Source organism: Dryobates pubescens, chromosome Z, assembly GCF_014839835.1.
Source record: "Dryobates pubescens isolate bDryPub1 chromosome Z, bDryPub1.pri, whole genome shotgun sequence".
Classification (NCBI taxonomy): Eukaryota; Metazoa; Chordata; class Aves; order Piciformes; family Picidae; genus Dryobates; species Dryobates pubescens.
The window spans coordinates 34,378,555-34,522,733 of NC_071657.1; the positions used below are offsets into that span (position 1 = coordinate 34,378,555).

Consider the following 144,179-nt stretch of genomic DNA (forward strand, 5'->3'; position numbering starts at 1 on the left):
AGGGAGGGGAAAAAAAGCACAACCTTTAGTTACTTACTTGATTTGATCTTCAGAGATTTAGGACAGTCTTAAGGTACACACAGAACAGCTTTTGGTTTTCTTCTTCTCAGTGTGTCTGGTGGTAAATGGAAAGGTCGTGGGCTCTGGCTGGATCTGGAGCTAGTTATTGTGGGTGCTAAAATCTAGCTTCTCTGCTGTAAGGTGTAACCCGAAGGAAGAGTGGCTCAGTACAGATGGAGGCAGAGAGAGTCCTGACTCAGCTCAAAATGAGACAACCATCTTTAGCTGATTTGCAGCAGAGAAGACTTTCAAGAGTATTGAAGCTCTAGTGAATAACCACTGTTACACTGGTTATTTTTCTTCAAATACATGATTTTTCAGGACTGTAGACATTTTGAAGACTGAAAGCCAAATGCTCAATGGGAAATGCGGTTGCCATAAGTTTGGCACCTGAGTATTCTGCAGCAGCAAGGAAAGGGGCTGGGAGGGGTGGAGGTGTGAGGGGTGGAAAACCGCTGTGTTTCTCTCTCTCTCTCTCTCTCTCTTTTTTTTTTTAAATCTCATTTTTGGAACAAGAAAACTATACACCACATCAGTGTGCCTCTCACCAGCCTGTCACACTGACCCTGAGACTTACGTAGAGGACCGAGGGGAGCAGCACAACACAGAGACTCATGCTGTGACCCACATCACTGCTCACAGTATGCTGGACCCCTGAACCCTGCTAGGTGAAATCACCATCTCTTGGAGGGAAGACTGCTGTTAGCCAGTATGAAGGGGAGTACCTGACATCTTACAGCGCTTGTTCTCTGCAGTGTCTTTAAGAAAGAAGGCTTAGCACCCACCAGTCCACCTTGTGTGAAAGGGGATAATGTCTGTCCAGCACATTCACATTGCATTTAACTGTAAGAGCAAAATGGCAGGACCTGAAGCACTGAGCTCTAACATGGACATGTTCCCTATAGCATTCCTCCATTAATCACCCTTGTCTGTAAGGAAAATTTGTATGGTTTTGACACCTCTGTTCTCAGAAATAAGGCCTCAAGATAGCGTTATATCACTGTATCATTGGGGATGATGAAGGGGGCATCTCAGTGTCAGAAACAACCTCTGAAAATCACATGCAGGCACGCTCACAAAGACATATTTGTTGCATCCATGCAGTGTTGCACAGAGATCTCTGCTGGCATACCAGGTCAGTGTGTGTGAGCAAAATGCCAGATGAGCAGACTCATGCACAGAGCTCTATCAGTTACAGCAGGTATGACTGTGACATCTCCCCTTCCACTCTCCACCCCACTTTCACAGAATCACAGAACATTAGGGGTTGCAAGGGACCTTAAAAGATCAAGTCCAATCCCCATGCAAGAGGAGGATCACCTAGAGTAGGTCACAGAGGAGCATGTCCAGGTGGGTTTTGAAAGTGTTTAGAGGAGACTCCACCACCTCTCTAGGAAGCCTTTTTCAGTGTTTTGTCACCCTCACAGTAAAGTTTTAAATTATGTTCACAAGGAACCTTCTATGCTCCAGCTTGCACTCATTGCCCCTTGTCCTGTCATCGGGGTATCATCGTGAAGAGCCTGCATCTTTCCTCCTGACACTTGCCCTTCACATATTTATGAACATTAATGAGATGACCTCTCTGTCTCCTACAAGCTAAAGAGACCCAGCTCCTTCAGCCTTTCCTTATTAGGGAGATGTTCCACTCCCTTTATCATCTTTGTGGCTCTGCACTGGACTCTTTGAAGTAGTTTCATTGCAGGTGTTGCATATAGGAACCAGAGGAAAAAAGAATTGTCCAATCTGTGCAAGTTTCTTTGTCTTTGCTTTCTTCCACCGTGTCAAGGTGTTGCTAACAGGACTGTCTCTCTGCAGTACTTTAGCAAAGGACAGATCTTGTTCCTATGACCCATCAAATGATCATTTATGATGAGAAGGGGCTAAAAACTGTATCTAAAGCTCTACTAGAAGTGAAAAATTCTCTCTCTGTTCACCCAAGTGACCTTAAGGGCTTTTATGGATATAAATTAGCAAAGTACAAGTAAATTGCAAAGACTTCTAATGAAACAATTTGTCCTATCCTGGCTTAGTTCCTGCAGTCCTTGTTCAAATACATTCTTTGATTAAAATACATGAGGTTTTTTGACAAGAGTGCAATGACCTTTTTACTTTTCTCAGAAGATCTATAATTTATTATCTTGTGGTAATTACTTGAAGCAGTAGAGAATTCTCTTGTTACCCTGCTGCTTCTGAAGCAGTCTTATCTTTCTGCTTCCAGAACACAGGCAAGGGACAGGGCAATTAGTTTATATATATATATATATGTGAAGAATTAGCTGATCTATGTAATTATTAATAAAAAACAAACCAGTTCTTAATTTTCAGAGTGTCTCTTGTACCCTGTGTGCTTGTGCATCTCACTAGAAAGCTCTAAAATGACCCTTCAGTAAAAACTGACTGAGGTGGGGATGAAGCCTAGGATGGTAGTCATCTAATGCTATGCTACAAAAGAAAATAATGGAATCATAGAATCAATAAGGTTGGAAAATACATCACAGATCATCAAGTCCTACCTATTGCCTAATATCTAACACCTCATGACTAACTAAATCATATCTTCAAGTGCCATGTCCAATCCTTTTTGAACACCTCCAGGGATGGTGACTCCACCACCTCCCTGGGCAGCACATTCCAATGGCCAATCACTCTTTCTGTGAAAAACTTTCTCCTCACCTCGAGCCTAAACTTCCCCTGGTGCAGCTTGAGACTGTGTCCTCTTGTTCTGGTGCTGGTTGCCTGGGAGAAAAGAACAACCCCCATCTGCCTACAACCTCCCTTCAGGTAGTTGTAGAGAGCAATAAGGTCTCCTCTGAGCTTCCTCTTCTCCAGGCTAAACAATCCCAGCTCACTCAGCCTCTCCTCATAGGGCTTGTGCTTGAGACCTCTCACCAGCCTTGTTGCCCTTCTCTGGACATGTTCAACTGTCTCCATGTCCTTTTAAATTGAGTAGCCCATAACTGGACACAGTACTCAAGGCCTAACCAGTGCTGAGTACAGGGGCACAATGACCTCCCTGCTTCTGCTGGCCTTCTTGGCCACCTGGGCAGACTGCTGGCTCATGTTAGCCAGCTGTCAACCCATACCCCCTAGGACTCTTTCTGCCTGGCAGCTCTCCAGCCACTCTGACCCCAGCCTGTAGCACTGCATGGGGTTGTTGCAGCCAAAGTGCAGCACCTGGCACTTGGACTTGTTGAATGCCATCATGTTGGACTCTACTCTGCCCATCTGTCCAGCCTGTCAAGGTCCCTCTGCAGAGCTCTCCTACCCTCTAACAGATCAACACCTGCCCCCAGCTTGGTGTCATCTGCAAATTTACTGATGATGGACTCAATCACCTCATCTAGATCATCAATAAAGATATTGAACAGGATGGGGCCCATCACTGATCCCTGTGGGACACCACTGGTGACTGGCTGCCAGCTGGATGTGGCACCATTCACCACCACTCTCTGGGCTCGGCCCTCCAGCCAGTTCCTAACCCAGCACAGGAGTTTGCTGGGGGGGACGGTGTCAAAGGCCTTGCTGAAGTCCAGGTGCACTACATCCACAGCCTTCCCCACATCCACCAGGCAGTCACCTGATCATAGAAGGAGATCAGGTTGGTCAGGCAGGACCTGCCCTTCCTAAATCCATGGTGGCTGGGCCTGATCCCTTGGCCATCCTGCAGGTGCTGTGTAATTGCTGCCAATAAGTTCTGCTCCATAAACTTGCCTGGCACTGAGGTTAGGCTGAGAGGCCTGTAGTTTCCAGGTTCCTCCGTCCAGCCCTTCTTCTGGATGGCATCACATTGGCCAGCTTCCAGTCATCTGGGACCTCTCCAGTGAGCCAGGACTGTTGAAAAATGATGGAGATCAGCTTGGCCAGCTCATCTGCCAGCTCTCTCAGTACCCTAGGATGGATCCCTTCTGCTAGTATGCTCTGTTATGCAAAGTTCCCAGAGATGCTTAAATAGGTATGTTATAACAAATGAATGTTTCTTTTGCATATCAGCTCAATCATTCATAGATGCAGTTATACCATTCTGCATCATGTTAAGTAAGCAAGACTGCTGGCACCAGCACTCTGTGTTTTCTGGGCTTAATTGGAAACCTGCTTGAAGTCTGAACTTGTCATTTATATTAGCTTGTTTGAAGGCAGAAAAGTCATGTCTCGTGCAGTGGTGATAGAAGGAATTAGCACTGAAGGCAGAAATGAATCACATTGCCTGAGGTTGGCTGACTCTTGGTGATTGCTACTTGAATGCACAGATTTTTACCAGCAGGAAATTCATTACACCTCATTCTGGGGAATCTTGTTCACTGCTCAGCAATTTCCTCACTCCATATTGTTTAGCTTCCCAGTTGCATGTATCATCAGTGACAGGCAGGTGGACTTCTTCAGAATAAGGTAGTGTTTATGTGCTGATGACCATTTTCACCCCTTCATATTGTCAATAAAATTGTTTTATAGGGAAGCTGCAGCCTGTGGCTGCAATCATCATCTATTTACTGGCTTACTACAAAATAAGCCACAAACTCTTACCCAGATACTAAACCTATGTCTTTTACTCTCAAAGTGTTTTGTGACCTGATATAACTGTTCTCACGGAACTGCATTATACCACAAAATCTGTAATTAAGTGCAGATGGTGCCACTCTATCATGTTACCAATTTTTTATTTTTTTTTTTAAGGAGTAAGAGAAAGGTAAAGAGCAAACTAATAATAATAAAAAGTAATTAGTTGTGTATGGTCTTTTGTGATTATCTGTGATCATAGAAAAAGGTGTATGGAATAAAGACTGGAAATTTTGTTGTTGTAATGCAATATTCCCAAACTGCAAAATCCAAGATCACAATCTGTGTGAAATGTTCACCAAAAGCTACGGATATGTGTGAATGTGTACTGCCCAAAGCCTCTTCCATTAAACTGTTTTCACAAATAGAAAAACTTTAGAGACTTTCCTTAGGAAATTCTATTCTACTTCCTATTAGTTTCAGAAGAGGTTATGGTACTTTTTTTAAGGCATATAAAGGTGTCAATTCATTACATTCTTTGAGTGGCATGGATGGAGCTCTTCATAGATGGAGATCAGGAACTACTTACAGTGGTGGAGAGCTATAGAATCCTTAAAAAAACCCTATAAAAACCCCCACTTTCCTCTAGGATGGGGTTCTATTCACATCCATACACATGAAAAAGCAGTAGCTTTAAAAATTAGACTTTAAAAATCATTATTGCATTTAATTGCCTCTCCCTCTTCCCCCCCAAGAAAAAAAAATCAAAAAAGAAAGAACACTGAATTTAGAATAACTGTGTTGTGATGAAACATGTATAGTACTCTCTAAGAATGTGTCATTATGTAGATAGGAAATCTTGCCCTAGTAATTTAATTTCCTGGATCTGAAGGGTGGGGTTCTCTTTGGTGTATCAAATCACGGCAGACTACACTGCTACTTGGGACCAAGGGTATGTTCAGAGGCTTGGTGCACCTTCTCACTTATAAAAGGTATAAAAGGGATTAACTGACTCATGCAACTGCTTTGGACAGAGTAAAGACCAGGTGAAAGTTTTTGACCTCTTTAAGAGGTCAAAACTCTCTATTTTTGTAGATGTTTGTATTAAAACATGCTTTTCAAGACACACTTTTGTAAACAGTATAAGGTTCTATACCCTCAACAGTTAAAGAAAATAACCCTTTAGATGATTAGTATCTCATGGCTTTCTTTCCCTTTAGAACTAACTTTTTACTTCAACTGGCAATTTCAAGAACTTGTCATAAGCAAAAGTGTTCATTATCAGTCTTTTGAACAAACTGGCATACAGTTTAAAGCAGCAAAATCAGTGCTTAAGGACTTAACTTTGGAGAACATCAAATAAAAACTGAGCCAAATACAGAGTAGACAGTACTGTGCCTTACAGGTATCTTTAATGCAGATGTGCATATTACAATGATTAGTCATACAAATTTGCATCACAATCAAGAAAGTAACACACATATCAGTCACAGTGAAAAGGACAGAAATCCTGTACATGAAGGTTTCCAATTTATTTTTCAAGAACTCTTCCTTTGAAGAGTCCTTGCAGAATCCCCAAGTATACATGCTAAAATCAATGCAAAAGAACTGCCAATAATAGCTTAAACCACTTGGCAACAAAAGAGTCAAGTGCATGAAAAAAACTCAAGCCTGCAAATTCCTTATTGACACTAAGAGATTACTCTTCAGAGAATTTTGACCACAAATTTATCTGTAGACTACAAATGTTTTTCTAATGCAAATGCAATTTATGAAAAAGAAAATGGGTAGGCCACCAACTGAAAGAAAGCATTTATTGAATCCAAGTCAACACTTTCCTTTCAAAATCTACAAGCCAACACTGAACTGATTTTATTCAAGCATGAACACAATGTACAAAAAAAATGTAGGTCTGTTATAAAAATATGTCAACTTCTTTTTCCTGGCTATTGAGCTGAAAACATTTTGACAAGTGCAAGATAGGTTTGGCAAGCAAGCTTATGCTACTATTACCAATGGCAAAGTTCAAATACTTTTGTAATCATAATATATTTAAGACTCATTGATAAAGTGGCATTGGAAATGTTGACCCTAAAAAAAAAGTATCACTGCACTGCCATGTGTTTATGCATCCAGAAAACTGAGTGTCTTGATCTTCTGTTGTCACAAACCAGTACCTTTATTGGTGAAGACTATGCAACTTAATCTGAACCAGGTAATTGACACCCACCACTGGAATAAAAATTAGGGAAGGCAAACTACCTCCATGGCTCTGTGTTTACTATGTTGTTCACAAACAGAGAAAAAAGTAGGTAGGTTCATACATGTTTAAATCAACAAAACAGCTGTTGAAATAAGAAATCAGGGAAAGGATGGAAAAAGAATAAAGACTCATTTATGACAGTGATCTGTATTCATGAATGCATGCTGTAACATAAGTAAACACAAGTGTTTACATGTGAAAATGGATCTGACTAGACTCAGTCATGCCTCATTTGTTTGGATGTTTGTTTTGTTTGTTTTGTTTTCATAAGTTAACTCAATGAGGACTAAAATCGTTGACTTCTCTCAAAGCATCAAGAGGGAGGGCAAAAAAGCCACCTGAAAACAGTGCAATATTAAAATACAATTTCTCAAAGTATGAAAGAAAAATGCTTTGGAACCTGAGCAAAAGGCATTTTACTGACTTAGTTAACTAAGTCACCCTGTATGTTGTTTTCACTGGCATGTGTTCGGCCAGATTAGTATGTTCCTCTTAGCAACTTCCATGGCCCCAAAATAATTAGTACACAGGAACTGCCAACTACTCAGAAAGGTCTACAAAGCCTTTTCAGCTCATATTGCAGACAGTCTGACATGCTGCTACTGTGAATGACCATACAGCCTAAAATTAAGAAAAATTGTAGAAAGTAATAATAGCAGGCAAACATGATGCTTTTCTTTTTTAAATAGACTAAAGCGCTTCCACAACATCTAGATAGAGTACTACACTGGTTTACAGTCCCAAGGTCAGCTCTTTTAAAATAAATATACTAAAAATTTACAACAAATGCCTCATGAATGCAAGCTCCATTATTTCAAGACCAGTTAGATAAAAACTAAAGTAAGAGCATAACTCTAAAGCAGATAAAATGAAAATCCTTTTGCAGGAATAAGCATGACTCAGTGCCAACAGCAAAATTTTTCACCAGTCTGCATTAAGCGATTTTAGTTTTTTCTCTTCTAGCACCAAGCAGGCCCCCACACGACATAACCTCACAAAGCATGTGGTCATCTGCTTTGCTGATTTCATATGAAATAATAATTTGTGCTTGCAGGTCCCAGACCTTTCAAAATTGGGTATGAATAATAGATGATTGAAGAGATTAATGTAAACTCACTCATTTCTAGATTACTCGAGTGGATAAAAGATTCAAAAGATTAAAGAGCAACACAATGTTGCACATTAGTATTTGTGAGGGATGAGGAAAGCTAAGGTCAGTGCTTTAATTTGCCTTAAAACAAACAAAAAGCTAAAACCAATTCTAAACAGCCCTATGACCATGATTCTGGTAAAGGCCAATGTGTGCATGCCACTGAAAGGCACAGTTGGACCAATCTGATAAATGGCATCATCAGAGCAGAACAGCAACTTTTAACTGGAGTAATCACAACAGGTGAACAACGAGCCATCATTTCTCTCGTCATGAGCACAGAAAGCAGTCACCAAGGCAAAAGAGGGCACACAGGAAAGAAGATACAGGAACTCACATAAACCTGGAAGACAGAAAACATATTGAGTTTCGAACATTCAGAGTGACCATCTTTGTCCTGTAACATTGTGTCCAGAGAAGGGCAACAAAGCTGGTGAGAGGTTTGGAACACAAGCCCTGTGAGGAGAGGCTGAAGGAGCTGGGGGTGTTTAGCCTAGAGAAGAGGAGGCTCAGGGGAGACCTTCGTGCTGCCTACAAGTACTTGAAGGGAGGTTGTAGCCAGGTGGGGGCTGGTCTCTTTTCCCAGGCAACCAGCACCAGAACAAGAGGACACAGTCTCAAGCTGTGCCAGGGGAGGTTTAGGCTGTATGTTAGGAAGAAGTTCTTCACAGAAAGAGTGATTGGCCATTGGAATGCGCTGCCCAGGGAGGTGGTGGAGTCACCATCACTGGAGGTGTTTAAGACGAGACTGGAGGAGGCACTTGGTACCACGATTTATTTGATTAGATGCTGTTGGGTGATGGGTTGGACTTGATGATCTCGAAGGTCTTTTCCAATGTCGTTTATTCTATTCTATGCTATGATATGCTATGCTATGCTATGCTATGCTACGCTATGCTACACTACGCGTATTCACTGATTTCACACCATACCTATTACTATTAAATGTATGGAGCTGTCACAAATATGTACCCAAATCATATCAATTTCAGAAGAATGTTGTGATACAACTTTCAAAGACTTCCTTACAATATCATTCATCTTAGGTACAAAAGGAGCCTGCAGACAGATTGATGCAGACAGGACAACCTCTTGTTCAATTGAAAAATTCACATGCTTGTATGATATTGAACTTTTTACCCCAAACTGCATTTTAGAATTGGGCATCATTGAGATGCAGCCACTCCCAGGGAGGTAAGTATGAAGTATTATGATTGCTATTATGATTGCCTAAAAAGTAGAGCACAGTACTTACTGGAAAAATATCCCCAAGGTTATCCTGCTTTTGTATCTACAAGCTGCATTTGAACGTTTGCAGACATTCCACCTCCATAGCCTCCCTTGGACTGCATTTGGTTCTGAATTGAGCTGACCTGGAGACAGAAGAGAAAGGAGGACAGAAAAAAAAAAGGCAGTTAGTGAGTTACAATGTCTTCTCACTTCCAATTTTATTCTTGTTTAGGTTTGGTTCTCAAGTGCTCCTTTACTGTTAAAGCTACACTACTTTTGTATGAAGATGTGCAGTGTAAGCTTGACGGAATTTTCACTTGTCTAGGCAGTTCAGCAGGGAAGATGGAATAACTGATACTGAGGCTGAAATTTTTCCTCTCTCCAAAAGAGAACTGGCTGATTCGGGCTTTCATTGATCCATTTTATGACTCTAAAAAAAAAAATTAATCAAGTCTCTTACTGCTAATCCAACTCCACTCCATCTGGCAGCTCATCTTGTTACACACAAAATGTTCTTTGCCAAATGTGATAAACCAGATAAACTGACAGCACTACATTAACAACAGAATAAACTCAGAGAATACCTGGATAGTCTCTGTAGTGTAATGCTAACTTCATATAATTAAAGGACTTTCTGAAACACAGAAACCCAAAACTTCTGGTTTGTGAAAGATTTTTTAATGTATCTATTTATGTAACAGTAAACACGGCTTTCTTTATATGCTACTATTCCTTTAAGTGGCAGGGCATTCACTGTTTAAATCACTACCTATCAACTTCCCTGGAAACAGCTTATTTTAAGTTATTTTTAGCTTTTTAACTCTCATACACATACACAAAGACATGCACATCTGTCTGTGGCTTCAATTGCATTTACCAACAAAAAGGAAGGTAATTCGCAGTTCTTTCATGCTTGTGTTGACTGAGTCAGAATAATAATCTCCAAGTGCCCGCAGGAAGACAACTCCAACCTTAAAGATACGGTCTTTTTCTCTCTGTATGCCAGAGCATATATAACAAGTAAACAATGAGCATAAAATAACATCCATTCAAGGCTTGTAGCAAAGCCTATGCCTACAGGGCTATCACTTGCAATTATTACATGTATGCTCCTTCATGGAGACCTCAAAACATCACTAGAAAGTTGTATTAAAACATCACTGGAGAAATATTTCCAAGTAGCTTGCATGATATTTTCTCTGTCTACAGAGAATAGAAGTATATTCTTTTGCACAGCAAACCAAAACACAACACAACTCTTTCTTAGACACTTTCTCATACCAGAATAAAAAAAAGAACCTGTTTGTGGATCTTTTGTCTTCAGCTCCATGGCATGTTGCAGTGTGGTGCAAAAGATATGATTTTTATGTATTTAAGCAGTTTCACGTAAAATCACTTCCTACCTTGGCACTTTGCTCACAGAAGTGATACAGCTGCAGGAAAGGAAGGCTATATTGACATTTTTCTTTAGGGAAGTGTTCAAAGCCAACACTCTGGTGGGTCTGGTATCAGAGACTATAAACTCAGTGAAGAAGTGTGGAAAAGTTCACCCACATTGCTAGTGTTTAAGAACATTCACATTTTACCAATCTGGTTTTCTTCTTTACCAAGTGACTTCTGTTGCTCATTGGAACAAAAGAAGATAGAATTCAATCTTTTTTTCCCCTCAAAAGAATTACTAATCAACTAATCAACATATATGCAGGGTCATGTCACCTTCCAACTGACAACTTGCCTACACGACTTCAAAATTCTTGAGAAAAAGGAAACCAGCACAAATTTCAAGGCAAAATATTTCTGCTACAGTTTAGAGTAATTTCTCTGGTGCTGGGGTAACACATATATATGTTTGTGTTACTGGGGAAAGAAGAATCAGTTTAAAATGCAGCGGCTATATCTAAAGCATAGAGAATATAGAAAATCAAATGTGACTTTATTAACAGTTCAGTGGCCATTTTGTATATGAAAACTTATGCAGGAGACATATAATGTTGAAAACACTAAACAAAAAGCAAGCCTAACAATTATGGCCGTACAGGTTGGTATTCTTTCTGAAGCATCCTCCTTGTGAGGCAGTTTGAGCTACAAGAGCAATAACCATGAAACACAATTTTAATTTTTTCCTTTCTCAAAGATGCCTTGCCTTCCTTTGAAGGTACGTAACAGAAAGATTCCTCTCTCATGTCCAATTTAGATAGGATAAAGATTTAAAGATTTTGGAAGAGGAAGAAGATTGCACCAGTTAAAGATCATGCAATCTGTTGTGCTTATCTGTCTCATTAATTTTCTCCTTTCCTTTTCTTCCCCTATGTTTTCAGACTAGGAAATACTACAGATGGTCCTTGAAAAAGAAAACAAGGGAAACTAATCGAAGACTAGAATGAGGCATCTTAAGTAGAAAGTAAGACATTTTACCATGGAATATGAAGGTAAATTTAAAAAGTTAATGAGAAAGAAGTATTGTATAGAAGGCTCCTACTCTTTAAGCATACCTTTGACAAAGAAGCAAAGGGCTCTACAAAGGTGTTGATCAAAAAAAGGAAAATATTTCAACACTCAGAAAGCTACTGTGCTCAGAATCATAAAGCTGTATAACGAAGACAATGATGATGAAAAAAGCACAAGGCAGGTAGTGGATCAAGAACCGAATTTGTATGGGAAAACCTAATGAAATTGCAGGAATTCTTCAGAAGAGAGAATTCTTCAGAAGAGAGAAGGCACAAGAAGGTTCATGAAGGAATGTAATGTTCATACCATAAAGGAAATTAAACAGCAGAAAAACATGTGGAGGTTAATGCCATCATCTTGGTATTCACACTGAAAAATGAACAAGGAGACCACAGTATTACCATGGAAGCTGCAGGAAGTAAGTATAGGAAAGAGGTTTGTGCTCCTGAGAGTGAGATGAAAGAAAGGAATTTTTTATTTATTTTTTTTGCATCCCTTCCTATCTGGGATCAGAAAGACAGTAATGATTACCTGCTATCTGGAGATGAATTGGCAAAGCCTGAGGTGAAAGAGCAATGCTTCAGGCAATCACTACAAACCTCGCATAGGGCAGTTCAGCTGTGAGAATGAGGAAGGGTCTCACAGGAGAGACAACAAACACTTCAAAGAGTAAAAAGCCACGCTTTAAAAAAATAAACAGCTCACTTCATTATGACAGTATTATTTCAATTTATAATGACTTTAAATATTAATGTAATATATTGTATTAAATAAGTAATTAATTTTAACTGAATTTTACAAAGTGAAAGCTGTGTTTGTCCCTTTAATGTGATTACAGATGTTTTAGGTCTGATCCATTACTGCTTTTTCTGGGAAAATAGCACACTGTTTATCATGTTACATTTTCTGTCTTTGCCCTTCTCCAATACATAGTGAGTTACAGAAGTTTGTGTTTGATCTCAGTAAGCTGTGACTACTTGGAACTAAAATGATCTCACTTGCCTACATTAAAACAGTGCATTGATGACAACTTTCTCCTGCTAATAGTTGAAGAACCACAAGGAGAAGTGCAACGCTGGACCTAGTATTGACAAAGAAGGACTGGTTGTAGATGCGAAGGTTGGGGGTAATCTTGGTTGTAGTGACCACAACATGTTAGAGTTTAATATCAACAGACAAAGAAGCAGGGTTGTAAGTAAAATTTCAAGCCTGGACTTTAAGAGAGTTAACTTTGCCCTCTTCAAGACTCCACTGAGAAATATCCAGTGGTCTACAGCTCTGGAAGGAAGGAGGAGCCAAGAGAGCTGGTTAATATTCAAACATTACCTCCTCCAAGCTCAAGAGAAATATATTCCCTTGAAAAAAAAATCAAGTAAGGCAGACAGAAGACCTGCATGGATAAGCAAGGAACTCTTAGTAAAACTCAAAAAGAAAAAGGAGGTTTACAATGTGTGGAAAAAAGAGCTAGTCAACTGGGAGGATTATAGAGATATAACCAGTGAATGTAGAGATGCAAAAAAGGAAGGCCAAGGCTCTCTTGGAACTGAGTCTCACCAGCGGGGTGAAAGAGCACCAGAGGAGTTTTTTCAAACACATCAATGACAAAAGGAAAAACAGGCAGAAGGTGGGCCCACTACTGAATGGTATAGGAGATATGGTAACTGATGATGCAGAGACGGCAGAGTTGCTCAATGCCTTCTTTGCCTCAGTCTTTACTCATAAGATCTGCCCTGGAAGAAGTTCTTCATAGATAGAGTGATTGGACACTGGAATGGGCTGCCCAGGGAGGTGGTGGAGTCACCATCACTGGAAGTGTTTAACAGGGGACTGGAGGAGGCACTTGGTGCCATGGTTTAGTTGATTTGATGGTGTTGAGTGATAGGTTGGACTTGATGATCTCAAAGGTCTTTTCCAACCTGGTTAATTCTATTAAATTCTATTCTGTTGGACCCAATGATCTCTTGAGGTCCCTTCCAACCTCTGATACACTGTGATAAAACTATCCTTTACAGCTCTGCTCTGTATTCTGATATCTCTAACAGAACACTTTCTCCTACTTTGTGAAGAAGTGCTTTTCATCCTTTTCATCTCAAAACTTTTTCTTTTAACTATTAAGGTCAAGAAGTACTTTTCTCATTGCTATCTTTCCTAGACTGCATCTAAGTGACCCTAAAAATATGTTGACATTTCACATAAATATAAAACTGCACAAAAAAATCTGTTCTTATAAGCTGATTTGCAGTATATGTCTGTTACTCAGGTTCAGAGAGAAAAAATATTTATTGATCCTAACCTATATAGGAAGCTACAAACAAGACCTCATCTGTGACATCGTTTGCTCTGGGAATAGTTCACACTGCAAATAGGACTACAGAGTACAGAAAAGCCTCAACAAGGACACACAAAAATGTTTGTGTGCCGCACAAACCAGAGTCTACAGAGTTTAATGAGTATGGAGTTGAAAGTTCTATGTGAGGCACACAACCATTTTATAAAAGAGTTTTATACATAACCTGTACAATATATACAGCATCTGCTATGTACTGTCAATACATACAGGAATGAAAAAAAAATATATTCCATAGTACTGAGCGCAAAATTGTTTGGACTTGGAATTTCGATGCTAACAGGTTGTTCCTCAGTTTTAATTCTATAAAGATTCATTGCCTCAGCCACAATATTCATACATAGTGTTCCTTATTCTGTCTAGGTATTCTTCATCTGCTCAGGCTTACCGAATTCATTCCACTGAACAGGTCTCCTGATCCTACATGGGCTGTGTGAACAAAGTTTGTAGGCTCCCCAATCATGCTTCGGTCAATCCGCCGTCGCCTTTTCTGAAAGGAAGAAAAAGAAGCTATCTGAGAGCTTGGCAGTGGCAAAACCAGTGTGTGTCATAAATATGAGAGTTAACTCTATAAAGAATATTTCACAGATTCAAAAAGCAGAGTACAGATTTCCAGGTTAATGAAGACATTGGCAATGCTGTTCTTTTATTTTTTCACTTGGAGGATCTATAGCACATCACTAGACCAGCACTGACACCACTCCTAACATTTCTAAATAACCTTAGTACATTCCATTGTTTATTAAGCAACATATCATACAGTAACTTCTGCCTATATTTCTGTTTTAATCATGATGTGACAGATTAAATTTGACACTTAGTAATTCAAAACAAGAATTAAGGATGGAAGAGCATTAATATAGACTATGAAACCACTAACTTAACGGAACTTATGATTTGCATGCCTTGGGAACTTATGTCACTACTTGTAACATACTTCAGAGTGGTGCTCAGAACAATGATCAAATTTAGTTACAGACATATATTTACTGAACCCCATATACTCTGTTAACTTCCAATTCCTGTGCCAGGAGACAGAAGGCCAGAGTTGTGTAACCTCTGCCTCCCCTTCCTGAGTCACAGCTTCATTTTTGTTAATGTAATAACACATAAATAAAGACTGGAGGCAGTAAAGACTGGCTCTACTTTAGAGGTGCCTGCCTCCAGCTAAGCTTTGCATCAAAAGGAATGAAACAAGAAAACTTTATTCTTGTTACTTAGGCCATTTCTTAGGAGCTTGCACAGACTAAATCATGCAGTATGTAGTCACCACATGTCCCCATCCTGGATTTGAGAAAAAACCAATAACCCTGAGGCACAGTATGAATTTCTCTATTCAAGGTGTGCCACAAAAAATATAGCGTGACAACTTAAGAAACTACCTGAGCTCACTTAAATGCTTCCCATTATCCTAAAGTCCACTCAGTCTCATTTTAAAAAAGATCTCCATTTTTAATCTGCAATGAGATTGTAATGACCACCCAGACTTAAGACATGAAGGTACACACCTCATGGGCAGACTAGCTGCTGTTGAAACATAGCTGCAGATTAAATCTTCATGAATCAGAGTCCACAACTATGAGAATACATCATGGGGCTTAGCTAGCAAGTATAAACCACATTTACTAAAACTGAAACCAGATTTCAGTAGGTTTCAATACCCTAATGCATCATATTAACAGCTGGGCTGAGCAGAAATACAACAAGCTCCCATAGAAACAGAAAACCAAAAAGACCCAAACTATTCCAAAACTGTTAGTGAATTCTCTACTCCCAACAAAGCTGACCAGATCAGCTGAAGAAAATAATCATAGCTATAACATCTTTATGTAGTTTGAGGGATTTTACAAAGAAAATGCTTATGGAAATTACCCATGATGCGTCAGTTACAGAAAGTATTAGTAGAGTTCATAGAACCATAAATAGTCATCAGAGAATTTATTACCATGTACCACCAATGCATTCATATTTCAATCTAGAAGTTAAGCTCACTTACATGTACAGCAAACACTTGAAGTTATGCATACATGACTAATGTGGGAGGAGGGACCCCACACCAGCTTTATGCTTTCAGTGGATAAAAACTGCTCATCTGATGTGTTCAGGAAAAGAAGCATCTCCACCAGGTGTAATGATTATTTTAAATGCATGTTCCTGTATCTACACAATATAGTATGGTGATATGCTGTGACTCTGGCACAGAAAGAAGCTCTAGAGAACTGTACAAAACAACCACTCCAGTTACAACACTTAAAATTGTTTCAAGTCTGCTTCAACTTGCCATTTGAAGAAGCAATAGCCAGCAAGATTTATTTTTTGTGTCTAATCAATACATCTATGATTTCTTGGTTTAAGTAGAGCTTTGAGATGCAGGGTTTTGATGCAGAGGAGATGCAGACAATCTCAAATCTTTGGGATTTTTAAAATTAATTGTGCAAAAATCCAAAGTCTTCTTTGGGCAACTCGACTTATTTTTCTCCTTGTGCTAAGATCATAACATGCCTGTAACAGAACTGATGTCCTGGATTCTGTGAACTGTAAATGTTTCACTGCTAATAATCAGCTAGTCAGCTTTTTCCTAGCACAAGTCACGTATCTGAGTTGACAGAGCCCAGCAAAAATTAATTCCCACTAGCCTTCACTCATGCCCAGACTCCACTTGATAACATAGAAAAATGGATCAGCCTTGGGATAGACAAACACCACCAACCACTGCAATTAACAAGATCTGACCATGAAGGAGATGTGTAAAACAACTGCATGTTTATGATGCCAGTGTTAAAGAATTCAACACATGCATACTTGAAAATCTGCATCATTGGAAGGATTGCTTTAAAGGTGTTTCTGATGGAGCACATACACATACCAGGTCTATCAGCCTAACTACAGTGAGGCCCTGTGTCCTGTGCCCACATTTCTTGTGGATGTTTCCTCAGTGGGGTGGAGAAGGAAGTAGAAGCAAGCTCACATTAATGAACTTATCTGTTACATTTCTTGATAGTTTAGGTCAAGCTACAATATATTTGCTATCAACAACCAGAAAAGTTTAAAATATGAATAGTAGTATTTGCCTTCCTCCTACTACTCCTTCCCTACCCTTACCTTGTCCTAATCCACTTCTCCCTTTAGTGTGGGGGAAAGAAGTGGCAAGGAGCATAATCAAAGGTGAGATGTAAGAAATAGACCTGTAGAGGGATCCCAGAAGTGGAATGTGCAGCGTCATCATTTAATGGTTTTACTCAGTTTGTTCCTGTAACAAGAATCTGCAGCATTTGCACTGCAAAGCACAAACCAGGTAATCTTTACACTACGACAAGAGAAGAGAAGCGGGTTCATGTATTAAACATTTGAGAGGAATGGAAGCAATCTGGAGACCCATTTCAGGAATCTTTGCTTTTAACATACACTTGATGAAATGAAACTGGATCACATTTCAGTTACCATAGAAATGAAGTAAACTGATGTCTCTTCTATTCTTAATCTGTGGGTGACATTTTGCACCCACACTGAGTAGCACCTCCTTCAAAGGATCAGATACACTGAAAGCCACCAATAACTCTATCACACAGAAATTATTTTAAGCCTACATAATTCTTGAACCTTTTGATAATCAGTTTTAAACATCTGTTTAAAATAAATAAATAAATGTATACCATGTACTCTATCTGGGAAGATCTCCAAGAAGGTCTGATAAGGCACATGGAGACAGGAAGGTGATTAAAGACAGCCAGCATGACTTCAATGAGGGCAAATCCTGCCTGACCAACCTTTCTGCAACAGAGCATAAGTGGACAAGGGATGACCTATGGATGTGATCTATCTGGACTTCTGCAAGGCCTTTGACATGGTCCCCCACAACACCCTACTCACCAAGAAATTGACTGCATTGTCAAATCCTGAGGGTGGTGCCCAAGGGAATGAAGTCCAGATGGAGTGCGGTGACAAGTGGTGTCCCTCAGTGGTGTCTCTATCAATGATAGAGACAGTGGGATCTAGTACACCATCAGCAAGTTTGCGGATGACTCTTAACTGAGTCGTGCTGTTGATAAGCTGAAGGGACAGGATGTCATCCAGAGGGACCTGGACAGGTTGGAGAGGTGAGCCCAGGTGAACCTCATGAGATTCAACAAGACTAAATGCAGGGTCCTGAATCCAGGTCAGAACAACCCTCACTATCAGAACAGGCTAGGGGAGGAGGTGATAGAAAGCAGCCCTGTGGAAAAGGACTTGGGGATGCTGATGGATGAGAAGCTGGACATGAGCAGGCAGTGTGAGCTTGCAGCCCAGAAGGTCAATCACATCCTGGGCTGCATCAAAAGAAGTGTTGCCAGCAGCTTGAGTGAGAAGATTCTACCACTTTCCTCTGTTGAGACCTCACCTGCAGTACTGTGTCCAGCTCTGGAGCCCTCAACACAGAAAGGACATGGACCTGATGGAGTGGGTCCAGAGGAGTCAGAAATGATCTTTTTTGACTGTCTCCAAATTCTGTCAAGAGGCTTGACTACACTTCTCTAGCTGAAGCCTATTCACAGTGATAGCGCAGTTCTGAATTAGGCAAGTCTTTGTCTCTATACACATATAAAATTAAAAGTCTTGAAAGTTTTTTTCTGCTGGCTTGGCTATGCATCTTTTTCTCCCCTTCAAGACAAAAACAAACACAAAAAGACATCAAGGTCTCCAATATGTCACAAAATATTTGAGTGATGCCTCTCAAATCCCAGGAGGCTGATAATTATTTTTCTGGAAGCTGCAAATGGTATCAGAGTATTGAACGTTGAGTATCCCAAAGTACCAACCCACATAGGCTAGAGATCAAAAGCAAAAAAATATCACTTCTCTCTAGCTGGCAGAAAAGCACATTCTGCTAAATGCAGGTTGTGGTGGTTTAGACTGGGTGCTGGCCCAGATGCCACTGCACAGGCCGCACCTGGCAGGTCCCAAAAGGGGGCCCAGCCCAGTGGGTGGTCACAGGAAGCCATGCACTTCACCCATAATGCCTGGCTCCCATATAAAACATCAAGTGTGGGGCCTTCTCTCTCTCTTTCCTCCCTCGCTGCTGCCTCGGTAAAATGGCGTGAGCTGCCTCCCTTGGGCCTGCCCAGGCCCACGGCTGGGCTGGGGGGAAGAAAGAGCCCAGGGTTGGGAGGGGTTTGGGTGTACCCCCAGGTGGGGATGGGATGTTCTTGGGTATGTTTTGGGACATCTCTCTCTCTTTGTCACGGTGCTTGTGGTTTTCTGCAAAACTTTCTTTCTAATTTGTTTTTATTTTTCATTTAAACTTTCCACCAGTTTTTTGCAATCCATTTTGTCTGAGTCTTTCTTTGCCTGTGGCGGGAGAATTGGTGTCCCAACCCACGACACAGGTTTTCGGGGTATTTTTGGTGATAGTCTCAGTGAAATATAAATGCAACAAAGAACTTCAAAAAGATCCTGCAACATAAAAGCCCAGGTGGCCTTAACCTGCAGAAGGCTTCCTCTCAGACCCAGTCAGCCCTCAGATGGAAGTGGTATTGTGGGTGCAGGTGAGGAACTTGCCTTCTAAGCATAAAGTGACACATCATGGAAGCTGAAGAAATTCAGAGGGGATGATAGGGTTTATTGCCATATTGTGAACATGTAGAGTTTCTGGAAACAATGCTTCTTTATTAATGTTCCTGCATATGGCACTTTTCTCCTACCACCTACCATTTACTTTATCTTCACTTCAGACAATAAGAACTGCCAACTCTTTCCCTATATAGCAAAACTTTTTACCCAGCTGTATGTTGTCCTGTTTTTTTTATATATTAGTATTTCAGTTAAGTAAACTGCAATAAATGAGGCAGCAGAACACCCACTGCCCTCAGTGTGAGCCTACTACAAGGAACAGAACATGTCTATGCTAGCAATACAGTGAGTGGCAGGGGCAGACTGGAACTTTGCACCTTGTATTAACAAACAGCAGTAAATCTTTGTTTTGTTCATCCTTCTCTAAAACTAATGCAGACACAGTTGCTTGTTTACTTATAAGAACATTACTATTATTTATTAATATCAAGCTATCACAAGGCAAGGATAATAACACTTTTCTAATACTAACTTTGCAACATTTACCAAAATGTTACAAGTGTAATTATCCATCGCTGTACATTCACAAACACAGTTTTGCCTTATTTGCACTAAAAACATATTGCATGTATTTATGTATTACGTAACATTATACACTGAAATATCAAACACTATCCCAAGGCATTATTTTGTCCTTTGATAATTACCGGAGCTCCAAAGAATCTAGGGCACAGCAAACTAAATTAGGAAGGAAAGAGCATTCTGATCTATGTAGTTTGATGTTGTGAAACAAGTTTCCAACTAGATCCAAATCAATATGAAGTGATCCATATCTAAAATGGCAAATGAGGCATCTTCTTCTTTGGCATAGCTCTTTGTCTCCCATTGTAACTACCTCTTCTCTCCATCATTTTTCATCAATCCTGGCACACTGGAGACGTCCCAGAGGAGTGGAAGCTGGCCAATGTGGTACCCATCCACAAGAAGGGCCGGTTGGATGAGCCAGGGAATTATAGGCCTGTCAGCCTGACCTCAGTGCCAGGCAAGATTATGGAACAGGTCATCCTGAGTGCAATCACACAGCACTTCCAGGATGGCCAAGGGATCAGGCCCAGCCAGCATGGATTTAGGAAGGGCAGGTCCTGCCTGACCAACCTCATCTCCTATGATCAGATGACCCATCTGGTGGATGTGGGGCAGGCCTGTGGATGTAGTCTACCTGGACTTCAGCAAGGCCTTTGACACCCTACCCCACAACAAACTCCTGGCCAAGCTGTCAGCCCATGGCTTGGATGGGAGCACACTGCGATGGGTTAGGAACTGGCGATGGGTTAGGAACTGGCTGGAGGGCTGAGCCCAGAGAGTGGTGGTGAATGGTGCCACATCCAGCTGGCAGCCAGTCACTAGTGGTGTGCCCCAAGGATCAGTACTGGGCCCCATGCTCTTTAACATCTTTATTGATGATCTGGATGAGGGCATTGAGTCCATCATCAGTAAATTTGCTGATGACACCAAGCTGGGGGCAGGAGTTGATCTGCTGGAGGGTAGAGAGGCTCTGCAGAGGGACCTCGACAGGCTGGACAGATGGGCAGAGTCCAACGGCATGAGATTTAACACATCCAAGTGCCGGGTTCTGCACATTGGCCACAACAACCCCATGCAGTGCTACAGGCTGGAGTCAGAGTGGCTGGAGAGCAGCCAGGCAGAGACGGACCTGGGGGTGCTGGTTGATGGTAGGCTGAACATGAGCCTGCAGTGTGCCCAGGCAGCTAAGAGGGCCAGTGGCATCCTGGCCTGCATCAGGAACAGTGTGGCCAGCAGGAGCAGGGAGGTCATTCTGTCCCTGTACACTACACTGGTTAGGCCACACCTCGAGTATTGTGTCCAGTTCTGGGCCCCTCACTTTAGGAAGGATGTTGACTTGCTGGAACGAGTCCAGAGAAGGGCAACAAAGTTGGTGAGGGGCTTGGAACACAAGCCCTATGAGGAGAGATTGAGGGAGCTGGGGTTGCTTAGCCTGGAGGAGACTCAGGGGTGACCTTATTGCTGTCTACAACTACCTGAAGGGGGGGTGTAGTCAGGCAGGGGTTGGTCTCTTCTCCCAGGCAACCAGCACCAGAACAAGAGGACACAGTCTCAGGCTGCACCAGGGGAGGTTTAGGCTGGAGGTTAGGATGAAGTTTTACACAGAGAGAGTGATTGCCCATTGGAATGGGCTGCCCGAGGAGGTGGTGGGGTCGCCATCACTGGGGGTGTTCAGGGCGAGACTTGACAGGATGCTTGGTTGCATGGTTTAGTTGATTAGGCGGTGTGGGATGACAGGATGGACACGATGATCTTGAAGTTCTCTTCCAACCCAGTCTATCCTATCCTATCCTATCCTATCCTATCCTATCCTATCCTATCCTATCCTATCCTATCCTATCCTACCTGTGGAAGAGGACCTTCTGTTTGAATTTGCCATCATTTCTTCCCATTTTACAAGACTCTCTTGATTACTTTTCACCATACATTATTTTGGCACTTCAGTGATTTCAATACAAAATTTGTAAGCTTACCACAGGACTCACATGCTGAAGATTTAAAAGTTACATTTATTAAGGCATAATTCTAATGCTTTATAGCCTCCCTTTCTGAACAAAATGCTGAGAATCAGAATGGGCTGGGTTGGAAGGGGCCTCCAAAGGTCATCTAGTCCAACCCCCTTGCAGTGACCAGGGACATCCTCCATTAGATAAGCTGGCTATGAGCCCTGTCAAGCCTGACCTTGAATATCTCTAGGGATGGGGCCTCAACTACCTCCCTGGGCAACTTGTTCCAGTGTTCCACCACCAGTAAAGAATTCCACCACCAGTAAAGAATTTCCACCACCAGTAAAGAATTTGCTCTTAACATCCAATCTAAATTTACTGTTCTCGGATTTAAAACCATTGTCTTATCATCCTATCACTCCAGGCCTTGCAAACAGTTCCTTATCCAGCCTTCTTGTATAGCCCCTTCAGGTACTGGAAGGCTGCTATTGATCTCCCCAGCGCTTTCTCTTCTCCAGGATTAACAGCCCCAGCTCCATCAGCCTGTCCTCTTAGCAGAGCTGTTCCAGCCCCATGATAATTTTTCTGGCCCTCCTCTGGACGTGCTCCATCAGGTCCATATCCTTCCTGTGTTGAGGGCTCCAGAGCTGAATGCAGTACTCCAGGTGAGGCCTTACCAGAGCAGAGTAGAGTGGCAGAATCACCTCTCTTGATCAGCTGGCCAGACTTATTTTGATACTGCCTAAGCTGCAATTGGCCTTCTTGGCTGCAAGCGCACACTGGTGCCTCATGTCCAGATTCTCATCCACATGCATCCTAAAGTCCTCTTCTGTAGGGCTGCTCTCCATTCCATCATCTTCCAGCCTGTATTGATATGGAGGATTGCCCCTACCTAGGTGCAGGACCTTGCACTTTGCCTTATTGAACCTCATGAGATTCTCCTTAGCCCATTTCTCCAGCCTGTTGCAGGTCCCTGTGAATGGCATCCTGTCCTTCAGACTTATCACTACAGCTCTCAGCACCTACAGATTTATCTGAGGGTGCATTCAATCTCACTGTTGACACCATTTATGAAGCTATTGAACAGTACCGGTCCCAGTACAGACCCCTGAAGGACACCAGTTGTCACCACTCTCCTTCTGGACATCAAGCTGTTGACCACTACTCTTTGGGTGTTATCATCCAGCCAATTGCTTACCCACTGGACAGTCCAGCCATCAGATCCATATCTCTCTAGATAGAGAGCAGGATGTTTGGGGGACTGTGTCAAAAGCTTCACAGAAATTGAGACATACAACAATCTTTTGTAGTTTAACTTCAGAACAGCACTGATACATTATCAGTGAAAAGCAAACCACCACACCACACTTTGGCACCTCAGCTGATGCACAGTAAAAGGAAGATATTCCTGAGAACTCATTTTCTAGTGTTAACCTCTTCAAACTATTTTTAAAACTCCCTATTTCTCTAAAAGGAGTGCAGATTGTATAAATCAAGGTATTCATACTATTCCACATTATGGGCTACAGTGGGCAGCAGCTTTTCAGGCTTTATTGGGCCCATTAACCAGCCAAGATTGCCTTCCTTGTCAGCAATGCTTACTGCTGGATTACAGGCTCAGTAGTCTAGCCAAAACCAAAAGTACTTTCTCCCCTTTGCTTAAATGATTGCTGTCATAAAACAGGCTTATCTGTCTTGGCAAGAAGATAAGTAAAGAACATTTAATTCCTCCCCGAAGCCTGCCTCAAAACTTAACAAATTTACTTGCTAACTCCTTATTTGCAGAACTCTCCCTGGTGAACAAAGTGAACAATCCATCTGTATGCTATAAAGAGCCACTTTGCAGAATGAGTTTCTGTGGTCAGAGAATTGTATTTATTACCTAAAAAATATTCGCTCTTTTGAAAGCAGAAATATCACTAGAAACTTACAGGGCTTTTAAACTTGCCTCCACAACAGGAGGATTGTTTTTTTTCAGACTGCTCAGTCACTGCTGTTTCAGTCAGTAAAACGGCATCGTATACAGCAAAATGCAATCTACTCTCTACAACAGCTCTTTGCAAACTCGACTTTTAATAATCACCAGGGTAATTTGAATGTAAGGAGGTATAATAACTTAACCACACTAAGAGATCTAGAGTTAACCCATCTTTCCATAAGAAAACAATACAAATCACAAAATCTCCTCAAATAAAATTAATCCCAGAAGAGCCACCACAGCTGCTGTTCTTACAGTGGATAGGACAACTGCAAACTCTGAATGCATTCTTGGTTCTCCTCTGTACCTGCCTAATGCATTTATTCTCATGATTTAGAGCTAGTCTGCTCATGCATTCAACACTGCATGATGCATTATCAAGACAATGACAGGTAAGTACATGATTTCCCTTTAAAAAAAGATAATCATTAGTAAATTCATATGGAGTCCCACAGACCTTCTTTCACAAATAATCCTCAAGCTCCAACCCTTTTGGTGAACGCCCTTCTGTAACCATTCATTCTAGTGCTAACCTTAAGCTAACCCAATGAAAGAGCTTGCTTTTTGCAATCTGCTAATTTACTCCCTGTGCTCTTTGCCAGCAATCGAGATAGGTCTCTCTCATAACTTTTCACTGAGAATGAAATAATTTGTTAAACTTTTCAACGATACAACTCTCTGTTGAAACAGAGCTGTTTGCTAGCTTTGTATTCAAGGACTCAGCTTAAACTTCACAAGCAGTACAGGCTAGAGATAAAACTAAGAAATCTGAGGAAAGGATTTAATCAAAGACAAGACAGATTTGACCATTTCAAGATGGGGATTTGGATGGTTACAGGAGAAAATGAGAGAGAATAACATCCTTCATTTCACTTTTCTTCTTTGATCTCTCCTGCTTTTTGTATCTGCTTTGGAAAGGAGCACCAGCAACAAAGAAGTTCCAGTGTTGTGTGACACAGTTGATCCTCCACAGGCCATCACACAGGAAGAGGCATGCATTTGCTCAGAGTAGGAAGTATCAGCTCACTCTGTGGAGGTGGCTTTCTGTCCTCCCACACACATGCTATTCTGCTCCTAAAATGTTCTGATGTGCACAGGATGGCTGACTATCTCTCACGAAAAGCTGTGGTCTGAGTGACACGTCTGGGTTTCCAATATTTGCCCACCAAAATTACTTAAGAAGATCTTAAAAGGCATCTTTCATCACATCCTACAAAAAGGGACTGCAGGGGCAAGAGTGTCCTTCACATTTGTTTTTGTACATTGTGTGGTTAAAATGTATTTCTTCACACTTTACTCCCTAGTTAGGAATTTAGAGATTCATGTTGAAAAACATCACAAAAACAACAAAAAGCAGGTACATATATAGAGTGTTCATATGCTCCCAACTCCAGCTACTGTGAAACCAATGGCTGTATGTGTAGGATCATCATACAGCCGGTATGGTATTTTGGAGGAAGAAAGAGCAGCACACCTCCTTAATGTTACCCTGAATATTGTGGTACATGCTGGATTTCCCTGGCTTTTTAAACTGATGAGCTCACACTGCCAACTGCAACATCTATAAAATCTGCAAGTACTATATGAAAGTTGATGAAATTAAAGAGACACCATCTTTGCACTAGCATGAGTTTTAACATTTATTTTTTGCAACACTGAGTATATTGAACCGCAGGAGGCCACAAATTCTGAAGAAGCAAGGATGAAGAACTAGAACTTCAAGTTTCAAATGCTTTAGGTCAAGAGGTCTACCATACAGAAGATACACAGAGAAGCACAACTAAGATAATATGCAAGAAAAATTAAAACACTAGCCACTCCCCTGAAACCACCATATTTCAGTGGCAGATGTATTCTAAAGAAGTAACATCTGAGCCCAGTGTAATGATGTTCTGACAAACACTGTGATCTTTTTCAACTGTGAAACACCAAAGCATTTCTCCAAGTCCCTTACACTGTGGGCAGTTTCTAGGGGATTGCTTAAAAAGTCTTGACTGATTAAGGATTTTACAAACTATCTCAGGAGAAGCAGGAGGAAAGCAGCACAAATTTTCATGTCAGCTCTTACGCAACACAGCTAAGCAGCAGGCCTCTAGCACACTCAGCTTCCATTAAGGTTTCCAAACATACAGGATGCTACCTTACTTCTCCAGCTACAGGAGAGTTAGGAAATTGAGACAAAGTACTGAAAAGACCTACGTTTTATTATAATGCAAACTAACTTATTAAGTATACATCTGGCTTTAGCCTTTAGGCAAAATCACTTGGCATTTACTGGCTGACAAGCAGCAAAAAAAAGAAGCAGCAAATCTGATCACTTTCTGAACTCCTGAGCAAAGGAATGAACAGTTCCATTCATATTTAGCAAAAAAACAAAAGGGAAAAAGAATCTACAAAGGTAAAGAATCTGGCTTCAAATCTTCCAGCTTGATTTTATGTACTTCACATCAAATTAATCTATTTTTTAAACATCTTAAACTGGATTGCATATTATCTCAAACAGTTCCTTTGCTTTTAGCAAATTCAGCACCTTCTTCAATCTTTTGAAGTGTATGCGTTATGACCTGTTTACACAATATTCTACTCTGTCATGGTGTTACTCATCACATGACAAAACTGGCAATGGAGCCTATGTTTTCTAAATAAACAGGAAAATTTGCCAGATGAGGTCAAATGACAGAAAGACAAAAGGTCTTTTAAGAAGTGTGTTTAGCACACAAATTAAAGGGAACTTGTTCTACTCCAGATGCTTGAACCAACTTTAAGCCACACAGTAGATCAGCATCCATTTCCTGGTATAGCTAGTAAGTACTGTCCTTTTCAAAATACACATCAGTACAGGTTTTTTGATATTTACAACTAGTAACTTGGCTGTCACATCATACCACAAGCCATCCCCTCTTTCCAATAAGTTTATTCTCACTACTTTTGTTAATTAATGCCTCTTTAATGTGGTTTTTATTGTTGGTGGTTTTTTTTAAAGTAATCTTATAATAATACTGAGTTTTTAATATAGAAGCCATACTTCTTTTATGTCTTTAGACAGAATATGCAGTGTGATTATAGAGTAAGAGGTGATTCATCAATGATAAGGACAGCAGGGAATGATGAAAGGGGCAAGTCAAGCGTGATACAGGTTTTTGGTACCACAGTTTAGTACATCAGTTTTTAAAGTGATCTAAAGAAGGGATTTCAAGCACTACAGCTCACTAAATCTGACTTCTGTGGGGCAACCTGTTACACACTGTAATAAATAGCAGAGCTAGTGAATGCCTGTAACACTGTGGAGAGCTCTTTGAAGCACATAACAACATGGAAGAGAAGGGCACATCTGGATTTCCAAAGTGTTTATGAAAAGGCATTTCAGGAAGTAATTACTCCAAAAACTGATCTTCCTGGAATTTACTCTAAAAACTGGTCTTCTGGGAGCAAAATGAAAATTTGCCTTGTATTCTAACAGGTTAGATGTAGGACTGACCTGCCTAGGAATTGTCAGAGTTCAGATTTCACCAGTTGGAACTTACAGATACCTGATCTATTCATAAACTGCTTCCAGAAGAGACAAAGTAAGTTTATGATAAAAAATTACACAGCATAATTAGGAAAAAAAGCTGCCTGTGAAGGGATGCAGAACAATCCTGCAATACTGAGTGGCCAAGTAATAAATGGCAAATGAAACACACTGCTGATAAACCAACCCTAACTATATATACATATGAACAAGTTCCAAATTTGATATTGTCATCCAGTGAGAAGACCTTGCGGTCCCAGTGACCATGAGATAATTGAGTTTTCAATATGCAGTCAAGCTAGGAGGGGCAGCAACAAAACCTCCACTCTGGACTTCTGGAGGGCAGACTTCAGGTTACTAAAGGAATGAACTCAGAAGGCACCTTGGGAAACAGCCCTTAAAAAGAAAGGGGTACAGGAGAGCTGAACCTATTTCAAGAAACAATTCTTGAAGGCACAGGAACAGGCTGTGCCAGTGTGTTGGAAGATTCGCCGCTGAGGTAGACGGCCAGCCGAGATGGGCAATGAGCTTCTGGGTGAATTAAGAGGAATAAAGAGGGTATATCACCTTTAGAAGGAAAGTGAGGTTACCCATGAAATGTTTAAGGATGTTGCTAGGTCATGTAGGAAAAAAATTAGAGAGGCAAAAGCCCATTTAGAGCTTAGACTGGCCACTGCTGTGAAGGACATCAAAAAATGCTTCTACAAATATATTAATGACAAGAGCAGGGGCAAGGACAACCTCCACTCCATGGTGGACATGGAGGGGAATATTGTAACTAAAGATGAGGAAAAGGCAGAGGTACTTAACACCTTCTTTGCCTCAATTTTTAATAGCAGAATAGGTTGTCTTCTGGGCAACTGGCCTCCTGAGCTGGCAGATGGAGTCAGGGAGCAGTATAGTTCCTCTGTGATCCAGGAGGAAGCAGTTAGAGACCTGCTTAGCCACCTGGATCCCCACAAGTCCATGGGACCAGATGGGATCCATCCTGAACTTTGGCCACGGCAACCCCATGCAGAGCTACAGGCGGGGGTCAGAGTGGCTGGAGAGCTGCCAAAGAGAGGGGGACCTGGGGGTGCTGATTGACACCCGCCTAAACGTGAGCCAGCAGTGTACCCAGGTGGCCAAGAAGGCCAATGGCATCCTGCCTGCATTAGGAGTAGTATGGCCAGCAGGAGCAGGGAAGTCATTGTGCCCCTGTACTCTGCATTGGTTAGGCCACACCATGAGTCCTGTGTCCAGTTTGGAGCCCCTCAGTTTAAGAAGGACATTGAGACACTTGAACGTGTCCAGAAAAGGGCAACAAGGCTGGGGAGAGGCCTTGAGCACAAGCCCTATGAGGAGAGGCTGAGGGAGCTGGGATTGTTTAGCCTGGAAAAGAGGAGGCTCAGGGGTGACCTCATTGCTCTCTACAACTACCTGAAAGGTGGTTGTAGGCAGGAGGGGGTTGGTCTCTTCTCCCAGGCAACCAGCACCAGAACAAGAGGACACAGTCTTAAGCTGAGCCAGGGGAAGTTTAGGCTCGAGGTGAGGAGAAAGTTCTTCACTGAGCGAGTCATTTGTCATTGGAATGTGCTGCCCAGGGAGGTGGTGGAGTCACTGTCCCTGTAGGTGTTCAAGAGGGGATTGGACGTGGCACTTGGTGCCATGGTGCCATGGTCTAGTCATGAGGTCTGTGGTGACAGGTTGGACTCGATGATCTTTGAGGTCTCTTCCAACCTTAGTTATACTGTGATACTAGGATGCTGAGAGATCTGGCAGATGAGCTGGCCGAGCTGCTCTCCATCATTTTTCATCAGTCCTGGCTCACTGGAGACGTCCCAGAGGACTGGGAGCTGGCCAACGTGGTGCCCATGCACAAGAAGGGCCAGTTGGATGAGCCAGGGAATTATAGGCCTGTCAGCCTCAGTGCCAGGCAAGATTATGGAACAGGTCATCCTGAGTGCAATCACTCAGCACTTCCAGGATGGCCAAGAGATCAGGCCCAGTCAGCATGGATTCAGGAAGGGCAGGTCCTGCCTAACCAACCTGATCTCCTTCTATGATCAAGTGACCTGCATGGTGGATGTGTGAAAGGCTGTGGATGTAGTCTACCTGGACCTCAGAAAGGCGTTTGACACCATTCCCCAGAGCAAGCTCCAGGCCAAGATGTCAGCTCATGGTTTGGAGAGCAGCACTCTGTGCTGAGTTAGGAACTGGCTGGAGGGCCAATCCCACAGAGTGGTGGTGACTGGTGCCACATCCAGCTGGCAGCCAGTCACTAGTGGTGTCCCCCAGGGATCAGTGCTGGGCCCCATGCTCTTTAACATCTTTATTGATGATCTGGATGAGGGCATTGAGTCCATCATCAGTAAATTTGCCGATGACACCAAGCTAGGGGCAGGAGTTGATCTGTTAGAGAGTAGGAGAGCTCTGCAGAGGGACCGTGACAGGCTGGACAGATGGACAGAGTCCAATGTCATGAGATTTAACACATCCAAGTGCCAGGTTCTACACATTGGCCACAACAACCCCATGCAGTGCTACAGGCTGGGGTCAGAGTGGCTGGAGAGAAGCCAGGCAGAAAGGGACCTGGAGGGGTACTGGTTGATAGTAGGCTGAACATGAGCCGCAGTGTGCCCAGGTGGCCAATGGCATCCTGGCCTGTATCAGGAGGAGTGTGGCCAGCAGGAGCAGGGAAGTCATTGTGTCCCTGTACTCAGCACTGGTTAGGCCACACCTTGAGTCTTGTGTCGAATTCCAGGTCTCTCAGTTCAGGAAAGATGTTGAGTTGCTGGAACGTGTCCAGAGAAGGGCAACAAAGTTGGTGAGGGGTTTGGAGCACAAGCCCTATGAGGAGAGGCTGAGGGAGCTGGGGTTGCTTAGCCAGGAGAAGAGGAGGCTCAGAGGAGACCTTATTGCTGTCAACAACTGCCTGAAGTGAGGTTGTAGGCAGGTGGGGGTTGGTCTCTTCCCCCAGGCAGCCAGCACCAGAACAAGAGGACACAGTCTCAAGCTGCACCAGGGGAAGTTTAGGCTGGATGTTAGGAAGAAATTCTTCCCAGAAAGAGTGATTGGCCATTGGAATGGGCTGCCCAGGCAGGTGGTGGAGTCACCATCACTGGAAGTGCGTAAGAAGAGACTGGATGAGGCACTCGGTGCCATGGTTTAGTTGATTAGATGGTGTTGGGTGAAAGGTTGGATGTGATGATCTTGAAGGTCTTTTCCAACCTGGTCAATTCAATTCAATTAAATTCAATTCAATTTCTATTCTACTCTATTCCATTCTAGTTTTATGGAGGTGTCAGCTGAGTGCACAGTAGTTGTTAAAAACCAAATATTACATTAGGAAGAAAGTAATGGAAAACCAAACAGCTGCCACACTGCCTAAAATTCGACATATTCATCAGCTGTTGCTTGGAACACATGCTTATAACCAGCCTACACCGCTGGAAACAAAGCTCATCACCGCACCACTTGCAGTGAATCCACATCTGTGACACAGTTATGTGACAAAACCTGATGGACAGAGTACAGAAGGAGAGACTGAAAGAATGGGTCTGCTTCCGGTCTTAATGGTCTTCTACTACCTAACTTTAGTGTACAGAAGACAGATTTGGGAGTCTGTGATGGTATGAGAGCATACTGTGAGTGATAGTAAGAGAAGCCACAAGCTGAAGTTGCAACACAGAAAACAATGATTAAATTTTAAAAGTAATTATGCAGGTGGCTGAATACTGGAACACAAGCCCAGTGAATCTGAGTGCTCATCCTCAATGATGCACAGGACACACCTGGCCATGGTCCTGCAAAAGCCACTCTAGCTGGTTCTGCTTTGAGTAGGTGCACTGCACTAGAGGGCATCCAGGGATCTGTTACCACCTAGATTATTTTCCAAGTCTCCAACTTCAGCTGGTGATGCTAAAGAAGAAAGCACAGTGGGATGGAACTGACTCTACTGTAACACAGACGCAGTATATTCTCTCCTGTGATCAGAATCATAGTGTTAAAAGACACAGATCAAACAAATGATGCAGAGCTATGCCTGGAACCCTGATGGAAATTTCTGGTTTCTTTTTTAAAAAAAGCAAATTGCAAAGTTCTGATAATGACACACAGGAAACTGCAGCTCTGTATTTCTTCACTTGATAGGCTCCAACAAGAACACAGGAAATACTTGAAAGGTCACCTTGCATGACGAGAGCTGCAGTTCTCTCTAAAGGTGTCAGGATGGCAACATGTTAGCCAAATGATCTGCTGGAGAGCAGTGAAGGGGAAAAGGACCTGGGGGTTCTAGTGGATAGAAGGTTGACCATGAGCCAACAATGAGCTCTTGTGGCCAAGGCCAATGGTATTCTGGGTTGTTTTAGAAAGGGCATGGTCACTAAGTTAAGAGAGGTTCTCCACCCTCTCTACTCTGCCCTGGTGAGGCCACATCAGAAATACTGCTTCCAGTTCTGGGCCCCTCGGTTCACGAATGACAGGGAACTGCTTGCAAGAGTCCAGCACAGGGCCACAAAAATTATTAAGGGAGTGGAACATCTTCCTTATGAGGAGAGCCTGAGGGAGCTGGGGCTCTTCAGCTTTCTAAATGTGTAAGGGCTGAGTGCCAAGAGGGTGGAGCCAGGCTCTTCCCAGTGATGCCCAATGACAGGACAAGGGGCAATGGGTGGAAGTTGAGGCATAGGAAGTTCCATGGAAACAGGAGGAAGAATTATTTCACTGTGAGGGAGACAGAACACTGGAACAGGCTGCCCAGGGGCACTGTGGAGTCTTCCTCTCTAGAGATATTCAAGACCTTTCTGGATGCATTCCTGTGTGATCTGGTATAGGTGATCCTGCTCTGGCAGGGGGGTTGGACTAGATGATTTCTAGAGGTCCCTTCCAGCCCCTAACATTCTGTGATATGAATGTTCCACCCTCACCCTTATCCCCCCAGTTTCAACACAAACAAAAGCTTCAGATGTCCTTAAATACACTGTCTTGAATTTTACATTTGAATTTTTTTTTTAACTGAAATGATTGAGATTACATTTCATGATTGCAAATCCTGTAGTAAGACATCCTAGAGGTAGCTGGTTAATACAAACAGGTCTGTTATGTTCTGTGTATGCAGGCATGTGCACAGCTTTGCATCTACATGGAAGCATACACGTTGCATAAAGTACTCTATATAACCCTTCTGTACTCCTGTGTACACTTGGTATAATTTTCTAAAGCCAAGTGATATGCAAAATATCAAACTATAACAGATAAGAACAGAAAATAAACTGAAATATTACCTCTGAACAGGTAATAAATAGAATCACACAATGTTAGGGGTTGGAAGGGAGCTCAAAAAATCATCCAATCCCAATCCGAATCCCAGAGCAGGATCACCTAGAGCAGGTCACACAGGAATGAATCTAGACAGATTTTGAATGTCAGCAGAAGAGACTTCACAACCTCTCTGAGCAGCCTGTTCCAGTATTCCGTCACAGTGAAAAAGCTTTTCCTTATGTTTACATGGCATCTCCTGTGCTCCAGGTTGCACCCATTGCCCCTTGCCCTGTCATTGCACATCACTGAGAAGAGCCTGGTTCCATCCTCCTCACACCTACCTTCACATATTTATAAATATTGACAAGGTCACTCCTCAGTCTCTTCTCCTCAAAGGTACAGAGACCCAGCTCCCTCAGCAGTTCCTCATAACGGTGATGTTCCACTCCCTTAATCATCTTTGTGGCTCTGTGATGTACTCTTTTAAGCAGTTCCCTGAGGTCCTCCTTGAACTGGGGGCCCCAGAACTGGACACAATATTCTAGATGCATCCTCACCAGGGCAGAATAGAAGGGGAGGAGAACCACTCTCAGCCTACTGACCACACCCCTTCTAATACATCCCAGGTTGCCATTGGCTTTGGATACTTTGCTGGCTCATGGTTGTCCTCCTCTCCACCAGGATCCTCAGGTCAGTTTCCCCTAACAGTTCATACCCCAACCTATACTGATACATGGGGTTGCTCTTTCGCAGATGCAAGACTTTGAGCTTGTCCTTGTTATATTTAATGAAATTTCTCTCTGCTTAACTCTGCAGCCTGCCTAGGTCTCACTGAATGGCAGCACAGCCTGCCAGATGCAGGATCCTCCATCACAATTACCATGCAAAACCAGCCACTTAAGTCTCACACTTTCTCTGGACCATCCAGTTAAAACATCTACACTGCTCTGAAAATAATAGCTCTAGATGCATGGTCATCTGTCCTCACAAGCAGCAGTTTGGTACTGCATGTTGTGATTCATCTCCAACTATGAGGACAAATCAGGGCACATGTGGTATTTTGATAAAACCTCTGCATGCAGATCATAGTAATGCCTTTACTGGGAGAAGATGGATCTTGAGGAGTTGTGGCATTGAGGTTTTTTGACAGTAGGTTTCATGTCTGGAAGCTCTAGTACTTGAACTGCAGGTAAAAACAATGCCATAGTATTTAATAATATCCTCAACAGTCAAAGAATGAATTCATCAGCTTATAAACACCTCTGTGATTACTGCCTTAAAAGCCTGGCATTAGCTTGCCCAAACAGCAGCAGTCTCTTCTCACAATGAAACACCTAAATACTCACCTGGTTTTCCAGTGGTGCATTGTACTGCTTCTCAGTGGAGATCTGTCAAAATGAATTTGCTCTGAATGAAGATACTGTCCTTTGGTACAAATCCTTTCACGGCAAGTAACCCCATTACAGTTTTGAGCATCCACATGACACACTCCTCTCTGCTGACTTTTACAATTTGAAATGTGATCCCATTAGTGGACGTGGAAATGATGGCATTATACACAAAACAAGAAAGCCACAATATAACAAGTATCCAGTAAAATTCAGCAAAAGATGGCCAGGTAGTTATTTTAGGAATGCTTAGATGCTGAGCCCACACACAGCATGGCTAGAAACATGTCTGGAACAGTACCCTTAAGAAGTGTTCAAATCAACAGCTGCACTTGGTCTTAAAAATAGCTTTCTACTTAGCTTTTGACACACTCAGAAAAGTATCTGACAGAATAGCAACACAAAAGCCTGTACCCAAAGTGTGGCAAATACCCTGCAAGATACTGAAGGTATAAGAAGACAAATTGTTCAGGAGCTTATTAACAAGTCCAAACAAAAGCATGGGGCAAAGGAAGAGCAAGATGGTATGCAGTGCAAGCCTGTAGGCTTGAAAGACAGACAACAAAGAAAAAAAGGCCACTGAGAGTAAATTTCTAGTGAAGCACTGTATTTGTACCAATTCAGTTCAAGAAGGAATATAAAAAACAGGAAACCCCTTCAATGACTACTGTGCTTTCTCTGGCAAGAAAAAGCAATCCTTGCCGCCCTGTGCAGCCTTTTACCAAAATTAAAACACCAGTTCCAAGCATGTACAGGCACTTCTGCAAAGTCTAGCTGAGGCATGTCACAATTCCACAGGTCTTGAGTATAAACAAGCATTAACTATTCAAATTTCATCAAGCCAGAGAGTGCCCCATATTCCTGATTCAGTTGCCAAATTCCACTCTAAGTAGAGCCTTGCTATAAAGAAGTATGCAGAAGCAGTAGCAATAGCTCCTTATTCTACTAGCTGTACTAACGTGATGCAGAAATTCTGTTAATGATGGAGTCTCAGGTACATTCACTATTCAGAATTTACTATCAGACTCACAAGTAGGATCAACAACATATTGGTCATTTTAGAGGCTGTGTTGGCTGCCTATAATGATAAAACAAACAAAAAAATATCTTGACTTGCTAAACCATTTCTGGGGCTAGCCTATCCCTCCTTGTCTTGCAGATCTTTTGCACTAAGTTATCAATAATTAATTACTGCAAGAGCAGAATTTCTGTTACTGCAGTATGTTGTACTTCTTGACAGTTTAATACTGGCAATTCTGGTTCCATTGCAGAAATCCAGAAAATTCAGTGGTTTTATGTGTGTGTCAGATCTGCTGGTCCTGCCAGAATAAGCCCACATTTAGGAAAGATAGGAAGACATGGCTCTTTAACAGTCAGCAGAATACAGGAAATTTTGGCATTGCAACACAGAGCACTACAGAGATCTGCTTCCCAGTTCCACAAGCATAGTCAGCTTCTATCAAAACCAAGATACAGCCAAAATCAGCTGTTGGTTACATATCTGTAGTCACTAGCAGTTTAAAAACAAACCCAACCAACAAACAAACTAAACCAAACCCAAAACAACAGAGTCAGAAGGAAGAAAAGAAAAAACAACAAACATAGAGGACAAAACCAGGTTTTCTAAAGGGCTGCAGACTGGGAATTTCTAAACTGGGTACATAACAGTAAGTGTTGACTATTTACAGTAAATATTTTTCCTTCAGCAAATGGAATCATACCATGCCTAAAAAGAGAGTTGCACAACTCTATCTTCCCAAAATCTAGAGCTATGAACACAGAGTTGAATTGTAATTTTTGGTAGAAAAATATCTATATTTTCTAAATTACAGAAAGAACCCCACCAATTAAGCTAATAAACCTACCACCACCAGTCTGTTTCACAGCCTGAGTGTCAGGTACCTTTCAGCAAAACACATTTCCAGTAGACTCTGGCAGCTATGCTAATAAAAGAAGTTGGCTTTGAATAGCTGCATCACCAGTGTAACAACTACCAAATTCCAATAGTACCACATTATTCAAGAGCTCCTTATGCCACAGTGTCATTAGGCTACACCACTGAGAAACAGGCTTCCATGATCATGGCACAAAATTTACAACTAGTTTTCTTCCCAGATTTCCTGCATGGTTTCTATGTCTTGCTTTTGCCATTTCACCACATTTCCCTGGAAGTCTGTGAAGATGCATAGGCACAGCCATTGGATTAGTGGCCTATAACTGCTACACTGAACAGACAAATGCCATCTAGGACCTTCTCAATAGCTTCCAAGTTGCACACTAAGAGCTTCCTTCGCTCTGGCGGATACCAGCTACCGCTTCTGCTGGCTTTGCTGAACTTGGCTGTGTTCTTTGTTGTGGTGAAGTACTAACAGCAACTCTCTGCTCTTCTCTCTCCTTTACAGGGGGAGAAGGGAGCAGGGACGGGACAGCTACTAGTAGCTCCCTGGTTTTGTCCAGGGGGGATCTTATGTTGTTTGTAAATTGTAAATATTGTATATTTCTAGATTGTAGTTGTGCTTATAAATACAGCCTCATTTGCTTTCAGCTGAGCTGGTCTGACAATTTTATGTTGGGAATTTCAACCCACCACACTACCCTTCTCTAGTTTAAAACCATTGCTTCTTGTCCTAGCACTACATTCCCTCCCCAGGTTTCCTCTAAGTCCCCCATGGAAGGCCACCATAAGATCTCCCCAGAGCCTTCTCTTCTCTAGGCTGAATACCCCAAACTCTCTCAGCTGCTGATCATTTTCCTGTCCCTCCTCTGGACCTGCTCCATCAGGCCCAAAATTCTTGAAATGCATCCGCAGGAAAAGTCTCACCTTTAAACTGGCAGAATCTGAGTTCTCTGTCATGGAACTGGTAAAATACCCATTGTCACACCCTACAGAATTTCTCTGGGACTATTTATTATCCTTTCAATCCTTATGTCTGGAAATTGTTCATTAGAAATCAGAAGGCTGTGGCAGTCCTGTTTGTCCCTCTGTTGTTTGCTCCACATGCCCTTTCTTCACTGTCTGCTGGAATGAACACGTGCTCAGGCATGGACAGTCAGAAATTCCATCCTTCCAGGTGACTGGCATTTACAGCCCACCTTGCTTCTGATCCTTCTCTTTGCTATTACAGTAACTTGAACTGGTTCCCCTAACCTATCAGTTAACTTTGTCATTTGACAGTCATCCAGGCAGGGATTTTGCTTACTAGAAAGAACAACTGATTTACAAGTTACCATGGTAAAGGATAGCAAAGGCTGCATATGATAGGGTAGTGTTAAGAAATCCTGACACTATGAACTTCTGGTTATTCCATCACATTTCTTTGCCCTACACCATCTGTAGCAGCTATATTAAAGTCCCTCCTGAAATGCATTGCTATAGCTCCTCAGAAACTTAAAAATCTTGTCCTCCTAAAAGCAATCTATACTTTGTTTCAGCTCCAGCTGCTTCTATACAAGCATTACAGCTTCAGAAGTGACACTAATTCTGTCATCATTCTAAACCAATTTAAACATAATTTCTTAAGCGTTAAGGTATTAATTTTGGCATCATAAAATTATTTGTGTTTTCAGTGTAAGACCACTTAGTAATACTTATTAATCTAATATTCTTCAAAACTCAAGGGCAAACAAATTTCTCTACCAAGAACAGCATGAAGGAGGTTTGTTTCACAGCTGCAAAGTTAAAAAAGCCATAAAGTAGAAAGATGCATTCACTACCAAGACACTCAGCATTCCCTACTTGGCATCACAAAGTTAAAATATGAGAAAGCCAAACCTTTCTGTCGTCCCCAACTGTTTGCCTGCAGGCTTCAATTTCAGAATGCCCTTCTGTGTTCTGAGATTGTGTAGTTACAGTTAATTTTTTTTTTTTAAAAGAAACTAAAACAAGTAGACAACTAAAATACAAAGCACAACCTAAAACATAGGTGTAGCTATTTGGAAAATAACCACAGTACAAACCACACCAGTTAGTGCACCCTGCAGCACTTCTTGTCTTGCATATTGCAATCTTAAGTGTCTGCTATGTTTGGTCATAAAAAATTGTCAGTGATGCTCACTCCTGCAATGCCTGCAGAGCCAACATTGCTAAGAGCCTAAGTTGAATTCTATTCCTTCTTGGGCATGACCAAATTATTTACTAAATTCCAGTGAGATGAAGCAAAGGGATTACTTGCAGAAAATTTACTGTACCAGTGTGGGAAAAAGATTTGGCTTGATTCTCTGAACACAGAGAATGTAGACCTGGCAGTTCGTAAATCTGGAAGTTTTACTTATTTTCAAAAGTGCTTCCTTGTAAGAGTTTATCACTTGGTGTAAATTTTATTGATGAATGAACAAGTACAGAATAAAACAGGTTTTAAAGATGTATTTCAGATACGTGCTTCAAAGGGAAAACTTTGTCTGTCCTTTTGGATAAAATAATACAAGGATATCAAAACCAAATAAAAATCCTTTCATACCCTGTATCAGTTTTCTTTCGTTTTCACTGTGTAATAACGCAAGCTGACTAATTCTGGAACACTAAAATACAGGGTATGCCATGTAAGGTACCGCAGACTATCTGATCACTTTTTCTATTTTATAATGTAGAGATAAATCAGATTGATGTAAGCTCTTCTTTTCACTGACTGAACAGAAATAAGTATTTACACTGGTGTCAAGTTCAGAGTGGCTCAGCAAAAGACAAAGACACTGCAGAAAATCATTTTGGTGACATGAAGCATGCTACTAGTAGCACATGGGATGACTTATTTTACTGTCATCAGATGATGATCAAGATGCCCCCACATTTGTAAAGCATTACAGCAGATGTTACAAAGCAGTTATTTCACCCAATTATTGCACACATCAGAAACTTCTCTTATATTTTAATCTTTTTAGATAAGGAAAAGCTGTTTACAATGAACATCAATTAAGTAGCTAAGACTAAAACATTAATATACAAGGAACATCAACAGTTTTAAAATCCAGTTCGAATAAATTTTTTGCCTTACCATTTAAACTGTGCTGCCTTGTGTAAGTATCACAATTCTTTAACTCCCATAAAAGAATGGCATTAAAAAAAAATTATCTAGGGATAGGACCATACAAAGAATCCTTGATTACATCATTTCTGCTCTTCCAGCACTCAGTTTAATCCACACTGCTTTCACATTAATCACGTAGTCTTCTTCATATTCACTGCTCACGTCAGGTCTAGCATTGGTGGCAGTGTTTTATAGATTTGCACTGTCTTTGTAACTAGCTTACAGAGACGGTAACACACATAGAGCATAATGGGCTTAGAAATCTTTCACAGGTTTAAAACTAGTTTTAAAAAGCTGTAATTAAGTAGCCCTGGTTCTTTTCTCTCACATAAGTCTACTTTAAGTACACATATTGAAGTTATTTTCTTTCCTCTCCCAAATCTTCCTTTCTTTGCAATATACAAAGCTTAATTCTGATGTTTAAACAAAAAAAAAAAAAAAAACCCAAACAAACAAAACCAAACAATCAAAAAAGCCATTTGATATTTTCCCAAGGAGAATAAAAGGGCTGGTAGGCTCCTTTGTTTGCTACTCTGTTGATCAGCATGCCCGTTCTTGTGTTGGCATTTCTTCTCTTTACAAGTTCAGCAGTGCCAAGCTGCTACAACAAACACAAGCAATCCAGTGTGTTACATGCACACACCACGTGCATCTGCATATTCTAGCAGCTTTCTTTGGAGTATGTGCCTAGCAAGATTTATTGTCCTGTTTCAACAGTAATCTATTTTGCCATAGTCAGAGCCTGCAGTACAGTAAGCTGTATTTAAAGTAGTATTTTTGTTTCACAGTTAAGCAACATATTTTCCTGTATTAATTTTACTCAAATCTACCTGAAGTGGATTTGGCGTGAAAGCCCCCTACAGCTAAAGGAACTTGAGGAATCATAAGACTAATTTCCTTTCATGCACTCCCCTGACACACAACTTTAGTTTCCAGTTCAACACAGCCAAGTGCTTGCTTTAGATAATTTAATTCCTCATAGCATCATTTTTTCAGTTCATAAAAGTGACAAAGCACACCAAAAGGCAAGTTTTATGCAAATATAGAGAGGGAGCTAAAAATTAATTACAATTTATGCAACTGTCTTTTTGAGAACCCTGATGTGACATCACCTCTTAAATTCGATCATTCTGGCATAAACCTCAATTGAAATCTATTCAGTCCTGTTGAAGTCTTTTCCTCCAGTTTTCTCTACCCACAACATCATCCTATATGCTACAGACTAATTTTCTGTTCATAACTCATTTAAGGGCAGAGGCTCTGGTGCCACCATACAACTCCTCAAGTAACCTGCCTGACATCTTCCAGCTGTAAACCAAAGATAGTAATGGTAACTTCTCAAATGAGGCAGGCCTAAGCTGCAGGAAAACTGAACTCAATAGCTACATAACTTGGAGGTTTCGTGAAGGCAACACATCAACTATTGTTCTAAAATCAGTCTGAGGCTAGAACATGAGACTGCCACAAATTTCATGAGCGTCTACCTGTGCTCATCAGTTATTGCCTATGGGAAATATTTTTGGACCTTAAGTAAGAAAGTAGAAAAACTGAAAAAGGTCAGTTTCTTTAAACAAAATGAAACTACAAAGCTCTGTGCTGTGCCACATTCCCCCAGAGAGATGGATGTGAAATGGCAGTCTATGATAAGCAACAGTACTTCCCGCTGACGCTGATATGAGCTCTGTACCTCTGCTCCAGAAGTGGAGAACTATAGATGACCAACACCTAAGCAGGACAGTACGAAGTGCCACACTACACCAGCAAAGAAGTGCTGATCTGGGCAAACTTAGTCAAATCATTATTTGGTCCCAATTTGTTTCTTAATCCTTGGAGATAAGACAGCCTCATATCAAGCAGAAGCCATGTTAAGCAGGTTAGAAAGACTAAAGCATAGTGTAGGCCTGCAAAGATAAGGCAAAATTATCCTGGTTTTAAGCACCCCAGAACTAAAGTATACAAACTGTGAAGTATGTTCTCCTTTATGACAAAGCATGAAGCAGAATATGAAGAGGAGTTACATTCACACTGAAAAACAGTCATACCACAAGCAATAGGAACAAACCATTATGAAGGCCTTGGGCCTGCTGAATACAGAATATTATAAACCCATGCTGTTTTCTGAAACAGACTGAGCTAAATTCAAAATTGCTAGAAAAGAGCTAATGCAGCTTAAAACTACTTAAAAACATTCCCTGTGAGTCTCTCCCTTTTAATGTTAGGTCACTTTCAGAGCATGACATGTCAACAAATCAGTCACATTTATTTGAAAGACAGAAAACACAAAGGGAGGAGGTAGCTTTTTTCAGCTCCCTTGAGAGTATATCCAGGCAGCTAAAACCCCCCTCTAATTATTTGAAAAATAAAAACAAAACCAGTGGAGCAGCCAAGCATTAAAATTAAGGCACACCAAAAAATATTTTTGCAGTCTTAAATTCCATCAAAAAAAAAAAAAATTGTGGAAGTTACATTGAATTTAATTTCAGACATGCTACAGCACAGTCTCCAAGGGTGGCTGCAAAACTATCAACTACTTCTTGTGGTAGATTCTTCTGTCATTGGCTCCTACTGGGTTTTGCTCTTGAAGAGTCTTTTCACTGAAAAAGGTGGGTATTTAAAATAAATGAGCAATTAAAGGACTCTAACACTGGTGTCCAAATCAAAGAGTACAAACTATTTCCTGCTCATGTCCAAGCAGAAAGCCTACACTCTCAAGAGCTTCTAGATAATAAAAGCTTATTATATCCTTCTTCAAGTATGTTGGGAATAGCAAGATACCTTCTCATCAACAGAAAGCTGGCACATTCCTTGTTTTCACCCCCATAGAGAGCTATTTTCCATCTTGTAAACTGGTATCACATTAAGTAAATAACATCAATGCAGTTATGTAAGAGCTCCTAAAAATGTACAGCCATGAAAGAAGGATCACAGAATATTCAGTTAATTTTCCTTCAGGTATTCATACATAAACCACAAACTACTGCCCTTTTTGCTTCCTCTGTAAACATGTTAACACTTGAGGATCACCATAGAGATCTTAAGACATGGAAGGTGTGCATTTAAAAGTAAAAGAAAAACCTGAAGTATCTCTACCAGGCTGAAAGCAGTACAAACAAATCAGACTTAAGAAAAAAGCCAAGCATTCTGCTATCTCTTTCCTCTGTGATAAGGTGTTCACCTGAGCTACTTCTACAAGAGTACTAAATAGGAAACCGAAGAAATTTAAAATATCTGAACTGGCAGTTCAATATGTAACTCAGTATGACAACTCTGAAATTTGAGGGCTCTCTAGATAGTGGTCACCTTTTATGGTTGAATCTTTCATATGATTACTGAATGAGGTCAGTTAATGAAGTCTCCTTAATATCTTTATCAGTGATCTAGATGAGGGTATTGAGTTCACCCTCAACAAGTTTGCAGATGACACTAGATTTTGGGGGAGTGCTGATCTGCTCAAACGTAGAAAGGCTCTGCAAAGAGATTTGGACAGGCTGGATCAGTAGGCTGAGGTGAGTTGTATGACATTTAAGAAGGCCAAGTGCTGGATCCTGCACTTCAGTCACAACAACCCAGTGCAGTGCTACAGGCCTGGGGTAGAGCAGCTGGAATGCTGCCTGGCAGAAAAGTACCTGGGAATGCTGGTTGCCAGCCACCTGAACACGAGCCAACTGCATGCTCAGGTGGCGAAAAAGGCCCACAGCATCCTAGCCTGTATCAGGAATGTGTGACCAGCAGGACCAGGGGAGTGATCATGACTTAGCAGTGGTGAGGTCACACCTTGAGTACTGTGCTCCGTTTTGGGTCCCTCACTACAAGAAGGACATTGAGATGCTGAAGCATGTCCAGCAGCTCATGATTTATTCTGCATTTGTTATGCATATTGAATGCTTCATTATCTTTGTGTTCAAGTTTTTAAGAGTTAGTGGTAGCTATTATGATTCCTTCTTTAGGAAAAAGTGCTGGAGTAGACAATATCCCTCAACAGTTAATTTTTTAAGTGACCAGAGTCAAGATCACTTATGTTTTCCTGTAGCATTCAGTTCTGTTGATAAATGTAGCAATACATGCATGGCTTTTTGGCCAGTGTTTTTAAGATGGGCTTCCCCACCCTAAGTACCTGTCAATCCTCTTTCATACAGCAAAGACAACACAAAGAAAAGTTACTTTTCTAAACAAATTTATGACGCAGCATGCAGCAGAACTGTAGTAGCTATTTGACAAAATATAAAATAGAAATCACCTAAACAACAGACAAGCAACAAAGCAGAAACTAACTAGAGAATGAAGCTCTGAGGAAGAAGAGTAGTACAGATTTTCTTTGATAATAGAGCAGTAATTTTACTGCAAGGTCAAAGGAGACTGAAGAGCTCAACTATACTGGGCAGTGGAACAAACCAGGTGGGAGTACACAAGATTGTGACCAAAGGCTTCTCAGACCAAAACTGAACTTTGCAGATTAAAAAAAGGATAGAACATGGAAAGAAAACAAAACCAAAACCCACCATCACAATCTTGGAGGAAAATAACAGATTCCTGGTGTAGGCGACAAGCTCAGCCTAAGAAAAACCACAGACGTGTTCTCTGAAAACTTGTCACCAGGCAATGCATCTGGTAGTGGCAATTTGGCAGTGTTGACTGAAACGGATGGGACAATAAGAAATATGGGAAGAAAAACCTCATCACTAGGGAGTGCAAGCTTACAGAACCTATAAAGGGTACTGTGGGAGGTGCAAGAAACTTTCTGCAATCACGGAAAGTGCTACTCTTCTCATAACAAAAAAGGGTTTGTGTCAGACCACAAGAGATTGAATTCTGGCTACTTTAAACAACCAAAAAAACTGAACATAATTAAAAGATTAATATCACCTCCTTGGTATCATGAAAACAGATATGAAAGCAACTGCTTGTCTGAAGTCTTAATTATAAAAAATAGCAATCCAAATCAGGCAAAAGAAAACTAGAAGATGGTAAGAGTATGTATCTTTCTTTGGCTTTTGTGTAGACCTCAGGACATTAAGAAGCAGGACCTAAGCCACACCATCAGGAAAATGTGTCCTTCAACTATATCACTGTTTAGCTTTATTTCTTCATGTACTGTTTCTTCATTTATTATTCTATTTCAAAGACACATTTAGGCCTACATTCAAACATGCCCCTTCCATGTGGAAACATCAGGTGATATTCTAGCAATGAAAGCAACATTAGGACAGAGAGCTGTTTTCCAAGATGTTTTGGTTTTATTTCACAGCAACATGGTGTGTTCATTTACCACTGACAAAAGATGAAAAGCAGAGCCCTGATACATTTCAGTACAAGATGATAGTTAATACTGTCTTTTAATTACAGAATCTCTTTGAGTGCAGGAACATAACTGCAACTCCATTACTCTTCTGCTCTGGGGTATACTTAAGCACTTCATGGCAGTGAAATTACATTAGTAGTTTGCAAATCTTAGCTAAAAGGATGTGGTCCAAAACTGTAGTATGGAAGCCCAGAACGCATGGAGAGTACTTGCAGTAATGTGGAAAATGCCTTTGTGTACAGTCTGAATAATAGTCTCCTATAAAACTGACTGAAAGGACTCCGTGCATGTACATGCTTTTCATTTTAAGTGCACTATAGCTGCAAACAATAGAGATGCTACACTGAAGATTCCTAATGTAACATGCTACAATTTTGCCAGAAGAGACAGGCAGCTCCTGCATCATAGAAAACAAACCCCCTTTGCTCAATGGAAGCTATAAATATCACAGAACCACACAGCTACTAAAAGTTGCATTTTATTTTCCCTCCACTGAAGAGGATTAAAATTATATCACTATCCATGATATTAAAGATGTCCCTGATATCAGCACTTGACAAAGATAATAAGAAAGAAGTCATGTTACAGAAAATGTAAGACCACAAACAAAAGCATTGATCAGAACAAGTGACTGCTGTCAAAGTCTTTATTCTGAGAGGCTGGTGGTTGTTAGTGTTGCTACAAGATCACATTAGTCCTTCCGCAGAAGGAGTCTGCTGAACATATAATGGCTAAATATGAAAGTGATGTCCAGGACATTGCTTGTGAGACCATAAAGAAGCTGAGATGCAGGAGGTAAAATGAAAAAAGGCACATGAAATATGAAACAGGGCAGATGAGTCCTTTTTCTTGAAAATGCAGATTGAATACACAGTAGGGGACAGACAAGCAGCTTTTACAAAGTTTGTGTGTTTCACCTATCTTCTGCTACAACAGGGTAGTATGTACCAGGATTTTGGGGCTGAAAAATAGAGTATTTTTCACCACCTATGTCTGTTGAACATGCAGAATAGACTAGACTAGACTAGAATAGAATAGAATAAACCAGGTTGGAAGAGACCTTCAAGATCATTGCGTCCAACCTATTATCCAACACCACCTAATCAACTAAACCATGCAACCAAGCACCCTATCAAGTCTCCTCCTGAACACCTCCAATGATGGTGACTCCACCACCTCCCCGGGCAGCCCATTCCAATGGGCAGTCACTCTCTCTCTGTAGAACTTCTTCCTAACCTCCAGCCTAAACCTCCCCTAGTGCAGCTTGAGACTGTGTTCTCTTGTTCTGCTGCTGGTTGCCTGGGAGAAGAGACCAATCTCCACCTGTCTACAGCCTCCCTTAAGGTAGTTGTACAGAGCAGTAAGGTAACTCCTGAGCCTTCTCTTCCCCAGGCTAAGCAACCTCAGCTCCCTCAGCCTCTCCTCATAGGGCTTGTGCTCCAAACCCCTCACCAACTTTGTTGGATGCAACACCTGCAGAGACAGGGAAAACTGCTTCTTTACCACTTGTCTGATTTATCGGTTTGCTTACACTGACAGCACATGCTCTGCTACAAGTTGCAGGGAGAAAACATGCCTGTACTTACTCAGATGTACATGTATCTGATTAAATGCTTCACTTGCCACATCAGTGAGTGGCAGAACAATGGCTGTACAAAGCAACAGAGCAAAGTGAGTTGATTAACCACAAGAGGACAATTAAATTCCTATTGTCAGGCATGCCAGCCAAGGCCAAGGGCTCTTGTTTCTGAGATGCATCCTGAAGAATATTATTACTTCTTAACAGGCAAGGCTCCTACAGTGTTTGAAAGGCATATTTCAGGAACTAGGTCAGTGCTCAGCAACATGGTATTTGCATCTTAAGTTTAAGGATGGCTTTAATTTTCTAAGCAAATGCACACCACGAGATCAGCAGAAAATGAGCAGTTCTTTCCCACATCTCTACATTTCAAGTGCATTCCCCACCCTTTCCAGGAGTCATGACCCACAGATCACCACATGCTGCATTAACATGCTATGTATTTCTTGGACAATAACTTAAGAGTATCATAAAGCTTGAGTCAAGATTTTATAAAGATGGACTCAGGATTCTTGTAAATAAACAGATCAAGCCATTTTCTATCTCAAATATTTTGAACAGCCATACCTTATTTTCAATTGAAATGTATGTTCCAAAATACAGGGTATATATGGGTGTAGCTAGTGTTTAAGGACTGCATGGCATCCAAGCAATTGGAAAGAATTGCAGCTTCCCATATTGGTGTCTGAGAGTTCACCTCCCACAACTAACTTGACTAAAAGTGACAAAGTTGAATTAATTTGTTATAAATGTTAATGGCCACACTGTAACATTTGCATTCCCACCCAAGCACCCAAAGCCTGACATTTAGGCTTTGTACAATAACAATGGCTAACATTAGATTTTTTTATCTCTCCCCTCTTCCCCCCCGCCCCCCACCCCCAATCCTTTGGCTTTGCTAAAGCCAAGTATTATCATCTGAGCATATTAAAGTGAGTTGTTGTCTTCACTCTGGGACTTTCTTGGCATATCCTGTATTAGTAATTGGCTCTCTCACTTAATTGTAAGATGTCTTTCCTTTTTACACACTTGTTTAGCTTGATCTAGATGCCTAGTATGAGTGTTCCCCTCTGCTCTAAGGTTTTATCTAAAAATCAACAATACAGTTTAAGATTAAATCCTCAGTTAAGGTGGAGAAGGACTGTGAACATTGAGTGAATCATTTCCTTCCTTCACCATTGTCCAGACACACCTGAAGGCAGGATTTAAGCCATACAGAAGTCATTTACAGATCTCCACTCAAAAATTACTTATTTTAGAATGATAGTTTAGATCCTCTTCACCCCTCCCTTCCTTTCACCTTTCAATTCAAACAAAGCTCTTTTCAAATACTTTGAATAGATTTGTTCTTAAGGACAGGAAAATATCTGTATGACAACAGTCTAGAACAGAAATTTTTTTGTCCCTGCTAAGCCAGGGTGTTACTTAATTCCTTAATTCTCACTGAGCTTGGCCAAACAGCACTAATTGAAAAAGCTGTGTGAAACACAGCAAATGATGCAGATAATTATGAAAAAAAAAAAGCAGTGCCAATATTCATACTTACAGGCTGAGGCTGTTCCGCAATACAGCAGTTGAAACACAACCAAAACTCGCTCATTGTTTACAGTCTGAAGTCGGAACGCAGATGAAAAGCAGGAATCAATCGCTGTAAATCTGTCTCCAGGTAGCCAGTTCTTTAAACAGCTTTATTTATAATGATCCCAATGTGAAAAATCTTCTCTCTGTTAAGCTCTTCTCCAAAAACAAGTCAGTCCCAGGACAAACAGCTCGAAGGTAAAAAGTTAGAATCTTCTTTCAGAAGGCTGGTCCCAGCACCACAGAGAGATTATGCATGCTTCTTTGGTCCTTAGTGTTATGTGAACCTGAAACCAGAAGTACATTACATCAAAAAGAAAGAACATACAGAATCTTGTTCTCCCAGACAGCCACTCATACCAGTGATTTCTTGGTAATACCTTGAACTACAGACTGAAGAGACACTGGCAAACAAGTCACATGCTTCTTTCTACAGTGGCTACCAAAAATGGCATATAGTAGAAATCCCTATGAAGAGTACATTCCACTTTTGGTTAGATGAAGTGATATAAAAAAACTGATATCCAAACTTTCTGCAGGCATCTCTGCTTTATCTGTTTCTAACTTCCAAATCTCATTTTCAAAAAGTGGTGGCTGCCCATACACCTCTTTAAACTGACACTTCACCTTTCTCAAAGCAAAATTCACAGCATGAAGTTTAAATAGCATTTAACCCCCACCCCGTTGCACAGCTGTCAAGCAAAGACATGCTTTTCCAAATGCTGAGGAAGGAAACAAATTTCTATATATGGAAAATTTGCAAAATGACTTGACATGGCCAGTTCAAGGTGTTTTCCTTTTACTCTCTGCCCTCCTGCTGCACATACAGTTGGCTTCAACATAGGAGATTACTTGTAGAGTTTGAAACTGTTTACTTAAGTCTCTAAAATTCCTCATGTGGAACAACTGAGGCTCTGGATTCCAACCATTCCTCTGCTAAAATAATGTTTATTGGTTAATCTCCAACCCAGTTTCTTTCAGTAAGAGTGCAATAAAAATTCCTGTGAGATTTCCCCCTGGTTGTTTATCTGGCTATCTATCACAGACTTTACTTGCAGAGAAAGTAAGACAATGAGTATTCGGAAGTTTTCACATGTGTACTCCTTAATATATAGGTACAACTACATCTTTATTCATAGAACTGTGTGCATAAATGTGAATAGTTATTTGTATTCAATTCCTCACAGTGTGAAGTGGTCTGGAGACTCTGTGGGATATGTAAACTACATACATGCACATTCTGTAGCAGAGCAGTCCCACTTAGCTACTGCATTCAGTTCTCTAATTGTCAAGTACATAAACAGTGAGGTCCCTTGTTTACTGCAAACATGACAGGTTATTGTGTTATGCAGCCACTACAAGCCAGGTACTTTCCAGGACTGCTGGCTACAACGCACACATACAGAACTACAGTAGCACTTTCCCCGTATAAAGTCCAAAGCTTCTGGGGAACTTTCCCACATCTTCCTTTTAAGAAACTCAGAGGCTTTTCAAGAAATAAATGCATTCTGCAGTACCGCTGTCTGAATAGCAAAAGCTATTCAGATAAAGTACTTGTCTCTCCTAGTTTTCAAAAAGCTACTCGTAGTGTTTAAACTAAGTGTGTGTGTTGGTAGTATTCCTTGCCTAAAGCTCTGAAGAGGAAGGGGTTAAAAATGCTTTTCTAGATTTTCCTACTGCAAACACCACATAAAGCAATGTAATTTTATTAACACAACACCTTGAGGGTAAGAAAAATCCTACAAAAAAAAAAAAAAAAACGCCAATTAGCCTTCCACACAACCTTTCTATTGTCAGATACTTAAAAAAAAACCCAAAATGCCTTGGAACAGTTCTAATATGACATATTTTACTATTTAAAGGGTTTCTTTTCTACCTCAAAGATGACAATCTCAATCCTATGTATGTGTCAAGAAGCTGCAAAACCCACTGGAATTATCAAATAGTATGAAATCCAAGAATGAAAATAAAATCAGAAGTCTATAAGGAAGTTCTCTATTTCATAATTACATAGCTTCACATAAACTTCTCAATTCTTGTTACTGTTAAGTTTGATCAAGGTAAAATAGCAAGAGCTGGACTAATGCTGAAAAGTTTAAGAAAATACTCGTCTCTGCAGTCTCAGAATTTGCATGGTACACAGTTATTTCTCTAAGCTTGATTTAATGTGGAACATAACTGGAAGTAAAAGATGGTTTATGACTGTTAATCACACATCAGCTGACGATTTTAGGATAGTAACTCTATGTCTTATTTATCCTTAAAACTTGGTAGATTTTGACTTCTGAGAGGATAGGCCCCAAGTTGTTCTGAAATGCAGCAATGCTCCCCCCCATTGCCTGCTGCTCAGATTGAATTGTGAAATTGTGAAAGCAAGTATTCACATCATGCTGAAGTCTAATATATTGTAACTGCCAGAGTCGTACACAGATACATTGCAATGGGCTTCTCTTGCTGAGCAAGTGACCCAGTACTCTGATTTGAGCTCCTGAAATTCTGACATTCATATTATTCCTTCCTCACCATCTCTGTTCAATGAAGTCCAGATTTAACATACCAAATTTTTGTTTTCACAGAAGGTTAACTTTCATCCTGCTGTTATGTTTGCATACAGAAGAGGTACATAGAAAGGGCAGGGGCACTGCTCTGTCGATCTAACTCGCTTGTTTGCTGATCGCTGGCATGTGGCTCTAGCTTGCTGCAGCGTTAAGCACTGTGTTGAGCTGAAGCCCTGGGAACAAACCCAAAGGGCTGGTGCATGCTCCTTTGAGCCTGGAAGGCTCTTCCTGGCTATGAAATACCTAAGGGTGAAGAAGACTTTCTCCATCCAGCCACTTGCAGCAGGCAGGGCCCATCTCATTAAATTAAAAGCTGCAGAATGACAAAGCCAAACTAGAAATTGTGACTAAGTCTCTGATAATACATTCATTCTTAAAAACTTATTTTGTCTTCTATAACGTGTATAGTGTCACATTTGTCTTTAATTTCACAGTTCTGCTGCCAGGACTAAGCAATTCCTCCATTTTTGTCTTTTAATTGAAAAAAACCCAACTAAACCAACAACGGAGGGAGGACATATCCTTAAGTCAAGAGAAAACTGACAGTAACCACACCTCTTAAAGGCAAAAGTTTAGCTGTATTTGTTACAAGACTGGGATTTTATACACCCCTGCTCTGCTAAATAAAATATTTTTATAGCAGCCAAGTTCATATAAAGGATCAGGTACAAATTTGCCCTACTAAAATGGAAAGAAAAATCAGTTAAACTGAAAGCAAAAAGGTGCATAGGCACTGTGATGTCAACAGCAGCACACTAGGACTTCTCTGACTTTGCTAGTGTCTTGTTTAAGGAACAAGTTGAAACAGGAAAATTCTACTGTTCTTTTTCAAATTATTGGTAAGACAGACAGACTGAAGCAAGCACCATACCAACCTACAGTTACCAGACAGGTAATTATGTAGTATCAGACCACCAGCAATCTTCAGAAAGAGTTATTGCAAAGCCTGGTCTGCACCCCAAACCTATATGCAATTAATGAGATCTCAAACATATGCAATATTTCACAGATAGTCCTTTGCTTTGTCATAGGATCAACCTTTTAACACAGTGCTGTTCACAAGCCTTGCTGCATGTGTCTGTGTGGATTTGTCATATGAAGAGGACAGCAAAGGGTGAAGACCACAGGTCAAAATAGTTGCATCACTATTTTTGCTCTTTGCAGTTCATGGTGCTCAGAATGGTGGAAGACCATACAACCCAGTCAGAAAGACAAGGTGCTTAATTCTGTATGAAGCTGAAAGTTAGAGTGATGAATGCTGAAACTTTTTGCCCATTTAAACTTTCTGAACCCTAAATGCAATTTACTTTAGAGAGTATGAATCACATTGTAAGAACATAGGACTATCATGCTGTACAACTTTGTCACATTTTAAGGCTTTTAAAACTTATGTACAACTTCAGCTTCACCCCATTCATAGAAATTCTAAGTAGTATGAAGAAATGGCAACATTTAAAAAGGATACATTCTTTAAAAATCAAAGTGAAAAACAACGAGGTAATTTTAAATTACTCCAAACTGATCCAACGCAAAGCACTGAACTACTGCTTATTGTCAGATACCAGTCAAAGGCAGTAGGAGTGAACAATTGCATTAACAGACAGTGAAAGCGAAACACACTCTCCTACAGTAACAGCAATTTTTCTTATTAAAGCAGTAATAACTTTTCTGTAGGAAATAAATAGAGCAAGAAAGGAGGAAGCGCAAAGAAAGAAATTGATCTGCCCTCGAAGCTGTTCATGTTTACTGGCAAAAAAAACCCCACCACCACCTATTAGAGAGCATTTACCTTAGCTGATCCAAACAGGAGTATGCCTCATATTGTGCAGGGTGAGTTAGAATAAGGCTACTTAATAATTACATAGCTTAAGAATGGACTGCTGTGTTTTAAAAAAACACAATCTATGAAGTTCTTTTCAAGGGTGAACCTTCTCTAGCCTTTGCACACTATTCACATGGCTTCAAACAGGAAGTGTGGTAACACCACTCTAACTACTTGATGCAAATAAAACCACAGGAAGAGAAAAAAAAATGACTGTGGGTGTTAACATCTGAATTTAGCTAGATCTGCTATAAAACTGAGACTACTATCTAAGGAGAAAGGGAGAGGGAAAAAATAAAAACCACACATAACTAATACCCCCCACCCCCCAAAGAAACAGTAGTGAAGCATGCACAAAGACACTATTAGAACTACTACCATTTTTTTAGTATTAAATATTTTATAAGAAAGATATTTACAGTTATTCTTTTATAGAATGATACTTCCATAAAAGACTTCTTTCTTTAAAGACTCTGAACACCTACAGTTTGTTTCAATACTGCAAGCTGTAAGTAGAAAGTTATCATTTAAGAGTTTATTTTTCACTTTAAATCTGTATTGTAGCCATACTGTTTCCTTTTGTTGCTCAGCAGATACAGTCAAGTGGCAGCAAGAAACTAGGGGTGGGGGGAAGGGATTAAGGTGTGTCCAAACCAGAGAGAGTAAACTGATGTGCACTTACACATACCTACAGTTGTAGCAATTGGAGGATACTTCCCCGCTTTAAAAGAAAGTGAGAAATGTTTACTCTCATGCCAGCCTTGATTTTTGAAATAAAACAATCTGTGTGAGAAATGGAGATTTGTGGACAAATCCAACCTATAGGGAAAGCTGCTTTCATGCATGGAAATTTAATCAGAAACTTTATCCCACCAGAGTGATACACTTGCACAAGCACTCCACTTCTTTCCTAGTAAAACAGGCACTTCTGACGACTTTGGCACTGCTTTAAGTGCAACAATTTTCTTTTTCACTTTTAGACCCTGAGAAACCTGAGCTGAGCAACTCATCAGACAAAAGACATCCACATAGGCTGAATAATGTTCAAATCCCTTTTTTACTTCCTCTTAACTTGCCCTTATCTATTCAGCACACTGCCCTGCCCCACACTCCCCACCAAAAAAAAAAAAAAAAAAAAAAAAAGAAAAAAAAAAAAAAGAGAGAGAGAGAAAAAAAGTGCAGTTCAGGGTTTGCTTTCAAGATACTGAAATGCTTCTTTGAAGTCTGAGTTACACTCTCTTGTGCATTTTCAACTTCTGAACACATAGGCTCTGACTGTCGCTAAGATACAGTTTTCACCATTGTCACCATTGTGACTAAAGCTATTTATAAGATTTTATTATAGAGCTTTATTTGGGATTATTGGTAATTGCAGTAATTTCTCCCTATGTACCCCAAAATGGTTTTCCATAGTATATTTCCTTAAGTGGCTGGTGGATGAGGATGACTCTTACAGAGTACTTAAAGGAGAACGACAGTTTGGGGGCTGGGTTTGGTTGGTTGGTTGTTCTGTTTAATTCTGTTGTTGCTAATAGAATGGAGTCTAGCTTTAGGCACAATCTCACTTTTCACTGGAACCAAACCATCTCCAGTTTGTGTTTTCAATTTGCAGGAAAATTTGTTGTGGCTTCCTACAACTAATATACCCAGCTAAGACAATACAAGAGAAGTAAGAAAAATACACTGGAAGAAGAACCAGTAGGTTTGTAAGAAAAAAATACTAGGATTTTCACATCAGGTACTTTATAGAATGAGAAGGACCTGTAAAGCAGGTGAAGGCAGGAAAGCACACCATTCTGTCAAGCAAAGAACAGCTCATACAGGGTGACAGTAATCATGTTGTTTGTGCCTGCCAGCTGGGAGCTTAAATCAGAAATCCTTTAAATATCTTTAAAACATCTTGATAGTGTGAAGCTCAAATATTGATCACTGACAAGTGTCTTGCCTCCTTCTCCCCTGCCCCAAAACTGCCTGAATTTTTGCTCTCCACTGTTCTGCTAAATTCAGTGATTTCAGCTAAGTACGAGGGTAAGGTCATTACTGTTTTGTGCACAAAACTCAATGAAACGGGCAGTATTGTACTGGTTCCATTAAAATTCTCCATGTCTAGTTTGAAATAAAAGCATAGTTTTTCAGGACCAAACCAAGTTTAACAGGCAACACTGTGTCAGTGACTGACACACACAGGTAACATTTTGCCCAGGGCTGACATTTCAAAGCTTCCAATGGCTTCAATTAATAATTGCTTTCAACATATGCAGAATCAATGCAGCGTTCTCAAACAGCTGATACACAGCTTGTATTCTTTCCCACAAACACATGCAGACAGGAACCTACTTCTCTGAATACCACTGTACCAAACATTCAGTAGTTCTGCACTAAGAATATATATAAAGATTAACATAAAACCAATGGTTCAAATATATTTACAAAGTAGCAGGAAGACAAACCAATGACAACTCTGTCTTGTCCTGCCTAAGACAGTTTAGGCATGATATATTTTGCCATACCTACAAAAAATTGGTCAGTTAAGAACAAGTGAGAAGCCTTTACAAATTCACTCCTATGTTTCAAAAATCTGATTTTGTATTGCCTGCCTACTCTCATTTAAAAAAAAAAAAATTCTATTAGTCAAAGTTCTGACTAGTCAATAACTTTATCTTAAGAAGCAAGTCCTGTTGAAGGTAATACAAAAGAACATTTTTCTCAGCTGCAATCTCTGTTAGTTCAAGAAGGTAATACTGGCAAGAGAGAAAACCAAACCAAACTAGTAGTCTGAGACAAGCTCTGAACAGTGTACTGTTCCCAGAAATAATGACAACCAACCAAACAACTTAAACCCAAAACAAACCACCACCTCCAACAAAAAAAACCCAAACACCAAAAAACGCCAACACCCCCCCAACCAACAAACAAACAAAACCAGAACCAACAACACACACACACACAAAACCTCTCTGAAGAGCCTCAGTACTGCGCGTAAAGTAATGACAGAAAATGCTCAACATTAGCATCCAGACGGTGTAGCATTTAAAGGAATGGAATACTCTAAGGCAAAAACACTCAAAACCACCAAGAAACATGATAAACTATGTGACGTACCATACAAGATATTCAATGGATCACTACCTGTTTTTTCTATGTAACAATAGGTCAAACCCAGTTTCCCACAACATTTATAAAGTTCTTTTTCACACAAAAAACTAATACACCAGAGAAATTTCCACGGAAGGTTTAGAATAGAGGAAAGCAGTAAGTGGGAACACGTTGAGCAAAGGCCATTAAAACTGTCAGAAGTTCACAAAGGCAAACTCTCACTAGTACAGTAAGGGTTTCAAAAAAGACAACAAGCCACACTCCTACTGCAGATTTTTAACTTACTATTGTGAGACAAGACAGTCTTGCAAGAGAAGTCTGCCATTGTGTCTAAAGACATTTTTATGCACTTCAGCAGGTTATAGCTGTCACTTCCTCACCTCACACTCAAGTACAAAGCAGTTATGAGACCACTTGCAGTAGGGAAAGCAACAGTATGTTTTGTGGGACTGGACAAGTTCACTCAGTCACCCACTAACACTAGCCAGGGTGCACATCTACCTGTTTGAAAAGCCAGATGAATCACCTCTGTTCAAGCCTTCCTTGGCACATGGCACTTCAAACCAGAAGAGTGCATCAGCTCAAGCAGCATGCTTCTGCTTTTGCTTTCAATTCTGTAAGATTGCAAGCAGCAAAACCTCTATAGTTATCTGTTCAAAGTACAACAGAAAAGTGTATTTTTCATCTGTTAGCATTTCAGGCACTACCACTCTCTAGCCCTTTTTTTCACTTCTCTATTATTAGCTGTTCTAGGCAACTTAGATTCCATATGCATACCCACATTTATGAATGTAGGAGATTGCTTAAAGAAATTTGAAAATTAAGCCAAATCATTTTTGCAAAGATACTTGGATCATTCTGGAATAGAAGCGGAATTCAGGACATTCTGAGTATGTATTTACATAAGTGATAGGAACAAACATATTAGTTAATCTAATCCACCTTTGCTGTACCAAATCCCCCATAGTCTGTTGTAATGTGCAGCATACAGTACTTTGAGCAATCCCATTAGTTCTCTGAAATAATTAGTTTCCACCTTAATACAGACCCCATCTGCTGGCCTTAACTTCTACTACCATCTTCAGTAGTTACTCAAACAGCACTTACACAAACACATACAAGTCCAAATTAGGTTATGAATTTTTTCCCTGGCTAGACACTTCAAAGCAGTGTATTAAAATACTTGTTTCATTTCATAGGATGCCAATCTCCAGACAGAAAATCATGCAGAACTACAAGTAAAGCCACCAAAACTTGTCAGGGAAAGCAGGATGATACTGGGGAACGTGGCAGAGACAGGAAGCACGTAAGTTGCCACATAGATGGCAAGTGCTAACTGGACCTGTTCAGATTTCACTCAAGATTAGCATGGAGAGCTGCACCAGTGGGCTGACAAAAGACTCAAAAAGAATGTTCAAGTCAGACATGTGTGTACATATGAAAATGGTCATGTGTGCTTTCAGATCAGAGAAAGTGGTAAAGAAGGAAAAATAATTTGATAACTACCTGGGGTTTTCCTCTTTGATCATCAATAGACAGACATCTGATAGCACAGTACTCATGTGCAGCATGCACCATGAAGTGACACCCAAACAGAAGGGTCAGTATTCATCTTTATCTAGGAGCATACAGCAAGAGATGGCTCTCTTTCTCTGCCTACAGACATCCACTCAAGGGAAAGGACAATCTAAACATAATTGTTGTAATTTAAATATGCCATAAGGCAGAAAAGTGTCCTAATGCTCTAATTCTTACACAAATGTGAAGAAAACCATGAATTGAAATACAAAGTAAGGACTATGCACAGATTAAGACGGGACTTCAACAGCGCAGATAAAATCTCTTCATCCACTTTTATACACAAATCCACCAAATAGCATGCATTTGTATGAAGACACTTGCACCACCTACAAATCAGTAACTGTAGCAATCACAAAGCATTTAATTCCTGTGGCTGAGGCTATAAACACTGTAGAGAACAAGGATGAAAACAACCAGAAAGCTAACATGTTTTACCTCTACAAATCTCAGACAGCTAGTCTAGTTGTTCTTCTTAATACACAAACTGAGAAAAAGTTTGACTTTTTCAGCTGATGCTGGTAAGGAAAAAATTGAGATAGTTTCATTCAGTACGAAATGACATTTTACAGGTCAACAGCAATTAATTTTTTTTAATGCCCTCTCTCTCCCCAAACAGAACATTGATTTTTCACAATAGAGTGAGAGTTAGGGGAGGGAGAAAAATGGACAAAAGCTCTTCAGCAAATTTTCTTTTCCCCTTGCATGTTTCTTCCCACTAAGCCATTACACATACACATATAGCTCACTAGTAACAGTAAGACTAGTACCTATACAGAGATGTTTCAGAGGAAATCCAGTAATTCAGTATCCTGCTTTGGGACCGCCTCCATATTACAGACAGACACACATACAACATGTTAAATTGATAATAATTACTGCTTTCCTTCTCCCTGCCTGTCAAGAATTACAGTTGGGCTGGTCACTAAATGACTGACAGCTGTTCTCTATTAACCCCTCTCCCTTCCCCAAGGGAAAGAGAGTGTGAAACTTATGAATTGAAAAATAAACTAAAACTACTTTAATAAATCTATATAAATACATGCAAAACAAATATTGAACCTTACCCTCCTGATGGAAATTATGTTACTGTCACCAGTGATACTTTGACAGAAGTTCCAGACTACACCCACCAACAGATGGGAAATACATTCAGGAGCTAGATTCTGGAACTGGATTCAGGAACTCTTGATCAGCATTGATGGCAGGAGAGAATCCTCCTCAGATGCTTGACCCTCATGATGCCTCAGGCCTTATACTGAATATGGCATATACTGGAATGGATAACTTGGTCACTTCAGGATCACCTGAACCATCCACTCCTCCCTGCTGGCACTGCCTTTTACTCTGCACCCCCAGCATAACACACAAGATCTAGCAGTGACCTTGGTCCACATACCAGTCCTTGGTGGTCTCACTATTGGGCAGACACTGCCTGCAGAAACGTGATGTTAATATCAGAAAGCACAGTTACTTAGGAAGGACTGAGCTGAAAACTGAAATCACTGAACAGAATTCATTCTGTTCTAACTCAAACTAGGGCACTCCCCTAAGACAGGAGTCACTGCAAATGGTTATTCAGTTGAATTTAGGTATTTACTGTTTGGAATAAGTACTTGACCAGAAAGCTCTTGCATACCTTTTGCAAAACACTGATAAATATTGATTTCCACAACCAAAGGCAAGAGTGTGAAAAAAATACCTACTACAAACAAAATGTTGAAAATACTCACTGAAATATCCAGCCTATCTTGCCAAGAAACACTGAATTTTGTTTCCTGTGTACCCACAAAAAGTTTAAAGCAATTACAGTAAAAATGTCCCTATGGACAGCACCCAGTGGTAGGGAAATCACCTGGAGTTTTACTGTCAGTGAAGGGAAAGGGAGATGCCTATGCTGAACGTAAATGTGCATTTCTCATTTAGCTGATGCCAGTTACACAGCTACCTACTAAGTAATTTTTTTTAAAATCACTTATAGCAATTAAGGTTATCAGTGCTGTTATTTCACTAATGAATATAAAAGAAAAGATAAAATCAAGTTAGTTACAAAGAGTAAATATGAGATCAACCAATCCAGCTTATTTATCAAACACAACCAGTTTTTATTTGCATGATCACAATTTCAGATGGAAGCATGAAACACACACTTAATTAGAAAGAATATCATTGTAAGTACACTTTTGAAGGTAGGGTTGCAAATCAGCACTTCAGTATTATGACTCAGCCTCCAGGTCCCCTTCCCGTTCTAGCATAGTTATCATCAATTTAACCCAAGTTAAAAGACTGTATAGCTTAATGGTAAAATCTATATGGGAAAAAAAGAGGACAAAACCCAACCCAACACACACTCTAGGTGTTGCGGTTTTTGGTTTTGGGGGGGGCGTTTGGGGAGGGGTGGGGTATTTTTTTGTTTTGTTTTGGTGGTGGTGGGTTTTTTTCTGTTACTAGTAGAACAGTCTCAGTAGGCAAATGGTGGAAGTTCCAGCAAATTAATCATCTAGTACCAAACTGCACAAAGCATCAGTTAAACAAAACAAAACAACAAAAGAAAACCCCACACATGAACAGCGACATCTTGGCAAAGAAATTAACAGAATGTCATAGGTTCAGCCATGTTTATGGGTAAGCTATATTATGAATATGTTGCGATGGCTGCAGTATCCACAGATACTACTTCGCTACTGGACATGCAAAATGATAGTATACACAAGGGGACTTAAAGGTGAGATGCCTATCAAGTTTTGTACTTTTAGTAACTTCACTTCTGCTATATCAACCTAATCTTCTGTATTTAAAAAAAAAATCTGCAGCATACTCAGCAAAACACCTCTGCACAACCTTCTTAAAAATCCCATAGGGGTACAGAAGATTTTTCTTTAGGAAGCAATATATCACTTACGTAGTTGTTACATTTAAAGTTTATTTGCGAGGTACATTCAAGCAAAAATAATCCCCAAAACATGAAAGAACAAGATTTACCTTCATTGCTACAATTAGGCAGCAACACAGGACTACAACTGTGCCAGGCAGCACTATGCTTAATGCTTGTTAATGCCCAGGTTATATGAATAGATTTTTGTATGATGTAACAGGATTTTAAAATACCTAACCTTTTTCCAAAGATACAGACTTCATAGTTAAGGCTTGTGACTACAAGTAAGAGGCAAAAGCCTTGCAGATGAAACAAGTTATATGAGAAAAATAAGCTATGGAAACAAAATATGGTAGGTAAACAAAGCTGACTTACTAATGCTAACTTATAGAGAACACCTGGAGAAACAACATTCTGTTTAGTGATGCATTCACTCTCTACAAATTTACGGTGTCAGAAAACTGCATTTCTTCGCCTGACTGGTCTTTACCAAGGGCTATTAAGATTAAAGCAGACTCTTATTTTTAACCAGTCAAAACAACAAATAAATATATAATTAAGTCACTGATTAATTTCTGGTCACTAAAATGCTTCTACGGCTTTGCATTTAGCCCAACTTTCAGTCTGGTTTTGTGGGAAAATATTTTTTTTTTAAACTAAGGGGGGAAAAAAAACCTCTTAAGTTTCAAAGTTTGTTGTGTCAATGAATGACAGCCGCATCAAAGATGGCCTGCTTTAGAATGTCTAGAAACAAACAGAAAGAGTGATCAGTGGGCTGGTGGGTCTTCCAGTCTGAAGAGACCTCACCAGTGTTGTTATTCAAATATTCTTCACAAAGAGATATTAATGTCATCGATCAATGAAAACTAAGCCTGGTTTATGATCTTTTTCAAAAAATATGCATTCAGATACAACTAAAAGAAAACAAATTATCTGGAATCTGTTATTACCCTTAGAAAGTTAATCTGGTTTTAGAAGTATGTCCCTTTGTTTCCATACAATTCAGAATTATCCAAACACTTTATCATCCCATCCCCTTAACTTTTGTCTCCCTCTCTCGAACAAAATTTGTCAACCCCCTCATTCTTCAAAAGGAAAGATGCAGGAAGCAGTACAGGTAAGCATCTTGTGGTGGTTTTAGACTATGCGTTTTCCTGGCCAAGATGTCAGCCCATGGCTTGGATAGGAGCACACTGCATTGGGTTAGGAACTGGCTGGAGGGCCAAGCCCAGAGAGTGGTGGTGAATGGTGCCACATCCAGCTGGCAGCCAGTCACTAGTAGTGTCCCCCAGGGATCAGTGCTGGGCCCCATGCTCTTTAACATTTTTATTGATGATTGGATGAGGGCATTGAGTCCATCATCAGTTAATTTGCAGACAACAGCAAGCTGGGTGCAGGAGTTGATCTGCTGGAGGGTAGAGAGGCCTTGCAGAGGGATCTCGACAGGCTGGACAGATGGGCAGAGTCCAACGGCATGAGATTTAACACATCCAAGAGCCGGGTTCTGCATACTGGCCACAGCCACTCCATGCACTCCATGACCCCTACAGGCTGGGGTCAGAGCGGCTGGAGAGTGGCCAGGCAGAGAGGGACCAGGGGGTACTGGTCGACGGTAGGCTGAACATGAGCCTGCAGCATGCCCAGGCAGCCAAGAGGGCCAATGGCATCCGGGCCTGTATCAGAAACAGTGTGGCCAACAGGAGCAGGGAGGTCATTCTGCTCCTGTACACTGCACTGGTTAGGCCACATCTTGAGTACTGTGTCCAGTTCTGGGCCCCTCAATTTTAGGAAGGATGTTGACTTGCTGGAACGTGTCCAAAGAAGGGCAACAAAGTTGGTGAGGAGCTTGGAACACAAGACCTGTGAGGAGAGGCTGAGGGAGCTGGGGTTGCTTAGCCTGGAGAAGATGAGGCTCAGGGGAGACATTATCGCTCTCTACAACTACCTGAAGGGAGGTTGTAGACAGGCAGAGGTGGGTCTCTTCTCCCAGGCAACCAGCACCAGAACAAGAGGACACAGTCTCAATCTGCACCAGGGGAGGTTTAGGCTGGATGTTAGGAAGAAATTCTACACAGAGAGAGTGATTGCCCATTGGAATGGGCTGCCCAGGGAGGTGGTGGAGTCACCATCATTGGAGGCATTTAGGAGGAGACCTGAGAGGGTGCTTGGTTGCATGGTTTAGTTGATTAGGTGGTGTTGGATAATAGGAAGGGGTTGGTCTCTTCTCCCAGGCAACTAGCACCAGAACAAGGGGACACAGTCTCAAGCTGCACCAGGGGAGGTTTAGACTTGAGGTGAGGAGAAAGTTCTTCACTGAGCGAGTCGTTCGTCATTGGGATGGGCTGCCCAGGGAGGTGGTGGAGTCACTGTCCCTGGAGGTGTTCAAGAGGAGATTGGACGTGGCACTTGGTGCCATGGTGTAGTCATGAGGTCTGTGGAGACAGGTTGGACTCAATGATCCTTGGGGTCTCTTCGAACTTTAGTTATACTGCGATACTGTGATACTGTGAATACGTTGGACACTATGATCTTGAAGGTCTCTTCCAACCTGGTCTATTCTATTCTTTAAAATTTAGTTGCAGGTTTTGAGCAGAAAAGTATAAATAGACTAGACTAGACCAGGTTGGAAGAGACCTTTAACCCATCAACCAATCCAACCCACCTAAACAACTAACCCATGGCATAAATAAATCACTATTGGGTGTGAAAGGGAAAACTAAAGATTATTCTAAACAAGTTCATTGGAGAAATATCTGCTATAAGATTGGCTGTACCAAAACAATTCCTCTTTTTTGATCTCTTTCCTGCTTGCTTTACTTGGAAGAGATTAACCTGCTTTTCGGCTGACCTTGGCTGCATTGTTTAGTTAAGTCTAACCCTTGCTTTCTCTCTGCTCCTTTCTCTCGGGGTGGGGGGGAAGTGGAACGGCTCCCCTGATCTCTGACCAGGCGAGGTTTTGCGTTGTTTGCTAGTTGTAAATATCTGTATAATATTGTAAATACATACTGTATATTTTGTACATATTCATTGCATTCCATTGTAGAATGTAGTTTTGCTTGTAAAACAGCTTTCATTTGCTTCTAACTGAGTTGGTCTGGCCAAGTTAATGCTGGGGGGTGTAAAATTTCAACCTACTACACATCTGTAAAGTGTGAACTTGGAGGGAGACAAAAAAATCACTTGCCTTTTTACTATTATGTGTGCTATTTCAAGTGAAGACATCCAATACAGTGTTTCCTTATTAAATAAATTAATCAAAGTTTTGTAGAAATTCTCCAATTCACAATCTACCTCCCCATTACTGCCAAACGTATTCTATTTGCTGTTTTGTTTGGGGTTTTTTTGTTGTTGTTACTGTTTTGGTTCTCTTTTGGTTTTTTACATAAATAAATTCTGGTGGTCTTGTCTATATATCTAGCTTCTGTATGATAATCTGTCTACTTGGCAGGCCTCAAATCATAAAGGAATAAAGATAGTGGAGTGATAAAGAAAACAGGAAAAGTGATCTCTAAAATAGTAAACATCTTCCTGCTTAACCCTTAACATACTTGCACTCTTATGCTGCTGGTAAGACTGAAACTGGTATTAGCCAGGATTTTCTGCATCTTTAATTTTTCTGCTGGTATCTCAAAGAAAAAAAGAGCAGTTTCCCTCAGTGTGTGCCAAGCTGCCAGATACTCAGCTTCACGTGATTTTTCTTTGTGCTGCCTCTGTTCTCTCCAATTACTGCAGGCTTGCTTTGTAGTGTTGAATCCTGGGGACAATGGGGATAGTAGCCAAAAATCATAAAACAAAATAGAATGAACAATCCAAGTGACACTGATGTACTGAGTCTACCTCTTCCATACAGTGAAGGTTAACACCAGCTCTTCAAAGTGATTTGAACCAGATGCTTTATGCTACAGAGTCCTTTTATGCTTGTTCCCAAAAGTTTTGCTGAAAGACGCCATGCTTCCTGCTCCTGTCCTTTATTGCCCAGGTCTTCACAATAGCCTGGTGTGGTCTTCAGGCACTGCGCCTACTTCTTGCTTTCTCATCCCTTCCTCAAGAGTATTGACACTTTTCTCCTTCATGCACATATACAGCAAGTTAAAAAAGGTTTGCTGAACACTTCATTTTGTAAAGGTCAAAACAGCATCACAGCGAGATAGCACAGCAATGAAGTTACATTCTTTTTCCCATTGTGGGCACTTCAGTTCCACCATCACATTACCCAACACTATTTGCTTATCCACACTGAACTAGCACTTTCAAGCAAAAACGTCAAGGGTTGGAATGAATAAATGATAACTGAAAGACCATAGGTCTTATGAAACAACAAATGAATAATTGCTGAAAGACCATAGGTCTTAAGAAACATGAAGAAAAGCCTTGAAAGAGGAGGAATGTCTTCCTCAACAGACCATATCAATTTGGCAAAATAAGTGAGTTTAGTCATTATAGACCAACTATGGATGATTTATATAAACTCTGCTCACAATAATGTGATTAACATCTAATATGCATGCTCCCTCTTGAGCACCTTAATTATTTTGAATACTATGCCTTTAAATCAAAGCAAGGAATGGACTAAATAATAGAGAAACTAACAACCCCACCTAAGGTGCAAGAGCTTCCTGGCAAGCCAGATGGGACTGTGCCTTGCCTAGATTGTATTGCTGGACCCAATAGGGAAAAGTGATCTGACTGGACTGCAGTGCACACCAGTCTGCTGATCAGGGACCCCACTGGCTGCTCTTCTGCAATCCAGTGTTGAACACCACATCAATGTAATGCCATGTGCTAAAGGTATTTTTGAAGATTGGTAAGGTAGAAGGTGAGAGGGCAGCTAGGTTCTCTGCATAACACACATGAGAAAAAATACGAAGCAGTAGCGCAATCTTGTTCCATGCTGGTTGCCAACAGACACAACTAGTTTCTTTTCAATATAATTTCACTTTATGGATTGGCACTGGATTGATGAACATGTGGTACCAACAATTTTCTGCCACAGCCAGAGAGGTGTCCCTTTGTTCCCCCTCTGGATGAATCCTAAAGAACTGGGGTAAATTTGGAGGGAATTCTATGATTACAAGATAAATTAAAGCTGTATTGCACCCAATGGTTGTAAATTATAAATCAGACAATTACAAGCTCTGGATGGAAAACAAATCTTTCTAATTTAATGCTATATTGCAATTGATGTTGTTTTGCCTTGTGAAATGTGATGAAGTTCTCTGTGTTGATGTCTTCATGATTTTGTAAAGAAATCCAGGTATCAAAAAAATTTTAAATGATGATGAGATGTTAATAGCACATATTGAAGATAAGGCAAGAGATTACATGTTGAGGAGGGAGCAAACAGAAAGATGTACATATGCTGGCTTCTTCTTTCCCATCCCTGCACAGCACTTGGAGAGGAGCAGATAAAGAACAGGAGGATTGGGGAGGTGGATCAAGAAAAGAGAAAAACAGGAGATAGGAACTTCAGCCCAGTCATAAGCAGGCCTCAGGAACACCCCCAGCTATCACTACAGGCCCCCTGACACAAGCAGAGTGGTTTTGGAAGGGTCTGCCAGGTTTTGTACCTGTCCCATTCACTACTTCTTACTTATTAAATTGGAAACAGTCTGTCATTTTATACCAAGAGATCCCTGAAGGAATACATCCTATTAAAAAACTATTATGCTGACTCATAATCCTAATTGGAGAGACATGCAGGCTCTATTAAATGCCTTTTTCACTGCAGAAGAAAGGAGAATGGCATTAGACAAGGCTGGGGAAGAGGCCCAACATATAAGTGAAGAAGTGGACAGGGAGCCAATGCTAGGAAATTAACAACATTCCTGTTCTAGGCAAAGGGGACACAGGAAGACAGAGGGTCCACATCTCCTAAGAACTTTTGAGAAGGGAAATGATGCCAGAGACTGAATTAGACTGAAAGGGACTAGAGGAAGTCAGTTTCCCCAACCAAGCCTCCAATTCCAATTTGGCTGGGTAACAAAACAGTGGAATTTTTAAATAGATAGTGGAGGTATCCCTTTTGTAATTACTAGTTGTAAATTAAAGCAAATCTCAGGAATGCTGTTGGTAAGGCACAGGATTCTGAGACCTTTTTAGATGGAATTATCTACTGGAGAGACTAAATTAACATATAACCTTACAGAATTTTCCCTCAGATGAGATTTATTGCATAAAAAAGAATGCACAATTAACCTTTTCTGAAGATTGTTTCATTGCATATTCCTCCTGCAAAGGCCTGGAAGCTCAAATTCATGTACTGTTAGAGAACATCCCCAGTGAAGTAATGGATTCGATGATACTTCTGGTGTGGGCTATGGGAACATCTAAATGAACTAGGAGCACAATCACAGTGAAAACTGAACTAAAAGTCCTATAAAATTGGAAGATAGCCATATTACTAGAACAAGGTGAGGCAACTCTTTCCACAACCTCTTGTCTTCAGTCTAGTAACCTTGCTTCCCATTTCAGAATCTGGTGAATTACAAAATGGTTAGTTACTATTGAACAAGTTTATTTCAGCAGGACAGATCTAGGAGATGAATCACCATCTGATGTCTAAGTGGAACTTGTCACCAATGAAAGTAGCTGTATGTCTGAAAGAAAAAGGACAGCTGAGTACACAATGGTCATAAGCACCCAAGTGCTAGAAGACTGAGCTTTTCCTGCTACCACTTCTGCTCAAAAGGCAGAACTGATAGCACTTACCTGTGTACTAGAGTTCAGTGATGAGAAGATAATTTATATACGGATTCTAAATACACCTTTGGAGCAGTGCACACAGAGGACAGTTTGGAAAGAAAAGGAATCATTAAATTTCCAAGAGGCCCTCGTAAAATATTGACTAAATGGGACTTGCCACCACCAAAACACACAATTATACTCTGTAGAATTAACAAGGTAGGTAACCCCAAGAAAGCACCTATTAGTTTCAGAAAAGATGGGTGAAACTGTGCTTGCTGAATTACAAAGGATTAGTTAACCTGGGATGTATAAATGATAGATTTGTGTGACTCAGTGCTCGCTTACGTGAATCATCACCTTGTGTGCCCATATTTGCAGGTATGTAATAAAATCACACCACCTCATCTGTGTGTGTATATTGGCATTAGACGCTCTGGGCAAATGACCCCACTTAAGGGATAACACAAAGGCCTTGCTCTGGAAAATTATTCTGAAGGGAGCAATGAGATTATTCACAAGAAAATGTGTTTGAAAACAGCATCCTCAATGGTGGTATAAACCTAATGCACACTGTCTTCAAGCAGCCTCTCTTACATTACTTTACTTTCCTTCCTTACCTGTTTGCAGGCCAGTAAGTGTAACACAAACTCCACTGCTCTCCTCCTTCTAACCTTCTCATGTAAACACCACCCATAAGGGAAGCATGAAAAATGAACCATGTTCTGACCATGGTATTTCTCATGTGAAACAGTCACTAGACATACAGTACTTCTGCTGATAAATGAGAGAAGTCCTGGATAACAAATACAAAGTGTAATGCTTGTGCTTCCTCACTATGAAAAGAATGCTGCTGCCTCACAGAGTAAGAGTATCTTATAAATATAAACATGAAATTCAAGTGTTTCTCACATCAGTCAAAACCATTCATGCACTTCAAAGTAGGAAACACAGGTGTTATGGGGTGCTCCAAAGCCCGTTCCCCCACCTCCATCACCCGAAGTTTGAATGGGGGAAGACAAAGGCACGAAATTGCCTTCCCCTCCCCACTGGGGGCTTGAGGAGAAAGATAAAATAGGCACCCATTCTTCCCACTGGGAGCTGAGGTCCCTCACATATATTCACCCATGGTGGGAAGCCCACGCTGGGATTTGGAACTATGATTGTGTCTGGGTTCTTCGCACCCAGTATGTATTGGCACTGCATACATTGTCTAGGAAGATCTTAAATAGAGTGACCAGAAAGCAGTCTGTGCTCTCATTTTAGCTCTCATTTTGGACTCATTCTGCTCTCACTCTGGACTCGTAGTGAAACTGGACAAATCAGCACTTGGACCTGGCTTCTCCCCAGACCTGGCTACCTTGGAGTCCTGCACCCTGCCTGGTGCTGGAGTGACCCTGCCTGCAGCTGTTGGCTGGAACAGGCTGGCAGTGTGGCTTTGCTTGCACTGCTCAGTGTCACTCCACAAATTTTGCCTCATGGAAGCCATGTCTAAGGACACACTAGCTTTAGCAGGTCCTTTTCCTTTGTTTTTGTGCCACATGATCTACAAACTGGATTATGAACTTGCAGTTCTGGAGCCTGCCACGGAAGAGAGAACTGAAGACTATGTTCAAATTCCTACTCTGTTCTCATGAGTAAAATCCAACTCACTGGCTTTCCCTAGGGTCCTGGCTTGCCTCCATTTTATAAGTGGGGTAAAGCTATTTTGTGGCTTAGCCACTTCTGTTTTCTGAATTCTCTAAATTGTACTAAAGTTGCCCATAAGCATCCTTGTAGAATTCACAACCGAATAGAACCTGTAAATAAAATCTAACCAGTTTGTACATAGGTCTAGGGTGAGGTTTTGAGGAAAACAAAGGTAACTGTGTTTTTATAATTCCCGCCTCATTAATTTAATCACAATTAAAACAACAGGTTCCTTCACTGAAGATCAACTAAAGAAGTTTTCCTGACAGTCAACACAATAGGCATTCTTTTTGTATGAAACATGATAAAGCCATAAGGAAAATGGCAGCAGCAACCATTGCCGCTGTCAGGTTCCTCCATGACCTTTTTTGTCAACTATGCTGATGAAGACTGCAGAAGAAGCTATAAGCAGTTAAGTGAATTACAAGACTTAGCTCATGGTGAATTTAACATCATGTTTCCAAATTTAAGCTTAAAAAAGGCAAGCAAGCAAGCAGCTTTGCCAACACCACCTACTCTGTTCTCCACTGTCTCGTCTTATTTTATTCCTTTGATGGATAAGCTCAGTTAAATCAGAGTTATTTTTCTTGATGAATACTTAATTCTTTAGACCACAGGGAAAATATATATTAGATATTCAAAGGATCATCCTGGCTCCAAGTGTTATTATGGAGAAACATGACAGACCATTAAAATTTTCTAACATGCAAATCCACTACCCTTTCTGGAACTGCCAGGGTCAGGAAAGCCTATGAATACTAGTATATGTTACCCTTTTAATGAGACTATGCTTGCATTTCAAACACAGTGGAACTTTGTTCTATGCTGGGATCACAGCAATTTGTAGATGCACAACAGCTTCATTTTATCTCAAGAACTGCTGTGGCAAGTGACCAAAAAACCAGGAATTACACAGACAAGTTTCAGAAAGATAAAAATAGCCCAAACTAGCACAGTCCTTTTCTCAAAAGGGATAAAATGGCAGATACATTTGATCTAAGATGTACTGTTTTCTTAGTCCCATGGACACTTTCACCCCTTTGCTCCATTACCTTGATCTCCTGAACTTTGCAGCCACTTTTGAAGAAGAGATTGTAATAGCTTTGAAGAATATACAATTTGCAAATATCTTTATACTGACCCTTAGTAATATTGTGGTGAGCATTCTCTGAACATGACAGAACCGCTGACAAACTCCATTATCAACAGGCAGGGCAATCTTGTTTTGTCTTTACATTTCTCTTAGTTCTGCTTGGGTTTGTTCACGTTTCAGTTTGTTGGTTTTTGGTTGGTTGCTTTGGGGGGTCTTCTGTGTTGGGTTTTTTTGGGTGGGTTTTTGTTTTGGTTTTGTTGCTGTTTTAGGTTTTTAGGGGGTTTTGTTTGTTTTCTATTATTTAATACCATCATAGGATTTCATTTGTATAATCCTTTCCAGTGAAAAGTCTGGAGATGAATCACTGGAGTTCTGCGTGAGAGTGCAATCAAGTCTGCATGTAGAACTGACTTGAGCAAATCAACGCAAATGAAAAGCAAGCAGCAACTACTTTGACTAAATTGTCAAAAAAAATGTAAGTTGACAGTTTACCACACAAATTTCCCTACCTTGAACAAGATCCTATCTCCTCCAGTCCCACACAACATCATTTTCTTTTCTGTGTATCATGGGAGGCATTTTCCTTCAATCTGCTGAGAAAGGTATCATACCTGTATATATGTGGAAGCAAACTGAAACCACACACCAATTCCTTCATTTGGGATGAAAATTATCTGATAAATAAGATTAAGGGGTAAGAAGGCATTTAATTGCAGTTACTCTTTAATATATTTTTCCTTTAAAGGATAAAAAAAAGGGGGGGGATTACTAAAGAGGCTCTTTACATTTGTAACTTTGCTTTCAGTTGCAACTTTTACAAAGAGCATAAGCTCATGCAGTTCTAGATTTCCACCCAGCTCCTATGTAGGACATTATTGCCTGTGTGGTAGCGTCAGAAGTGAACATGTTCCTAAACTGCAGTTGCCCCAGGTCAGCACACTGGCCTCAGCAGAGAACATCCAGGTATCATCCCTTCTGCTGCTCCATTTGCTCTGGACTCTGACTTACTATCAGCTTACAGCACATGTGTTAGAGGCTGTGTATAGGAGGTAAGAAAGTGGAGGATAAAAACAAATATATCTGTACTTTCCAAAAAACACCTACTGTATTTGTCAGAATACTGGAAAAGAACTGAAACAGCCAACTTTCTATGGCACCATTCTTCATTGCAGTAACTAGACAAGCACGATGCCATCAACAGCACCCTTACTGACAAGGTGCATGGATCTGATTTACCCTTTTCTCCCCCAAAACAAGGGGCAATGCCTCATGTGTGAGGTTCTGCACGAAGGACAGATACGGCTGCAATCCCTCCACCCAGGATAATCAAGACACTTCCCCAAAGCCCTCTTTGTCTGCCACTCAGCCACAGACCATTTAGTTTAAGGTATTCATTATTCAGTCTTTCTCTCAAACAAACACCATCCTCTGCCAAGTGTACAGCCAGAACTGTGGGTGGTGAATCACTATCCACAGCTGGGTAATTAATGAAGCCTATTGTATTCATGTCAGGAGCGTTATCTCACTTCATTCACAGGAGTTCCCATGCAAGCAGATCGTAGGATTGCTGCATCTTACAAATGCAACACTTAACTAGAAAACATTTTTCTAGAAAGCATTTGTCACAACAACCATAACCCCTTTAGAAGCACCAATGAAATATTGCCAATAGTCCTGTGAATATATATATGATTTGTGACAATGAGTTTCTCGGCCACTGCTTAAGGATTTTTTGTATTTATACTACAAAAATGAGCTCAAACAATTTCCTTCATGTTTATTTGTGACAATTAATTGTGCACTGTCCCAAACAGCATTGTGAATCCTCCAGGAAATACACTGTTGAGTCAAGACCCTAAAATCACAAAGTGAAAAAAAAAAAAAAAAAAAATCAATAATTTTTACTAGCTGTTGTGAGAACAAACTTAAGAGTTTAATAGAAGCTTCTAAAGCCAAAACCAAGATACAGTCAAAAGGAACACAAAGACACTGGCAAATCTTAACTCACTCGTTTGTCTGTATATTAAAGATCACAGAGATAAATTGCAGTCTAAGGGTTAAAACTAAAATGAAACCAACCAAACAAGCAAAAAAACCCCACCAAAACCAAACACCACCCCCCTCCAGTCAGTCTCCCCCCGAAACAAGAAAAAAACCTAGGAAGAATACAGGTTCTTCTAAATAATATGCTCCTGGTTTAACTTGCTCATCTTTGAATGTGGGCATCCTCTGTAGGGAAGCTGCCCTTGGTTGTTTTTTTTTCCAGGCCCTCATTGCTTGGGTTGCAGCTGCAAGGCCCATTCCTGTGGAAGCACCCATGCTTGTAGAGAGGGCACAAAGGGTTTCATTATCTGCTCTTCTAAGCTGGCACAGCACCACTAGAATAAGCGTTCTCTCTTCTCTCCCCACCTGCCTTTCCATTGTGACCATATGATAAACTGCAGAAGGCAGTAGGAGAAGAGTGAAAAGAAAGGGATATGGGCAGCATTTGCATCCAGCAAATATAGCAAAATACATACAAAAATTTTCAAATTATTTTGAATTATGTTTGAAAACAATATCTTCCGGGACTGGTTTTTCTATTGTCTTCCTTGCAAATGACAGTATATTGTCACAAATTTTCTAACAGAGGTAGAGAGGCTGTTCAGCATTCTTAATATTAGAAGAAATTAAACCCGGCAAACATAACTGGTCTTCTATCTCTTCCTCAGGGCAAAAAAACCCCACAATTGTTGAACAGCAGGAAACAGAAATTAACTCTTCACGAAACCCCTGAGTATTGATACATAACTCATAAAACATGTTTTTGAGACTGTGTGCAAATAGCTTTACAACAGAGATTTTTTTTTTAATGGAAAGCAGACTAAAGTGATCATTAGTCTTACATTTAGAGACATATGCAGAAAGTTCATGAGTTGCAAAAACATTCTTATATAAGGTGTCAGACTACTAAAGAAATCAGATTTCCTAGGACTTAACTTAAAGTCAGATGAGCTTGTCACTTGATGAGAAATCAGACCAGAGGTACTATACCTGAAGGCCTGTCTCTTTAGCAACAGTGGAGGAAACATCTGGAATTTGTGCTGGTTTTGAAGAACCCAAGTCTCCATAGAAGCTGATAAGAACTGCAGCATTTGCTGCCTGTAAGACTGTTAGAGCATCCTGGCAAGGTTATGCACTTACTGCACTCCCAAAGAGGCAGTAGATGTTGAATTCCAGATACAGTCTGAAGTTAAAAGGGTGTTCCCTGTCCCATAAGCTGACATCTGTGTGTCTAACACTGGAAGGAGTACAGACAGACAGCAGTTCTGATATAGGGCATATGCAGTCTAGTCTATTTCATGGTAACCCTCTCAGGAACAGATTAGAACCTCCCCAAGGCGTTTCCCCTTGTACTTCTACTGAGGTCTTTGAGCTCACGATTATTTTTTAACAGGTACAAAGGAAAACAGAGATGAATTTGCTTAATTTCTGCAAGGAAATGTCTTTTAAGAGAGTCACAGAACGAACCAGGTTGGAAAAACTATCAGAGATCATCAAGTCCAACCTGTCACCCAACACCATCTAATAACCAAACCATGGCACCAAGTGCCTCCTCCAGTCCCCTGTTAAACACTTCCAGTGATGGTGACTCTACCACCTTCCCAGGTGGACCATTCTAATGGCCAATCACTCCTTCTGGGAAGAACTTCTTCCTAACATCCAACTTTAACTTCTCTGGTGCAGCTTGAGACTGTGTCCTCTTGTTATGGTGCTGGTTGCCTGGGAATAGAGACAACCCCCACCTGCCTACAACCTCCCTTCAGGTAGTTGTAGACAGCAGTAAGGTCTCCCCTGAGCTTCCTCTTACCCAGGCTAAGCAACCCCAGCTCCCTCAGCCTCTCCTCATGGGGCTTGTGCTCCAAACCCCTCACCAGCTTTGTTGCCATTCTCTGGACACGTTCCAGCAACTCAACATCTTTCTTGAATTGAGGAGCCCAGAATTCGACACAGGACTCAAGGTATGGCCTAATCAGTGCAGTGTACAGGGCCAGAATGACCTCCCTGCTCCTGCTGGCCACACTAATGTTAATACAGGCCAGGAAACTATTGGCCTTCCTGGCTACCTGGGCACACTGCAGGCTCATGTTCAGCCTACTGTCAACCAGTACCCCCAGGTCCCTCTCTGCCTGGCTGCTCTGCAGCCACTCTGACCCCAGCCTGTAGCACTGCATGGGGTTGTTGTAGCAAATTTGCAGAACCCGGCACTTAGATGTATTAAATCTCATGCGGTTAGACTGCCCATCTGTCCAGCCTGTTAAGGTCCCTTTGCAGAGCCCTCCTGCCCTCTAACAGATTGACACTTGCTTCTGACTTGGTGCCAACTGAAAACTTACTAATGGTGGACTCAATTCCTTCATCCAGATCATCAATAAAGACATTAAACAGGATGGGGCCCAGGACTGATCCCTGGGGGACATCACTAGTGACTGCCCACCAACTGGATGTGGCATCATTCACCACCACTCTCTGGGCATGGCACTCCAGCCAGTATGGGTAGCAAACAAGAAGAACTGCAAGTCTTGGTCCAACAAGAAGACTATGATATAATTGCCATTACAGAAACATGGTGGGATGATTCACATAACTGGAGTACTGCACTGGATGGTTAAAGGCTCTTTAGGAGAGACAGGTGAGGGAGAAGAGGAGGAGGGGTGGCCCTGGACATTGCGGAATCTCTGATACCTCAGAACTTGAGGTTGAGGATGAAAGGATTGAGTGCCTGTGGGTTAAAACCAGAGGGAGGGCTAACAAAACTGACATCCTGATTGGAGTTTGTTATAGACCACCCAACCAGGATGAAGAGGCAGATGAAATTTTCTATAAACAATTGGAGGCTGTCTCAAGATCATCAGATCTTGTCCTTGGGGGTGACTTTAACCTGCCAGACATCTCCTGGGAAGTCAGTTCAGCAGAGAGGAGGCAGCCCAGAAGGTTCCTAGAGTGTACAGAGGACAGCTTCCTTATGCAGCTGTTAAGTGAGCCTACCAGGAGTCAGGCTCTGCTTGACCTGCTGTTCTCAAATAGAAAAGGGCTGGTGGGAGATGTGATGGTAGGAGGCTGTCTGGGGTGCAGCAACCATGAGATAGTGGTGTTTTCAATATGCAGGGAAATAAGAAGGAGCAGTAACAGAACCCTCACTTTGGACTTCTGGAGGGCAAACGAGCTTGTTTAAGCAACTCATTTGGCAAGTTCCCTGGGTAGCAGCCCTTATGAACAAAGGAGTCCAGGATGGTTGGACCTACTTCAAACAGGCCCTCTGGAAGGCAAAGGAAGAGGCTGTGCCCATGTGCCGAAAGATGAGCTGGTGGGGAAGGCGACCGGCCTGGATGGGCAAGCAGCTCCTGAAAGAATTAAGGGGAAAAAAGAGGATGCATCACCTTTGGAAAGGGGGGGAGACAACTCATAATATGTTTAAGGATGTTGTTAAATCATGTCAGAGAAAAATTAGAGATGCAAAATCTCAGTCAGAACTCAAGTTGGCCACCTCTGTGAAAGACAATAAAAAACATTTTAATAAATATATTAATGCTAAAGAGAGGGGCAAGAAGAACCTCCACTCTTTATTGGACCTGAAGGGGAACATTGTAACTAAATATGAGGAAAAGGCTGAGGTTCTAAATACCTTCTTTGCCTCCATTTTCAACAGTAAGGCAGGAGGACTTCAGGATAATTGGCCTCCTGAACTGGTTGATGGGGTCAGGGAACCATGAGGAATTAGTTCAGAACTTGCTGAGCCACTTGGATCCCCACAAGTCCATAGGACTGGATGGGGTCCATCCCAGGGTGCTGAGAGAGCTGGGAGATGAGCTGGCCAAGCTGCTCTCCATCATTTAGCACCAGACCTGTCTCACTGGAGAGACCCCAGACAACTGGAAACTGACCAATGTGATCCCCATCTGCAAGAAGGGCTAGATGGAGGAACCTGGAAAGTACAGGCCTGTCAGCCTGACCTCAGTGCCAGGGAAAATTATGGGCCAGATCATCTTGGGGGCAATCATGGCACACCTGAAAGATGGCCAAGGGATCAGGTCCAGCCAGCATGGATTCAGGAAGGGCAGGTCCTGCCTGACCAACCTGATCTTGTTCTATGATCAGGTGACCCACCTGGTGGATGTCGGGAAGGCTGTGGATGTGGTCTACCTGGACTTCAGCAAGGACTTAGACACTGTCCCCCACAGCAAACTGCTGTCTAAGCTGTCAGCCCATGGCTTGGACAGCAACACTCTACACTGGGTTAGGAACTGGCTGGATGGCCAAGCCCAGAGAGTGGTGGTGAATGGTGCCACATCCAGCTGATATCCAGTCAGTAGTGGTGTGCCCCAGGGATCAGTGCTGGGCCCCATCCTGTTCAGTATCTTTATTGATGATCTGGATGAGGGAATTGAGTCAGTGATCAGTAAATTTGAAGATGACACCAAGCTGGGAGCAGGTGTTGATCTGCTAGGGGGTGGAAGGGCTCTGCAGAAAGACCTTAACAGGCTGGACAGATGGGTGGAGTCCAATATGATGGCATTCAAAAACTCAAGTGCCGGGTGCTGCACATTGGCTATAATAACCCCAGGCAGAGCTACAGGCTGGGGTCACAGTGGCTAGAGTGCAGCCAAACACAAAGGGACCTGGGGGTACTGGTTGACAGTAGGCTGAACATGAGCCAGCAGTGTGCCCAGGTGGCCAAGAAGGCCAATAGCATCCTGGCCTGCATCAGAAAGAGTGTGGCCAGCAGGAGCAGGGAGGTCATTGTGTCCCTGTACTTAGCACTGGTTAGGCCACACCTTGAGTCCTGTGTCCAATTCTGGGCTCCTCAATTCAAGTAAGATGTCTAGTTGTTGGCTCAGGGGAGACCTTCTTGCTGTCCAGAACTACCTGAAGGGAGGTTGTAGCCAGGAGGAGGTTGGTCTCTTCTCCCAGGCAACCAGTACCAGAACAAGAGGACACAGCCACAAACTTTGCCAGAGGAGGTTTAGGCTTGAAGTGAGGAGAAAGCTCTTCACAGAGTTGTTAGCTGTTGGAATGTGCTGCCCAGGGAGGTTGTGGAGTCACCGTTCCTGGAGATGTTCAAGAGGGGATTGGATGGGGCACTTGGTGCCATGGTTTAGTAGTGGACTTACTGATCTTTGAGGTTTTTTCCAACCTTATTGATTCTATGATTCTTAACCAAAAATGTCACGTTTTGGAAAAACACAAAACCTTTACATTTAACTGCCTCAATTCTGTATGAAGCATTTAACCTGGGCAGGTAGAAATGGTCAGGATATTAAATAAAGAGATCCTGAAGAATAAAACTGGCACTGTTCAAGGACCATGACTCATACTTCCAGTGCAACAGCGAGAGAACTGCTTTTCAACTCTAGAATTTGTGATGCCTTTTCCTACAATGTGGGCTGTCTTCCATGTGAATATCCCACGAATATTTAAAGCAGGAATATAACAAGTTTTTTAAAAAAAAAAAGTACAAGTGTCATGCTTACTTGCAATACTATGTTTTTAATACTTGACTCCACCTGATCTTTTACCTAGCCTTATCTCATACCTCTCTTCATTTCGTCTTACAGAGGTTTGTAATTTATTGGTTAGCAAAACAATCAGTAGGAAGAGCTTCACTTTCCATGTTAACGATCTACATTTGCTAGAATTAAAGAAAACTAAAACAAAACAATAAAACACCTGTATTTCACATTAGGCAGCACATATGCCAGAATTAACTAGAACAAAGGGGAGTAAGTGTCACATGCGCAGTAAAATAACGCACAATGGTGCTGAAGTAACTGCAACCTTGTACGTGCTGATGTTTGTCAGAATAGAGTGAGTCTGCTTTTTACGTCACTAGTATATCCATTTTTGAACACCTGAAATGTAACTAGTACATATATTTTTATACAGATAGATCTCAAACATTTAAATTGCTTTAGTGAGATGTGCACAAAGTTATCACCCTCAACTTCAGAATAAGACTTCTAAACTTCAAATGCTGATTTAATTTGCTTTATAATATACTGATGTCACAGACAGATGCAAAATTCAGACACCACTCTCAGCAATAATAGTGCATACTGTCATAATATCATAGTATCAGTCAGGGTTGGAAGGGACCACAAGGATCATCTAGTTCCAACCTCCCTACCGTGGGCAGGAACACCCCACACTAGATCAGGCTGGCCACAGCCTCATCCAGCCTGGTCTTAAACACCTCCAGGGACGGCTCCCCAACCACCTCCCTGGACAACCCATTCCAGGGCTTCACCACTCTCATGGTGAAGAACTTCCTTCTCACATCCAGCCTGAATCTCCCCACCTCCAGCTTCATTCCATTTCCCCTAGTCCTATCACTACCTGATATCCTGAGAAGGCCCTCCCCAGCCTTCTTGTAGGCCCCCTTCAGATACTGGAAGGCCACAATTAGGTCACCTCAGAGCCTTCTCTTCTCCAGACTGAACAGCTCCAACTCTTTCAGTCTGTCCTCATAGATGAGGTGTTGCAGCCCTCTGATCATCCTTGTGGCCCTTCTCTGGACACCTTCCAGCACATCCATATTCCTCTTGTAATAGGGGCTCCAGAACTGGACACAGTACTGGACACAGAGGTGGGGTCTCACCAGAGCTGAGTAGATGACACAGAGGTGGGGTCTCACCAGAGCTGAGCTGCACTTGACCTGCTAGACACAATTCTCTTGATGCAGCCCAGGATCTGATTGGCTTTCCGGGCTGCAAGTGCACATTGAGAGCTCCTGTTGAGCTTCTCATCCGCCAGCATCCCCAAGTCTCTCTCCTCAGGGCTGCTTTCCAGCCAGTCACTGCCCAGCCTGTATTTGTGCCTGGGGTTGCCTCGACCCAGATGCAGGACCCTGCACTTGGTCTTGTTGAACCTCATGAGGTTGGCTTGTGCCCAGCTCTCCAGCCTGTCATCAAGTTATATTCAACTCTGTACTGGTACTTCAATAGAGAGAGACAGTGCTTGGACTTCCTGCTTAAGTTCTGAAAACAATGATCTAAAATACTTCTTGAGGATTATTCTCTTTTACTGTAATATTGAAAATGCAGTATCTCAAAAATAAAAATTTTTGAAATATACAAATACTAACAGCAGGACAATGGAATAGTGAAAAGCCTTTTAGAAGCTTTTCTGAGCAGTTACTGCTCTTAATCTGTCAAGTGATGGGCATTTCTTATTTTTTATAACTTTGTTACTAAAAACAGTGTTATTGAACTTGTCCTCAGAATGCCATTTTTTTTTTCAATAGATATATATAAATGTATCTTCATTCTAGAGAATACTCAGCTAACTGAAAAAAAAAGCAGAAACAATAGGAAAGATAAACAAACAAAAGAACACTTCCACATTTGAGTTCAGCTTGAACTACCAAATTAATAAGAGTTGTAGTGCTGCTACCTTACTGTACAGCCTTCCAGCAAGTAAACACTGTGTAAGTTTGGCAAACATATATGGAAATTAAATATATCAATCTCTAGAGACTGGAACAAACACAAGTAACTAACTTAGTTTTGGGAGAAAGTCAGACTTTCATGCAACAAAGCTTTACATTTGGGAATTTGATGTCCAGTTAAAAGAATTTACCAGACATGGCAGTACAAAACATTAGAGGTTAACAAAGAGCATCCAAGAGACCCACTACTACATTAATAAAGCATATCAGGCCATTCATCCATTAATGACACTATATTTGGCAGGGATATCAACTTTTTCCAAGGCCTTTAGAATCTAAGTAGTTTCTTCTGTGCAACCCCACTACAGACTTCATACTCTGCTATCCAGCAAGCTTCAAAGTCTGGATCGTCTAACAGCATCACCACAGCAGTAACAACTATAGCTACTTTGAGATACAAGCACCTGGAAGGAGCATAGAGAAATAGAAAGATAACAGTAAAGGTTAGTGTTACATTGGAGGAAGGAAAGAGGGAGAAGAGAAGCACGGCAAAACAGAGTTCAAGAAACTATACTCATGAAACATACCTGGAGTTTGCATAATATGAAACTAGTAAGTGGGAGATGGGTTGTTTTTAAACAAATAGAAAAATTGAAAAAAATAGGAAGTAAAAACACTGGTAATGATACCACAACAGATAACTCACTGCACTAAGCAGCTTTGCTGAAATATACATAAATATCCAGAGGCAAAGATAGTGCAGGAGATACTGAGGAGATGAAGTGCAGAAGGAAGGGAGTACAGAAACAACGGAACTATTGTATTTATGTGAGAGATCTTGTTGACAAAATAATTTTCCAGACTGGCTTATCTGAAGGCAGATAATGAATTTTTGATAGTAAATCATATTTTTCTTCTATGGCAACTGCTACCAATGAGAAATTTCAGTGATCTTCCAGGAGTTTGTTTTCCCTACAACAGATAAATCACCTAATAGCATCTGTGTATAAACCGGCTCAGGGATCTGTACTTTAAATCAGCTGGGACTACAGAGATTCATGTCACAGTGTGTTTATTCATGTACTTAAGTCACAGTCCATTAAAAGACAGAAAAGCATCCCAAGTTAGGACCTTTATGTTAGAAGCTTCTCAGTACACAAATGGTAAGTTGGGTAGCTAGATTTTCAGAAGTGTCCAGTAGCCAGAAATTTCCACTCAAAACCTGTTCAGCTATTTTACAAATCAAACAATTCCTCTGCCAGTCCATCTCCCAGTAATTACAATGATTCTCTATGCCTCCACTCCCCTTTCTACATAAGGAAAATAGCATCTTTTCATATGTCTATAGCAAATCACTATCACTATTGCATTCCCCTTTTAAGAGAGAGTATTTCACAGTTCCTCATCACAGTAAAAGCCTTTGGTGCTAACTTGAAAGACTACTCTTAAAAAGGGGGCTAGGTTGGCATTACCATCCAAATGTTTTAGTTCTTTCAACTAAAGCAAACAAAAGCCTCAGAAGCCATTTAACTTCCCCACCAGTAAATTCCTGCCTGAGTTGATTCAAAAGCAGCATTCTTCTTTTGAGGGTCAATGGGTTTTAAGGAAGTTATAGCTTGAGGCCACACTACCAGTTCTTCAGACTCCTGTGCCAATGAATCCATATGCTCAGGATGCACAAGAGCAGTTCAATCTCTGCCCAGGATATGTACTTAAGACAAGCTGATCCCACCCGAGTGATAGAATAACTGCTGGCAGGTGAAGTCTAACAAACCAGCCTCAAAAGAATGGTAAATCACGCATAATCCAGACAGAGAGAGGCACAGATACTTGAAAAGTCCTGGCAGTCAGAAGAAGTCCCTGGGGTCTGGAAGAAAGGAAACATTATACCCATTTTTTAAAAAGGGTAGAAAGGAAAACCCTGGGAACTACCAACCTGTCAGCCTCACCTCTGTGCCTGGGAACATCATGGAACAGATCCTCCTAGATGCTGTGCTAAGGCACATGGAGAACAGGGAGGTGATTCAAGACAGCCAGCATGGCTTTACTAGGGGCAAATCCTGCCTGACCAGCCTAGTGGCTTTCTATGATAAAGTGGCTATGTCATTAGATATGGGACAACCTATGGATGTGATCTATCAGGACTTCTGAAAGGCCTTTGACATGGTTCCCCACAATATCCTACTCACCAAGTTGGAGAGATACAGATTTGATGTGTGGACTGTTCAGTGGATAAGGAATTGGCTGGATGGTCACACCCAGAGGGTGGTGCTCAATGGCTTGAAGTCCAGATGGAGAGCAGTGACAAGTGGTGTCCCTCAGGGGTCTGTACTGGGACCTGTGCTGTTTAATATTTTTATTGATATAGATAGTGAGATCGAGGCCACCATCAGCAAGTTTGCAGATGACACCCAGCTGAGTGGTGGTGTTGATATGCCAGAGGGACAGGACGTCATCCAGAGGGACCTGGACAAGCTGGAGAGGTGGGCCCAGGTGAACCTCATGAGGTTCAACAGGTGCAAGTGCAGGGTTCTGAACCTGGGCTGGAACAATCCTCACTATCAATAGAGACTGGGGGATGAGGTGTTAGAAAGCAGCCCTGCAGAAAAGGACTTGGGAGTGCTGATGGTGGATATCCGCAGGCAGTGTACGCTTACAGCCCAGAAGGCCAAACATACCTTGGGCTGCATCAAAAAATGTGTTGCCAGAGAGGCGATTCTGACACTTTACTCTGCTCTGGTGAGACCTCACCTGGAGCACTACATCCAGGTCTAGAGTTCTCAGGATAGGAAGGACATGGACCTAACGGAGCAGGTCCAGAGAAGGGCCACAAAAACGATCATGGGGTTGGAACACCTCTGCTACAATGACAGACTGAGGGAGCTGGGGTTGTTCATCTTGGAGGGGGCTCCAATAGCATCTTTCCAGTACCTGGAGGGGGCCTAGAAGAAGGATGGAGAGAGACTGCTTACAAAGACTTGAAGTGATAGGATGAGGGGAAATGGCTTCAAACTGGCGAAGAGTAGATTTCGACTGGATGTTAGGAACAGGTTATTTACTATGAGGGTGGTGAAACACTGGAGCAGGTTGCCCAGGGAGGTGGCTAGAGCCCCATCCCTGGAGATGTTGAAAGTGAGACTTGACAGGGCTCTGGGCAACCTGATCTAGTTGAGGATAACCCTGCTTGCTGCAGATGGGTTGGACTAGATGACCTTTGGAGGTCCCTTCCAACCCAGACCATTCTGACTATGATTATGCAACAGGAACAATGGAAACACTGGCCTGCTTACCCTTCACCCCCAATTTAGCCAGTAACAGAACTCCTGATAGGATTAATAAGTAGGAATCAAGGAAGTCTAGAAGGATTAGAGCTTGATACACATTTCAATACAGAGAAAGACAGACAGATAAGATGTGCTGTTTCTGAACTGCCACAGTAAAAAGAATTAATCAGATTCTTTTAGAAATCTGCAGCTTCTAGCTCATGCTTAAGGAGACAGGAGCAGCAAGAAATTACTTCACTCATTTTTAGGAAAGAAAATGATGTTGCAGAATGGTGTACTGCAAGAAGTCTAATATGATTTGAATGAAGCATATTTATTCCAAGGCATTAGATCAGACTCCCCTGGACACAGGATAGTCTCTGAACAGCTCAACCAAACTCCAACCATCCCATATATGAGTAAACACAGACTAGGTGTCTACAAAAATACAGAAAGGAAGCAAAATGTCTGAGAAATCTGCTGAATGTTAGTATAGAAGCTGTACATCACCCCCAAAAACAAAAGCTATAAAATAAACCTCTTCATGTCCTTCAGTGTGCTATAGCCACTGTCGGTCCTAAAGAAGAGATCAAAATGGAAGAGTATTTTCTGTGGCAAAGATGAACCTCAAAGTTAAACTGGGTACAAAGACAAACCTGAAAGTTAAGTTGGGCCATTAACTAAAGTCAGCTCATTACTTCCTCCTTCCATATTGACACTAGCTCCTCGATACAAGAGAGACTGTTATAATTTTCTGTCTTTTGAAGAAAACAGACAGCTGCCATTGTTGTAAGTTCTATCAGGAATTCCAGAAAAAGACCCCATGATCTCTGGAGGTCCCTTCCAACCTCTAATTTACTGTGATATATGAAAACAAAAATGATTGCAAAGCACAGTGCATAGAATAGGGCAGTAAGCATATACAGGTTTCCCAAGATGCTATATTTCACACTGCACATAAGCTTAGCTAATTCAAGGAAAAGATTAAAGTATATGACTGTACTTCTAGGAAGTAAAAAATTCTAGAACAGAACTTTCCAATCTGTTAGAGAGACTTTAAATATTATTATACAGTACATTCTATAGCTAGTCAGAAGTTTAAATATAAAACCTCAAAACTGAAAAAATCTCAGGGTTTGTATTCAGTACTTCAAACTACAGTAACTGAACATCATGGAGGTGTACTTTCTAGCATTATTTCTTTGTGGGCCTCATGTTTTCCTTCCCTTCCTCATTATACTGCTGGAGGGTAGAGAGGCTCTGCAGAGGGACCTCGACAGGCTGGACTGATGGGCAGAATCCAACAGCATGAGATTTAACACATCCAAGTGCCGGGTTCTGCACATTGGCCACAACAACCCCATGCAGTGCTACAGGCTGGGGTCAGAGTGGCTGGAGAGCAGCCAGGTGGAGAGGGACCTGGGGGTGCTGGTCGATGGTAGACTGAACATGAGCCTGCAGTGTCCCCAGGCAGCCAAGAGGGCCAATGGCATCCTGGCCTGCATCAGGAACAGTGTGGCCAGCAGGAGCAGGGAGGTCATTCTGCCCCTGTACACTGCACTGGTTAGGCCGCACCTCGAGTACTGCGTCCAGTTCTGGGCCCCTCACTTTAGGAAGGATGTTGACTTGCTGGAACGAGTCCAGAGAAGGGCAACAAAGTTGGTGAGGGGTTTGGAACACAAGCCCTATGAGGAGAGGCTGAGGGAGCTGGGGTTGCTTAGCCTGGAGAAGAGGAGACTCAGGGGTAACCTTATTGCTCTCTACAACTACCTGAAGGGAGGTTGTAGACAGACGGAGGTTGGTCTCTTCTCCCAGGTGGCCAGTACCAGGACAAGAGGACACAGTCTCAGGCTGCACCAGGGGAGGTTTAGGTTGGATGTTAGGAAGAAGTTCTATACAGAGAGAGTGATTGCCCATTGGAATGGGCTGCCCAGGGAGATGGTGGAGTCGCCATCATTGAAGGTGTTCAGGAGGAGACTTGATGGGGTGCTTGGTGCCATGGGGTAGTTATTTAGGTGGGTCAGATTGGTTGATAGGTTGGACACGATCTTGAAGGTCTCTTCCAACCTGGTTTATTCTATGTATTCTATGTACTGCACAATGTCACACCCACAAATGAGGACAAGCCAGTTTAAGTGTATATTTTAGACATTAACCAATATTCCCAACATGCTTTCCTATCCCACTTTGTTTACTATTCTTTTCATACTGAGAAATGTAATAAAACTTGATTTCCATGACAGCAATTTTCTTACTGACAGTCTTTCTTCTGTTTCATGGTTCAGTAACTTTGTTCCTAATGTTCCACTTCATGAAAAGTTGTTCTGTATCCACATCATTCAGTTGGATATGCTACCTTCCAATTCAAAATGAAATAAAAATTTTCAGGGAAAACAAAATTTTTGAAGACCTATGCATGAAGCTGCAGCCCAGTTTAAACAATTTAAGAAGTGGAGAATAGTCAGACACAAACACAGACTGCACAAGAGACTGCAGCAATGAAACATTGTACAAATCAGCATGTGCAATGGATTAACAGAAGAGCACAGTTTTGCACCTGTGTTCCTTCAGAGTTATTCTACAGGGTTGATCAAAGCTCATGAGCTGCAGATAGAAGTTAAAAAAATTTAAATTCTTCATTAATTGAAATGTTAAAGTCCAACATGTGATTATTTTTCCCTTTGCTCTTTTAAGAGCAGATTGAACAAGGTGATTCTGCCACCAATAAGACCTCACCCAGAGTACTGCAACTACCTCTGGAGCCTTCAGTACAGGAAGGACATGGGCCTGATGGAGCAGGTCCAGAGGAGGGCCACAAAAATGAGCAGGGAGCAACCCTTCCAACCCAAACTATTCCATGATTCTATGGAAAATGGACAGCACATATAAACTTTAATTAGGTAGATGAACTAAAACTTTTTTGTCATTGCTCCAACTTCATGAGTCAATTGAAGACTGAGTCCTACAGAATTTTTGCAAGTGTGGTGGATGAAGTTTAAACACTTCCTTACACAGGAAACTGAATGCCATGAAAATCTTACTCAGAAAAGACAGCCTACGAACCAAATTTGAAAACCATGCAATATCAAAGCAAGGCAACAGAAAAGATATATTTCAGGTTTTGAAAGCATACAGTCTTTCTTTGTGGTGGTATTCAGACAAACACCACAGGAATAGTCTTCTAATGTTTTAGGCCAGGTCTTCCTGCTTTCAGTGTACTGCAGAAGCACTGTAGATGACTTGGATAGTAGATGAGAATGGAATAAGAATTTTCTTGACAAACTTAAGTGTAAAAACATTCATCTAAAATCCACTACTACTTTGAGACTACATCTAGAAGGCAGAAAGGAAGGAACCTGAATATCTCTTCTATGAAGACAGAGAACTGGGACTGTTTAGTCTGGAGAAGAGAAGGCTGAGTGGGGGACTTTAATAATGTCTATAAACATCTGAGGGGTGAGCGTCAAGAGGAAGGGGACAGGCTCTTTTCAGTGGCACCCAGTAATGGGACAAGGAATAACAGATATAAACTAGAACACAGGAAGCTCTCCCTCAACATGAGAAGAAACCTCTTTACTGTGTGGGTGACAGAGCAGCGGAGCAGGCTACCCAACATGTTGCAGAGTCCCTTTCTCTGAAGGCTTTCACAGCCAACCCAGATGTGTTCCTGTGTGGCCTGCCCTAGGTGATCCTGCATGGAGGTCGCACCTGATGATCTCTGGGGGTCCCTTCCAACCCCTAACATTCTGTGAACTCTCTTCCACTTTGACCAATACTCTATACTTTTGGTGAATCAAGTGATAAGCAGTGATGCTAGAACGGAAAAGGTAAGAAAAGCAGATTTTCATCTCCCCCGCCACCCCTCCAGACTGTTCTGGGTTTGCTCTGAACACTTGGAAAGTATACGTTTCAGAGTATCATGAAACCAGATGAGATGTATACTATGATGAGCCACAAGCCATAACGCTCTCTCCTTCACATGAAGTGGAGTACATCCACCCACTGGGTGACTAAGATCATGCAATAGGAAAAACGGGTTAGACAAATGCAGGGAAACAGGGAAGGGAATAGTTTCAGTGTTCCAGGTAAGGAAGCAGCAAGGAATGATCCTGGTGCAGTCTTGCATATTCAGCTTGAATCTCAAAACACAAGTAAAATACTAGGACTTCAAGCACAGGTTTTTAAAAAGTACAATAGAACATAAGATGTTTATGGAGATTGTACACTTAAATTCATGGCTACCAGTGAGGCAACTCAGGAAGGCTGTACTTTTGACTTCTAATTGAAACTTCGTGCAGAAACTCCTGGAGCATGTATAGAAAGGGCAGCCAACAGGTTGGGAATGCCCACTATGCCTCATTTTTTTCTGGCATAAAAATGAAATACACACATTTTCACACTGTGGAGTTGTCTTGCACCTTGCCTCTCCCAGTTCCAGCAGGGACGACCACTGACTGATGCCAGTGCTCCAAAAGAAGTCCTGTCTCTTCCCCACATGGTCTTTCTGCATCAGCTTCCATGATCACACCCATGACCACCACCTGGTGTTTCCGGTACAGCCCTTATTTTCCTACATTAGTAAAGAGTCATCCCCTTTTTCTCTTAGTCTCCTATTTCAAACAGGCACCATCATTTTCTACCTACCCTTATCATCCCAGCATCTGCTGCATAACTTCCTGTTTCCTCTTGTATCTCTTCCATCCACCCTCACATGGTTTATTTTCATTTGTGGTGTTTTATGGGACTAGTAGTTTTAAAATTTATTTTTAAATCATCTGATTTGGATACCATACTCTCATTTTCTCTCCCCATTCCTCACTGTCTCAAGATTAAATATTCTTCATCTCCACCCACAATTCTCCTTATGCAATGAAATTTTCCCTCCTCCCCCTCCACACAGGATGTGTATATAAACATGTGAGGATGCTCCTGAAGTATAGAAGTAAGTAGGCTACAGGAAAAAATGCAAGGCCAGCATGACAGGCTGCAGCTCCTACTCTCACTTAAGGATGCTACTTATATTTTCACTTCCACATGCTAGTAATGTAGCAGTGCTCCTGCCACATCTGTGGGTAGATGTGTGTGTAGACGCTTCCTTCCCTGGGATCTCTGGCAGAAAGGTTTCAGAAGTAACATTGAAATTTAATTAAAAAAACCAAACAGGTGTATTAATAGAAAGGAAGGCCACAACAAAGGATAAGCCCACAGATGCTTGGTATCATCAGCCACACTGAAAACACTTCAGAGTTGCCAAAGGAATGTAGAAAATGGGACAGCGAGCAGGAAAGATACAGAAAATGTTAGACATTTATCACTGTTTAAATAATGTTCACCGTGCTTTGAGTATTCTTAGTGTAAAGCCATGATGAGCTGAATTGATTACTTTGTTTCCCTGGTGACCTCTAGGGCTGCTACACAGCAGAAAACTTGATTCCTTGCTGGCTTATGGGTTGCCTAGCAATGCCAAGTCTGATCTAGCTTTTCTTAGGGAGATTCACTGCTTGTGGAAGCTGATGGCTTCGCTGTTGCCAAGGGATGTGGAGCCTGGTTTGGCTTGCCTAACTGGGTTGGTGGGTGCTGGCCTTTCTGGGTGGGGGGGAGCTGCTGTCACTCACAGGCTGGTACTGGGCAACAGCTGAATTAAGATCAGCTGACATCATCTTGGCAGTTTGATTAAGCAGAAGGGGAGAGTTTGGCTCCTGCAAATCGTGTACCCTGGATACTTTGAGGGTAGCAGCTGGTTGCCATTGTATGTTGAAGGTGTACATGGTTTCTTTCATATGCAGCTCAAATAAGTTGTGGAATCTCTGGCTCTGTGCCTCTGAATCTGCAAGTTCCTTTTCCAGTTGGAAAACCTTTTAGCAAAAAATTTCAATTTCCTCCAGCATCTGTGAGGGAAGATGCCATCAGAACAGCGTGTTTGCTGATGGGTTTGCTTAGCTTTCTGAAAATGTGGTCTGGATTTTTGCAGTTCTGTTTTGCCCATTCCATGTCTCGAGCTGTAATTTTGTACCCCAAGTTACGGTAATATTTCACTGCTGTGCACCCTGCTTACTGCGCCATTAATGCGATTGAGAGATTGATATATGAATATTAGTTTTCTTAAAAATATTAATCGATTAATCACTATTTATATACAGATTCTAGTGCACAGTTGTGAAATATATCCCATAAATGGTTTTGTATGTACAATTTGAACCCCATTAGAATATTTACATAATTAATGTCAATTAAAGGAACAAAGGATGCAATTCTGCCGTGTGTCCACCAGATGGCAACTCAACAAGGTGCTTGCGGTGCTTGACTATATACAGAGAACTTTACGATGTATCAGAGGCAACAGAGCAGAGGCTTAAGCTAGAAATGTCATGCTGCTAGGCACAGGTGTTTTGAACTGAAAGTTAGTGACTGTAAAACATGTGAAAGATATGCTGCGTCTTGTTTATAGCAAAGCAAGTTGCCAGGTTACAGTGATCTGGCTGCTCAGCTTGTGCTGGGGCTGGCCCCTTCCTGGAGGTAGGGGGATGGTGTGTCTCCCTCCAGATAGTGACAGTGGTTTTCCTTCTCCCTCCCATGGCAGCAGGGAGGGGACAAAACATAGGCGGTCAGCAAGTCCCTTTACCAGGGCTCAGGCAATGGCTCCTGGTGAACCTGCCTCAGGGGGGCTGGTCGTCTCTCCTTGGAGATGCTGCTTGGGAGTAGATTGGGGCAGCATAGAGCAGCTGCTGGGGGCTGGTCCCTGGATGGGGTTGGCCCTCACAGAGCCAGCCCACATGGTGGGGCAATGGCTCCCAGTGGGCAGGCTCAGATGTTTCTGATCCTGCGTCATAGCAGGCAGGGCCTGACAGGTGACAGCCTAGTGGCAATGGGTTCTTCTGAGGTCAGCCCATGCTGTAGGGGCCCTGGGGCTGGCAGGAGCAGCCCTGGGGAAGGGGTGCAGCTGCATGGAGCAGCAGCCTCCCCTCACTTAGCTCAAAGGAGCAAGTGATGCAGATTCTTCTCAGTGACTGTTTTCCCGTTTAAAGCTTGCAAGGCAGTCCTTTGCTTGGCTTGAAGGAGCGAGTGGGACTCAGTGGTCCCAGCTTTGAGTTACCCTGGCATTTATAAGGCATGGCACAGCAGAATGAGCGGCTCCCTTTATCTCCCACAAACAGAGTGGGGTCACAAAAGGGCGTCTGGGTGCTGTTCCTGCTTTAGCACACACAGTGTCATGTGGTTCCCTGTCTGCCGCTCATGGCTATAGCAGACATTTGGACTACCAAGTTTGGGCTAATCACATCTCCCCATCAAGTCAGGCAGTCTTACCCTTGGGGTCGAGTCCTCTTGAAGACATGGCAGGCTCTCCTTTCCAACCAGTGGGGCTGGCCATGCAACACTAGCTTCTAGTGCTTCCAGTGAAGGACCCTCTTTTGCAGATTTCTCAGGGTAAACTAAAGCTCAACAGCCCTTCCTTGCCTGGCTTCTTCTCCAGATTGCAGAGGCCCATAGTTTGATTGACAGCAGAGCTTGATAAAAGCAATAGCAAGGAGCTTAAGCACAAAGGCAACAAGCTTACAGAGCTCAGGCAAAGAAAGAGTGACTGGTTTACAAGTTGGGGCAATATTTCTCAAGGCTGGATTTGGCCAGTGGGCACTCTTGTATACAACCGGCTTTAGTGTATAGAAATCGAGAAGGTGGAATTATGCCTTCACTTGGCAGTAGCATAAGCATCCCATCCAATGGGTGCATGTTGTTGTTTACCCCTTAGTAGGCAAGTAGGGTTGTTTTTGATGTCTGGCTGGTGCCCTGGTCTTTGTGCCCCTCAGCTCTGGGCTGAGTACCGACTCCAGAAAGGAGGGTGGAAGGGGGCATGTGGCCAAATATACTGGGACAAGATTCCCATATCTGGGGCATAATTCTGGGCATAGGGTGCCTTCACCACAAATGCATCAAGTTTGACTGCTACTTAGATAACATACTTTATAAATGGTGCTCCTAAGCACAAAGAATAAGGTGAAACAGAAGGATATTACGTATTCTCTGATAGATAATATGCAGGCTTCTCTCTATATGTGGAGAATTGTGTGATGTGTTTTACAAGCTACATCTTTTTCTGAGGAAGCTGGATGTGCAAGATTTAATGTATATTTCCTAAAGTACCATTACCTAACAGAATCCTTCTCTACAGTTCATTTAGATTTTTAGATAGTAAAATCTGAAACAGTAAAAGAAAATGTTGAAGTAGAATTTAGAAGCTTCCTAAATTCAAGTTGTACACAGAACTGACCTTCAAAGAAAGCAGCAGTTGTTTCAAGGTTTATCTGTTCTATCAGTACTCATGTAATCCAGCACAGTTATGTAAGGTTAATTTCTGTGCACTTTTATCACTTAAAGTCAAAGAGGAATAGATCTACCCCAGAATTTTGCGGGAGGCAAGTTAAGCTGCTAAAAACACCGTCTGTTCATCTATGTTACTTAACGCCATACCAGAGTACATGTACTTAATGGGAATTAGAAAGTAGTAATAAAGCTGGGTTGGTCCTTCAAAGCTGTGCAAACCAGGATAAGCAGCAGCATATGGTATTAAACTGCAAGTTAAATTGTTAAAATCATGAAAGGTATTACAAAGAACAAGGAGTTGTGTCATCTTACTGAAGGTATCAGAAATTATTTAGAAACCTTACTCTGAATAGGAATGTGAGATTAGCAAAGAGCAAATACATTGAGAATATAGTTTGGTAAGAAAGTCAGAGAAAAATCTAGGCAAAGTATGTCGCTGCGCACACCATGAGCGCCAGTCTCTTGGGCCAACAAGATAACTTAATGCTGTCAAAAATAACTCACTAAATTAATTGTAGGTCACAAAGCACCTGGGCCTCCTGTCAAAGTTAGTCTGAATTAGATAAGAGTATTAATCAATCTTAATAGTATAAGGAAAAAGGACACCTGCATATTATAACTCTGCTGGTCTTCATATCAGGGCTTCATTGCCATGGAATCACTTGAAATGCTGCTTATGAGAAGAGCTGCAAAACGAGGTCCAACCTACGTAAAGTTTAAAAATGCCACCATGCTTTGGTGGTTTTGGTACCACAATGAGTATTCAGAAACCTATATTTATCTCGACATTTGCAGTAAAAAGTAAACTCACAGTATCATCTACCTGATTTTCACTGTTTTCAGTTACTCTAGTCTTTTCTTTGAGCAGCAAGTTATTCAGTAAAGAGATCCTCACTTCTTGAAAGCAGATAAGGAGGAAAAAAAAGTACAGAAACAAATATTTATTACAACTCCTAGAGCAAATTATTTATAACAAAGAGCAATGTAACTTCATTTTAGCAGGTGTCTGAACACTTGAGCTACTGCCATTTGTGTATGAATTTAAGGATTAGAGGCTACTTTGCTTACTGCAGTGTTGGAAGAAACTTTCAGAGAACTGAGAACTCTTGGCAGTTTTATTTGTATCCTAATATGCTTGCATACTGTTTGGAAAAAGAAAAAATTAAATACATGCATACATGAATGTAATATTGATGCATGCAGGGCACTGTTAAAGGAAGCAAATTAAGAACACAGGTTCAAAAGCAGAAACTACTTAGGTTTGGATGCTCCTTCTGTTAAAAGTCAAACTGCTAACAGGGGCTGGTGGAAATACCCTAAACCATATGTATATTCCAACATTTTTGTGTGCAAGATTACTTAGATAATCCTTCTTACTGATCAGCCTTCAGACCACTGGCAATACCAAGTAGTTCAGTAAATAATTGGTTTATACTAAGCACCTAATAAAAATGTGTTACTTGGAAGTTAAGTCCCATGACATGTGTGAGATTTAGCAAACAAGTTGTTATTGAATTATTTTCCATGACATGTGCTACCAAGTGCAGCAGTTCTCAGTAAAGGAAGGATGGATTCCACATACTGCAGGCAATAACAGAAAGAAAAAAACTTACAGGAGCTACGTCTAAGTGACAAGAATCACTGCTCTAGAACCTGCTGAAGCAGCAGATTTACTGCTGATGAACCAGTATTCAAAAACCCAACTCCAAACCAGAACATCAAAGAGCATCCACTGTAAAGACAAACTGTCATGCAGCATTCATGTATCAGAAAGAGGCTTCAAATCAGACGGGAGTTGCAAGGAAAGCTAAAAACTTGGAACAATCCAGCTAACACTTCAAATGTTTAAGCAAAATAAAGCAGTAATAAATTAAATTTTGTACATCTCCTGTGCTTCGTAGGGCATGGTTGATTAGTAGATAAAAACAATAATAAACAACACTGAACCAAAAACAAACCCAAAACAAGTGACCAAAACCCCCAAACCAAAACTCTTCTGCTCTTGATCTCCTTCGTGTTTTATCTTATCACCTGACAAGACATTTCCTTGCTGACCTTCACAGAGGACTTGTCATACTTCAGCTTTTGCTCACAGACTAGGGAACTAAGCCTTCTGCTTTTGCTCAAACTGACATAAACCAGATTTAAAAGCATAAAATTAAAAGAGTTTAACTTCATCTTTGTAGTTTTCATGAAGGACTGAAAAATTATGGACTCAGAAAACTGAGGGAGGTGAGAGCAGGTAAAATAGACTATAAATGAGGAAAAACAGATAAATCAAGAGAAGAATGCCAGGGAGGAAAAGAGGAAAAGGGGAAAGTTGTCTGGACAGAATTACACGTCAAGAAACAGAAAGCCCTGATCACCTCTTTTGTTAGGACAGAAATCTAAATAGTCAAAACCTAAGGACTTTGCAACAGTGGTTTACAAAGAGGAGCAGTGTAAGGAATTAGCTTGAACTGCCTTCATGGAAATAACATTTGACAATTGCATAGCCCTGACAGTGACCATAAGGACACTGAGGAAAGAGCAAGACTTGAGACTCCTTCCTTTGGCTAAGGAATCTGACAACAGGGTTTTTTTACACTCTGTTTATCTTTATTTACCCAGAATAATGAGGGTGAGACAAAAGTAAACTTCAACTGACAGGAACAGTAAGCTTCACAGACTACACTGTAAGTACAGAGTTACTGAATGAAAGGCTAGAGAACTATCGGTCCCAAAAATGGGCCATCTAGTCAGCAAAGCCAGAGGTTTCCAACATAATGGCAGGGGCACACAGGGAAAACACTTAAATATGATAATACTTGGGTTACACAAACTATATTCAGAATACCCATTCTGATTTCTCTCTCACCTGGTAAAACAACTGTATTAGAATAAGCTGTTCCTTAGATAAAACAGCTAAGCAACCAGCTAATAACATGATGCTCTAATGGTTTCCTAACAAGTTCAGTAAGACAGCAAATAAAATCTTTAACACCAGCAAAGCAAATATTCATTTCATGAATGAAAGTTCAAATTTCTAGTTAAATACTCTGGAAAATATCTGATACATGGATAGGAGAACCAACTTAATGTAGCTATACACGGACCTCCTCACTTAAATGCAATGCAACTGAAATCAAAGTGGAGAAAGATTCATGCTAGTAAATTTTACTGAGAGAAAACTGAGACAATCTGCATGAGATGTTAGCCCAGAGTACACATTAATAGCAGTATCAGTCAGGGTTGGAAGGGACCACAAGGATCATCCAGTTCCAGCCCCCCTGCCATGGGCAGGGACACCCCACTAGATCAGGCTGGCCAGACCCTCATCCAGCCTGGTCTTAAACACCTCCAGGGATGGGGCCCCAACCACCTCGCTGGACAACCCATTCCAGGGCTTCACCACTCTCATGGTGAAGAACTTCTGCCCCACCTCCAGCTTCATTCCTTTCCCCCTAGTCCTGTGTGACCGTTTGACACAGTGCCTTTAAGGACAAACAGTGCTGAGACACTGGCTAATGTTTTCGGTACTAGAACCAAAACATTCTGATATTCTAAACGAATTTCATTTCATTATGCCAATTCAGTTAATAGGCTTTCAAGCCAAAAGTCTATCATTTATAGAAACAATTTTGTGAATTAAATTGTTCATTAGGTTGTGGGCTTAGCCTACAGACTTCATTCATATGAAACTAAATAAATGTGGCAAGATGACTTAACTGCTGGTCCAGATCTCATTTGCAACTGAGTTTTTAAGATGTTACTGTAAAAGTATGCCTTTCATTGCTCTGTCCTGCTGCTCTGACAGCATTGCCCTAGATTTCTAATGCAACAGTTTAGGGAAGTGTAATTGTTTTCTATTTTAGTTTAAGGAAAGGGGTGGAAGAGGACATTTTCCTTAGAAGTAATAAATGTAGATGTAGCAACATCTACCATGACCTTATTTGTATAAATGTTTCATACTGAAGTGCCTTATACAGAATTGCAATCTCTGGTTTCAGGATGCTGTGTGCATTGTGGCATTGAGTGCACCCTCAGCAAGTTTGCTGATGACACCAAGCTGTATGGTGCAGCAAACACACTGGAGGGAAGGGATGCCATCCAAAGGGACCTTGACAGGCTGGAGAGGTGGGCGCAAGCCAACCTCATGAGGTTCAACAAGACCAAGTGCAGGGTCCTGCATCTGGGTCGAGGCAATCCCAGGCACAAATACAGGCTGGGCAGTGACTGGCTGGAAAGCAGCCCTGAGGAGAGACTGCGGGGTGCTGGTGGATGAGAAGCTCAACTTGAGCTCTCAATGTGGACTTGCAGCCCAGAAAGCCAATCAGATCTTGGGCTGCATCAAGAGAAGTGTGGCCAGCAGGTCAAGGGAAGTGATTCTCCCCCTCTACTCAGCTCTGGTGAGACCCCACCTCTGTGTCCAGTACTGTGTCCAGTTCTGGAGCCCCTCTTACAAGAGGAATATGGATGTGCTCGAAGGTGTCCAGAGAAGGGCCACGAGGATGATCAGAGGGCTGGAGCACCTCTCCTATGAGGACAGAGTGAAAGAGTTGGAGCTGTTCAGTCTGGAGAAGAGACGGCTCTGAGGTGACCTAATTGTGGCCTTTCAGTATCTGAAGGGGGCCTCCAAGAAGGCTGGGGAGGGCCTTCTCAGGATGTGACCGTTTGACACTGTGCCTTTAAGGACAAACAGTGCTGAGACACTGGCTAATGTTTTCGGTACTAGAACCAAAACATTCTGATATTCTAAACAAATTTCATTGGTTGATAGACAAAAATGCAGCTTTAGATTGTGAAGCAGTTAAAATTTTTTTTTTTTCCTCAGTTCAGTTCGGCTTGGGGAGTTGGGGGAGTTTGGGTGATCAGCCTGTTCTCCCTGCCTGCTCTCTCTGCAAACTGCTGGAATTGGCCTTCAGATAAGCAAACACTAATCCTGCAAGGGCTTTTGAAGCTTACTAACAACTCTTTTCCTTAGTAACTTGCCTTTCTCTGTCTCTAACCCCTTTTTGGGGAAAAAGGGAGGTAGGGGGGGAGAGAGGGGGTTACAAGGAGGGGATCCCTCCCTCGGGGAGGGATTTTTTTGTTGTGTTATTTCTCTTTGCTGTGTATTTCTGTGTACATATTGTAAATACCTGTATATATTGTGTTATATATATCGTGCTTTCCATATATGCTTGTAAATATATAGCTTTGCTCTTTCGACTGGGCTAGTTGTGCTTTCTTACTCTGTGGAGGAGGGAGAGCTAAGCCCTCTCTCAACCTACCACACGTTGGGCGCCAATAATGCGTCAGGGCTATGCGATTGTCAAATGTACCACATTATTTTTGCTTATCTGAAGGCCAACTCCAGCAGTTTGCAGAGAGAGCAGGCAGGGAGAACAGGCTGATCACCCAAACTCCCCCAACTCCCCAAGCCGAACTGAACTGAGGAAAAAAAAAAAATTTTAACTGCTTCACAATCTAAAGCTGCATTTTTGTCTATCAACCAATGAAATTTGTTTAGAATATCAGAATGTTTTGGTTCTAGTACCGAAAACATTAGCCAGTGTCTCAGCACTGTTTGTCCTTAAAGGCACAGTGTCAAACGGTCACATCCTGAGAAGGCCCTCCCCAGCCTTCTTGGAGGCCCCCTTCAGATACTGAAAGGCCACAATTAGGTCACCTCAGAGCCTTCTCTTCTCCAGACTGAACAGCTCCAACTCTTTCACTCTGTCCTCATAGGAGAGGTGCTCCAGCCCTCTGATCATCCTCGTGGCCCTTCTCTGGACACCTTCGAGCACATCCATATTCCTCTTGTAAGAGGGGCTCCAGAACTGGACACAGTACTGGACACAGAGGTGGGGTCTCACCAGAGCTGAGTAGAGGGGGAGAATCACTTCCCTTGACCTGCTGGCCACACTTCTCTTGATGCAGCCCAAGATCTGATTGGCTTTCTGGGCTGCAAGTCCACATTGAGAGCTCAAGTTGAGCTTCTCATCCACCAGCACCCCGCAGTCTCTCCTCAGGGCTGCTTTCCAGCCAGTCACTGCCCAGCCTGTATTTGTGCCTGGGATTGCCTCGACCCAGATGCAGGACCCTGCACTTGGTCTTGTTGAACCTCATGAGGTTGGCTTGCGCCCACCTCTCCAGCCTGTCAAGGTCCCTTTGGATGGCATCCCTTCCCTCCAGTGTGTTTGCTGCACCATACAGCTTGGTGTCATCAGCAAACTTGCTGAGGGTGCACTCAATGCCACAATGCACACAGCATCCTAAAACCAGAGATTGCAATTCTGTATAAGGCACTTCAGTATGAAACATTTATACAAATAAGGTCATGGTAGATGTTGCTATATCTACATTTATTACTTCTAAGCAAAATGTCCTCTTCACAGTAACTAAGGTTGGAAGAGACCCCAAGGATCATCAAGTCCAACCTGTTCCAACAGACCTCACAACTAGACCATGGCACCAAGTGCCACATCCAATCTCCCCTTGAACACCTCCAGGGACGGCGACTCCACCACCTCCCTGGGCAGCACATTCCAATGACGAATGACTCGCTCAGTGAAGAACTTTTTCCTCACCTCAAGTCTAAACCTCCCCTGGCACAGCTTGAGACTGTGTCCCCTTGTTCTGGTGCTGGTTGCCTGGGAGAAGAGACCAACCCCCTCCTGCCTACAACCACCTTTCAGGTAGTTGTAGAGGGCAATGAGGTCACCCCTGAGCCTTCTCTTCTCCAGGCTAAACAATCCCAGCTCCCTCAGCCTCTCCTCATAGGGCTTGTACTCAAGGCCTCTCCCCAGCCTTGTTGCCCTTCTCTGGACACGTTCAAGTGTCTCGATGTCCTTCCTAAACTGAGGGGCCCAGAACTGGACACAGGACTCAAGGTGTGGCCTAACCAATGCAGAGTACAGGGGCACAATGACCTCCCTGCTCCTGCTGGCCACACTATTCCTAATACAGGCCAGGATGCCATTGGCCCTCTTGGCCACCTGGGCACACTGCTGGCTCATGTTTAGGCGGGTGTCAATCAGCACCCCCAGGTCCCTCTCTGTTTGGCAGCTCTCCAGCCACTCTGACCCCAGCCTGTAGCTCTGCATGGGGTTGCTGTGGCCAAAGTGCAGCACCCGGCACTTGGCCTTATTAAATGCCATCCCATTGGACTCTGCCCATCTGTCCAGTCGGTCAAGGTCCCTCTGCAGAGCCTTTCTACCCTCTAACTGACTAACATCTGTTCCCAACTTGGTGTCATCTGCAAACTTGCTGATGACTGACTCAACCCCCTCATCCATATCATCAATGAAGATGTTAAAGAGGATGGGGCCCAGTACTGATCCCTGGGGGACGCCACTGGTGACTGGCCGCCAGCCGGATGTGGCACCATTCACCACCACTCTCTGGGCTCGGCCCTCCAGCCAGTTCCTAACCCAGCACAGAGTGTTGCGGTCCAAACCACGAGCTGACAGCTTAGCCAGGAGTTTGCTGTGGGGGACGGTGTCAAAGGCCTTGCTGAAGTCCAGATAGACTACATCCACAGGCCTCCCCACATCCACCAGACGGATCACCTGATCATAGAATGAGATCAGGTTGGAGAGGCAGGACCTGCCCTTCCTAAATCCATGTTGGCTGGACCTGAGCCCTTGGCCATCCTTCAGGCCATCCTTCCATCCCTTTCCTTAAACTAAAATAGAAAACAATTACACTTCCCTAAACTGTTGCATTAGAAATCTAGGGCAATGCTGTCAGAGCAGCAGGACAGAGCAATGAAAGGCATACTTTTACAGTAACATCTTAAAAACTCAGTTGCAAATGAGATCTGGACCAGCAGTTAAGTCATCTTGCCACATTTATTTAGTTTCATATGAATGAAGTCTGTAGGCTAAGCCCACAACCTAATGAACAATTTAATTCACAAAATTGTTTCTATAAATGATAGACTTTTGGCTTGAAAGCCTATTAACTGAATTGGCATAAAGTACCGGCCAGCAAAGTGAAAAGAACTTCTTGCAGGTATTTCCAAAGCACAGTACTAATGAAGCTCTACACACTTTCTATAATGTCTGGACAGCTTATTGCAGACTTGCCCACAACTGCCTTTCATTAGGAACATCAGTTATAAATAGCAACTGTCTAAGAGTTAACACCTGCATGAGAATTTGAAGCTTTATGCTGTTTTCAGAGCTAAAAAATCAGTATATTTCTTGCATTTCTACATAATTCAATTACTGATGTAACCAGTTGCAAGAAACCACAAATTTTACAGGATTAGCAGGTGCTTGTTATCATTCTATCTACTCAGATTATTTCTTATTTTACTTAGGCCATCACAGCTTAAAAGTTTTATTGCCTTAAGTTTAGTATAAAACCTACAGATGAAAACAAACATGACAGTACAAACCAGTGTTAAATAACATAAGTATTACCTTACAAAGGTGAAAATTAGTAGAATGCCTCTACTGAAAGCTAAGCATTCTTTCAGAGAGCCTAAATGCCAAAGACATCTATTGTGATGGGGCAAAAGTGTCAAACATTATCAGCCTTGAGAAAGTTTACAAAAGATGAGGAGTTAAATAGCCAGTAAACACTGCACACAATTGGAACTTCAGCAGTTTCAATACTTTATCCATAAGAAAATGAGAATCTGAACTTTATATTGGATTTTTACTTTTACTAGAACATTGGACTTTTGCATGCTTTCACACAAGCTATTAAAAACAGAAATGGAAAAAATACTAAGAATTAGTTTTGTACCTGCTATCTCTTTAGACATATATAGTATATTCATAGATTTACAATCATTCCTCCATTCCAGTCAATGGCAAAGTCACATACATACAGAAAATTACAGATAGTCAGTAGAGCAAAGAATAGAGTAGAATTTAGAGGACAACACAGAGATGGAGGTTACCCCTAAAATCTGAAGGTAGGAGATCTCTATTCACCAACTTAGCCTGCAAGAGAACAGCAGCCTACTTGAACTACTCTGAATACCTTTTTTCCACCTTAGATGCGGTTTTCAAGAGATCCTTAGAAGACAGCAGCATTAAGACACTTCAATATTTTTGTAATTTTTACATTTACCTATGCTGGCCTACAGAAATATCCCAGGGGAAAAAAAAAAAAAAGGCAAATAATCTTGAGAAGTCAGACACAGAATGCTGACCTCCACATCATGTTATCTGTGCTAGCATCAAACTTTCCTGTTTTGTCCCCGTTCTACTGAAATTCTTTGGCTCGGTGACCCAGGTGTGTCTACTTGGATGATAAATGGACAATACTGTATGAACACACTAAGGAGAAGACAAAAAGATGCTCCCGTCAGAGGCTGGGAGTGTAGAAATTTAGCTACATGAAGAATGAAATCTTTTATTCCATTTCAATTAACAAAAAAAGGGGGCAGGGGCAGGATGTGTTCGTATGGAGAAATTCAGCATGTATTGCAACGTTTGAAAGGCTAAGCCTTTCAGAAGGTGAAGAAAAGCGTATCTGTGCTTTGATACTTCTCAGATTATTATACTGGCATACAACCTAAATCTAACACTGATCTTTCACTATAAAAGCTTTCCTTTTTCATCAGTAAATAAGTGAAAAAGGCTAATACTGTCAAGTGTTTTGGTGGAAGAATGATACATTTAACAGTATTCTTTTCAGAAGCAAGTACTGTGTTTTCATACCTGCCAACACAGACTTGGAGAACTTGACTTGAAAAACTTACACTGACTTACCATATAACAGATGTATTCACTTAAAAGTTTTGCTTCAAAATCCAGTATGAATAATCCCTTCATTGTCTGCTTTAAATCAAAGGTGACAAGCAGTGTGCTGCCAGAAATTCTATACATAACAAAAGTAAACAGGCCCAGGTAATCAACAGAATAAAAAACCTCACCCCAAAATTCAGCAGATTTGAATTACTGAAGTTGTCTTCTAAAGAACAAGAAACAATACATCCTATTAACAGACATCAAATCACCTTGTTCCACAAGCAAAGGACCTAGCAAGTCACTAGCTGTACAAAGAGTTCCTCTGTTTACACAGCAGAGTTCAGCCTTTCCAAAACCAGCAGCTTGCTTTCCTAAGGCGAAGAGTTTCAAAGTCATCACTTCCCACACTTACCCTCTTGAAATGAGGACTGGCATTTTGAAGAAAAATACCACTGCAATAAGATTTGCTACTATGACAGACTGCATATAACACATAAACATAATTGTATAGCCAAAATACACTGACTCCTGTGTAGTGAAGGCTCAGACCGACAGTTGACTTGTGTAGGTTCAGGACAGACTGACTGAGTGTTCATCAGACTAAATACTTTGCTCTGACAGTGGCACAGGCAGCTTTCATGAACCGTTTGACTCATCTGAACCCTAAAGAATTTAAACTTCACAACCCTCTCGATTGTTTTGCTATAGAGTTAATGCATGCAATAAAACAGTGAAGATGGTTCTCTCCAGGCCATCTAACAAAAAAGTCATTATAACTTGGTCTGCCTCTTGAACCAGTTATCAATGCCTCTGCAATTCTCAATAGCCATGGACCAGTATTTTTGAACTACTAAAATACTGCAATTCATTGAAATGTGAGACTACATTTTAACAGTGAAGATAAATTATCCTTCATCCCAATCTCCCTGCTTTCCAGTTTATTTAGACTACACTAGTAAAGAACCAAGAAATGTCAGGTCCCACACAAAGCAATAGCCAGACTTCCTATAAATAATAAGAATTTATAAGCTTCTGTTGTCAGCACAGACTGAAAAACGGTAATTATTAAGAACTGGTTTCAGCACTCTAGCACAGAACACAGTTCCTCTTAAAATTTTTATTTTTTAAACTAGCATTGCTTACACTTCAGAACTAATTCTGTGTCTAAGGCAACCACTGCACATACAGAAGCATCCAGACAGGCTTACTCAAAAACAAGAACCTTAAACATTCACAATGACTTGGCAGAAATTAATAGAACATTAACTATCAGTAGCAAGTGTCCTTGATATGTAGTTTCAGTTCTAAAACACTGACTTTAAGCCTATCCATAAGTTCTGAGAGTGACAACAAAGTTTTGAACTTTATTTTCTAATCTAGAAGATTCTAATATGCTATTTCCTTAATGGAGAGTCAGTGATAACCCACATACCTGATTATTTCTGTGCGTTAGCTTCAGTGTCAAAAAAACCTGATTTAAAAGTCAGACTACAAGCAGTATTAAGCAGCATCGTATTACTTCGTTTCTGATTCAGCAAAGACCCTATCTGCATCAAAGGACATGCAGTGCTAGTGGTACTGCACATATGCAACATTAGCAGATCCTGTTAACGCAGATTCTGACTTCCGCCTTCCTCCCACAGACACATTACCATAGTGATTTGCAAAATTCACTGCCTGGGATTTTGGAGCAGCATCTGAAATGAAATGTCCTCAGGATCTTTGAATAGATGCAAATGCAATTTAAAGAGACAATAAGCAACAAATAGTTTGCTAAAGCTCACCTTACAGAACACTAACAAAAATACCTTAGTATGATCTCAACCAGTAGCCACAAAGCAACAAAGTTCTCACATTATACTTTCTGTCCCCTAATGAAAGCAAACACTTGAATGGCTATCTGTGCAAGTGTCACTTGCACAGCAACATATTTCTTTAGAGGGATTCTTGATTCATCCATTATTTCACTAAAATACACATTGTATTGTGTATTACACTGGAGAGTAACAGGTCTAAACCTGTTCTGAGTTTCCCAGAAGCAGGACCACTCTTGACAGTTTCCCCTTATTTATTATAATTTTCAGTAGAAATAATTAAAAAATAATAATCCTAAGAGGACCATCTTACTGTGATTACATATTTATCTTGACAACATAGAGGGCACGTCACTGGGAGGAAAGGCAACAATTCTTTGTTCCATGTGCCCCAACCAAACAAGGGGTTAAACATTCACCACAATTTCCAGTATCTGTACTGTCCTCTATATACAGTGATAACATCTCCTACTGTAGCTTCTGAGCACCTCAGGAGACAACTAACACAATTATGACTCAAATGAAGAAATACAAGGGGCAGGATTTCACCATAACTGCTTCCTGCACACAACAAATATTACCATTGCAAATGTGTTCTTGCAGTTATGCAGTTGACTTTCTTCAGACACAGCTGTAATGGATTTAGGATCTCAACGAAGAGTTCACAATGAACTGTATCACATTCAACATTTAACCTGAAACGCTTAACATTTAAAGGCATACTTTGCCACTCCTACTGACTTCCTGGAAAGGCCTGGAGCAAGTGCAAACACCAATTAACTTCACACATGGCTTGAAGCAGCAGCACCAGTGCAAGGATTTACAGATTCTTCATCAGAGCCCTCACAGGAAGCCTGGCAATTGTGGACACTGGGAGACAGTCCAGAAGGAAAAAGTGTTAAGAGTCAATCTCATGTTTCACAGAGGAGTGGCTCTACTGATGTACCACCTCTTCAAATTCTCCTTAACACAGTCTTAAGTCCAACTAACATTTCTCAAGAGCATCAAAACTTTTTACCCATTACAAAGACATCCTAGCAGAAGCCAAGCTACATTTGCATCCAGTAACAGAGCTTGATGCATCCAGATTTATCTTTCAGAGTAAGTCACTTTCAACACTGAATAACACCTGACTACACAACAAAGCCTTGCTGTACCAATGAGATTATCAGTGACACACTCGCACTGTGAGCAATCACCTAAACATTTGCACGAGATGGATTTTGGATAGAATTCAGTCTTCTATTGGCTCTTCAAATTATTACCCCATATGCCTGAGGGCAAGAAAAGTGCAATGAATGCATGAAACACCAAAACTGAAGCTGAACCTCCTGCCTCCCCTTAATGTTACTTAAAATTCCCTTGAAGGCTTAAGAGGGGAAACATTGCTGAGCTCAAATGAAAAATACCACTCTCAGGAAGCTTTGAAGGAGTAGGTGGGATACCTTTAGAAACTTGTGTTTGATAAGAATACTTGCATCCCTGGAAGGCTTCAGTGACAACATAACTTCTATTCTGTGGAAATAAAGTTTTCCTAAGAAAACATTTCCGAACTCTTTGTAATTACTGATAAAGTTCAAGGCATGTACAGCCAGAAAAAAAAATCATATTGAGTTGTACAGTAATTTGTAAAAAAGCACAAGACACCAAAATACCCAGCAAACAATGATGCAGTCTGTAATCAGTTATGTGTTTCATGCATTGCTTGGCCCTTGTACTGTGATTTATGTACTGATAAACAAACAGCTCTCTGTTTTACCCTAAATGGTTAGAGATCCTTACAATATTTTATCTCTGCTTGCCTAAAGTGCAAGTTTAAATACTGTGAATGGTTTTGCTGCGAAAAAATACTTGATCTGCAAGCTGAACAGCAGTTCCTAGCTCTTCAGGTACTGCAATGGTCAGCAGTTTGCTGACCCCTATACCACTCCAATGCACTCTGGCACATGCAGACAGAAGGTATCAGCTCTCCATGCAACATCTCATGACAAATATTACCAAAATCATTGGACAGAAGGGTAACTAAGTCACAGGGGGAAGTTAATGCAGTACAGTCATTTTTCTAGGAAGAAGCCTGCAAAGCCTGTTTAAGATTGCATTGATATCTTACTGTCTTCCTCTTTACACCTCCCCCCTAAAACCTTCTGTTAACGCAACACTGACAAAGAAGAGGAAAGAGTATTCTGAAGTAGGTCTGCACTCCCTTACCTGTGCCTTCATTACAGGCAAGAAAGTTCCTTTTCTTCCTGAAGCTAGGAAGGCACAATCAAGAGAAGCTTCTGTTCCACTTGAGACAATTACCCTTGGACTAGCAATTTCATCTCACAGACCCACATCTGTCTACACAGAGAACTTGGAACCAAAAGGACACCAAAGAGATCCTCAGGCAGAATTTCCCAGCCATGTAAAAGATACTAAGAATGCACCTTCTCATAGGACACTCACCAGCCTAACTTTCCTACTCTCTAAGAGCTGCCAGCTTTCTCACTGTTTAACTTCCTCTTCAACCTGTTCTTTACACCAAGCCCCCACTTCTACATGTTCAGTGCAGATGTCTGTTTGCTGTCTTACCACGTTTCATTTGTTTCAGGTTGCTTGCTCCTTAAATTTGTAATTGTTTCTTTACATCTTCACTAATCATACAATAAAATGAGATATTAATCACACAAGGCAGACTTGCGTTGTCAAAATATCCTGAAACCTGTAGGTGACTGAATACTCAAAAGGTTCTCTTCCAGATTTACTGACTTTTTTTTAAACAAAACGAAAGCAAACCCACCCATCTCAGGATCAGCCTCCTTCAAAGAAGCATTCTTCCTCCTCTCTGCTCCTTTTATTTTCCTCCCAGTCTTGGCCACAGGAAGAAACACCATGTCCCTGCTTTTCTGACACATCACCATCTCTACCTACTCTATTAAAAAATGTGTTCCTGAAAAGAAAAAAAATTAAAATTAGTTGTTCGATCATCATGATGTACACTTTGCTTTGATACTGTTAATGCAACACTAACACAACAAAACAGATGTAATATTAAAAAAAACAAACACCACAGCACAAACAAAACACAACACACACTCAACCTCTTTCACGTGAAACCTGCTAAGCAGACTTTCAAGAGTTAATAAAGTGGCATTAGAAGACAGGCATACAAGGATCAGGCCTACTTGTAGAGTAAACGGCCAATTCTGTACAATCCTTCAGCATATATAAGAAAGTATTTCTCTAACTTTTAAGGTATCAAAACAGTGACTAATATTTTCAAAGGTCTTTTAAAACTCAGGTTTTTGATCTACAGGGCAATATTAAGGAGACACAGTAAGATTAATATTAAGCAGATATGGCACTTACTAGAAAGCACACTATAATGAACCTGACACAGCAAGTTACAGCTGGACTGTATGAAGGGTCACGCTACTCTTCACCCATTTTCTCTATCTGAGCACGCAGAGAGGTGTACACTCAGAGACAGATACCCAGAAGTGGTGACCAAAGATAAACATGTGTCTGAACGACCCAGTTACATAAGGCAACAGTCTTTAATATTAGCTAGAACTGTATCTAGCAAAACCACGTGTTGCAGTAATGAATAGGATAAATTTCTTTTCAGTTTCTGGACTACAGTTGTCAAGTGTAATCACGAATTGAAACAAAGTTGCTGAAAGATAATTTGAACAGTCAAAATATCACTCAAAAGTAAGTGAAACTCATATTGTAATTCTATACGAGTTCTCAATTACCCTGAGCAGAACCCTGCACACAGAGCTAACATGAATCATGAGAGTTTGCAAAACAGACTGGAAAGAGATTTTCTTTAGCAATATAGTTTGCTAAGCTTACATATAACTTGCCACTCCATGCCAGCTTAAACTCATTAAAAAAAAAAAAAAAAAAAAAAGAAACAAATGAAACAAGAGGGATACTTCCAGGAAGTACTTCAACATTTTTTATTTTTTTTTTTTAATTGAGTGATTTCATTCCATGTTATGCTTCATGCCTAAAGGTTGGTTATGCCAAGCAAAGCAGATCTCAATGCTGCTCTTAATAGTTTGAAAAAAAGTCTTAAGCTCCAAGAAACTGTCACCTGTCACCTTAAGTCATATACCACAGAACAAATTGTTTCCTTGTAATTTATATATCTATAGCAGAAAGAAAAAGTATTTTTCTAGCAGTGCAATGTAATTCTAGCATGAAATCCTTACTGAAGGGACCAAAAAAGGAACTCTTTCATGCCTCACCTTTGAGGGTAGAAAAGTCTGGCACAAGTATCTGAAGGGCCTGCGTAAGTTTACTCTGAAAGGCTTGCTCAAGTTACCAGGTGTTACACAGACTCCTCCCATGCAGACAATGTATTACAGCAGCAAGAGAAATGCTTTTTCACGATAGAAATGCTACAGTGTCAATTACATTTCTTATTCAGGAAAAATATGAGACATTTAACACTTCTTATACCTCCACAGGACATGACCTGATTTCTCAGCACTACTGCAGGGTTAATGTTTATCACTGCAATGAAAGCCTGTATATCCACATTAAGTCACAATGAAATAATTTAGAAAGCCACTTGGAACACACACAACACACGCTCAATTTCCCCTTCCTGTTTCTAAATCTACCCAACCTTTTTTGGACAGCAGAAATTACAATGAGATGTTCAAAACATTTTTGTCTTCCCCCTAATCATGACAATCCACTGTGTATAGAAGGCTTCCCCCAGACCACCATACTACAAGCCATGTGATTTCTGACACTCCCTTAAGGTCAGAACTACTAGCAAGCTTAAAAAAAAAAAAAAAAGTTGTTTAGGTACATCACAGAATAAGTGTCAATTATTTTCAGGGAAACAGCCTTTAAACTGAAGATAGTGTATGGCACAGCTTTAACATTTTTGGACAAGCTGCAGTTAATAGTTTCAGAGATCATCACTCTACTGCACAAAGCTATTATAATGTTTTAGATACTTTATGTGGTAATTACTGATCTATACAACTTCAGTCTAGATACACAGAAACCACTATTAATTTTTTTGAACAGAGAATAAGGAACTGATAGCAAAGCAGAAAACATGTAGAAAGCATTATCCACTAGCAAAAGAATTTTTGATAATCTTGATGGCCACACGCAGATTCTAGTTTCTCATTCAAGCGACTGGACTAATTAAGAGCATTGATGCAACTAGTGACACAACTAATTTATGTACATATTCAAATTTCTACTTTGAATTATCTCATTGCTTAAGCGGCTAGTTAGTTCATCAGTGGTTGTAATGATTTGCTCACTTTCTACAATATCATCTAACACAGACCCTTTCACCCTTCAAAACAATGTACAACAGAAACCTAGTATTTCATCAGATTTTCAAAACTGCATCTATATTTCAACAACAAAAAACAGCTTTCAGAAACATATTTGTAGCTTCCCTGTGGTGTAATTAATCAGATTACCAAAGCAAATTAACTGACTAAACACTTCTTATGAGTGAGGAAAAAGGTGCACTAATCTCAATTACTTCAGTTAAGTATAAAGAAACATACTATTAGACTTACAGGTGTTTCTAATATACTGATTTAAGCTTGAAAGGTGACTGTTAGCCCCTGAGGGCTAAGTAAGACCAATTGCCAAAAAGAAAGAAAACCAACCTAGAAAAGAGCTTAAGGTAACCCACTTGCCCGCTCTCAGGCTTCACAGATTTTCTTTATTTTTCTATTCCTAACCACTTATCACAGTTCAGGAGGAATGTATTTTGAATGGGCACAAGGAAAGTCTGCTTAGGGCTTCATTTAAATTACCTCTCAAGTTTTTATCTTAGAGCTGTGAAATTATTACTGCATTCATCCATCCAAAAACAAAGTCAGAAGATTTACACTGTAATACGCAGACAAATTCCGAGTTAAATGTCACAGGCCCTTACGGTCTCCTGACCTTTGGAAGTCACATTCAGAATTCCGCTAAGAGCTCAAGGTTGCACACACCGACTACTTAAGTGCCTGAAAACCATGTGCTGAACCCGGAGGCAAGAGCTACTCTTCAAGTAAGTGCGTTAGATACAACTTAGCCTCTTAGTACGCACCACAAAGTCACAGCTATTGTACACCTGAGCCCTCACACCCCGCGCGGCCTTCTGCCTAACGCCGCCGCGTTAGTCTCCTCGCAGCAGTCAGGGACACCGGTGACCGCGGCCCAGGGCCGGGCGTCGCGGCATCCCCAGCGCGCCACCACGCCCTGCACACGACAGAGGCCCGGGCCGAGCCCCCCGCCCTGCCGCGCCCGTCACCCACCACCTGCTAGCAGCAGGCACCTGCCCTCCCGCCACTCTTCGCTGGGGGCAAAGGGGGCGGATATAAATAAAAAGCCATAACTCCTCTTCGTCTTTTTGTTATCGACCACCAGAAAGTCCGTGCCTTGCTCATTTTTCGTCCGAGCATTACCGCTGAGCATCGCCTGCGGCACTGGCCAGTACCGCTACCCACTCCCGCGGCGAAGGGACAGAGGCTCCACCCACAAAGCCCCGCCCGGCCCAGCCCCAGCCCCCGCCGCCCCCGGACACCTCGCTTGCTACAACCCGGCCGCAGGGCGGGCAGTGCGCGAAACACCGGCGGCCTCAGGCGGCAGATCCTCCCCGGCCGCGCTTCCGCTGGCAGGACCCGAGCTTGTGCGCTCCCTCAGGGAAAGGGGCGGGTGCGGCGCAGCCCAGCTCGCCGGCAGGTACCTGCTCCGCGGGCCCGCCGGTAGAGAAAAGCGGCGAGAGCGGGGTACTCCCTACCCACTCATCCCTGCCCCAGCCACTCACCGCTGCCGACGGCGGAGCCCGCTCCTTTGTCTGTCCGCCGCGCCACTGCGCCTCCGTCCGTCGCTGCCGGGCGCCCCGCGCCCCCTCCCCGCCGCACTGGTGGCGGAGGAGGACGCAGACGAGATACGCGAAGGAGGCCGCTACCGCCCGGTGGTCACATGCAGCGGCAGGGCGCGGCGCTGCGCAGGGCCCCTCCCGCCCTCCCGGCCGGCTGTCGAGGGCCCAGCTGCCAAGGGCCGAGGCGAGGCTGGGAGGTGAAGACGGCGAACTCGGCTGCGCGGGGAGGGAATCCCCAGCCCAGCCCAGCCCGCGCCGCGCTACCGCCTGGGCTGGGCGCGCCGGGGAGGGGAGGGGACAAAGGAGGCCGGGCGGTGGCGAGGACGGCTGCCACTGCCTGTCAGCCCTGTCGGTGTGCCGCCTGCTCCTCCTCCGCCGCCGCGCTTTTAAACCGCCATCAGGGGTCGGTGCCGCAGCGCCCCCTGCCCGCCCTGCTCCTACTACTCCCTGTCGGCATCCTCCGCTCTTGGGCGCTTCGTGCCGGGCGGGTCGTGGGGCTGCTGTGGGCCTTCTTGCGCACCCCAGTGGAACATCTAGGCCGAGCTGGCGCGAATCTGGTCCTGGAGCTGGACTCTTCCTGTCCGGGGAAGCGCACGATCAGCGACCCACAGTCCTTCAAAGCCGGCGTCGTCATCTCGCCTCCTTAGATGGCATTTCCTGCCTTCACTCCGTGAGGAGAAAGCACATCCCGGGATAGTCAGCGCAAATGGCTGACCTTTCGTTGGCTGGCTGCCCAAATTTTTGTGCTGGCAATGCAGAGGTCTTGAAGAGGTGTGTGGAAAGCAGGTCATAGAAGTGCGTGTGGTTGGGGCCAGAGCTCCAGAAAAAGAGAAGAAGCTCTGGAGGCAATATGAACCTGACTATGTCACAGGTTCTCCACAACTACAAAGGATTTAAAGAATCAAAATACGTATGACACCCTGTGACTCTGGAAGAGAGCTCTCTCCACTCCATTTCATTGGACCATGTACTGTCTTTTAAAAAGAAAAAAAAAATGAGGGGGAAGGGAAGCTAAAGGTGAGAAGCACGACTCAAAAGCGCAAGATGACGTGTTCCTCACTGGGTGCAAAGTACAGCTGGCAGCTCTACTCAGTGACACCTTGGTGCTGTCAAGCTGCAATTCTCCACAGAGAGAGACAGGCTGCCGTCCTCCATTTTCCTGTGTGCTACTTGTCCTGGGTTTGCACATCATCTTTAAGCAGCATGGGTTAAAATAAAAAATGTGGCAGTAAGCTGAATTTGAATGGTGTCACATGGAAAGAGGCTGGAGAGACCACAGAATCACAGTATTATTGAGGCTGGAATAGACCTCTCTGATTATCAAGTCCAGCCTATGACTTAACACCATCACATCAACTAGACCATGTCCCTAAGTGGCACATCCAATCTTTCCTTAAACACCTCCAGGGATGGCAACTCCACTGCCTCCCTGAGCAGTCCATTCCAGCATCGCATTACCCTTTCCATGAGAAAGAGCTTCCTAACATCCAACCTAAACCTCCCCCAGCACAGCTTCAGGCCATGCCCTCTCTTCTTGTCATAAGTTGCCTGGGAGAAGAGCCTGACCCCCAACTTACTACAACTTCCTTTCAAATAGTTGTAGAGTGTGGTAAGGTGCCCCCTGAGTCACAACCCCAGCTCCCTCAGCCTGTCCTCATAAGACTTTCCCTCCAGTCCCTTCACCAGTCTTTTCACTCTTCTCTGGACCCACTCCAGCACCTCAATATCTTTCTTGAAGTGAGGGGCTCAGAACTGCACACCAATTGCAGAGTGGAAAATTTCCTGGTCTGTACCTAAATCCACAAATTGTTACAAATGAATCTGAAAAGGGTATCAGGCATATAGAAAAAACATTTTTCTCTCAAACTGGCAAGAGAGTTTACCTCAGATCAGACATGTGTGGTAAAACCAGAAACGTAATCCAGAATTTGGGTGCAGATCCAGTTGGTCCATTTTCTTTCTCAGACTCCATTACTCAGGACTCCACTCCTGAAACAATCTGTGGAGAAGAAGAAAGCAGCATAGAAAACACGCTGATAGAAATTCTGTGAAGCTCATGCAGAAAACCCCATATAGTTAAATTGAAATGTTGCATGTAAGCATATTTACACAGAAAATTTCTGCAGAATCATTGCCCTGGTCTGGTAAATACACAGAAAAAGAAGGGGAACACCATGCAACATGTCTCTTCCATATTGTGCATTGAAGACGTGATGTAAATAAGAACTTACATTCTTTGATTGGAAAGATTTCATGCAGGAACAGGTAAGTCACAGGAATGCCCCAGGAATCTTGGGCTGAAGCTGCCAACATATTAATGATTGGCATGAATGCTAGTCCTCGTTAGGATTATCACTGTATTCTGAAGACTTGTGGCATTTTCGTCAACCCCTGTGGTAACACATGCTTTGAATGATTCCCCGCAGCAGTTCCTCTCTAGGAATAAACATGTCTCAAGTGCATGCCGCCACAGTCATCTGTGTCAGATGGTTCTTGTGCATCAGAGTTTCAGACATCAATCCTGCCACAAGTTTCAACAGACACTAGAGTGCCCAAAGTCACACATGCCCAGTAGCATAGGCTGAGAAGTCCATCTCTCCAGATCCAGTCCAGCAACAGAGTCAGGAGATTCATCTATGTTGTTGAAAACACATGACAAATATTTGTCAGAAGACAGTCACATGCCAGGTTGCTTTTGGCAGCAATGGTATGTGTTCAGCTACCATAGTTACTAGTAAAGTACTGGTCATGCTGTGTGAGAATAAACTCTGTATAAAGCCAGCCATGCTTGCAAATAAACTCAATTAAAACTTCAATAGATTGAACTAAGTTGAACAAATATGCTCCGACCAACAGTTTTTACTCTGCTTCAGTTAGTTTCTCAAAAGTGCAGTCATGCTGTGTTTACAATTTCCCAAGTATCTTGCGTCCTTCTGACTGAATACTGACCATTTCCTCATTTCTGTCTCCCAGTGACAGTCTTGCCCATATTAGTGACAACTTTTACTAATTACTTATTAAATAGCCAAAGCTGGGCAAGTTTTCAAAACCATTTCCTCTCCTGCTGTTCTCGGGGCTTCATATCAAAGCATGGAAAAAATGGTCAGGCAGAAATCACTCAATATTTATATGAATCTTGGATGATAAATTACATCCCTAACAGTGCTCCAGATTGGGTTAGGCTCTGGGCAGCCTGGTCTAGCTGGGAATGTCCCTGATCACTTCAGGGGTGTTGGAGTGGATAACCTTTGAGGTTCCTTCCCAACATAAACCATTCTAAGATTCTTCCCACCTTGTGGGCCAGAGTGTTTGCTATTTAGCATACCAAATACAAAAACTAGAAATATTTCCTGGCTTTGATGGTCTCTGTGGAAAAAGAAAAAAGAAAGAAAAAGAAAGAAAGAAAGAAAGAAGGAAAGAAAGAAAGAAAGAAAGAAAGAAAGAAAGAAAGAAAGAAAGAAAGAAAGAAAGAAAGAAAGAAAGAAAAAAGAATGAAAGAGAAAGAAAGAAAGAAAGAAATAGCACTTTTTAAAAGAGAAAAAGTACTTTATAATTCCAAATTTAATAATGTGTGGTTCTCTTTTCTAAATTAACAATAAAATGAACATGTTAGCTGTTATTAAATAAAAGTCTGTGGGTATAACACTCAGAAACACCACAGGATTCCTTCATTTCTAATGTAGCTGTAAACAAATCAGTGAGGTGTGGACCAGCAATTACAAATGACTGAGGTAGCCATTCAATGAACAGCAGCAGCCAACCGTATCTACTTTTGTTACCTGTGGCAACTGTGTGCCTCCATGCAGCAGCCTAGGCAAATAAGTTTTGTTTTGCAGTTGCCACAGGCAAGGAACCAGGAGTATGGTCCATTAATGTGGCTCAGCCAACAAGAGGCAGCATGTTACACTCTGCTTGTGCAGTCAATTGCAAGGACCTGTTCATGACCTCCACTGAAGGTGAGTCCAGTCATAACCACTAGCTTTAATTGGAGCTCAGCCCAATAACTGGGCATGGTAGGGTGGAGAAGAAAGACTAGCTTCTTACTTCTCCTTTGCTAAAACAGGAATCTACTGGGGATAGAATAGAATTAACCAGGTTGGAAAAGACCTTCGAGATCATCAGGTCCAACCCATCACCCAACACCATGTAATCAACTGAACCTTGGCACCAAGTGCCTCATCCAGTCTCCTCTTAAACACCTCCAGTTGTGCTGACTCCACCACCTCCCTGAGCAGCCCATTCCAATGGCCAATCACTCTTTCTGGGAAGAATTTCTTCCTAACATCCAGCCTAAACCTCCCCTGGGACAGCTTGAGACTGTGTCCTCTTGTTCTGGTGCTGGTTGCCTGGGAGAAGAGACCAACCCTCACCTGGGCACAACCTCCCTTCAGGTAGCTGTAGACAGCAAGGTCTCCTCTGAGCCTCCTCTTCTCCAGGCTAATGAACCCCCGCTCCCTCAGCCTCTCCTCATAGGGCTTGTGCTCCAAACCCCTCACCAGCTTTGTTGCCCTTCTCTGGATATTTCCCTTACAGTGTTTTCTCTAAAATGTTCTTCCCTGTGAACAAGTCCAGGCAAAGGAAAAACCTGCTTTTTACAGAAGAGGAAGGAGTTTCATCTAGAAGTCCCAGCAAACTCTTTGACTCTGCATGCATACTGGACACAAGCCACGCTACACAGTTTGATTGCTGTCTGTGTGGAAGCTGATGCACCATGCCTGCTCCCTTACAGCTGTATAGATATGACATGCCTGCTTGCGAATTAGCTCTTGAGAGCAGAAACAGGCCAAGGTGCTCTTTCACCAAATAACATGAGGTAAATTTACCAGTCTGCAAGAAAGTGTGGGGAGAATCCAAAAGAATGTGTGTCCTCTTGATTCAGTCATTTCTCACTTAACATGTAAAGACCTGAACTTGGCAATGTAGCTCAGAGCTTTTCTGCATAATCAAAGGAAGCACACCAGGTGAAGAGCCAAAGGGATTTTTTTCAGATAATAGCATCCTTTCTATCAGAAAGGAACTTTGCTAAGTAGCTACAGTGATACAGTTGATTGTGACCCTGCAGTGAAATATCTGTATGATACCATAATTAGTTGTCCTTTTTTTGCTGACAGAAATGCAACTCCATGAAAAAATATAATTTCTTCAGTTGGCAAGAACCAGGGTTGGTAACTAGGTTTTTAAAAATATTTTTTGTAACTTCCCTTAGTTTTCATTCTGCGAATGTATGTGGCTTTGGAAAGTTTTCATTACTTAACATCCATTTGTTGTTTTCTCTCTCACCCTCTACATTCTATTGTGATACAAATACTAAATAATTCTACATCTTAAAAATTTATCATTATTTCAGAAGGTCTAGGGATTAACCTCCATCCCTGGAGCTGTTTTAGACCAGGCTGGATGAGGGCCTGGCCAGCCTGATCTCGTGTGGGGTGTCCCTGCCCATGGCAGGGGGGGTTGGAACTAGATGATCCTTGTGGTCCCTTCCAACCCTGACTGATACTATGATACTATAACTTTGTTTTTCTGCTTTTGACAATATAGTTTTATTGGTTTTACCAGCAGCTGGGAGCATTCTATTAGACACTGTAAAAAGCAGGCTGCTATGAAACTGGGTAAAATGGTCCAGGAATGGCAGGAAAACTCTAGAATTCTTTATGACATCTAATTTTTCTCACCCTTGCTGTTAACATTTCTAGATGCCTTGCTAATGGCATGGAGAGTTTTACAGATTTACCTCATTACTGCTGTTGGCTAGGAAACTTTTATTCATCTGGGAAAAAGTCCACTGAAGTCAACAGAAGATGTGGATAAGTAACTTACTAGGTTTCTGATCCATTTAAGATCATCCTTCTTAGCAGCACTTTGGAAGCTGACATTGTTCTGTTGGTTTTGTTCTTTAGTTTTCTTCTTCTTTTTGATTTTTAAATTGCCACTTTCATTAAAGATTTAAACTCAATTTTTTGAATGTGAGCATACCAGCCCTGCTCTGAACTGTGAAGCAGATGAACTCATATTCTTGCTGCTTTCAACCTACTTGTCACTACAGCAGAACCATCTGAACTTACCAGAGGAATGGTGACATGATGTCAGCTCCTCATCTGGTAACTATATACATCCCCACTGCTTTTTCTTACTTTAAGCTGTTCAAACCCAGTTTGCTCCTTCTGCTCTAAGGTGGAGTCTGTTCTCTCAAACTTTTTCTTTGTTCCTAAATGCAGAGAAGTACCAAAATCTAATGCCAGCCACAGAGCTTGAATGACTTAGTGGAAGTCATGCCACTGTCTTCAGCAAGACCAATTTTTAACCTTGTGTGCTCAGCTTCCTTACAGAGTGCTTTGTGTGCCTGGGCCTGGTTTTTCTTTATACCAGAAGCTTTCATTAGTTCCACCTTAAAAATGTCAGTATGTATTTTCCATTGCATTTTTTTACAGTGGGTTTTTTGTGGCTAGTTTAATTTTATTATTTAGTTTTAAGCAAGAGAACAGAATCTCACTCAGCTAATGGGTAGTAGTACTAAAAGCCTGCTTGCAGCAGTGTTTGGCTCTGCCATCAACAACTTCATTATGATGCCTTCCTTGTTTATGTAACTGGCACTAAATTGCATCAACTCATATATTGTTGGTATTTTTGATCTGTTGCCAACTTGATTCATTAATTTGGAGTTCCTTTAGACCTAGGCCACCAAAGACTGACAACATGTGTTTTGAAAAGAACGCTCATATTCATGACAACCCCCAAAAAAAAACCCAACAGCAACAAACCACCACCCTCAACATCTGAACAGTGAAGGTATTTCCTGGAGCATATGGTCTTTGAACTTGCAACTGGGATTTCAGATAGTATTATCATTAAGAACTGGTATTAATTTCATGTCCATAGTACCAGTCAGAAGAGGTGTGGCTCAAAACAGAAATAGGTGATGTGCAAGGGAAAACATGCTAAGCTTTTCCAAGAAAAGGAATCCTACAGATTGCTTAGCAGAACTGGGGGAATTTCAGAAAAACCCTCAGAAGCAGAGTATATATGAAGTTGGATCAAAAATTAAATTATATCCACACCAAAGAAAGCTCATTAGAGGCACACAGGTTTGGGTTTTTTTGTGTGTGTGTTGTTTTTTGGTTGGTTGGGTTTTTTTTGTTTGGCTTTTGTTTTGTTTTGGCGGTTTTTTGTTTTATTTTGTTTTATTTTTGCTTCATGCCATCAGTCTCACTCATTCATTCTTGGGGAAGGTACAGTTTTGCACATCAAACTGCACTGCCAGACAGAGTTTGCCACAACAGGTCATGGGTGTCTGGACAGGGAGGGCTGAGCCCAAATAACTGCCTTTTTTCTGCTGAATTAAACAAGCCCACTGATGTAGCAAATGAGGTTGACAATAGGGTTCAGGTCATGGGGATGTTCCACATAGTATTCAATAAGAGAATGTTTTCCTGAAGTGTAGATGGATTATAATACCCTTTCTGGATGGTAGTCTCAGATTTACCAAGGGGAGCAAAATTTTGATCTGTGTCAAAAATACAAAATGACAAAAGTGTGTGTGTAGGTTGACATGTGACTGAGATGCACTAACATTAGAGAATAGTATGAAGTTTCGTGGGTGCTGGAACACATAAATTCTAGTTTCCTAGGGTTTCTATGCTGTGATTGATTCCTTGGTGTCTCACAAAAAGTCAAATTACTGAAGTTTTTCTTGGAGTGGAGACATTCACAAACTGTCTGCTGTGTGATTTCTCCACAATAACAGACCTATCATATAAAGGCAAATAGCATTTTGTAGTTTCTCATCTCCCAGGCAGGGTTTCTCTTATCTCTTGGACTACCTCTTTTAATAAAACTTGTAGGTACTTACAAAGGTGGGACTTCACCTTTTTACGTCAAACACAGCATACAAAACAACTAACATAAGAAACACCTTACTTATACAGACACACAAAAAAAGAGAAACTCAGCATAAAATTGGAAAAGAGAGCAAACAAGATAACAGGAAAATAGGTTTTGATAAATCTCAGATTTTCATGTTTATGTGTTTGGGAGAATTGGCCTTGAGAATGGGACTATGCAACTACCCAGCTGGCATGCTGAAAACCTCAGCTGCCATAGGCAGCCAGAATGCAATTTTTAACGTCTTTATGCCTTTCATAATATGTGGTGGCAATAACTTCTGCCAGCTAATCACACTATAAATCCAAATATTTTCTGAAACTCTATCTCTTATCTGTCTTGTATGACTGCCTTCTCTCCCCCATGGCACAGAACTGAGAAAGCAGTTTTAATTAACTATTTTCTTTCCCTTTACTAGTCTGTCTTTAATCTTAATTTATTTCCTTTCCTCACAAACCCCTGTGAAATATATGAAGCTTTCTTCAAATGTAATTGTTGAGCTCTGTGTAGAAACATTGCTGCCTAATATATCAGAACATTGGAATATCTAACCTGCATTAAATACAATCTTGCTACATTCAAAGACAAAAGTAAATACATATATCATCAGTAAATTTGCAGATGACACCAAGCTGGGGGCAGGTGTGGAACTGTTAAGGGGCAGAAGGGCTCTGTAGAGGGACCTTGACAGGCTGGACAGATGGGCAGAATCCAAGGGCATGAGATTTAACACATCTAAATGCCGGGTTCTGCACATTGGCCACAACAATCCCATGCAGTGCTACAGGCTGGGGTCAGAGTGGCTGGAGAGCGGCCAGGAAGGAAGGGACCTGGGGGTAGTGGTTGCTAGTAGGCTGAACATGAGCCAGCAGTGTGCCCAGGTGGCCAAGAAGGCCAACGGCATTCTGGCCTGTATCAGGGATAATGTAGCCAGCAGGAACAGGGAGGTCATTCTGCCCCTGTACTCAGCACTGGTTAGGCCACACCTTGAGTCCTGTGTCCACTTCTGGGTCCCTCAGTTTAGGAAAGATGCTGACTTGCTGGAACGTGTCCAGAGAAGGGCAACAAAGCTGAGGAGGGGTTTGGAACAGAAGCCCTCTGAGGAGAGGCTGAGGGAGCTGGGGTTGCTTAGCCTGGAGAAGAGGAGACTCATGGGTGACCTTATTCTCTCCACAACTACCTGAAGGGAGGTTGTAGCCAGGTGGGGGCTGGTCTCCTCTCCCAGGCAACCAGCACCAGAACAAGAGGACACAGTCCCAAGCTGCACCAGGGGAGGTTTGGGCTGGATGTTAGGAAGAAATTCTTCATAGAAAGAGTGATCAGCCATTGGAATGGGCTGCCCATGGAGGTGGTGGAGTCACCATCACTGGAGGTGTTTAGGAAGAGACTGGATGGGGCGCTTGGTGCCATGGTTTAGTTTATTGGATAGTTTTGGGTGATAGGTTGGACTCGGTGATCTTGGATGTCTTTTACAACCTGGTTAATTCTATTCTATTCTATTCTATTCTATTCTATTCTATTCTATTCTATTCTATTCTATTCTATTCTAATTTCTAGGATAAGGGGATTCAATACCTTGGGAGTTGTACTGCAGGATAAAATAATTATTCACTTGTATGAATTAATTGGTAAGCTGTAAATCAGAAGATTATCACGTCTTGCTTTCTGAGAAGTGTCAGGGAAAGTGGGTTTCAAAGATACGAGCCCTCAGTGGAAGCAGCTTGCTGCTGTGCATTCAGGGTTTTACCTGACAGTCAGCAGCAGGAGCAGTGCGGTAGTTTGGCACTGGTGTAGTGAGGGTGAGACAGCCAAAGCTTCCTTCCTGCTCTGATGTTGGGGTTTTTTTGTGAGACAGCCACAGTAGCACAGCAGGAGGCAATTGCAGTGCAGAGAAGAATCTTTCCTTCAGAGAAATCTGGAGTCATTCAGAATTCATCAGTTGTACCCAAGTCTTACTTCTATCATGTTATGAAACTATTTAAAGAATGTATTTGAGGTGAAAGTAATAAAACAACCACACTAATTTATAAGGTTCTGTGAAAAATTGTAGGAATCCACACCTGATTTCCCTCTGTGAAGAGAAGCATTCAGCTACTAATTGTATACAATTTTAGTAGAGTTTGGTGTATTCTGATCAACTGCGAAGAAAAAGGAGGCACTGCACTCCAAAATTGGAGGGACAAACTTAAAAACAGTCTAGGCTTTAAATGGATACTACATGTAATTCAGGTTCCCAGTTAGGAGCCAGATCTTGGAGGTTCTCCAGCTATTGAACTCCCATTGAAATTTACAGCAACTTCACCAATGTGTGTTATTAAAAAGCAATAGGACTTTTATTGTACCTCAGGAGATTTCAACTATTAATTCCAGAATGGTTCATTCTGTAAACAAAGCATTTTGGTGTAGGCACTATTCATAAGTAAAGCAAGTATGCTACCAGACCAGGTTCAGAAGTTTGACAGGCTATCCCTACTTAAATAATATAACTATTGTTTTTCCAACATCCCAAAACCATTTATGAATTGTTTATCATCCTGTAAATCCCTGAGAAAAAGACTGATTACAGTATGAATAAATATAGTAAATACACAAGACATTTACATATTTAGGAAAATTTCCAAGGATTTTTATGCTCAATACTTCACTGAAACTGTAAAGGATCTTTTCCTCAAACAACCCACAGCTGAGCTGTACATGGCAAAGATGCCTAAGTAGGACTGTGCCCTGGAGTATATAAGGAGGTATAATTCTGAAAAGTCATTATGTACTTCGATGTTTTGTGTCAAACACGTGATTGCTTCCCATTTGGTTTATGTATTTTTAGCCTTGTTGGTCCAAATACACACTTGGAAGCAGGTTAACCACCACTTGTTTCTCTCAGACCATTATGGAGGCTAACTCTGTGACAAAACCAAACCCAGAAGCCATGGAGACATCCTGGTTAACAGGCTGCATTGCCCTATCCAGGGAGTAAGGAATTCAGAAGAGGGAGTACTATCAGTGCATAACACAGGCTGCTGTTAGAGGCTTTGTTTTGGGGGTGTCATCAGCTAGAAGAGGGTCTGTAGGACACCAAAAGCAAGTAACTTGCTTTAGTGTGTGAGGGACTAGGAATGACATTGTGTTTCACAGCTCTCCCAAATGTTAACAGTTTTGTCACCATCTGGTTATATATAGTAGTTCTATTTTGAAGCTCTGTCCCTAGCCAAAATCTTGCTAGAAAATAGCTGGAAGAATTTATCCTTTCAGCGTGGGATCATGTTTAAGAAACATTTAAATCCACTAAAGCACTAATCCTTTGTCTAGAAGTTTTATTTTAACCTGTGTGTTCCCAGTGCTAGGGTGACTGTAGTAATGTTGAGAACAAGTGGGAACAACAAAGGCATGCTTCTGGCAACCAATGCTGCTCAAACCTGTTCCACATAACTTTCACAGATTTCCCTGTAATGCTGCACCAGCAGATTCCCACCACTCAGGAACGGCTGGAAATTTTTGACAAAAAACTTTTGATAGCCTCTAGCAAAAACTTACTGATGAGTATTGTAAGATACTTTATCCTGAAGATTTTTGTAGTATCAAAATGTGTTTAATATGTAGACATATGTCAACAGAGGTTTAAACAAAATGATATTCTAACTTGCTTGGGTCAGAGGGAAAAGTGGCCTTCCAGGCTTTTTCCTCAACCTGTTCTAGATCTATCTAGATCTATTTCCTGGGAAATAGAACTATTTGTCTATCTCCCATGCCACTTATGATGATGTAACCTGGCAAACAAATAAACAAACAAAACAAACAATGCCAAAAAACCGCCCACCACCCAACAATGTATCCTAGAGGCTTATTTCTGTTTTCAGTTAAATCAGTTTTAAAATTCCCGCAGACTTCAGTGGAAACTGGATCAAGTGTAGTTTTAAAGCAACTACAATAAGAGAAAAGATGTCTGCCTTGGGCAAAAAGAGAATGCAGGAATTTTGCTCATGCTCCATTTATTATGTCCAGACAATCTAATGTGGGAACAGAACAATTAAATATTCTCTGATCTTCCTTTATAAATTTCTTCCTCCTACTTCTTTCAAACAAGTCTCAAAAGGAACACACAGGCATACAAACCTAACCCTTCACTGGAAGCTATAAAATTTCTCTCTCTCTCTATCCCTTCCTCTCCCAAAAATGCCCTATCAAACAGTTCTTCCATATGTGAATTTATAACCCAGGAATAGGATAGATTCTCTTTCACAAAGTGCCCCAGCTTTGGCAGGAATTCAATGTTTACCTGCCATCATCATTACATGCATTTAACCATAATTACTAACTGGGTGTTGCTTATCTTTCCAGAGTCTCAGTCTAGGAGTGTACACTTATGCCACAACAGAGTTTGGATACAGCCAGGGATGTGGGAACACACCTTACTTACCTCTTGTTCCCAGTGGTGATGCCTTGCTTGTTATATACTGCTAACCAGGATTAGTAGTCCACTGGGGACTTGCAGCATGAGCAGGTCCGGTGTTATACCAATTGGTGAACAAGAACAAGGGATGTGCAACAAAGCACACGTATGCCACAGCCTATTTGTCCCGCACTAATGTTAGAAAATCTCACAACAGACAAATTTCAGTTCAAAATGATGGGATTAAAAGTAACCCGTGTCTTTACAATGGAAGAATTGTTGAGGGGGATTGGAAGAGGAAGGGGGGAACCAGACAGTTCCCCTTATCTATGTGCATAAACAACAAAGGGTCATCTGCAAGATACCCTTATCTTACACATCATGGTAAATCAGCAGGAGTCTGTCAGAAGATGACATGACACTGAACACAGCCTAAACTCTTGAACTTCAGAGCACAGGCTTAATAGACTACTAAATATTAATTTCTCCACCCAGAGTTGTGAAGAACCTAATTTAAATGCATACAGTGTAGGGGGGGGGGGAAGAGGAGGGGAGGGGGGGGAGGGGGAGAGGAGGGGGCAGTGTTTGCATGTGGAGGGGGATATGTAGTAGGCGTTTCAGGAAAGACTGTAAATCTTCAGTACCTGAGCCAATGGGGAAAGGGAGAGGGAAATTTGCAGCTGGGAATTTAGGATAAAAGGGGAGCTGTGTCTCCCAGCAATTTGAGAGACCCCACCAGGAATTCTCCTGTGGACTCTCTCTTTATTCGAATAAAGCTTTACTAAACTCCTCTGTCTCCATTGTGAAAAGGGACATCTAAGTAGAGAGAATTTTTTCTTACAAAAATTGTATTACTAATCGAATGGAATAGAATCGAATCGAATAGAATCGAATAGAATAGAATCTAATAGAATAGAATAAACTAGGTTGGAAGAGACCTTCAAGATCATCGTGTCCAACCTATCATCCAACACCACCTAATCAACTAAACCATGCAACCAAGCATCCTGTCAAGCCTCGCTCTGAACACCCCCAGCGACGGCGACCCCACCACCTCCTCGGGCAGCCCATTCCAATGGGCAATCACTCTCTCTGTATAGAACTTTGTCCTAACCTCCAGCCTAAACCTCCCCTGGCACAGCCTGAGACTGTGTCCTCTTGTTCTGGTACTGGTTGCCTGGGAGAAGAGACCAACCTCTGCCTCACTACAACCCCCCTTCAGGTAGTTGTAGAGAAGAATAAGGTCACCTCTGAGTCTCCTCTTCTCCAGGCTAAGCAACCCCAGCTCCCTCAGCCTCTCCTCATAGGGCTTGTGTTCCAAACCCCTCACCAACTTTGTTGCCCTTCTCTGGACAGTCTCCAGCAAGTCAGCATCCTTCCTAAACTGAGGGGCCCAGAACAGGACACAGTACTTGAGGTGCAGCCTAACCAGTGCAGCGTACAGGGGCACAATGACCTCCCTGCTCCTGCTGGCCACACTGTTCCTGGTGCGGGCCAGGATGCCATTGGCCCTCCTGGCTGCCTGGGCACACTGCAGGCTCATGTTCAGCCTACCATCAACCAGCACCCCCAGGTCCCTTTCCACCTGACTGCTCTCCAGCCACTCTGAATATGCCTGAGTGAGTGTCACCATTTAAGGTTTTCAGGGCAAGACCCCTACATGACAGAATTTAGATTACCACTCTTTCCCCCCCCAGGAAAAAGATAGGGAGGGGAAGTAAGTGCTACAGAATTGGAAGTTAAGAAACTAATTTTAATAAATAATAAATAAGTATTTAGGGAAAAGGGATGTACAGAGAGCTTGAGGGGAGGAATATATATATATGTACAAAATCCCATCTTGGATGGCAGTGGATTCCCCCACAACATGTGGGTCTAGGCTCAACACATGGAAGCAAGCCCAACCACATGGCAGCAGCTCCCTGCCATCAAAACAGCACCCAGCCTGCAAAACAGATCCGCACTAGGCAGGGCTGGGAAAGGAGTCCACAGAACATCCTGCCCCAGTTAAACAGAAGATAGGGAGGAAAGGGGAAGGAATAACATCACCTGGGGACTCCCACCGGGACTGGGTTCCACCTGCCTGCCTGTTAACCCTTAAACCACAATGAGATAACAGTTTCTCTGGTGTTTCTGTCCAGTTGGAGTTCACCCATATGACTGCTGCATATAGAATTTTTACAAGCACAACAACCTCATTCTGCAGAAGCCAGAAATTGCAATTAATTAATTTCTCAAGGTAGTCAACTGCTTTGAAAACAGGGAATGGGAGCAGACTGAAAATGTAAAGGAAACTCAGAGTATTAAATATAATCACTATTACTATTGTTCATTGTTTGCCTTGAGCTAACATTCAAAAGCCCTGCTATGTCATATTTAAAACCAAACCAAGGAACTTCTCACTTTTATAGAAATATATCCTCCCTTGACAAGGAAGTTAAGATGAAGGACAAGAAGGAGCAAGTAAAAATAAAAATCAATCGTGAAGGAGGAGGAGGGGATGGTTAAATGAGCAGCTGAGATAGCTTGGTACTACTCTGACAGTTCCAGGCTACCCACTGAGAAGTCTTTTGCCCCAGAATTTCATCAGAATGGTCTGTTTCGATCCCCATGTAACACTGAAAACAATGCCTTTGGTGGTGCTTAGTTCATGCAGGACTATAGACAGAAACTTGAAAAACAAGGAAAAAAAAAATTGGCCAGAGGCCTATTTTCCATCAGTTTCTTTTTATCCAGGTGTCTCTTTGGCTTATAACATTTTTTTCTTTTAAAGTACTGAGGATTCAGGATTTTCTAATTATTTCACATTGCATTTGTCTTCCAAAACATCCACCTCTGTGTGTAGTGTAGACATCAGGTCCTCTGCACTGAGTCTTTGCTTGACTGCACAGGTGGTGCTGCACCATGCTACTTGCTCATTTAGAATCTGTCTTTGGTAATTATCTTAGAGCAAGCATCAGGCTGTAGCAATTCATGGACCAAACTTGGCTGGAGCGTGTTTGGCTTTCTGTCTCTTCTAAGCAGCAATAACATATTGTGTACCCTATTATCATATGTGAGTATGGATTTACATATGTCATTTAATCATCAAAGTTTGAAAGTAACTTCAAAACTCAGGACCACTGGCTTCCCAGCCTGTACTCAAGGCATGTTACAATCCTGCCCTGCACATAGGATATTTATTTATTTTCTAATTTCTTGTTTGAAAACAAGAACTGCTGAATCCTCATTTGTCAATACAGAAAAGGAAACTGCATTTATATATACTTGTTTGAGTTTCAGATAAACCTGTTGTAACACAGAGACCTCGAGATTTAGAAGTGCCCTTGAAATTAACTTAGGACATCTGAATTCACTGATGTATAGCAAAAGATGTAAATCGAGCAGCTGGGCATGTTGTTTAAAAATAGGCTGCCAGACACTGGCTATTCAAGAACGCTTTGACTGTAAACTCCTTTGAGTGTATAAAAATGGAGAAGTGCCTTAGAACCTGAGTCACTGGCATGTGCTAGCAAGAGCAGATTTGCAAATAAGCATGTGTAGATATAAGCTAATAATAAAAATAACTTCTGGAAACTGTCTATAACAGGGTAAAATGATCATTAAAAGATTCCCATTGTTTTTCTTTACTCTCTTTTGTATCCATGGTTCTGCTGTAGATCATTTTGTATTCTTGAGTCATTGCCAATTGTGCTATCTGGAGAGACACAACTGAAGTAACTTTAGAGATTGCTGTCTTTATATGGCCACAAGAGGCTAATCCTGCAAGGCTGATAATTCTGCAAGCTGACTTTCTCTAATTTCATGTTTCTATTATCTCAGAAAATGTTGTGCATAGCTCTGTAATTTGTCCTCAGGCTGGCAGCAAAGTGTTGCAGAAAGCTGTGTCATTGGCTGCTGCTGCTTCTACACATCTTCACCCATTGTCTCTTTGTTCTGCTATTAATGGTGAAGTGGGTGTGCAATCAGAATAGTTAGAGGCCTCCAGCAGCAATGCAGAAGTGAAAGGAAGATTGCTACTGACAGCAATGAGCAAAAGTACCCATGGAAGAAGTAGAGCCTTCTTCAGCGTCCTCTTTCAGCAAAGAAATAATCTCCTTGGCATAGGTTTTTGACTGGATAGCCTGAATGAATGCCCATTGATGATACAAAAGGTCCCTCTTTAACCACAAAAATTGAATGAAAACCACATTCCCTACCTTTCTTGAAACACATGTTGTGATGGACAGACAAAATGCACCCCAAGCATTCCCCTGTGATTCAGACCTGCAAATAAACTCAGGAAGATGGTATAGACCACTGCTTATGTTTGAATCTCATGAGACTTCTGCGGGATTTACCTTTCATTTTTAATTTTTCCCCTGAAAATTTTCCCTGAAACTAATATGTTATTAAGGCCTTCACTTTTCAGACACCCATATCAAACTTCACGTAGACTAATTGTCTCTTTCATTTACTGTGTTTGAAACCGCCAATACTCATATCTGACACTGCCTGTCAGAGTGCTCTACCTTGCACTGGTTGCCCTCACCAAGTGCCTGTTCTGAAGGGAGTGCAAGTTGACCAGCGGTTAAACTGACTACATGACTTGGCAGTCAGCCTCCAGAGCTGCAATTTCACCAAACATGTGACCTGTGGATATGTATAGAATGGCAATCTGCCTCACAAGTGAAAAAGATGGATTCTTCTCTATTCCCTTGTATGGGAACAGTCCTTCAGTGGGACCGTTCAAGAATTTGCATGTAGCTTGAAGTCCTGCTGTGCATGGAGGGAAAAATAGGAAATGTTGATACTGCTCTAAGTTGTTTCACTTCTTTGTCTGATAGAAGAATTCAGATATAGGTTTAGGGTTTTATTGTTTTTTAAAGCTTCAGTGCAAAAGCTAAGTGTGGAGAAAAGTTGCAATCATTCCATTCACAGTTAAACTGGTAAACATGAGAGGACATTGCATATGTTCTTTGTCTTAAAATGTCTTGTTAATAGTTGGAAACTTTCAGTACGCGAAGAAACACTTTTGCTGCCTTATGTCATCTGACATGGTTTATTGAAAGTCCAAGTTTAACAAAACTATTTTTATTTTCAGGAAGTCATAGTTTATATAGTTTAAAACATGAATGTGCGCAAGACAGCCCTGGGGAAACTAAACCCATATCTGGACATGCAGCAAAGAAACCCTTGAGACAATTACCAATTTAACAATGTCTGTTTGCAGAAGTCAGAACCAATAGTGTTCATGCTCCTAAATTATTCAGCATTGTACTCTGCTCAGCAGTAAACATCCCTCTCTATTTTATTAGTGTTTTCATCTTTATTCGCACAATTGAGCTATAGTTTTCCTTTCTTGAAGCTGGAATTAAGTACCTCTGTTACACAATAAAGCAGATGTGAATAATGAGACATCTTGCAAAGAAAGTGTCACACAGATCAGGGTCATGAGATTTTTGTCATCTTGTACTACACTCTTGGTTCTAACACTGGCTTCCTCTAAGACCGTTGATAAATCATTTAATCTCTGCATCCATTTTTCCACATGTAAAATGAGAATATCAATGCTTTCCAAGCTCACTGTTTAACATCTTACAACATACCTTTGCAACTCATGAGGATGGAACTTCTCACAAATTTAGGTGTTACTGCCCAGGTCTCAATGAACTCAGCATGGTATGAGGGATGGATGCAGCTTTGATCTGACCTGGGTGAGTATGCAGCTGATTTGCTGTGACTGCTATGCATGTTCATACTAGTGAAGGCCTACAGTCACTTTGTTGTGCAACTTGCTTCATAGATTTGTAGATCTGGAGGTTATTTATAAGATAATTTTGTAAGCAGATGTCATATATGAAACTGGCACAGAATAGTCTAAAACCCTAGTGTAAAAATGTAATCAATCCTCTCCCCCCAAAGACTTAATATGTTAAAATTCTCAGGCTAATTTTTTTGTGTGTATATTGAAAATTAACATAATTTTTAGTATATATGCAGTCTGACTCTCAGTTTGAAGATTTTATGGAGTTGAGAAACATACAAAGGGTTTGAGGTAAGCTTAAGATTCAAAGATTCAAGTGTCACTCTGCCAGTCTCCCCTGTCCCTCTGGCTTCCTTGACTCATTCTTCTCTTTTCTTTCTTTTTCCCTCTGCAGCCTGTTTCCCAAGATCCATACAACAGACATTCCCATGATGCTAAAGCACTGCTAGTCTTGCTGACACTATCAGATAATGGGGTGCAGTTGCTTATATGCTGTATCACACCATTGTGCGGTAACACAGGGACGGAATAAAGCTGACGGAATAAAGAATACCTTTTTTTTAATCAATTAAAAAAAAACCCCAACACCCTCAAGTTGATTATCCATCAGGGCTGTTTTATGAACAGGGGTCAGAAAGGGCAAAAAGTTCTTTAGAGGTCTAGTGAAAGAGGAACAGACTAACCTTGGTACTTGTATTTTCCCGTATCTCATGTAGACTGATACTGAGAATTGAACTAATGAGGGCCTTTATAAGCCCCATTCCTTACCATATAGGTCACCTCAAGCACTGAAGAGAAAGTCAAGGGTACAAACTCCATTCCACTACTGTATTAGACATCAAAAATTTAAGGATTACAACATTCAAGCAGTGCAATGGCTTTGTCTCTCTGTGGAGTTGCCTCTAGTCTTTTCGCAAGTGAATGCATTTCCATTATACAACCTAGGTGTTAGGTGCCTTACAGTAGGGAAGGGAGGTAAGTAAGGAAAAGAAATATCAGTCACCAGAATCCTAAATTTAATTTTCACAATCTATTTAAATTTTATTTTATTGGTATTTACTACCACCTACTTCAATATATGGAGGCTGGTGTTAGTTCCTTTCATTTTTGGGGGTGTTGTTTCTTGCTTGTTTTGTGGGTTGTTTTTTTTGTTTGTTTTCTTTTTTTCCACTCCTCTACCCATATATTTCCATTGCATCAAGAATGCCTTCTTGGCATGAATCTTTTTATTTCTGAAAACTGTTTCAAGTACAGCTTTTAGAAGCCCATGAAATCTCTTCTTTCCCAAGGTACAAAGAAAAGCTAATGATATAAAAATGTTTTCTACAAGCTCTGCTATAGTCAATAAATTTAAACTATTTCCTATAGTAACCAAGGCAAAGACAGGAGTTATTTTTGTCCAATGGTGTTCACTTTACCACAGGGTAAACAAAGAAATATTTATGTGGTAGATGTCAATAATAACTCTCTGGGATCAGACAGGCAGATACCACAGAGCAATACACTGGTCCCACAAAAATAGGTGCTAAGATGATGACTGTGAGGACTGCTGGGCAGGGGTAGATCTAATGTTTGTTTATTTTACCTTATTTATTTTCCTTCAATAATGAGGATTTAAGTCTGTCTGTAGCTGTACCCATTTAGCTACAATTTCTGTAAAGACTGCTACTAGAGATTCAATTAATTATAGTCATATCCAATTCACTTAGGAAACACAGATGTATAAATGATATGTGTGGTTTCCTTCTTAAGATTTTGCATCCTCAAAAAAAGATTCCTCCATGTTTGCCACACCTTGATGTGTTTTTCCTTTGTAACTATATTGTGGGAGTACAAAACATCAAATAGCATACCTGACAATTATTAAAATTACTTCTAAACTTCCAGCATGAAATCTTTCATATTACCATTACTATCCTGTTGTGGGCATTGGCAAATTCTCCCAAGGTTTATTTATGTCTGCCCAATGGTTATTGCTCAGAAAGTATTTCCATATGAAATAATTACTTTGTAGCACAGTGACGATACATGTAATTCACCAGAGAATTGTAGTACTGCACTGTATCTCAATGAATCAACTTTAATAAGTGATTTCTCGCAGCTTCTCTTGCTGTGAGAAGCAAAAATAATCAGAATGGTATTGGGTCCCTGCAGACATCTCCCAGATTTGATATTCCAGATAGCAAAAGCCCCTAAAATACTACTGCTTCACTGTAAAAAACCTTAAAAGTAACTTTATTAAGTGCAATACATGGCAATATAAAGACTTTTTATGTGTAAGACGAGTTTGTGCATGCATACACATTCGTGCAAAACACATACATAGGTATCAGTCTCCTCATACAAGGGAGAAGGGCGCTAAAACTGGAGATTGTGAGAGAAGTAGGCAAGGTATAGTTCTTTGCCCCCAAGTAAAAAAAAGTAACAGGAGTATGCCCTCAATCATTGAAATCTAATGAAAACTATGAGCAGGACATTTATCCCCCAGTAGTATTGTTAAATCCATTTCACATACACAGTGTGAAAAAGACTTGACCTGCATAGCATTAATATCAAGTCCCAGACCTTTTTTTGCCTTTGCTCTAGGCTTTTCTTTCAGGTCTTTGATTTGCTGATATGTCAGGGGAAGACCAGGCAAAGAAGTGAAGACACACTTTTGCTTCTCATCAAACTAGTGGGGAAAAAAAAGCACATGTGATTTCATGTAACCTTTTCTTTGTAGGCAAATCCATTTAAAGATAAGAGATGATAACTGCCTCTGTCACTACATCTCCACATCAGCTATGCAGAGCAGGCCATCCAGGTGTACAAGCAGGTTCTGGAGTGCATACTAAAACCCAGGGGGTTTAAACTGCCTTACACCTGTCCCAATGAGGCCCAAGTTCTTGATTCCTCAAATAAGGGGGAGATACTTCATTCTAAGGAAACACTGTGATGCCACCATAACCATCTTCTTTCTTCTACTCCATTTTCATAGGTCTGCTTGTAACCAGCTGTGACCAAGTGTTATCCTTCTTTGGTTATGCCTGTTTCATGTTCTGTTCCAGTTTACGAAGTGTCCTCTTGCGTGTTATGTTAACATGCATAGCAGCTGATCACTCACATTCACTTCTTCCATGAACCTACTCCCACCCTAGACCACTGATTTGCCTTGACATTGTCTGGGTACTATGGTGAATAACAGAACAATCTCTTGTTATTCTGTACAGCTGCTGTACTAAGTACACACTCATTGCCCTGAGTGGATGCAAATGCACTCCAGTCACTGCTAAATTTTTGTAGTGGTCTTGTTTCTGCAACTAAGTATAGAGGACAAAAGAGACACAGTCACTCTGAAAAACATGCAGCTGTGGTATCAACTGGACAGCACAACATGACTGTGGCTCTCTGCTAGCCATCTTGCTTCATGTGCATCTAGGAATGTAACATAACATGCTCTAGTAATTTCTGCTGATAGTCTGTTTCAAACACTCAGCTGCCATTAATGCATGGGTCATTAATGCACTGTGGATACACTGCCAGCATTCATCCCCTCACTTAGCTGGACATCTGGCAGATCAGTGGCACCTGACCTCTACTTTGTAGCATGGGCAGGTTTCATTATGCTCCCTGGTGTGCCTATGCTGCCACACAGATGGATCTTGTAGACCCTGATGCAGATATCTCACTTGTGCCTTGGCTCCAAACATTTTCTTCAGACAATATAGGCAAAAGAATCAATAGCTCATTTCAGGAAGTGGGGAATGAAGGGGAGTTATTACTAGGAAAATCATTCTGGTCTTGAATGGAAAATACTTTGGATATACAGACTTCAAAGTAGGACAAGAGTGATAAGAAACAGATCTCAATCAGAGTTTAATTTCCTGTTTTCTATTTGAAACAGTCCTACATCACAACCAGTGCGGTATTTCTACCCTAGCATGACCAGAAAAATTTTATCCCAAAGACTTACCAGTTGCTATAAGCAGAATACAAAAACCAACCAACCAAAAAACCCCAAACCAACACAGAAGATTTATTTTTTTTCTATGGAAGACATTAAGAGCTGCTCTCTATCTGCTGTTCTGGTAACCAAACAGCAAGTATAAATTCCCACTATCTACTATCATAATTACGGAAATTTCTTTCCCTTCATCTCTCCACTGCTATTTAATCTATAAAGAAGATCCTAAAACAGCTCACCTTGGCTGTAAACATGACCTTGTCGACCCTTTTAATTACTTGACCTCCCAGTCAAGTGCAAGCCAGCTCCCCCAGGAATTCAGTCTCTGCTGCATCTCACTGTCCACATCACTGGGCTGATATCCTAATTTCTCTAACCACTTTTTTCTCTTCCTGCAGACACCCTCTGTCTCTTTCTGGCCATATCTGGTTTTTTATTTAATGAAAATTTCTCCTCAGTTTCCATTCTATTTCATACTTTGGTGTTAGGCTGGGCAGCTAGGTCAAGATTGTGTACTCAACTCCATTTCTCCATTCCATTATGTTTCAAATTAATTTATAATCTTGTCTTTGTGTTTTAACGCCTCCCTTCTGGCATTTGCCTTTACTACTGTTAAAAATTACAAACAATTATCATCATTATTAATTTATACAGCAGCTTTTTGCTTTGCAAGTTTGGTTTGCGATGCTAAATCTTTTTTTGAGAAACTGAAGTAGTCAAGTGTCACCGAGTAATGAGATTCAACAGACCACCATTTTTGAGACCTTACACACAGCTTCTTGTCACTGTGTCTATTTAACAAAAATCCTCCTCTGAACGACCCAATTTAACTAGTTTGGCAGCTGTGATGTGCATAAAGACTTACAGACACACATTTCTTTTGCTTAATTTATTGGTATTGACATTCAAAGTACAATCAACGTTTTTGGCAGTTTGCCTCTAGCATAAAAATCCAGAAAATTAAAGGACTCATGCCCTCCCTTCTCTACAATAGTTTCTAGCCTGGAGCACTGTTCCTACCAGGAAGGAAAGAAATCTGCCTCTAGTCCTCAGCCTATATGGTGATTTCAAGATGCAAATGTAATAATTTGCTTAGTAATACAGCCTTTGCAAATTAACAATACATGTCAACACCTAATGCAACAGCAGGGACAAATCTGGGCTTCCTGAATTGCATGTGGCTTGCAAACAGCCTGGCTACAAGCAATATCTACTGCTGGTAGACAGTGCAGTGAAAGGGGGCTGCATAAGCCCAGAGGCTGTTGGATCACACCAAGTTCCATGGCTAAAGGAGAAAAGAAACAAGGGTTTCTGTAGTCAGTATCATCACACAATCCTTTAACTGATCCTCAGGTTGCTGCACTCACACTTGTCTTAACTGACAAAGAAAATGCAAGGAGGAAGCTCTTGTACCACTGAAGGCAACCACAAAAATACTGTGGATTTCCAGGGGTTGGGAGTGAGCTGTTGGGAAGCCTTCTGATCTTTTCAGAAATCCTCTGCAATTTTGCCTTACCCAGTTCTTCATTGCAGAGTGATGTCTGTCTTCCACAACACCCCTGTGTTCATCATTACTTCTCTCCCTCTGCTTATGCTGAGGCACAAAGAACTGATGTGCAGAGGACTGGCCATTGCTAACCAGGCCTATTAAACATGGCTAAGGGCCAGCCTGAAATCTTCTTGCCTCTACTGACCAAGGTGCTCTAATGACCAATGCTCTAATGACCAAGGTGCAAGATGATGTTGGGAGGCTCAGGTCTTGCCTGTTCCAGGCCTCATCTGAAATACTGCATACAATTCTGGGCTCCCCAGTTCAAGGACAAGGAACTACTGGAGAGACCTAAGTGGAGAGCCACAAAGATGATCAGGAGACTGGAAAATCTGACTTACGAGGAAGGGCTGAGAGAGCTGGGTCTGTTTAGCCAGGAGGAGACTGGGGGATGCGATCTCATTGATACTTATAAATATCTAAAGGGTGAGTGTGAGGATGACAAAGCCAGACTAGTCTCAGTGGTGATCAGTTACAGGACAAGGGGCAATGGACAAACTGGAACACAGGAGGTTCCACATAGACATAAGGAAAAAATTCTTCATTTTGAGGGTGGCAGAAGACTGTAACAGGCTGCCCAGAGATGTAGTGGAGTCTCTTTCTCTTGAGGTGTTCAAAGCTGGGCTGGAAATATTTCTGGGAGATTTACTCTAGGTGATCCTGCTCTAGCAGAGGGCTTGGACTAGATGATCTTCAGAGGTCCTTTCCAACCTCTACCATTGCTTTGTGATTGTGGGAGAGGCTGTCAAGGAACCAGCAATTTTTGGCATACTGAAACTATCACTAGTGTGGGGGCTGAGGATAATTGTGCAAGGAGGTTAGGCTACTGAAAACTGCAGCACTGCAAATTCCTGCACAACACACTCCTAAATGCCAGTAACAGCTGTTGTGGACTGAGCCTCGGTACAACTAGTCCTCCTTGCCCCCACATCATGCACTTACCCAAGCAGTGTTCCAGGGACTACCTGTTTGCAGGACCCAGCCCCATCTAGTTCCATCCATATGACAGGAAACTGGGCTCCGTGGTAGTTTTAGACTATGCTTTTAAAATTTTTCCACAGGTCTTGAACAAAAAGTGGTTTAATGAAAATAAATCACTATTGGGTATAGAAAGGAAAATAATGATAGTTCTAAACAATCCCATTGGAAAGATAATGGACTTAAACTACTGCAAAACAATCTATCTCTCTTCACTTTTTTGGCTCTGGCTGATGCTTCTCCTGAGTTTACTGGCCTTGACTGCACTGCCTTGCTGTGACTGGTATTAATAACAACTTGTCTTCTTTCCTCTTGTCCCTTTTGTGTACAGGAGGGTAGGTGTGGTGGTTTAGGCTGGGTGCTGGCTCAGATGCCACTGCGCAGGCCACACCTGGGAGGTCCCAAGGGGTGGGCCCAGCCCAGGGGGTGGTCACAGGGACGAGGTATTCCATTCCCATAATGCCCTGCTCCCCTATAAAAAGGCCATGCGGGGTCTGCACTTCCTCTTTCGTCCCCTGCTGCTACCTAGGTAACATGGCGTGAGCCGCCTCCCTTGGGCCTGCTCAGGCCCAAGGCTGGGGGGGGGGGGGGGGGGAAGAAAGAGCCCTGGGGGGGGGTTTGGGTGTACCTCCAGGTGGGGATGGGATGTTCTTGGGTATGTTCTGGGATCTCTCTCTTTGTCATGGTGCTTGTGGGTCTCTGTAAAACTTTCATTGTTGTTTGTTATTATTTTCCTATTTAAACTTTCCATCACTTTTTTTGCAATCCGTTTGCCTGAGTCGTTATTTCTGCCTGTGGTGGGGAGGGGATCTGCCCCAACCCATTACATTTTGGCGCCCAACGTGGGGCCAACTGCAGCTCGGATTGCAAAAGATGGAGAGTTTAAATTTAGTTCTGGGCGTCGGTTTGGGTTTGGGAAGTTGGGGCTCAGGTTTTGTTGCCGGGGCGACTGTGTGAACTCCTGTGGACTGCAGAAGGATAGCTGGTGCGTGGTCGATGGCATGGAAGCCCCTCCTGTTGCTTGGGAACAGCGAGGGGTGGTTCTTTCTGTGACTTTCTGCCCAGGGTAGCTTAAGAATGCTCGAGTAGCCTAAGAAGGCGAGACCTGCCTTCTCCTCGTTCTCTGCGGAGCGGCAGGGAGCAGAGGAGGGGCAGCGGCAAGCAGAGCGTGGTCGGCCCGCGGCCGCTGCGGGGGCGGACACCCGCGGCGAGCGGGCAAGCGACTGCTGGAGGTGACTCGGACTCTGCATCGCGGCGACAGAGACGGCGGGGGCCGGGCCGGGCCGCGTTCAAGCGGCGGCGGCGGCACCGCCCAAGCCGGGCTGTGTTCAGGCGGCGGCGGCAGCTGTAAATCTTTCCCTGGTGTTTTCGGGCATGTTCTGAAAACGGCGCCGAGCACCTGGCTCCGCCTCCTCTCTTCTCAGCGAGCTGTGCTGCAGCCGCCCCCTCCGGGGGAGGGCTGTGAACCGGATGCGGTGATGCCTCGGTATGTGAACGCCCCGTGGGGGGGCGATGTGCCTGCGATGTGCATTGGTGTAGCTTTGGACTGGCCAGAAGCGGTCGGTTGTGGTTCCCTGGAGGGATGGAAAAAGCGGTCGTGGAGCCTGATTGCTCCGACCGGCTTGCCCCAGGGGTGGAAAAAGCCGCTGAGAAACTGTAAATGCAGATAAAGGCTTGGCTGAGAAGTTGTGAGGTGTTTCCAGGTGACCAGGATGTCCCAAGGAGTCCACAAGGAATTCACACTGCAGGAGAAGGACTGCGTCGCTGGGAGGTTCCATCATATGAGGAAGAACAACTGGAATGGACTGATGCTTGAGCCTGAATGAGAGACTGTGTGGAAGGACGCCCAGAAGAAGATATGGACTGTTGCTACACATGTCATAAGAAGAGTTCTAATTTGATGATATGTTCTGGGTGCAGGGATTATGGTATGGAATAAGGGGTGGTCTGTGGTGGTTTAGGCTGGGTGCTGGCCCAGATGCCACTGCGCAGGCCACACCTGGGAGGTCCCAAGGGGTGGGCCCAGCCCAGGGGGTGGTCACAGGGACGAGGTATTCCATTCCCATAATGCCCTGCTCCCCTATAAAAAGGCCATGCGGGGTCTGCACTTCCTCTTTCGTCCCCTGCTGCTACCTAGGTAACATGGCGTGAGCCGCCTCCCTTGGGCCTGCTCAGGCCCAAGGCTGGGGGGGGGGGGGGGGGAAGAAAGAGCCCTGGGGGGGGGTTTGGGTGTACCTCCAGGTGGGGATGGGATGTTCTTGGGTATGTTCTGGGATCTCTCTCTTTGTCATGGTGCTTGTGGGTCTCTGTAAAACTTTCATTGTTGTTTGTTATTATTTTCCTATTTAAACTTTCCATCACTTTTTTTGCAATCCGTTTGCCTGAGTCGTTATTTCTGCCTGTGGTGGGGAGGGGATCTGCCCCAACCCATTACAGTAGGGAAGGAGGCAGGGAAGGGAGAAGCTGTTGCAGTTCCCCTAGTCTTTGGCCAGAGGGGTTCTTGTTAATTAATTGTGAATACCTGTAAATATTGTAAATACTGTATATTTTGTACATATTCATTGCATTCCATTGTAGATTGTAGTTTTGCTTGCAAATACAGCTTCATTTTCTTTCCAGCTGAGCTGGTCTGGCAAATTTAATATTGAGGGGGAATTTGCAACCCACCACAGGCTCCTTAAGATCCAGTGAATATTGGCTAGAATACTGCCTGCCTTTTGGAGCTCTAAGGAAAGAATTCTAAAATATGGAATCAGTTTTTTAGTTAGAATGCCAAGGATCAGTTCGCCATTCACTTCTCTATCTTTCTTGTCTTTCGTAAGAAATTCTGCTACAGAGAATAAATAAGCCTAGAACACAGAGAAAATCCATAAACCTCCTCTGTGCAGGTGTTTTTGATTGATGTGTTTGTGTTCACCTAAGGTTACCTGAGGATGTTCTGGTACACACATGGATAGAAAACTAGAACACTTTGTCAAATGTAGTGTTAAAAAAAAAAATCAAACACATTGCTCTAATTACTCCTTACGTCAGCTAGTAACTATTAAAGCATTAATGTAGTATGTGTAAAGGCATAAAGATGAGCATTGCAAACCAAGGAAGTTGAAACAGTTGATGCAGCATGTTACTTGGCTTTTTGAAGCAGCATGTTCACAGCCACATGGCAGTGCAACCTTTTGTTGAGTGTCTGACAATTTTGCTGGTGCATGCCAAAATGTACAGGCAGTGCAGGTTAGGTCTGTGGGCAGCTTTGCTGGTGCTCTTTGCAGCTGGTTCTGTGACTCCGTCTTTTTGGACTATTACCATTCTGTATATATATATATATATATATATATATAAAAATATATACACACTGTACTAGATACACTTCTTAGATAATAGGCACATTGTCAGTAGAGATACAATATGCAAGATATGAGCCAAAATAAATCACCATGGTGAAGATCTATACAGATGTGTACACCCAGAGATACCTGCTGCAAACAAGACCTTGGCACACTTTGAAGACTATGCCACATCCTGCTTGCTTTATGAAGAGAGGTGGATTCAATGAAATTGCTTCTGTGCACAAGGCAGGAAAGATTTACTGTCAAGTTCCTTATTTCTTTGGCAAGCTGTCATCAAAAAGCACGCTGTCAGTCCTGCAAGTATTTAAGCATTACATTTCATTATTCTGTTTATATAAGCAGGAACACGTGTTTGCTCAAATGCTGACCATATAAAATTCTATGTCATAGGTGGAATTTTCATATAAAGACATGCATTAAGGAGGTAAGACAGTCCTTACTGGAAGTCCTCTCCCATGGCTGTGGTGTGGTTGAGGGCTACACACCCAGGAGTTTTAAACTTGCATTTCCATATGGTGTCTTTCTACTTCCTTGTTGTGAGATTTATAGTTAAAGATAGGGCAACAAGAAGCGCTGGCCTTTCTGGTTTTAATGGACTTAAGAGATCCACAATGATTTGCATGTTGCATATACAGCTATCTGATACAGAACGGGCTGCAGAAAAAAATAGATCAGCAGGGGCAGAAAAAAATAGTTCAAAACATTGACCTCTCAAAATGAAGTATCTGAGGTGTTTGGCACATGTGATATGTGGCATTCTCTGCATCACATGGTTAGCATGTATGTCGATTAGAAAAAAAAAAAAGGAAGCATTTGGTTCACAGACAGCAAAAGAATGACAAATGTCTTGAGAGAAGATCAAGCCACATAGCGGCCAACAGAAAGAAAATATAAAGAAAAAAAGACATTTTTTCTGTATCTAGGCAAAGACTGCTCTGATTATTGTACCCAAGTCAGAGTTTGCTGTGGGCCAGCGCTATGTAGGTAGGCAGAACTGGAACTTCAGACTTACAGGAAACTCTCTCATAACCTTGGAAGAGCTGTTAAATGAACCTGAAGCATGTGGAGTGTTTCCATTGACTCAAGTGGGATTGAGTTTCCTCACATATAACTTAGTGGAAATGTCAGCAGAGCCCTGGCAAATGATATCTAGCTTCCCTTTTTTTTTTTATTCCTAGGGGTGGAATACTGAGAATCCATCTGCTGGGTATTAAATAACTCATACAAATACAGCATTAACAGTAGTTGACAACATCTGTTACATTGGCTCTGCAGATTTACTGAAGGGCATGGGTAGCAGAGTCACAAGTGTAATGTCCATTCTTAAAACTACTACTAATAAAAAAAGATAACTAGCAACTCAAACAGTTTTAATCACTTGGCTGAAAGTCTTTCTACCACAGAGACAATAAACTACAGAGGAGTGTTAATAAGAGAAGCATACTCCCACCAAACTAAGTGCAGCGCAACCTCTTGTTTTGTATTCTCTCTTTCCTTGTCTCCTAATTTTCTGGCAAACAATTGTGGGGGTGTAAGGATCTCCTTCCCTTTCAGCCTCTGCTGCCTTTGGTGTGGTTGATCACATTGCTTCTACATTAATGTACATAAAATATAGCTGGTACAACTCACTGCTTCACCAGCACTCAGCTGAGTCTTCATATCTACTCATTCTACTCATACTCAATCTGTCTACTGCATATAGTTTAGTACTGTGGGAGGTAAGACTTCAAACATCCTAACAAACGAGGTGTCCACTTTGCTGGAGGTAACACTTTGCTAAGAGAACATACTGAACAGAGTCTAACTGACATCAGTAACAGCTGCACTTCATGCTTGATCTTCAGCCTTTATTTTCTCTACTTCCTCTTAGCCCCAGTTACAGGCTGTCAAATCACTGCCTTCTGAAGGTATACATTTGAAGAGTAGCCACACTGTGAAAGTATGCTATTTTACACCAGTCAGGACTACAGCTCATTTCTCCTCATTTCCTTACATATATGGATACTTGCTTAGAGATTACTATTTAGCTAATCTTAGTTTACTCCTGCCTTCATGTTAAAATGGATAGAAAGCATTCCTTCTTGATCTGTTGTAATAAATATTATGTTAGCTATTAGCACCTCTGTTTAGCAACCCCCATAGCAATTTCCAAATATGAAATGGTCCTTTATGTAATTAATTAACAAAGTTCTCAGTATTTCCTTTCTTCTTGTTAAAATGTACAGAGTCCCATCACTTCTGGAGGTTGTAGGATTCAGTGGGAGTATAGTTTCAGAACTGTCAAGGTGTTAATGTTACAGGCACTTCAGATGCTTTTGTGGTTTTTGCTTCATTATAATTTTAGCTTTCTCTATTTATTTTCTTTCTTTGACATGAAGTAGAGAAAATAGCACCTGCGAGAAATCCCTGATTGACTGACTTAACTCCTGTGTTTTGAGTTACTGTGTATTTGACTAAATTACTTCATCTGCTACAAAAGTTAAGCTTTAAATAAATGGAATTGTGCAAGAAGAAGCTGATGAAATCCGCAGCAAGCTTTACTTCATGTCTTGATTACAGAAACAATGTTGTGTGCTTTGTTTCCTGTTTTGTACTCTTTTGCATATTTGGTGTCTTCTGCCTGGAAATGATGGTGGAATTCATGTGCTAGAATTTGCATGCTTTTTCTCCATTTTAAGTGCTAATAGTTTCAAACATTTATTGGAAGATGGTTTTAAAAAAAAAATGAAAGAAATTCCATCTTAAAGCAAAATTTCACACCACGAATCTGTTCTAGGTGAATATGAAGTATGTCAAAGAGCAAGCTGCGAAGTGTGATTCATCTTTTGACAATGTCAGGTAACACACCCTTTACAACTCTGTCCAAGATCTTTTGTCCTTGGAGTCATATATACCCTAAATTTTGTCTTTCACACAGTAGCTAAAGCAAAGCAGTAGTGAGGACCACACTTGCCACAGTTCTGCCCAGCTGAAGCGTTTCTCCCTTTTTAAAAATAATTACACTTTAGAGGCATTGCAAAATAAACCTCACAATTTCTACATCTTTCCTCTTTTCTTTCAAAAGAAGCATTTGCATTGTTAGTCTGACATTAAGTTGCACATTTTGTTTTCTTGTACCTAACATCCTTAGAATGTATTTCATTCTGTATGTTGATGAAACTGTGAGAAGCTGTGAGCTTACTACTTATTGTGTGCCTATCTACATTACCAGAAAGTAATATGGGTACATTTGAGTTCTTATATGATCCTTCTCATTTCAGAGTTTTATTATTTCCTTAGAGGGGAAATTCTTCATTCTCTAAAGAGAACAAAAATATAGACAGTAGTTTCTGCAAGTCATTGCAGAGGTGTTTATCCAAGCCCCAGTGAATGCAAATCAAATAAACCTAGAACTTAGGCAAGATTATACAGAAATATAGCTGCAGAACTGATATTTGACCCTAAATCTTTCTGCTAAGTTACTTTCTGCACACTGTAAAAAATGCAGTGCCTTAAAAGCACTTGTTAGAATAGAATAGAATAGAATAGAGTAGAATAGACCAGACCAGGTTGGAAGAGACCTTCAAAAGACCTCTCAAGCTGCACCAGGGGAAATTTAGGCTCGAGGTGAGGAGAAAGTTCTTCACTGAGAGAGTCATTAGCTATTGGAACGGGCTGCCCAGGGAGGTGGTGGAGTCACCATCCCTGGAGGTGTTCAAGAGGGGATTGGACGTGGCACTTGGTGCCATGGTTTAGTCATGAGGTCTGTGGTGACAGGTTGGATTTGATGATCTTTGAGGTCTCTTCCAACCTTGGGGATTCTGTGATTCTGTGAAGATCATCGTGTCCAACCTATCACCCAACACCATCTAATCAACTAAACCATGGCACCAAGCACCCCATCAAGTCTCCTCCTAAACACCTCCAGTGATGGTGACTCCACCATCTCCCCAGGCAGCCTATTCCAATGGCCACTCTTCTATAAAGAATTTCTTCCTAACATCCAGTCTAAACCTCCCCTGGTGCAGCTTGAGACTGTGTCCTCTTGTTCTGGTGCTGGCTGCCGGGGAGAGGAGACCAGCCCCTGCCTGGCTACAACCTCCCTTCAGGTAGTTGTTGACAGCAATAAGGTCTCCTCTGAGCCTCCTCTTCTCCAGGCTAAGCAAGCCTAGCTCCCTCAGCCTCTCGTCATAGGGCTTATGTTCCAAACCCCTCACCAACTTTGTTGCCTTTCTCTGGACTCGTTCCAGCAAGTCAACATCCTTCCTAAAGTGAGGAGCCCAGAACTGGACACAGTACTCGAGGTGCGGCCTAACCAGTGCAGTGTACAGGGGCAGAATGACCTCCCTGCTCCTGCTGGCCACACTGTTCCTGATGCAGGCCAGGATACCATTGGCCCTCTTAGCTGCCTGGGCACACTGCAGGCTCATGTTCAGCCTACCATCGACCAGTACCCCCAGGTCCCTCTCTACCTGGCCGCTCTCCAGCCACTCTGACCCCAGCCTGTAGCAATGCATGGGGTTGTTGTGGCTGATGTGCAGAACCCGGCACCTGGATGTGTAAAATCTCATGCCATTGGACTCTGCCCATCTGTCCAGCCTGTCAAGGTCCCTCTGCAGAGCTCTCCTATCCTCTAACAGATCAACACCTGCCCCCAGCTTGGTGTCATCAGCAAATTTACTGATGATGGACTCAATGCCCTCATCTAGATCATCGATGAAGATATTAAAGAGGATGGGGCTCAGCACTGATCCCTGTGGGACACCAGTAGTGACTGGCTGCCAGCTGGATGTGGCACCATTCACCACCATTCCCTGGGCTCGACCCTCCAGCCAGTTCCTAACCCAGCACAGAGTGCTGCTGTCCATGACATGGGCTGACAGCTCGGCCAGGAGTTTGGTATGGGGGATGGTGTCAAAGGCCTTGCTGAGGTCCAGGTAGACTACATCCACAGCCTTCCCCACATCCACCAGGTGGGTCATAGTAGATCAGGTTGGTGAGGCAGGACCTACCCTTCCTAAATCCCTGCTGACAGGGCCTGATCCCTTGGCCATCCTCTAAATGCTGTGTGATTGCACTTAACATGACCTGTCCTATAATTGCCTGGCTTGTCCAATCGGCCCTTCTTGTGGATGGGCATCACATTGGCCAGCTTCCAGTCATCTGGGAGACAGTTGGGCAGAGTTTGTCCTGGGTCTCCAAAAACCTTCAAGAGACTGACTTCAGGATGCACCTCTGCAAGTGTCATGAAGAAATCTGATGCAGAGGATAGCAGCCCTCCCATATAAAAAAGCTATGAATGAATTTAGACCTACCTATTGCGGTAGGTGGACAGCAATGGACCAAAGATTTTTATCTTAAATACACAATTAGGAAGGGAAGGAAGTATTGCAATGACTTTTTCATTGTTTCCTTTACAAGCAGACAGGAAAAAGTGCAGAGCATTCTACAGGTCACTGCCTGCTTTTTTTCACTATCATGGTTCTACTGCATAGAAAGCAAAATGTTAAATTCAGCTATGGAGAAGTTTTTAGCTGGAGAGGGCATTTCAGGGGCAGCTGAATCAACCTTCACGTGTAGCTACTGATCTCAGAGAACAGGGCTCCTCCTACTACATCTAAAAGGGAAATAGTAGAACTGTTCTCATTTTATGGCCTAACCCAGAATGTCATCCTCCCTTCCAGCTGCTACAGACTGTAGTTTCACTGCCTGTTTATTTAATCCTGACTTATCTTGGAGTCAAGCCATAGTGTTTCAGGTAGATGAGATGGAAAGCTGACATACAAACTACAAGAAAAATGTGTAATTTGAAAAGCAGAAGCTTTTACTCCTGTATGATGGAAAAGAGATTACTGAAGTGTTAACTAAATGGAAATATTTGCTTATTAAAAAAAAAAAAAGGCAATTTATTTCAACTTACTTCTCTTTATCAAAGAATAAAGATGTGCCCTTCCTTTCTTTTCCTCCCTCAGATTTATTCTTGCTGGCAGGAAAAAAGAAGTCACTGGAAAGTTGAACTTAAAAAATGCTGAATAAAACGATTATAAAAGCTTTGTTAGTGAAGTCTGTCAACAGAATTAAAGATCTGGATATCTACATCACAAATTTACTTATACTGTGCTGTCAAAGATAAATGGATTTCCAGTTATCAAAATATCACACCTTTGTAGCTGTAAAGTACCAGCCTTAATGCTGAACGCATAATGCAATTTGTGCTCTGTGTTAAGTAACTGATTTCCCATAAAGCTGAAAATCAAAGGTTTGACAGCCCACCAAGCTCCAGAGTTTAGGATTAAATTGTTGCAAGTAGTTTGGAAAGTTTTCTAAGCAGGGAAGTCCTAGGACTCAGCTCTTCCTGTAAGTTGGTCAGTCTTTATTTTTAGTTTTCAATTGTCATTTTTTCCCTTTTGTAAAGGAAGTGTAAAGAACTGCCAGTACCTAAATTACTTTATTTACAAGTCCAGTGTAATACAAACATGACCGATGATGCTATGCAGCATTGAGGCCAGTTTAGCTCCTTCAGCTGGCATGATGTCTAAGAAACAGAATAAATGCTACTGATGCTAGATCTGGTCTCTGAAGTTACCACAGGATGTTTGATCTCCTCTTATCAGAAAAACTGCCTGGGAACTTAGCATCTTGGGGAAGGTACAAGCTACTTTTACAGGTTAAATTTTAACATCACTTCCAGATTAACTCTTTGTGAAGTCACTTTGTGATATGCAGCAGCACTCCTTGTAAAAACAGCAACCAAATGCTTCCTGGACAGGAACAGAGTAGGGGATTAATGGCCAAGCTACATTGAAAAGCCACCTTGTTTTACCTGAGGACCATAAAGACTTCAAAAGAAATCCTTCCCGTGCAAACAAAACAAATTCATAGAATAATTCTATAACCGGTGTTTTATGAACATCAGGCTACTGACTGATCCCTGTTCTGAACTATTTGCATGAAGGAAAAAATAAGAGGAAACCTTAAATTTTGGAACTGTTAAATAAAGAAGTGTGACCGTGATTAGAACAAAGCCAAAACTTAATAGTTAAACAGGAAATATTCCTTGGCTGTATTTAATGCTTTCATTAAAGCTACAGTGTATGCAAATTCATCACTTCATGAAGAAGTGCAAAAGACTCTTAATGGATGCACCTCTGTTAGTGCTTAGAATTTTCTCAAGTATAATGCACAAGGTGTCATGAGTTCTGCCAAACTCCGTTTAAGCCACGTGAGGCACGCCTTAAAAGCACCAGGTCCTGATAAGCAGCACTGCTAGTGTGTCTGTACAGGTCACAAAGCCACCTCCAGAGAGAAACACGTAACAGTGGTTAGACCACATTGACCCCTTGGCTATAGAAGCTGAACTGTAGCAGATCTGAACAAGCAGTAAGCCCTTTTCAATAGAATTTCCTGCCTGTCTACAAAAGTTCTCTACAGATTATTATTTTTTTATATATAAGACATAGTTAAACTACACTTAAAGAACTTATTACCCTTAGGGCCTATCTTTTAAGACTGATGATGCATACTCTGGAATAAAGGCACTAAAATTCCACAGTTCCAGTAAACCTGAAAAAGTTTGTGATTGAACCATGCTATTGTGAGCCTACTAAATTAGTTTCTGTTGTAAACAATCAACCTTTTCCCCTCCTAAGCCATGAAATGAAAGCCCCTGTAATGCTTTAGTAAGTTTCATCTACTTCAAAGTTTGCAGAAGGAATGCAACAATACTTCCTGACTTTTTAACATTACATATCAAGAACAGATTCATGCCGAGAGTGAAATTAAAAGGCAAACTAAAGCTGGGCAGATGAGTGGATACTGGAGCATGAACCAACACAAAAGTATAGAATAAGGGGAAGAGGAACAGCCACTCTATCAGCTAGCACAGAGAAGTCTACAATTACCAACTATTCATTAAGCAGCCTTTCAAGCTTGTTAAGAAAGCAAACAGCTGCTGGGCCCAGACAGTGACCAACTCTC

The 144,179-nt window shown here is 41.8% G+C and overlaps 1 protein-coding gene across 3 annotated transcripts; it reads right to left on the reverse strand.

Moving 5' to 3' along the window:
• Window positions 1-7,088: 7,088 nt before the first annotated feature.
• CDC42SE2 (CDC42 small effector 2) lies at window positions 7,089-108,446 on the reverse strand. 3 transcript variants are annotated; one of them, XM_054178691.1, is made up of 6 exons: window positions 108,336-108,416; window positions 104,328-104,477; window positions 47,634-47,952; window positions 14,381-14,482; window positions 9,223-9,340; window positions 7,089-8,310 (listed from the first exon to the last, which is right to left on the reverse strand). In XM_054178691.1, the coding sequence occupies exons 3-5, from the start codon at window positions 47,685-47,687 to the stop codon at window positions 9,242-9,244; spliced, it is 255 nt and encodes an 84-aa protein (XP_054034666.1). In that variant the 5' UTR covers window positions 47,688-47,952; window positions 104,328-104,477; window positions 108,336-108,416; the 3' UTR covers window positions 7,089-8,310; window positions 9,223-9,241. The 3 variants fall into 3 exon arrangements, with proteins under 3 accessions (XP_054034666.1, XP_054034667.1, XP_054034668.1); XM_054178692.1 differs by lacking the exon at window positions 104,328-104,477 and having other exon boundaries at window positions 108,336-108,446; XM_054178693.1 differs by lacking the exons at window positions 104,328-104,477; window positions 108,336-108,416 and adding an exon at window positions 101,167-101,184.
• Between the last annotated feature and the right edge of the window lie 35,733 nt (window positions 108,447-144,179).

Excerpts from the sequence above, each read along its gene's own strand:
- CDC42SE2 (XM_054178692.1), bottom strand. The coding sequence starts at position 47,687 with ATGAGCGAGTTTTGGTTGTGTTTCAACTGCTGTATTGCGGAACAGCCT. Across the intron at positions 14,483-47,633 it reads TTGCGGAACAGCCTCAGCCT|AAAAGGCGACGGCGGATTGA; the intron begins GTAAGTATGAAT and ends TCTTCCTTTCAG. Across the intron at positions 9,341-14,380 it reads TGTTCAGTGGAATGAATTCG|GTCAGCTCAATTCAGAACCA; the intron begins GTAAGCCTGAGC and ends TTCTGTCTCCAG.